General features: G+C 32.9%; 1 pseudogene; it reads left to right on the plus strand.

Moving 5' to 3' along the window:
* The first annotated feature begins 120,844 nt into the window (after positions 1–120,844).
* Positions 120,845–122,796, plus strand: LOC141498318 (cytosolic non-specific dipeptidase pseudogene; annotated as a pseudogene).
* The last annotated feature ends 21,383 nt before the right edge of the window (positions 122,797–144,179 follow it).

A 144,179-nucleotide genomic window follows, 5' to 3' on the forward strand; every position in this document is an offset into this window, starting at 1 on the left:
TTGTTCAATCATTTCCCATTTAATAGACATTCTCTCAATTTCCAATTGTTTGCTACAACAAAAAGAGCTGCTACTAATATTTTGAAAGCTGTAGGACTTTTCCCATTTTTTATGATTTCTTGTGGATATAGGCCTAATATTGGTATAACTTGACCAAAGAGTGTGATCAGTTTATTGCACTTTGGGCATGATTCCATATTGTTCTCCAGCATGTTTGGATTAGTTCACAAATACAATAGTAGTTTAATGTCTCAGTCTTCCTACAACCACTCCAACATGCATTGTTTTCCTTTCAATCATCTTGGTCAATCTCATAGAATCTCATAGTTGTTTTAATTTGCATTTCTCTCAACAACAAACAATATTTTGAAGCATTTTTTTTTGTTTTTTGGAGCATTTTTTCATATGATTAGATATAACTTTAATTTATTCATTTGAAAACTGCCTGTTTATATACTTTGACAATTAATCAATTGATGATTAAATTGTGCACTTAAAATTGAACTCAATTCTTATTTTAGAAAAGAGGTATTTATTAGAAATCCTATTTATGAAAATTATTTTTCATTCAATTCTCTGTTTTTCTTTTAATTATGGCAGCATTGGTTTTATTTTATTATAATTCATTATTATTATTTTATTATTTATTATGTATTTATTATTTTCTTTTTAATTTCATTTAGTCAATGTCATCCATTTTACATTTTACAATGTACTGTTTCTTGTTTGATCATAAGTTTCTCCCCTTTTCATAGATCTGATAGATAATTTCTTGATTTCTTAATTTGTCTATGGCATCATCCATAAATTCTGTACCCATTTTTATCTTATTTTGGTAAATAATGTGAGATGTGGATCTTTGCCTAGCTTTTCTTACACTATTTTGTCAGTTTTCTCAATGGATTTTTCACACAGGGTGTTCTTTTCCCAGAAGCTAATGTCTATGAGTTTGTCAAACAATAGATTACAGTATTCATTTTATGCTGTTTTATACCTATCAACTAATTCATTACTCTATATCTTTATTTTTTACATTTTATTTTTTTTCATCCATATGCACATGCATATTAACATGATATGACACTGAATAAATAATTTAATTTGGGATGAATTGTCATTTTTATTATATTGGTTAGACCTAACCATGAAAATTTAAGAGTTGCCAAATTATTTAGATCTAATTTTATTTGCCTGAGGAGTGCTTTATAATTATACTCATACAGTTTCTTAGTTTCTCTTGGGAGATAGATTCCCAAGTATTTAATATACTGTTATCTTAAATGGAATTTCTATTTCTATTTCTTGCTCTTGGCTTTGTTGTTCATATATAGAAATGCTGAAGATTTATGTGGTTTTATTTTATATTCTGTTTTTTTTTTTGCTGAATTTCCTAATTGCTTCAAGGAATTGTTTTGATGATTTTCATGAGTTCTTTATACCATCATATCATCTTCAAAAAGTGAAAATTTTGCTTCCTCATTGCCAATTCTGTTTTCTTCAATTTCTTTTTCTTTTATTATTACTACTACTGCTAGAATTTCTAATACTATATTGGATAGAAATGATGATAATGGGCATCCTTGTTTCACCCTTGTTTTCACTGGAAATGCTCCAAGTTTATTCTTATTGCATACAATATTTGTTAATGATTTCAGATATATACTATTTATTATTTTAAGGAAAACTCCATTTGTTCCTAAACTTTCTGGCATTTTTAATAGGAATGGATGTTGGATTTTAACACAGACTTATTCAAAATCTATTCAGATAATCATATGATTTCTCTTGGTTTTGCTATGGATATTCTTAATTATGTTGTGTTTTCCTATGTTGAACCATCCCTGCCTACCTGGTATTCATCCAACCTGATCATGGTATATTATCCTGGTAGTAACTTGTTGCAGTCTCACTGATAAAGTTTTATTTAAGATTTTTGCATCAATATCCAATAGGCAGTTTGGTCTATGTTTTGTCTCTTTTGGTTCTTCCTGATTTAGGTATCAGCACCATAATGGTGTCATAAAAGGAGTTTGGCAGAATGTCTTCCTTTCTCATTTTTAAATCGTTTATGTAGAATGGGAATGAATTGTTCCTTAAATCCATCTGGTCCCAGAGACTTTTTCTTAGGGGGTATATTGATGGCTTCTTCAAGTTCTTTTTCTGAACTGGGGTTATTAAAGTAAATTATTTCCTCTTCTGTTAATCTGGGAAGTTTGTATTTATATAAATATTCATCCATTTCTTTCAAATTTATTGGCATACCGTTTGAAAATGAAACTCCAAATTATCTCTTTAGTTTCTTCCTCATTGGTGGTTAGTTAACCCTTTTCATTTTTGATACTGGTAATTTGATTATTTTATTTCTATTTTTAATCATGTAAAACAAAGTTTTTGTTTATTTTATTGGTCTTTTCAACTCTTATTTTTATTTATAAGACCAATAGTTTTCTTGTATTCAGTTTTATTAATCTATCTCCCTTGATTTTCAGAATTTCTAATTTGATATTTAGTTGGGGATGTTTAACTTGTTCTTTTTCTAGCTTTTTTAGATACATATCCAATTCATTAATCTCCTTTTTCTCTATTTTATTCATATAGGCAGTTAGAGGTGTAAAAGTTTCCCTTTAAAACTGCTTTGACTGCATTCCATGAATCTTATTATGATGTCTCAATAGTAACATTTTCTTGAATAAAATAATTGATTGTTTATATTATTTGTTGTTTGGTCCACCCATGATTTAAGATAAAGTTATTTAATTTCCAATTAATTCTTGGTTTATCTTTCACTGACCCTTTATTACATGCAATTTTTATTGCACCATGGTCGAGAGTGTGTATTTATTATTTCTTCCTATATACATTTGATTATAAAGTTATTGTGTTCTATTACACAGTCAATTTTCGTGAAGGTGCCATGTACTGCTGAGGAAAAAGGTATATTCTTTTCTATCCCCATTAAGTTTCATCCAGAGGTCTATCATTTCTAAGATTTCATCCACCTTCTTAATTTCCTTCTTGTTTATTTTGTTGTTAGACTTACCTAGTTCTGAGAAAGGGAGATTGCGGTCTCCCATTATTAAACTTTTGCTGTCTTTGTCTCCTACTTAATCCAGCTTTTCCTCTGGGAATTTGGATGTTATAGTAATAGGTGCATAGATGTTTCGTAATGATAAAGCTTCATTACCAATGATGCATTTTAAGAAAATGTAGTTTCCCTCCTTATTCCTTTTTAATGAGTTTGATCTTAACCTTTAATTTGTCTGAGATTAGGATTTCTACCCCAGATATATTTAAATTAAGCTGAGGCATAATATCTTTTACTCCAGCATTTTACCTTCACCATGTGTGTATCTCTCTGCTTCAAATGTATTTCTCGTAAACAACATATTGTAACATACTAGGTTTTAATTCATTCTACTATCTGCTTCCATTTTATGGGACAGTTCATCACATTCACATTTATTAATAAGATTACTAATTGAGTATTTCCCTCTATGCTTTCTCCATTTATATAGTTATTTTTCATTTTCTCCTATTCATTCTCACCAAAATTTTACTACCTTTCCCCTTTTACTTTTCTTTTCAAATTAAATTTAATTTTCAGTTAGTTTTCATTTATGCATTCCCTTCCCATTTTTCCATATATATTCTTACCTTCTATTTCCCTTTCCCAATACCCCCCTTCCCTGTAGATTAATTTAGATTTTTATACCCAATTGCAAATGCATCTCATTCCTTCACAGGACTCAATCTATAGAATGGAATTTACTCAGCATTCATATTCTCCCTTCTTTCCCTTGAAAATTATCAATCATTTTGCCTCTACCCTTGATGTTATTTATAGTTCTAATACTATTAATCAGGAATCATCAATGTCTGTTTGATTATTTGGTTGTTTGATAAACTCATAGTTGTAAAGATATAACAGATTGTTTGCTTGATTGCCAGAGAAGCATCATTGATTTAAATTGCATTAAATTATAATTATAATCATTTTTTTCCTTACCCTGTTTTCAAGTATCTTTCAGGTATATACCATCCTCCTCAATAGACTAATGTATCATCCAAAGATGTATTATTTCAAAAAATAATTGTTCCCCTCCCCCAAGTATTTTCTTTCACACTTTACCTCTCATCCTCCCCACCCAATGTACTTAGCACCTTGTCAAATGAAGCACTGGTTAAGTCAAACTCTGATCTAATTAACTATATGAATCTTAAAGAACTCTACCTACTAGGAGGCTCTGGAGGTCTCACCTTCGAACCCTACAAATGATTATAATTAAAGAGACACTGACTCAGGACCTCATTGTTTATGATGCTTAAAGGGCTCTAAGTACTTGGAGGTTCTGTAGGTCTCACCTGAGACCTTTAAAAATGATTGTAAGTTACAGAGACACTGACTCGGGACCTCATAGTTTATGATACCCTCAATAGACAAAAAGGCTAAGTACCATGTGGTTCAAGTGAGTCAAAGGATAATGAGAAACATAATAATCATATGAAAAAATTCCCCAAATCACTACTGATTAGAAAAATGCAAAATAAAACAACAATAAGGTATCATCTCACACCAATTAGATTAGCCCCATGAGAAAAAGTGAAGATAATTAATGTTGGGGAGATTGTGGGAGGATTAGGTCATTGATGCATTGAAGGTGGAGTTGTGAATGGATCTAACATTTCTAGAGAGCAATATGGAACTATGCCCAAAGAGCAACAAAAGTGTTCATACCCTTTGACCCAGAAATTCCAATTGTACGATTATATCCAGAAGAAGTTGCAAAAAATGGAAAAAGTCCTGAATGTTCCAAAATATTCATAGCAGCTCTTTTTGGACTGAAAAGAAAAAAAGAATTGGAAATCAAGGGAATCTCCATCAATTGGGGAATAACTAAACAAGTTATGATTCATAAATACTATGTTATATTATTGTTCTATAAGAAATTATAAATGGTTGGACTCTAGAAAAACATGGAATTACTTACAGTATCTGATGTTAAGTGAAGGGAGTAGAGTCAGGAGAACATTGCACACATCAATAACATTATGAGATGAACAAATTTGATGGAAGCAATTCCTAAAAATAGTCCAGAGAGCTAAGACAACTGAATTTTACTGATTATGGATTGATTATTATCCCACAAAAAAGAAGAAAAACAAAACAAAACACACAGAAAAACACAAAACACCCCTCCTGAATCTTATGAACAACTTTTAAAAATTATCTATTATATATCCCTTTCCCTTAATCCTAATTCCTTATGCCAAAAAATTCTAATTTGTAATTACGTTTATCAAAATATGTATGAAAAATGCTAACCTGACCATTCCCTACTGAGGGGAGGGTGGGGGGAATGAAGTGTGGGGGGAAATTTTGTAACTTGCTACAAGAGACCTCCAGAGCCTCCCAATTGGATGAAAATTTTAAAAAATATATAAACTGAAAAAAATAAAGTCAACATCCCCTACTTTTCTTAAGGGCTTTTTGTCTCCCATATAGTAATGTCATCTTGGACCTCTTCAATTGAGAGATAAGACCCAATTATACCATAACCTTTAGGTTCATCCTCTTTAATTGTATTCTATCCTTTACTTGTTCTAATAGAAGTAAATTTCCAAAGAATTAGAAGTGTTACATCTTCCATTTTTAGAGTTGTTTACAATTTGATATTCTTGGCCAACATTTGTTTTCTTTTTTTTTCACCCTTTTAATGTACCTCTTTTTTTCAACTCCTGAGTTGATTATTTTGCAATTGAATTCTCTGTTCCATACTGGCCTTTTTTTTCAGTAAACTCTGGAAGTTCTCTATTTCTTTGAAAATCCTTCTTTTTCCCTGAAAGTATGTGCTGAATTCTGCAGGGTAGTACATTCTGCATTGCAATCCCAGAACCTTTGGTTTCTGAATTATGCCATTCCTGCTCTTCTGATCCTTCAATATTAAGGTTGATTAGTCTTCTATGATTTTAATTCTGGGTCCTTTACATTTGAATTGTTTTCTTTTTGCTGCTTGCAATATTTCCTCATTTATTGAGAGTTCTGGAATTTGGCTATAACAGCTCTTGGAGGTTTTTTTCCTGGGGTCTCTTTCTGGAGGGGTACTGTGGATTCTTTCAATGGTTATATTGTTATCATGTTCTATTAGATTTGGAAAGGTTTCCCTTATAATTTCCTGCATGATATTTTCCAGCTTCTCCTTTTTGGTTGAGGCTTTCTAATAGTCCAGTGATTCATAGATTGTCTTTCCTGAATCTATTATCCAGGCAATTCATTTTCCTTAAAGATACTTTACATTATCTTCATTTTTTTTTAAGTCTTTATTTTGTTTGATGGAAACTTGTAGTCTTGTAGATTCAGTGGTTTATATTTATTCAGTTCTAATTTTTATGGTTTTATTTTCTTCAATTAGCTTCTGCTGTTTGATTGGTTATTTTTAGTTTTATTTTTAGTGGAGTTCTTTGGTTAATTTTTCATAATTTTCCTCCATGAATTCCATTACTTTTTCTCATATGTCTTCTTTCTCTCTTCTTTTATTTTAAATTCTTTTTTTAAGCTCATCAATGGACTTTTGTATTTGAGTTCCATATATACACTATTTGATACTTTCTTTGTGACTGATTTTTCCACTGTTTTCCTCTTCAGACATGACATTGCTGTCATATTTGGCTGCAAAATAGTTTTCTACATTCAGTTCTCTTTTAGCTTTCTTGATCATCCTTGCTGTTTTAGCTCTACTCTTGTGGTATAAGGAGTATAGATTCAAGTTTTTTGTTTTTTGTTTTGATTTGTTCTTTTTGTTTGTTTGGTTGGTTTATTTTTTTCTGGGGCTGGGGTCTAATCTTTACTTTCTGTTGGTCAAGATGTTACCCTTGCAGTCCAGATCTTTACAGAAGATTTTGTTTTTGCTTTTTTTTTGGTGCTTTATATCCAGATTCTGACTTAACATGGCTTGTTCACAAACCTGGCCTGTATTTTATTTTGGTGTTCTCAGGGTTTAGATTTTGTTTATGGCTAGAGTGTTCCCTGCTGGCTTGCTATTCAGCTGCTTGGACCTCTGCTGTTCTTAAGCTGTAGGGATCTATAGCATTGTAGTTTAAATTCAGTGGCTGGCTTTCCCCTGTGCTATCTCCTGGACTTTTCTTCCACTTTTCCCCCAAAGAGACAGACCCTCAATGAACATTCTCCATGAGGTCTGCAGTTGAAAACTTCATTTCATTTTTTTTTGATAGTATCTTTAGTGTGAATGTAAAAATAGAGGCTTCATTTATCTTTGGTAGGGAAAAGCTCAGGATTATGTTAACTTCATGATGCCAACTTGGCTTCATCCATTATTCAGTTTCTTAACAGGATTTTGAAATTTTTGTAACTTCTATTTTATAGTATACTTTTAAATTTGTCTCCCCCATTTTCAATTCTTTTTCATCAGTTTCCTTGATATTCGTTTCACAGATTTATATTTTTATTTTTAATTGATATTTCATTTTTCTGAATTCATGCCATGTCTATTTTTATGTTACAAAACTTCCTTCCACCATCCCTTCCTACCCCTCTTCTTCTCAGGTGACAATAGACTGGTTAATATTGTTCATTCACATTTGTGTTAAACATGTTTACATATCAGGCATTTTCAGTATGGAATTTTCTTTTATATTCTTGATATTTTGTTACTCTACATGTGTTTTGCAAGTATTTTTTTAGCTCTGTAAAGTAATTATTTAGTAGCTTGTTTGGTATGGCACTGAATAACCAATTTAATTTGAATAAATTGTCATTTTATTTTATTAGCTTGGACAAACCATGAGCAATTGACATTTTTCCTTATAGGTTTGACTATATTCGAGTGAAAAGTATTTTGCAATTATTTTCATATAACTTCCCAATTTGTCTCCAAGTATGTTATATTGAAAACAGTTTATAAATTCTTATGATTTATGTGAGTTTATTTAATATCCTGCTCAGTTTGCTAGTGTTTTAATTGTTTCAAGTAACTTTTTAAATGATATTTTAGGGTATGTCATTAAATTATCCAAATGAGTGAAAGTTATTCATTACCAAATTCTAATTCTGTTAAGTTTCTCTTGCTAAAACTTATTGCTAAATCTAATCTTTGTAGTACTATATTGAATAGCAATGGTGATAATGGGCATACCTATTTCTTCCCTGACCTTATTCTAAATGCTTCTCATTTATCCCACTTACAAAAAATATTTGTTGATGCTTTTAGATAGATATTGCTTAATATTTTAAGGAATATTCATTTTTCTTGTACTCTCTAGAATATTTAATAGGAAAAAATGCTGTATTTTGACCAATAGTTTTTCAACATCTACTGAGATTGTTATGATTTCTCTTGGTATTGTTATTGATATATTGAATGTTTTCCTAATATTGAACCATTCCTGCCAACATGATGTAAATACTACTTGATCATGGTGTAATATCATAGTAATAACTTCTAATTTCTTTGCAATTTTCTTAAGAATTTTTCTTCAATATGAATTAGGGTGATTGGCCTATAATTTTCTTTGTAGTGATTTTTCCTGATTCAATTATCAGTATCATATTGGTATCATTAAAAGAATTTGGCAGAACTTCTCATACTTTTAAAACAGTTTATGTAGAATTGGAGCTAGTTGTTCCTTAAATATTTGTTAGAATTCAATTGTAAAATGGCAGTTAAGTGGCACAGTGGATAGAGCACTGACCTTGAAGTCAGGGAGACCTGAGGTCCAATCTGACCTTAGACATTAATAATTATCTAAGTTGCTTGATCTTGGGCAAGTCATTAATCCCATTGCCTTACTAAAACCCAAAACATAAAAAATATATTCTCTTGTAAATCCATCTGGATCTGAAAACTTTTTCTTAAAGAGTTTATTGATGGATTCTCTAATTTATTTTTCTGAAATAGGGCTGTTTTTTTAATTTCTTCATTTAATTTGTAGTTTTTTTAAAAAAAATTTCATCCATTTTACTAAGGTTGGCAAATTTATTGACATACAATTGGCCAAAATAGCTCCAAACTATCTAATTAATTTCCTCCTCAATGAGGCTGAGTTCACCCTTTTCATTTTTGATACCAATATGTTGTATGCTTTGTGTGCTTCTTTCTTTTATTTAATCAGTTTCACCAAAGATTTATCTTCTTTATTGTTTTTTCATAAAATCAATTCCTTTATTATTTATGTGACCAATTACTTTCTTGCTTTCCATTTTATTAATTTCTCATTTAATTTTTCTAATTTGTCAGTTGAACTTACTTTGAATTTGGATCATAAAGTATCTTTAATTTGTTATTTTTATAACTTTTTAGTTACATATCTAATCCATTGATCTCTTCTTCCTCTATTTTGTTCACGTAAAATTCCCCCCAAAACTGCTTTGACTGCATCTCATAAATTTTGGTATAATGTCGCATTGTTGTCATTTTGTTGAATGATATAGTTGATTATTTTTGTGATTTGCTATTTGATCCATCCATTCTTTAAAATTAAGTTATCTTCCAACTAATTTTTGGTTTATCTTCCCATGGTCCTTTATTATATGGATTTTTTTATTGTATCTTCATATGATAATCATGACTATTATTTCTGCCCTTCTGCATTTGCTTGTAAGGATTTTATGTCTTAGTAAATGGTAAATTTTGGTATGCAGAGAAAACAGGTGTTTTTTTTATTCCTACTCCATTTTCTCCAGAAGTCTATCATAATTGTTTTCTAAAACTTTATTCACTTTCTTAGCTTTATTTTTGCTTATTTTATGGTTACATTTAATTAATTCTGAGGTAGGGAGGTTGAAGTACCCTATTATTAAAGTTTTGCTGTCTATAGCTCTTTTTAATTTATTCAGCTTCTCCTCAAAGACTTTGGTTGCTATACTACTTTGTACATATATGTTTAATAATGACGGAACTTCATTGACTATTTACTAATTTGTTGTTTCCTTTCTTATACCTTTTAATGAAACCTATATTTGCTTTTTCTTTGTTTGAGCTCAGAATTACTACCCCTGATTATTTGTTCCAGTCCTTTACCTTTATTCTGTGTATACATTTCAGCTTCAAATGAGTTTCTTGTAAACAACATATTATAGGATTCTGGTTTTTAATCGATCTTGCTATCTGCTTCCATTTTATGGGAGAGGTCATCCCATTCACAATTACATTTATGATTACACATTCTGTATTTACCTCTATAATGCTTTTCCCTATTTATGCCTCTCTTTCCTTTCCTCTTATTCCTCCTCACCAATGTTTTGCTCCCTTTCTCCTTTAACTTTTATTTTAAAATTTAGCTTTGATTTTACTTTCACTTTTTCCCTTGTCTTCCCTTTTATCAGTCATTCTTCCCTTTCTTTCTGGTTCTCCTCCCACTCTTTCATATAGGGTAGAATAGATTTTTAAACCCCCTGTAAGAAATGTGTGTTATTCCTTTGTTGGGCCAAATTTTTGGAGTAGATGTACTCAGTTTTCATAATGTGTCTTCATTCCCTCTCCCTTAAAGTCTCTAGGCCTCTTCTTCTGGTGTTATTTATTCACTAATGCCTAGCCTTCTCCTATATACTCCTTCTATCTGTGTTTTATTTTTCTTATTTCTATCCCTATGTTGGTTTTACAAACTCTTCATCAAATCATATTCCTTTTATTTTTCCTGGTAGAAGGATTATTCTCAAAGTTTGCTTTATGGATTACTTGATTGATTGATAAGCAGCATTGTCTCATTGTCACTAAGTAACTTTCCCTCTTCTATCACTTTAGAAATAAACTTCTTAAAATCATCAGTCACATAAAATTATAATCACTTTATACCTTATCCCCTTTCAAGTACTCTCCATGGTACATAATCCTCATGAGCAAAAGAATTATGCAAAATCAAATTATTTCATTAGCCATTTATACTCCTCCCAAGCTTACTCCTTCCAATTTTAACCAAAGTGTCAAGGAAAGCAAAATCTCTTCATGATATTTTCATGCCAGTCCCTCTTAATACACTCTCTTCCTCCTCTATAGTACTCAAACCCCACCCCTACAATCCTCTGCTATCAAAGTACAGGTGCACACTTTCCTTCCATCTCTTTAGTATCCCAACCATTGCTTTAAAACCCTTGTAAAACTACCTATGGGTTAAGGCAAGGTCACTTCCTAGTCTCTTTATGTGTAGCCTATCAAACTATGCTCCCATCCTTTTTCCAGGGAAAACTTTTTATTTTTGAAGTCCCAATATTAAAAACATTTAATAAACATTTTTTTAATAAATTGGATTACTGATTAATATAAAGAAAATTTGTTGACTTATGGAATTTCAATTTACATCCTGTAATATGGCAGAGATTAATTATCAATTAGTATCTTATGAATTTCTGCTATTCTATAAATAAACAATCATGTCATATTCAGAGAGGGATGATTTTGCATCTACTTTGCTTATCCTAATTTGGACACTTCATTTTTAATTTTTATACATCTTAACATTTCTAGGAAATTATAGAAAGGTCTACAATTTTTCCTTATAAAAAGAAAATATTAAGTCTTGATTTTATATAAAGTTATGTAAAGAAAAATATTATTTTGTACTCATTCTTTTTAAAGCTTTTTACAGACATAGGTGGTACATATTGCTATAAAGGATTTACTGCTTCTAAAGATATAACCATAAGGTTTGTGTTAATCTTGTTGTTAATATGATGAATTGTGTTAAACTTTTTTCCTAATATTCAAGGAATTCTGAATTCCTGGAATAAATCTACTTATCATAGTGTTTAATTTGTTTTCATAAATTTCTGTAATCCCCTTTATATCTTAATTTTAAATTTTAATCAATATCAAGAATAATAGCACAGGGGCACCTAGGTGGCTTAGTGGATAAAGCACCGGCCTTGGAGTCAGGAGTACCTGGGTTTAAATCTGGTCTCAGACACTTAATAATTACCTAGCTTTGTGGCCTTGGGCAAGCCACTTAACCCCGTTTGCCTTGCAGAAACCTAAAAAAAAAAGAATAATAGCACATCTGGGTATTTTAATACAACTGGAATCAGATGTGGTGGTGAGTAAATTAATTTATGTAGGTTGATTGGTTTTATTCTTTTGAGTGTGCTTATTTTTTTTTAGCAATGAATCCTTCTCCAAATATTTATAATTGTCTCGCTTAGTGTAAGTCTAAGAATTAAACAGTGTGGGATCATATAAAGTTTATCTTTACTAAAAACATTTGCACTCTTTTCTTAAAGCAGAAAACAACAAAGCAGATGATAGAAATACAATTCCTGATGCCACACAAAAACAATTTGTAGTACAACAAATTAGAATTGCCAATACCTCATATGGTGGAAAAGTTTTGCTAATCAGTATTTATGAAAATAGTAAAACTACAAATGTGCATGCAGCAAATTGATTATTAGAAACAAATTTAGCATAATGTTGAAATAAGAGAAGTTGATTTTTAGAATAAACACATGTAGAATCAAATCCATCTTGCAATGAAAATAGGGAAAATGTTATAAATAATTAATAAATAGATTATGGCTGATGAAATAATGTTGAGGATTAAACTCTCATCCACCAGATTGGCAAAACTGACAAAACAGGGAAAAAAAAGATAAATTCCATTAGGGATAAGGGTATATTATTATATTTTGTTGTACTTTTTAAATTCTCCAGCTCTTCTGGAAAAGAATTTGAAGCTACTCCCAAAGGGTTTTTAATTTGTATATACCATTCAGATTCAGTAGGCTATCTGTTTTGTTTTGTTTTCTTTTGCCTAGTATTGTTTTACTTTACATGAAAATATCTCATGATATCAGATATATCATAATATTCTAGATTCAATATTCAGAATCAGAAAATTATTCCAAAACTAATTTACATACATTTCTGAATATAATATTGATAAATAGAAAAGATCAATATTTTTATTTTATTATATCTTCTCAGAACTTAGAATTTTTAGCAATATAAGTAAGTAGTGGGTAAGATAAAAGTCAAGGTAGAAAATAATTATATTCCTGTCTGCTTCAATGTTTTTTTTTTTTTTTCTCTGAATGTCCTGTTAGTAAATTTAGGAAGTAAAAGCTTAAATAGTAATACCTTTAATTCAACTGCAAAGAATTATGTCTTCAGGGGCTGGCTAGGTGGCGCAGTGCATAAAGCACCAGCCCTAGAGTCAGGAGTACCTGGGTTCAAATCTGGTCTCAGACACTTAATAATTACCTAGCTGTGTGGCCTTGGGCAAGCCACTCGACCCCATTTGCCTTGTTTAAAAAAACCTAATAAAAGAAGTATGCCTTATACTTGTGCAATAATCTATAGAATTTTTAATAACAAGAAATAATAGCAGAGAAAAGACTTCTCTTGGAACACTTCTATCAGAATCCTATAAAAAAGTAAAAGAGAATAAAATAAAAGTAAAATGAGCATCCTCTTAATTTCAAGTCATCAGGCATATTTTGGAAGTGAAACATGGTAGGAAAAAGGCAAAATGGTTTTGGAAAGTGGAATACTATCCAGTGGAAGCTTTATTGAATCCATAGCCCCTGTAACAATTCCATTCAGGTCCTAGCAAGAAAAGGAAAATGCAGACCAACTGGGATCCACAGTTAGTCTTTATTCAAATAATGTCCCAGTCAACGTGATATATTAATAGCAACTGAGAATCTCTCTACTGGTTCATTACTATCTGAATTCTGTTTAACATAATGAAAGAAACAATAACAATAAATATTAAATTATATTCAAATTCACTTTAATATATATAATTTAAATTTAACTGGCCGATAAGCTCATAAGTAATACAGATGTTATTCCTTCCATTTTACAGATAATGTAATAAAGGATCAAAAAGATTAAATCAATTGCCTAAAGAAACATACTTCATAAGTGACATAATATATATACCTGGAATTTCTTTCATAAAGTCCATTATTCTATCAGTTATTCTATACTTGAATTGAGCTAGATGGCACAACAGACAGAGGCCAATGGGCCTTAGAGTCTGGAGGACAGGAGTTTGAATCCAGCCTTAGGTATTTATTAACTGTGTGACTTTGGTCAAGTCCCTGAACACTGATTGCCTTGCATCCAGGACCATCTACAGTCGTCCTTATTCATATCTGGCCACTCAATCCATATGACTCTGGAGGATAAAGTGAGGCTATTGAATAAGCACAGAATTCCCTCACTCAAATACAATACATGTGCTACTTATGACTTCATCTCCTTTATGTTATGGTCTCTCTGAGAATGAAGGACAAATAATGTTATGATAATTTTACTATTATGTAGAAAAGAACAGTCCAATCTTACTTTTAAAAATTTTTCATTGAAGCAATAAACAATATATTTTTCTTTGCCATTTTAGTGAGAGCTCTGCAGTAATTCAATTTTGTTTATTAAAGTATTTAGCAAATACATAGGCAAGCCACATGGACCTGCTGGCCACATTTTGGACAACCCTGATGTAGAACTTCAGAGTTTATTGCTAAAATAGCAGGTTCAGAGCACACTATTAATCATGCAGTGCTATATTATCACAATTACAGAACTGTACAATCAATTGAAAGTGTATAATATATATATATGTACATTTACACACAAATTCATATATTATATATAATATACAAACATATTTATATAAACACATATACATGCATATACTATACATTAACATGAATTAATATATATATATATATATATATATTTATGTATGTATATATGAACACTCTAAATTTGGTCCAACAATTTTTTCAATTGATATTTTATTTTTCTAATTAAATGCAAAGAAAGTTTTACAACATTCATTCACAGGCATATGCATAGTTTTAAGTTACATAATTTCCTTCTACCCACCCTTCCCACCATTATGTAAATATTGCACATGCACATTTATGTATAATATGATTACAGATTAGTCATTTTTGGTATAAAGTTTAAGGATTAACAGAAAAATAAGAAATCCATGAAACAGGAAAGAAATACATAACAGAAGTTTGTAAGAAGTGTGTGCTCTATTCATTCAGATTCAGTAGGCTATCTGTTTTGTTTTGTTTTCTTTTGCCTAGTATTGTTTTCCTTTCCCTGGATGAGAATAGCTTTATTCCTAACTGGTCTCATAGGGTTGTCCTAGCTTTCTGAATTGCTGAGAGGAGCTTCATCCAGGAAAGTTGATCAAGTCACAATGTTGTTTTCAATGTATAAAATGCCCTCTTGTTTCTGCTCCCTTTGCTCAGGATCAGTTCCTGTAATTCATTCCATACTTCTCTTGCACAAGACAATTCATGGTTTCTTATGGAACACAATTTTCCATAGCATTCATATATGACAAGTTCTAGCCAATTCCATGCCCTGAGGTCAATTTTTACTTTCGTATTTTTTCTTAGAGTTTTTGAATTCACAAACCTTGACAATGTTTTCTTCTGGGTGTAAGATTTGATCTTCCTTTTCAACATAGTAACTTTATAAGTTCAGATATTTGTTTTTTCTTTTATCTCATTTTACTGGTTTATTACTTGATCTTTAACTCTGTCTGTACAGGACTCTGTTTCCAGGCTGTAGGGCACACTATCCCAAGCATCATAATTTCTATGCAGGTGTTTAAAGAGATATTTCTAGAAACTTGCAAGTTTTCCACTTTCTTTAAGGTGGCATGATGAAGTGGAGAAATATATTTACTCCTCTCCTGGTATGTGCTCTGGTCTGTGAGTAACCCCAAGCATTTTTTTTCTCCCCTGAAATTGTGAGGAGGGATTTTGCTCCCTTGTGGATGCAAGTAGTGGGGAGAAATGAGGTAAAATGAGGATGAGAAATGGGAGTGATGCAAGAAAATCATGAAAAACAATTCAATAGCTTGTTAATGAAGATAAAAAATAACAAAGGAAATCCTATCTTAAAGAAAGACCAAATCAAATGGTAAAACAGGTACAAAAATATATTAAAGAAACAAAAGCATTAAATAATTGAATTGGTCAAATGGAAAGGGAAGTACAAAATTCAATGAATAAAATAATTATTTAAAAATCAGAATTGAGCAAATTGTTTTGAATGTCTTTAAGAGAAACCAAGAAATAACTAAAAAATTATGAGAATAAAAAAAGATAAAAATGAAAAATATTTTATTGGAAAAATAAATTAAAAGTCCCAGGAATATAATAACCAAATTCTAGATCTCCCAGGATAAAGAAACTAAATTTCAAGCAATCAGAAATTTTACAAAATGAATATCATGGAGCCCCAATTAAGATAACATGATCAATTAAACCAATTAAGATAACACAAGATTTTGAAGCACCTGTATCAAATAACTGGAGAACTTTGGATATGACATTCTGGAAGACAAAAAATCTTGAATTACAACCAAGAATAAACTACACAGCACACTATTTCATGGGAGAAAGATGGACAGTCAATGAAATATGTGTCTTTGAAATTTTCATGATGAAATTACCAGAGATGAGCAGAAAATTTAATTTTAAAATGCAAGACTCAAGAGAAATATATAAAAATGTCAACAAAAAAGGGAAATGATAAGGGACTTATCACAGTTTAATTGCCTACATAGCTTCATGGAAAAATGATCTGGCTATTGATAAAACTTTCCCCTTATTAAGACATTTAGGAAAAGTTTTTAAAAGTAGAAGGCACAGGACTCATTTGAATATGAAGGGATGATAAATTAAAAATAAAATTAAAGAGTGAAAAAAGGACTAGACTGGGAGAAAAGGAAAGGGAGAAGTATATGGGGGGGTAAATGATCTCGATCAAAGAAGCAAGGAAAAGTTTTTACAATGAATTGGAAGGGGCTAATTGGGGAGTTAGTGAATTTTATTGTCTTCAGCACTGACTCCAAGAGGGAATACCATTCGTAATGGATTGGGTATAGAAATCTAAGCAAAAGAAAAGTAAGAAAGGAAGCATATATGGGAAAGGTGAGGGAATGATAAAAAAAAAAGAAGGAAGATTGGGACTTGGGATAGTAAAAGGCAAAACAGTTTTGAGGATGAATGAGATGAAAGAATAAAACAGAATGAATGTGAAGAAATAAGAAGGAAAATATAGTCAACAATATTATCAATAATTGAAATAAATTCATCTTAAAAGACCTCATTTCTCAAACATGTAGAGAACTGAGTAAAATTTGTAAAAGAAAAGCCATTCCCCAAATGGTAAATGATCAAACTATTTCAACTAGTTCCAGATGAGGTAATCCAAACTAACTATGGTCATATAAAAAAACATCAACAAAAATACTCTAACTCATAATTATTGCATGTAAATTAAAATAATACTGAGTTATTCCCTCAAAATGATTAGATTTACTAATAAAACAAACAAAAAGAAAATGGCAAATGTTGTAGAGGATGTGGATAAATAAGAAATTGGAACATAATTAATGAAGTTGTGAACTAATTCAACCACTCCACAAGCAATTTGGAACTTAGATAAAAGTTCAATAAAACCATACATACCCTTAGACATAGCAAAAAAAAAAAAAACACTACTAGGTCTGTATCTCAAAAGATAAAAAAGAAGAGGATCAATATGTAGAAAAATAGTTATAATATCTCTTTTCTAGGAGCAAAAATTTGGAAATTGAGGGGAAGAACACCAATTGGTGAATTTATAAATATAGTCTGTGATTGTGATGGAATATGGTGCTGCAATAAGAAATGATGAGCACAATACTTTCAGGAAAAAAACAACCTGGAAAGGTTTCCATAAGTTGATACTCAGTTAAATAATAGTCATATTGTAAGATGATCATCTATGAAAGATTTGGCACATTAAGACAGCACTGAAGGACTTGTGATGACAAATGCTATCTATCCCCTAAGAAGGAAGTGATGATATCTGATTAAAGATTGAAACATACTTTTATGAAACTATATTTTTCTTGAGCTTTATGTGTGTTTTCTATAATTAATTTCACAACATGACTGTTATACATATATAGTCTATAACGAACCATTTGACTTTTTCAATAGAACAGAGGTTAGGGAGAAGGGAGAGAGAGAGAAATTGAAACACAAAATTTTATAATAAATTTAAAAATTAAATATTTTATTGCTTACCAAAAGTAATATAAACTTGACAAAACTTTCTCAAAAGTTATCTGTGTTATATGATTAACTATAGGCTTAAAAACCTCAAGATCAATTCTGAATTCTTTCAGGAAAAAAAGCATATCAATATATTTTAAAAAGAAAGTAATAAAGATGATAGCTGATTAAGAAATTTGGAAAGGCTTCATGAGACGGATATCATTTGAAAACATTAAAAATATCTTCAAATCTAAGTTGGAATCAAAAAAATGTTATTTTTAGAAATTAATAACTCTGATATATAGAATTTTGTAATTAATCTGCCTGAATTCTTTCAATTTATCTTATGTTTATAATAAAATTATTGTCTTATTGTTAGTCAATAAATCAATATCTCTATTCCTATATGGAAGACACTGAAATAATTCAATATGTACAAGCACCAAGTATCTCTTCTTGTAAAATGAAGAGTTCTTTCATAATTCCCAGGTATATCATGAAAAAATCAGAGTATAAATATGAATTGCCTTACCCAACCATATATACATCTTTCTGTTAATCATATCAAATTTAAAATATATAATTAAACTGTAGAGAATTTTCTCAAGAAATAAGATAATTTTGTGCCTAAAAATTTATCATTTACCATCACATTCTATTAACTCTAGACCTAGTTTTAAATGTAAAGCTTGGTCTATATTTTGGTTCCTTCTTGAGACTGATGAATATTATTGAGTCATTAATTCCTTTCAAACCTACATTATAAGCCCTGAAGTAGTAGATCAATTATTAAAATATTTTCCATATCATTTATGTATTGTTCTGTGTAAATTTTATTAGGATATGACTAATATAAATCTAATTTACTAAAATACTAACAACTAAATTACTAAAGAAGTATTTTTGAATCTAAAAATAAAATATCATGAAAATTATTTTATCAAATTCTTAATGTACCTTCCCCTCTTCCCCCTCCTCAAACCTTACCACCTCTGCCTTGAATATAGAGACTCAAAACCTTTTAATAGGAATAGATAATTTATTGAAGCTTTTTAGCTCATCGCATATATTACTGCAATGAACTGAAATCTAAATTTTCTCAAGAAGAATTGTACTTCATTGTTTTTCTCTATAATTTGAAATTTCACCAATTATTGAAATGAGCAAAAGTCAATATTATATTTGTTTTGATTACCCAATTTTCTTTTCTCTTAAATCATAGTTACATTGGATGCAGCATATTAACTTGATTTAGGAAGATGAACTTTTGATAAGAGTTTTATAAAATATAATATATAGCAATTAGCAAGACATTCTTAAATCAAGTACATTAGAACATCAATTTTTAAAAGGTTTTAATGACTTGTTACTACTTCTACAAGTTTCTGCTTCAATGTGTTAAATAAAAGTGCCTGAAGTTTGTGAAGAGTCTAAGAATACACAATTTTCTTTATCCTTCTAAACTGAATATCCTAAATCCTTCTAAAATAACATGATCTAAATTCTATAATGCCAATTATATACCTTCCAATTAACCTAATTTCATAGATTCACAGAATCCTGGATCTAGAACTTTATGATATTAAAGGTAATTTATATCTTTTATTATTTTTAATCTTTATTTTATTCTCAATTGCATATAAAAACATTTTTAAACATTCTTTTAAAAAGTGAACTCTAAATTTTTCTCTCCGTCTTCTCCCCTCTCCTTGAGACTGTAAGAATTTGTTATACAATCTTTTTGTGCCATCTTGCAACATATCCATGTTGCCAAAAATAGAACCCCACAAAAAAGAAACAAAAAAGTTTTTAAAAATTTGATTTTTGTCTGTATTCTTATTTCATCAATATTTTTCGCTGCTGGTGAATGGTATCTTTTATGGAACATACTTTGTAATTATCACAGATTATTTTATTGCTCAGAAGAGCTAATTCCTGCATATTTGATCATTTTATAATATCATTGCTACTATATATCAGTTCACTTTGCATCAGTTCATATAACTCCAAGCTTTTCTGGAAATATCATACTCGTCATTTCTAATATAACAATAATATTCACTAAAAACATATACTGTGGCAGCTAGGTGGCAGAGTAGATAGAGTACTAGCCCTGAAGTCAGGAAGATCATAGTTCAAATCTAACCTTAGACATTTAAAAATTACCTCATTGTGTGACCATGGGCAAGTCACTTTACCCCATTGCCTCTCAAAAAACAAAAAAACAAAAACAAAAAAACAACATGCTGCAACTTGTTTAACTATTCTCCGATTGACTGGCATCCCCTCAATTTTCAATTCATTTTAATTATCACAAAAAGAGCTGTTATAAATAATTTTTTACAAGGAGGTCATTTTGCTTTTGCTTTGATCACATTAGAATATAGACCTAGTCATGGTATTTGGGGTCAAAGGCATTTGAGTAGAGATCCAAAGAAAGTCAGCTAATGCTGAAGATTCATTTCATGAATGAAGAACAGAGGGATAGAAACAATAAATTAATGCCCAGTATCACAGAATTGTTAAGTAATTGACCTAGTATTCAAATTCAAGTTCCATGATTCTGCAATTAGATCTTCAACTTAGCACTATTTCTCTTGAATAAGATATACATTAAACATTATTTGCTGGCTAATAGAAATGACATCTTTTCTTGGCTCTATATTGTCATATATATATATATATATATATATATATATATATATATGCATATATATAATAAAAATACATAGGTTAAATGAACACTAAAGACTGTAGGACAAAGGGAACATAGAAGGGGTGGATCCTAGTTAATTCAGGAAAGTACCCTTTAAAGCCAAGAAGGTACCCCTATTAAAGACAAGCAATGCAAATCTGAAGTTCCAAGGAGGGCATATAGTATTGATATCAAATCTAAAACAAGAGGGAAAATGGAGTTAACCTGAAAACAACTAAATCAATTGCAATATGCCATTTGCCAAACAAAGTATAAGAAATCAGATTCTGTGTATCTGTAATAGTGCAGAAGGCAGTTATTCGATCAAGTGTTATAGGGAAACACTTGAAAAGCCTTCTCTAACAAACAAAGAAAAATCAAACAAAAATGAACAAACAAAAGAAAAAAATGCATGCATAAACAGAGAATTGTCAAATTTATAATAATATGTTTATTATGTATATATTTGCATAGGCATATAAATGTGTATACATACATATTTACAAATATATATTCAATTATATTTTCAGTAACTATTGATCTTGTTATAAGAAAATTCAATTCCTATTGTTATAACTTGTTCTCAATTTTATTAATTAGTAATTTATTTTTAGGTTTTTGCTAGGCAAGGGGGTTAAGTGGCTTGCCCAAGGCCACACAGCTAGGTAATTATTAAATGTCTCAGACCGGATTTCAACGCAGGTACTCCTGACTCCAGGACCAGTGCTTTATCCACTATGCCATCTAGCTGCCCCCTTAATAAATTTATAAATAGACATTATATATCAAATAAGTTTCAATCTCTCTTAGTCTTTTATTCAAAGTTAATAAATCATTTTAATTCATTAAAGCCTGCATTCTGAGATACATCTCAGTTAAATATCTGAATATCCATTTGTTCAATCAACTCCTGATAGGACTGAGGAATAAGAGAGGGGAAAAAATGGTTTCTCACTTTTTTTTTACTTTTATACTTGACAGATTCTATCTCATGTTAGTGATTTTTCACAAATTTATATTTACTTTCAGAGATTCTAGGACAGAGATTCTAAAGATACAAGATATTAACCAGTTGTCCTTTCCCCCGAGATATATTATTTGGGAACTTGGAGCTTAGTAAATAGTTGAAGAGGTAGAATTCAGTACCTCATTTTATTTCCCTTACATCTTTGACTTAGGACTATTAGCTGATAAATACTATGTACCTTGACCTCCTTACTCTGGAAAATTTAAGAGTTAGAAGTCCAACCAATCACTGTATTACTTGAGAGTCCAGAAAATTTTATTAATTTTATTTATAGTAATTCTAGACTTTTATTTTCATCTTTAAAAAAAGAATTTTTTTGGAACTCTTCTAGTTACTAACTTTGTAAATTTTTTTTAGGTTTTTGCAAGGCAAATGGGCTTAAGTGGCTTGTCCAAGGCCACACAGCTAGGTAATTATTAAGTGCCTGAGACCGGATTTGAACCCAGGTACTCCTGACTCCAGGGTCAGTGCTTTATCCACTACACCACCTAGCCACCCCTAGATTTGTAATTTTTGACAAAATTCACATTCAAAGTTACCTACTTTAGTCATGTCTTAGTTTCCTCATTTTTAAAATGAGTAAGTTAGATTAAATTATTCAGGTGACTTCCAGTTCTATAGTTAGGATTTTCAGATATTATGAATAAACTTGAATCCAGCCTATCTTGAAAAATTAGGCATGAAGTCACTATCTCATGGGTCAAAGAGTTTTTATAAAGGATTAATATCTATAATCAATGGGAAAGCTTGCACCAGAGCTGAGTTATGAAGCAAAGTGAAGTTTCCAAGAGGCATATATTCTAGGCCTCGGTATATTGAAGAATGGAAAAGAGATGGAATGTTGCTATCAAATAATGGTTAGTTCTCAAGTTTGTGGAGAACTTTTTCATTATGTCAAAAATTTCTAGCCTTCCCTACTAAAATTGCCTCTTATCTATTTATATGTATTTTATGTACTCTCAAAATGCTTGCAGGTTGTGCCTTGAGTTTTGTACAACAGTAATCTTTGCTCTTACCAGGGCAAAGGTGTTTACTAAGAGATTTATTATGATTTCCATATTGAGCAGTGTTGGAGATTTCCCTATTCCCAAGGAACCTGAGAATTATCCATCATATCTCTTGACATGTTCATTATCCCTGTTTCTTTTAACTGCTAAATAAATGAAAATAGGTACTTCACTTCTGATCCCATCACATTATCTCAAGTTCTCTACCTTGTTGTAAGAAAAATCAATTTGAAGACTGTTTCCACAGGATCCAGTAATCCATGAATTGTCATTGGCACTTGTCATTGGAACCATGTCATGTCAAGTTCTAAGAATGATTACGTTATAGTACAGACTTCTGTTTTTTATGTGTGTAAAGCACTGCCTTTCCTCAGTATATTATGCCATCTTCTTCAAGAAGAATTCTCTTGAAATTTTTTTTTTCACTTTGAAATCAATTAAAAATCTATTTAATCTGGGACTCTTCTGTCTCTGGCCTTTCTATTTGACTTTGTTCATTCACAGATAATAGGCCAGTTCTCATTCAGTTGGCAGTATTTATTGATAAATATATTTCTTACCCCACTATTAAATCAAATGTGATGAGAAAATAAGCCTCACTTCACTTAACAAATAATTAAATATTCTGGGTGGGAAGGAGGAGGAGGGGCAATAAAGTGAGAGAAAGAATAAGCCTGGTAGGAGTGGCACAAATAGTTCATAAGATGATATGGCTTGGTATAAAACTTTGACTCATGAGGATGATTGTGTGTACCTGAAAGATACAATAATGCTGCTTATCAAAAATCTGTGATGACATCTTGATAAGAATATGATTGTATCAAGCAATCAAATAATCACATTATTATTAATGATATCTGATTAATAGTACTAGAGCAATAAACACCAAGAAAGAGGCCCAAATATTTATAATTTTCAATGGAAAGAAGGGAGAAGGTGAAGCCTGGGTAAATGCTATTCAACAGATATAGCCCAGAGAGATAATAAGATACAATCACACTTGGGTTTAAAAATCTACCCTAATCAACAGGGAACTTGGAAATCTAAAAGGGAACTTGGAAAGGGAAAGATAAGGCTAAAAGACACTGACAAAAGGGAAGGAAAGATATGAGTGAAAATAAACTGAAAGTTAAGTTTTTAAAGAAAAATCATGGGAAAAAGTTAATAAAATTTTTAGTGAGGAAGAATAACAGAAAAGGAAATTGAAAAATATTAATGAAGAAAGATAGCATGGAGGCAAATAAAAAAATTAGTAATCTTGACTGTAAATGTAAATGGAACGAACTGTCCAATAAAAAGGAAATGGATAGTAGAATGGATTAAAAACCAGCATCTAACAATATTCTGTTTACAACACATTTGAAGAAGAGAGATACACAGAGGATAAAGACAAAGGTTGAAGCAAAATATTTTATGCCTCAGCTGAAGTAAAAATTCATGTATAGTGATTCTAATTTCAAATAAAGTAAAAGCAAAACTCAGTTTCATTAAAAGGGATAAGGAAGTGATGTAGCATCCAAATTCCTAGGGGAAAAGCTGAGTGAATTAGAAGGAGATAGAGAAAGCAAACCTTTATTAATGGGAGACCTAAATCTCCCTCTCTCAGAACTAGATAAATCTAATAAAAAAACAAGAAGGAAGTTAAGAAGATGAATGAAATATTAGAAAAGTTAAATATGATAGATCTCTGGTAAAAACTCAGTGGGGATAGAACACAATATTCCTTTTTCTAAGCAGTACATGGCACCTATACCAAAACTGACCATGTTCTAAGGGCTCAAAATCCATATAACCAAATACAGAACAGAAGAAATAATAAATTCCCACTTCTCAGACTATGATACAGTAATAATTGCATGAAATAAAAGGTCAGGGAAAGATAAGCCAAGAATTAATTAGAAATTAAATAACTATCTTAAATAATGGCAGGTCAAATAGCAAATAATTTTGTGAAAGAAATTGATAATAATGAGATATCATATGAAATTTATGGAATGCAGCCAAGGCAGGTTTAATGGGAAACTATATCACTAAATGCCTATATGAATAAACTAGAGAAAGAGGAGCTCAATGAATCAGGTATGCAACTATAAAAGGTAGAAAAAGAACAAATTAGAGATCTCTAATAAAATACCAAGTTAGAAATTCTGTGAATCAAGGGAAAGATTAATAAAACTGAAAAGAAGAAAACCATTGATGTAATAAAAAATTAAGTTGGTTTTATGTGAAAGCCAATAAAGTAGACAAAACTTTGATTCAACTGATTTAAAAAGTATATAACCATTATTTCCAATATCAAAAAGGAAAATGATGAACTAACCAACAATGAGGAGAAAATTAAAGAGATAATTTGGAGACACTTTGCCAAACTGAATGCCAATAAATTGGATAACCTGAGTGAAACAGATAAATATTTACAAAATAAAAACAACTTGGATTAACAGAAGAGTGACTAAATTACTGATAAATCCCCATTTCAGAAAATGAAATAGCAGAACTTGAATTCTACCAAATGGAATTCTACCAAACATTTATGGAATAATTAATTCCTATTCTACATAAACTATCTAAAAATAGACAGGAAGGAATTCTGTCAAACTCCTTTTATGACACCAACATGTTGCCTAAACCAGGAAGAACCAAAACAGAAAAAGGAAATTTTAGTTTAATCTCCCTAATGAATATTGATGCAATTATCTTAAATGAAATTTTAACAATGAGGCTACAGCAAGTTATTCCCAGGAAATTAAATAACTTTATCTTAAATAATGACTGCACTGGAGCATAGGAGTGGGAAATATTTGAAGTAATTATACATATCAATAACAAAACCAGCAGAAGCCATATGATTATCTCAATAGATACTGAAAATGTATTTGACAAAATACAACATCCATTCCTATTAAAAACACTAGAAAGTATAGGAATAAATGCTGTTTTCCTTAAAAAAACAAAGAGTATCTAACTAAAACTTTCAGAAAATATTGTATGTAATGGAAATAAACTCAGAACATTATCATTAAATCAGAACTGAAACAAGGCTACCAATTATCACCATTATTGTTCAACATAGTTTTAGAAATGCTATCTATTTCAATAATAGAAAAAAGAATAGAAGCAATCAGAATTGGCAGTGAGGAAAGAAAACAGAGTTCCAAGGAAAATCATCTAAAATTCCTTGAAAAAATTAACAAATTGAGCAAAGCAGCAGGATATAAAAACACCCACATAAAACATCAGCATTTCTACATATGAACAAATAGAAAAATAGAAAAAGAAATTCCATTTAAAATACCAATAGGCAATCTACCTCCCAAGACAAAACCAAAAGCTGTATGAAAACAATTATAAACCATTTATCACCCAAATGGAGTGAGATCTAAATAATTTTAAAATACCAAATGCTCATGGTTAGTTGAGTTACTATAATAAAAATGACAATTCAACTCAAATTTAATTATTTATTCAGTTCCATACCAATCAAACTACCAAATAGTTACTATACTGAGGTAGAAGAATAGTAAAAAAAATCATCTTGAGCTACAAAAGAGCAAGAATTTCAATGGAACTGATGAAAAATGTAAAGGAAGGTGACTTAGCTCTACCAGTTCTAAAACTTCACTATAAAGCATCAGTCATCAATACTGACTGATACTGGTTTAAAAACTAGAGTAATGATCATTGGATTAAGATAGGTTCAAAAGAAACTGCAGGAAATGACTACAGCAATCTATTATTTGACAAATCCTCAGACATTATCCTCTGGGATAAGAACTCAGCATTTGTCAAAAATTGTTGGAAATACTTGAAAATAGTATGATGACACATAGACATAGATGCACCTCTCAGACCTTATACCAAAATAAAGTCAAAATGGATAAAGGATGTTGATATAATAAGTAATTCCACAGATAAATTAATAGACCAAGAACTACTTTGTCTATTAAATCTAAAGGGGATGAATTTATGATCAAACAAGAAATATATAGCGCATTATAAACTGCAAAATGAATGATCTTGAATATATGAAATTGAAAAGGGTTTTTGCAACAATAACATCAATGTTGTCAAACTTAGAAGGAAAGTAGAAAGCTAGGAAACAATATTCACAAGTAGGAGTTCTGATAAAGGTCACATTTCTAAAATATTTAGAGAATTATTTCAAATTCATAAGGTTACATGTCATTTGCAAGTTGATAAATGGTTGAAAGATATGAACAGAGAGTCTTCAAATGAATAAATCAAAGTTAAATTAATCATATAAAATGCTCCAAATAATTATTGATTAGAAAAAAGCAAATTAAAATGCAATGAGATCTACTAACACCTTTCAGATTGGCCAAGATGAGAAAAAGGAAAATGATCAATGTTGGAGAGGTTTTGGTTGTATTGGGACATTGATGTATTGCTGGTGGAGTTGTGAATTGATGCAACCTTTATGGAAAGCAATATATAACTACACCAAAAGCAAGGAACCTTCTATCTACTGACCTAGACATTCCAATTCTAGGTCTATATCCAGAAGAAATTGTAAAAAAGAAAAAAGGGAGTCCTACATGTTCCAAAATATTCACAATTTCTCTTTTTTGTAGAGTCAAAGAATTGATAATTGAGGGCATGCCCATCAATTGAGGCATGCCTCAACAAGCTATGGTATATGCATACTTTGTAATTTTATTGTTCTATAAAAAATTATAAATGGGTGAACTCTAGAGAAGCATGGAATGACCTACAGAAACTGACACTGAGGAAAGGGAGTAGAACCAAGAGAAAAATGTACACATTAACGACAACACTGTGAGATGAACTACCTTATTGGAAGCAGTTCCTCTCAGCATTTCAGAGAGACTAGACAACTGTATTAGATCAGCTATGGACAATATGATCCCCATCCACATGAGAAAAAAATAAAACAAAACAAAAACACAGCAACAATAACAATGCAAGAGATTCTCATAAATACTATAAAATTATTTCTTATTTATCTCCTTTTCTAATCCTAATATTGAACATAACTACTCTGAAAACATGTTTATCAAAAATATATAATTAGGGGCATCTAGGTGGCTCAGTGGATAGAGCACTAACCTTGGAGTCAGAAGGACCTGAGTTTAAATCATTTTACCCCATTGATTTGCAAAAATTAAAAAAAAATGTATACATAATGCTAACTTGATTGCTCACCACTCAGGGGTGGAGAGTGAGAATGAAGGGTAGAAAGAAATTTTATAACTTAAAAATATCCATATGCATATGGATGAAAATAAACAAAAAAGTAAAAATGTTATAAACAAAAGGAAATATGACCTCCAGATACAGTAAGAAAAGGCCAGGTTTTTATGAATAAATACTGCAAAAAATTGAAAATGATACATCACAGGATGAAATAGAGAATTGAAGAAAATTGAAAGAAATAATGCATCTTCAATATGAAGTTTCTGAGTAACTTAAAAGAAAAATGACTTATGTCAAAAAAATTTATTTCCTATATAGAATCATGATCAAAATGGGTAAACAAAGGCTGAATCTTCAATGGCAAGTCTCACCATAAAACAAGAGAAAGGACAGTTAATTGAGAATGCAAATATAGAGAATTAAAGGACAACTTAGTAGAACTGAAGCAAACAATAGCATTAAAAGAAAATATCTGCATCATGCAAAATCACATTCACTGATCTTGGAGACAGAATTTGTCATTCTTGTCCTAAAGAAGACCAAAATGGCATCACTATTACACTGTATCCAACTAGTGGCTGATCAGAACAATATGAGCTCGAAATGTTCTACCACAGTTTGGGAACAAATTCTGATTGTTAACACTTGGAATGGGTAAACTAAACTTCTTTTTTCACCTTTACTTTGAACTGCCTCAATGTTGTCTTCCTCATGAAGTGCAACCCCCTCTCTGATGACAACACAGCATACTAGTTTGGTCCTGTGCCAGTGTTTCCCATGCTGTACAATCAATTCTAAGGTCCTTCAATGAGATCTTCAGGGTAACTTGGTAAATATTTGAGGGAGAGTGAGATTCAAGAGTTCAAAGAATATACCTCAAATTTTTCATTAAAATATGAAACAAATTTCTCAATGGAGAAAGTGACAGAGGAAATTGATGGGAAGTTTGAGGAGGGATGAAAAGTTTAGAGGAGCCATTGTGGAGAATGAGATCATGAGTTGATTAGAGAGGTATAGAATATTTGCCTGAATGCAGTGAGTGCCCAGTTAGGGTTATGCATAATAAAATTTTAATGAACCCAGTAAAAACTCTTGCATGACTTTCTTCCTGTTATTCTGAACCCCTGAAAAAAGAATATTATACCTCTAAACTAAAACTATTTGATCAATGGTAGAAAAAACCATTATACTCTTGTTAGAGATAGGCAAGCAAAGTATTAATATTGGAATCTTCTTTCTCCTTAATTGTTTTCAGATATGACTCTCTTTCTACACTTCTTTCAAAGCCCAAAATCTAGTCCATCTTTGGAATGAGATAGGCCAAATAAGATATCTATTTATGCCAGACTTTGTTCATCTATATTTATATTATATGTCTAATAATATATATTGTACATATCTACTGATTTTCATAGTATCATCAAAATAATAAATTCCTATGGAATAATTCATTGGTTGATTGAAACTTCTGGGAACATACTGTATATAAGGGAAGTAGTAGGGGATAAATCTAAGAAATAATCATAGTCAGCTTGTGATGAACTTTAAAATATCCAGCTAAGATAGATAATAAGTTACTAATGGGGGAAGCTAGGTTGTGTAATGGATAGGGTGACTATTATTATTATTATTATTATTATCATTATCATTATTATTATTATTATTATTATTATTATAAGCTACAAATAAATTAATTAATAAACAAACAAATGAATAAAAACTGAGCAAGCAAAAGAGAAAGAAGTCAGTGTTAGATAGTTAACTATAGGAACAGAGAAGATAGGCTTTGTCTTCATAGGAGGACTAAGGTAAAAAAACAGACTCTCCTACCCTAAAGAGTAATGTCAAATTACCATCTGCTCAAAAAGACTTAGAGGAACTGAGAAGAGACTTTTAATAGTCAAATGAGAGAAACTGATGGGGTGAAAACAATTAAAATGAAAATAAGAACAAGAAAAACAAAAAAAATATGAAAAGCAAGTAAATCAACTGGAAAAGGAGATCCAGATATTAAGGAAGAAAATGATTCTTTGAAAATCAGAATTGAGCAAGGTGAAGCAAGTGAAGTTATATAGGATGAAGAAATAAATTCAATGTAAAGAATATAAAGCATAGAAGGGAAAGTGAAAAACCTCATAAGAGAAGAAACAGGTTTGGAGAACAGATAAAGTTGAGAAAAAAACAAGAATAATTGAACTATGTGAAAGCAATCATAAAAAAAGATTCTTTGTACAATAATAAAAGAAACAATAAACAAAATTGTCTTATGATTTTAGGACAAGACAGGAAAAATGTAATGAAAAATATTCACTGATCACCATCTGAAAGGGATCCTAGGGGGGAAATTGGCAGGAATATCATAACTAAATTCACAAACTCTTAGATAAAGGAAAAAATATTAAGAGAAAAAGAAAAAATAATTATGGTAGAATTTAGAATTGCATAAAACCCAACAGCAACTACATTAAAAGACCTCAGACTTTGGAATAAAGAATTGAGGCTGCAATAGAAAATATAATGTGCAGCAAAATTTAAACAATTAAACAATATTAAACATAATCCTGATCAGGGAACATAATCCATGATCCATTAAACATTATTAAACATAAACCTGAAGATGGGGAAAAAAACTAACATTCAGTGAATTGCTAAACTTTCAGGATTTGGTTGCATAAAGACATGAACTTAGAAAATTTGACATACTAGAATCAAAAGAAATATAAGATAAAAATTTCAATAAGAACAAATTTTTTACTATATATATATATATATCATGTTCCAAAGATTGTTATTGGTAATTGAGTAATTAAAAGTAAAAATGGGGATGGAGGGAATTAGAATGACATTCATAAAAGTAAAATCATCTAGAAAAAGATTATAAAAAAATTTCAATCTTTGTCAAATGAGAAGTGAGAAGAAGAATTGATACAGAGGAATTAGATTAAGAAGGAGGACTGGTGGATCTCAAATCATATTCTCATCAGGAATCGATTAATGAGCAAGCAATATTTTACAAAAGTCTTCTAAATTCAGCCAGAAATGAGAGCAGGGTATAGGAAGGTTATTGAGTTAGATGGGAAGGAAATAGGAAAAGACTGTATATATAGTATGTAGATTAATTGAATTATATGAAAAGATATGTAGATCAATGGGGAGAGTGGTTTATAAGGTTGTGTAGTGGAGGAATTTATTTCAGGACTGTTGATTAAGGAATTAGGAGGGTATGGTAGCAAGTAGAAGTAGAGAAGAGGAAAGGCAAGAGGTTGCTGCTTTCAGGATTGTAAAAATGAGATACGCAAATAACACATGCAAATATATATATATATATATATGAATATGTATGTCATATGTAACTATATATGGAGGTGTGCATATGTGTGCATATGTATATGTGTATGTATTCTGTAAATGTATGTCTATATATGTCAGCATAAATATGTTTATATGATTCATATATGTGTATTTGATATATGTATAGAATTATATCTAGTTATGAGTGATGTAGGAGGAAAAGAAAAGTAGACAGTGCACAGCAGGGAGCAAAAGAAAACCTACAAGAAAACAATGAAAAGAAGATGGACAATTTTGAATAAAATGCTTAAGATTTATTATACAGGTTTCCTTAAAATACAAATGTATTAGTTTTATTATGAATCCTCTCATATTTTGTTGCATACAAAGCAATGATTTTATTTATTCTGCAAAATTAAAAAAATTAAAAGAATAAAAAAGAAAGAAAAAATAAAAATGAAACAGATATAACAATACCTAATAGGATTATTGAGAGAATGAAATAAGATAAAAATTATAAATACAATTATTTTCAGGCCATTGTAACTTGATAAATTGTTATCCTATGTCCTTGAAGAAGAACTAAATTACAACATTTTGTCAGTCTTATAATGTTTACAACTGTGGTTGATCAGATCTATATGAGCTCGAGATGTTCTTCCATATGTCAGGCACAAATAGTCCATGTGAATGGCTGAGCTGAATTTTCTAAACTTATGCATTTTGTTTTTCCTTTGAGTTGCTTCATTTCTGATTTCCTTATAGAGCACAGCATCCTTTTTTAAGAGGACAGGTCATGCTAGGAGATTGAGTTCAAGAGTATCCCATTTCATACAATCAATTCTAAATTTCTTAAGAGAGACCTTGAGTATGTCCTTATATCATTTTTTTTTCTGATTACCTCCCTGCCATCCCTTTTTCCCCCCCGAGGAAGGTCTCCACAATATAATCTTGTTGGCAAGCATTAGTTTGGCATTAGAACAATGTGGCCAGTCCACTTTTTGCAGAGATATTGGAATGAATTGCAATTTGCTTCTCCAATTGGTTTAAAAGATGAAGAAATTGAGGCAAAAAGGATTAAGTCTGGGATCTGCCACCTAATAAGTGTTTGTATGAGGCTGGATTTGAATTCAAGAAGATGGGTCTTCCAGACCCTAGGCCCAATGCTCTATGCACTGAGTCATCTAGAAACCTGTATAGAATCTTTTAATTCTTAAAATACATTTTTGAAACTATAACTTTTCACAAAAGCTTTCAAACTGAATGATATCATGTTAATCATTAAACAATTCCCCTACAAATGTGGCTTATATTTATAAGGTCTTTGATTCCTTATAAAGTAGTTTAATAAAGCTTTAATTCTTACTTCATAAAACAACATCATTTACCTCTGACTTAACATCATAAGTAAATATTGCAAATAATTCAATTCTAAAAAGAGCTGTGAACTCATTAGGAAGACAAAATAATTTAGCACACTTTTTGTTCATGCTTCTATTTGCAGTTATAATATATCTTGGTTTGAAGTACTGACCAGGTGACATTGAACTATTTCTATTATCGACAAATTTTACTCAGTAAACTAAATGAAAATTATTTAATGAAGAAACAAACCCTGCTAAAGGCATATTTTGACCTTTAAGCAACAAACAACAAACATGGTATGATATAACAAATATGTCATGACATGACAGTTTATCTTAAATTTGTCTTTAATTCAGGATTAATCATCTTTTATCCTTTACTATATGACTTGGCATATAGGGAAGATGAAAAATCTATTGCTACATTCATAAGTCAAGAAACTAAAGAATAAAACCTTTTTATTTTATTTTTTATTTAAGGCAATGGGTTTAAGTGACTTGCCCAAGGTCACACAGTTAGGTAATTATTTACTCTCTGAGACTGGATTTGAACTCAGTTGTTCCTGACTGTAGAGTCAATATTTTATCCACTGAGTTACCTAGCTGCCCCCCCAAATTTATTTTTAAAACCTGTGTCTACTGTTTTTGCTTAAGACCCACAACTTGGATCATTCAAGATAATGGTGACAAGAAAAGAAGAAGTTGCCTGAACTATTCTATTTCTCTTGGAAACAGCATTAAAGTCTCTAAAAGATTTCTTCAGTATATAATCCATAAGAAGACGAAGTGAAACAATTTTCTTGTCTGAGGTAATTTACAGATAATTTTCAGTAAAATCTTTCTCACCTGGGTAAAAGGGAGGCAGAGACCAGCACAGACTGTCCATGCAAGCCAATAGGAAGCTCTTAGTCACAGCACAAAGAAACTATGAAGGCATTTGCACCCAGAAAACTGCTATGTTGAAAGGGAAGATTAAAACACAAAGTATTAAGAATTAAATGGAAAAGTAAATACAAAAGAAGAAAATAAATGCATAAAAAACAGAATTTGTCAAGTGAAAAGTAATGACACTTTGAGCCATCAAGAATCATAAAATGAAATTAAAAGAATAGGAAAATAAAAGAAAATTAAAGTACTTCATTGGAAAAACAACTCACTTGGAGAATAAATCTAGGACAGACAAAGTAAAAATTTTAAATTAGTAGTATTTTTTCCTAAAAGCAGTTTTATCAAAAGTCAGTTGTTACAGTTTCTGTTTCCCTTAAGACACTAAAGCCAAAATTAGAACTATATGCACACACTAGGTATTGAAAGTATTTGTCTTGTTATAAGTCAGGACCTAGTTGCAAAATAGTCAATGGATATGTTTTCAATAGTTTTCAAATGAAGAATTATAGCTATATATTATATGAAAAAATGCTACAAATCATTATTGATTAGAGAAATACAAATAAGAGTATTATTAGATATAACCTCATACCCATCAGATAGGCTAAGATAACAGAAAGGGAAAATCATCAAAGCAGAAGAGGCTTTGGGAGGATTGGGACTCCAATGTACTACTAGTGGAGTCATGAAGTGATTCAACCATAATGGAGAGCATTATGGAACTATGCCCAAAGAGCAATAAAATTGATCATACCCTTTGACCCAGCAATTCCCATACCAGGCCTCTATTCAGAAGAAATCATAAAAATGGGACAGGTCCCAAAGGTTCCAAAATATTCATAGGAACTCTTTTTGTAGTGGCTAAGAATTGGAAATTGATGGGATGCCCATCAATTGGAGAATGGTTCAAGAAGTTATGGCATGTTAATGTTGTGGAATACTTTGTTCTATAAGAAGATATAAATGGGTGGACTCTAGAGAAGCATGGAATGAATTACAGGATCTAATGCTGAGTGGAGGGAACAAAACCAAGAGAATGTTCTACACATTAACAAGATTATGAGATGATCATCCTTGATGGTTGCAGCTCCTCAGCCATTCAGAGAGCTAGGACATCCCTATTAAATCACCTATGGGCAATGCTATCCCTATCCAAGGGAAGAAAAACAAAACAAAACAAAACAAAAGCCCCCTTCATAATCTGATGGACATTGTATTCAGGTTAATTATTTTAGGTTTTTTTGCAAGGCAAATGGGGTTGAGTGGCTTGCCTAAGGCCACAGAACTAGGTAATTATTAAGTTCTTGAGACTAAATAGTCAGTAAAACAACAAAGTAAATCTACATTTATAGCATTTGTGCATGTCTGACTTAAAAATATTGAAAATGAAAATTCAATAATAGGATTTACTGAGCTATTTTTTTCTCTGCTTCCAGTGCACTCTTTGAGTAATGTGAACAATGTCAATGAAAGAATCTATACCTAAGAAATCTTCTGAAGTGGGAAGAAAAGGACTAGATAAAGTTTGACAAACATTAATTTCAATTATTTGGTAAAAATTATGAATCAAAGGATGTTTTACTTTTGTTTATTTTTTAAATTTTATTTAAATTAATGGAATTAAGTGACTATCCTAAGGTTCCTCAGCTAGGTGGCAATTATTAAGCATCTGAGTCCGGATTTAATCACAGATCCTCCTTACTCCAGGGCTGGTGCTCTATCCCCTGTGCCACCAAGCTGCTCCAGAATGTTTTTAAAACATGAAATTTATATTTTCAGTTTTACAAAGTAAATTACCTATGTATGTGCAGGTGTGTGTAGTTGTCCTATGCTGTCATAGAGAAACAAAATTATATTACTATGTTAGATTTAAGTTACAATCTGCTTGACTGTTGATCAGACCAATAAGACCTAAGAATGCTCTACCAAAAGTCAAATACAAATAGTCCAGGTGAACAATTGCATTGGATTCTCTAAGTTTTTGCATCTTTTATTTCTTTTAAGTTACTTCAGTTATGCTTTACTCACAGGTACAGCACCTTCTCTGATGAGGGCATGAAATGCAGGGCATTCCTATATTAATGTCTCCTATGACAAGCAAACAATTCCACTTTCTTAAGAGATATCTTGATAATGTCCCTGTATAGCTTCCTCTGATTCCCCCGGTGAGCTCCTACCCCGTCTGAATTCTCCATAAAATGGTCTTTTTGGTAAATATATGTAACTTAGCTAGCCTTAAGAATTTATGCTATCTGGTGTAATGTACAAATACTTGGCCGTTTAGCATGAAAAAGTCCTTAGGAATTGGTAACTTCTCCTGCCAGGTGATCTTCAGAATCATCATGAAACTATTTAAATGGAAGCAATTCAGTATCCTTCCATGGAACTGGTAGATTGACCAGGTTTCTTAGTACAACAGCTCTGTATACCTTCAGTTTGGTAGTCAATCTAATATCTCTTCTCACACACAATTTCTTCTGGAGTCTCCCAAACACTGAACTAGTTCAGGCAATGTGCATTTCAACTTCATTACAAATCTGCGTCTTTGTGGAAAATAAATTGGCAAAGGAAGTAAACTCATGCACAGTATTTAAATTTCTCCATTTTCTGTAATCAACACTTCTTCACATAGAAGGTATGGTACTGGCTGATAAAGCACTTTTATTTTGTGTAATTGATGAGGCAAAATTAGCACAAGCAACAGAGAATCAAGATCTAATTTCTTTTATCTCTTTCAAATAATGCATTGAATGCTCAAACTTCTGTGAACAGAAAATCATGTACCAACTTTCTATCTACTTTCTTCTTGGTTTATATTTTTTTTCCAAGTTGAGGAATTTACTATAAGTAAGGCATCTGACAACTTAACTGAAAACATCATGCTAAAAAGCAGGGGGAGCAAACACAACGACTTGATTCACTCTATTGGCGATTAGAAAATATGAGATTATCATTCATTATCCACAACCTGGGCAAATATACTATCATGAAATCCACATATAATACTGACAAACTTCTTTGGACAAGCAAATGTTGGCATAATTTTTTCATAAAACTTCATAAATGACAGAATTGAAGACCATGGTCAGACCTATAAATATTGTATACAGACCTCTGTTTTATCCTTGACAATTCTCCTAGAGTTTTTGGGCAGCAAGGTCCATATTGACAGCTCTTCGGTCCTTCTGAAGCCACACTGGCTCTCAGGTAGATGATCATCTTCCAAATGAAGAATCAATCTATAAAGGAGGACTCTGGAAAGACTCTTGTCAGCAGTGGCTGAGAGAGATTTCACTCTTCATTTCCCTCTGTGATTGCCATAGGACAATCTATTTATCTTCATAGAAATGAACAACAGATGTGTCCTTGAACTCCTGGAAGATAAGCTCCTCTTGTCATATAACATGGAGAATTTCAATTATATTTTTAGATCTCAACTGGTTCTTTACCATAAGGGAGCAGCCTATCAGCATTCAAAACTTCTTTTTTCATTTGGAAATAAGCTTAGAGAAGGATTAACTTCAACCTGAGGAAAATGGTAAATGGTTTAAGCATTGATTGATGATGGTCTGTTGAGAACATTATGAAACTCTGATGCTGCTCAGTTCTTATTAGAAATCACTGTGGTTCTTTGACCACTGACTAGTTGAATTGCAGCATAGATACGTTGCATACATAACATATGTGTCATAAATAGCTTTCTGGGCATTATTAAAATACTTTTGATTATGATTATCAACATAAAACTTAATTTCATCTGCCTTCTTTCTTTGCCAAGAATCCTACATCTCTCTAACTTATACTTTACTTTTGGTGGAGTTAAATGCTTTCTTCTTAGAGATGGATGACCTATCCCTCTGTTAAACCCTGGTGAGATCTCATTTTTCTCATTTAGCAACTCTTGAATTTCCCCACAATTTTCATTAAGCCAGTCTTGAAGTTTATGAATATTTGAGGCATATGGGTAAATGCAGTGTTGTACACCAAATTTTGAAAGCTGTCCATTTCTTTTCTGTGTATTGCTTCAGCTTTCCCCCAAAGTTGGCCCCAGACTGTTACTTCTCAGGGAATTGCTCTAATATTTTGATTTTAATTTTTCTGTTAGACATTTTGCCTTGAGGCAGCCTAAAGAGGATGCCAAATATATGAGTGCATATACAAAATTATGTATGTATGTGCAAATATGTATGCATATATATACATATACATACATACATATGTAATTTATAGTTATTACTTGTATATATTTTGTGTGCCAATTCAATTGTACATATATACACATGCCTAAACATATATAACATTATTATATATCTGCATCTGTTTACTTTTCTTTCTGTGAATAAAAGTTCTTTCTTCATTTATCCTTTTTGAGCAAATTTGTGTATTTCTAATATTGATAATATATTAGTGAAAATTAATTCTTATTATTGCTACTAGATGCAATACTTTCTTGGTTTTATTCATTTCAATTTTCATTTCCTTAATCTAAACACATCCCTGTAATTTACAGTTCTTTGCCTCCAGAAATAGAGGAAATATAAACATTTTAGAGTATTTACCTTTTGTCCTCATTTTACCTAATCATCTTTGTTAAAAAGCTAGTATAGGTAGAATTGGTTCAAAAGAATTGTTAAATAAAAAACTAAGGATATTGGTAACTTCAAAACCCTATGGACAGAATTTCAAATTGCTCCAAATGTTTGTATAAATGTACAATATCATGAACAATGCATCAGTATTGCACTCTTTCCAAATTTACTTCAACATTTATCATTTTCCCCTATCTATCATTTTAACTAATCTGGTATTTATAAAATAATAACTAAGAGTAGTTTTCATTTGAATTTTATTCAATCACTGAGGGTCTAAAGAAGTTTTTTTTTTTATTTCTTAATTGGAAAATTACCTTTCCATCACAGTTGACTATTTATCTATTAGAACTAACTTGAAATCTTATATAATTCACAAATCTCTTCATATATTTTTATATGAGAGGTGAAAAACTGACACTGTGCTCCCCACCTCAATCTTCTTCATTTTCCTGATCTTAGCTATATTTGGTTTATTTGTAAAAGAAAAAAAAAATGTGATGTAAGTACAAATTTACATTTTATACCCAATGCTCTCTGAATATCTTGTATATTTATATATTATTTGCTATTCATATTTCATAAGTAATATTTTTGATTTCTAATTTTCTTATAATGCTTCACTTACAATCTAGATCATGTATTGATTTTTACATTATCTTGGTGAAGATATAGGATATTGTCTATTACCAGTATCTGCCATATTGCTATTCAATTTTCCCAACAATTCTTATCAAAAAATTCATTCTAATCTTAAAATCTTGAGCTTTTACCCTTGTCAAACAAAAGGTTGTTAAAATTATCTGATGTTAGAAATTCTTTGTCATTATATTCCATTTCTATTCCTTAGCACGTAACAGTTAATTTTGATAATTACTGCTTAAAAAGACAGTTTGAGACTTGCCACTGCTTAACTGATTACCTTTATATTTTTATCTGCTACTTTGATATTCTTGACTCCTCAAATTCCCAAAAATAAGTTTAATTTTTTTCGTATAATAAAGTTATATTTTTCAAATTTATTTTGAATGGCATTGAATATATAAAATAATTTGGATAAAATGTCATTTATATTATATTGGCCTTATATAGTAGTGAAAATTAATATTTCTTCAATTACATCAATCTGATTGCATTTATACAAGTTTTAAAAGAAATTTCTTACATATTTCTTGAGTTTATTTTTTCAGGTGTACTCATATATTTTATGCAACCTAAAGTTATTTTAAATATTTTAAAAAACTACCTCTTCTTGTAGAGTTTCTTTGTAATATATGGGAATGCTGATGGTTTATGTGGGTTTATTTTACATTTTGAAACTTTGTTAAAATTAATTGTTTTGCCTTACATTTTAGTTGAGTCTTTGAGATTATCCAAATATATCACGCCTGCACACTGAAATTAATTACAATTAAAATATTTTTCAAATAGATTAGTTTTCAAAAAAAAAATACAGGAGCCAAGATGGAAGAGTAAAGGCATCTGAGCTCTCCTCACAAACTACTGCAAATACATTGAAATAAGATACCAAGAAAATTCAAGAGTGACAGAAACCACAAAAATTTGGAGGAAAACAGTTTTGCCTTCCAAGATAACTTAGAATATCAACAAGAAAGTCTGTTGCATCTGGAGAGAGGGGAGCACAGTGCAGAACAGGCCACCTGTTTAGACAAGGGCACAATAAATTAGGAAAAGGCAATAGGGTAACTGAATCAGTAGCAAGAGTGGCAGTTTCCAGACCTCTCAGGGAGCATATTGCAAAGGCGCCTTAGATGGTCTTTAGGAAAGTTCTGTTGCACCAGGGCAAGAGAGGAGTTCAGAGTGGTGCAGGCTAAGCAACAACAACAAAACAGAAGCAGGCCTCAGGGCAACTCAATGAACAATGACAGCAGCTGCCTCCAGAAGTCTCAATCCACTGATGGTAATCTTTCAAATAATTGGTCAGAAGGAGATTAGAGAGTTCACTTTGCTTGTTTTAAGCAGAACTCTGCTACTTTGCCCATATTCGAATCTAGGTCACAGTTCAGGGTGACAGTACCAGGGCAAGGAAGGGCACTAGCTAGCAAACAAGAGCTTGTAGCCATAGTGGAGCAGAGTTGGTTTCAGGGCAGAAAAGAGTGCTAGTGGTGTCTCACTGACTGGAATACAGACCAGGACAGTAATAAGCATACCTCTCCTTAGATTATACATCCTTGGAAGAACCGAAAATTTGCAAATCCTTAGAAGCATTTCTAAAAGCAGCTCCATAAAGTCCCAGAAGTTTGGGAGAGTGTGCCATTTACACTGGAAGCAGAGTCTTAATTTGATTCAGAGATTTAAAGTCAATTAATTGGCTGGGAATAGCTAAAAATAGAAAAAAATCATACCAAAGAAAGTTATTATGGTGACAAGGAAGATTAAAACATGTACTCAGAAGACGACAGCAAAGTCAAAGTTTCTATTCTCAAAGCATCCAAAAATTTTTTGAATTGCTTGGAGGTTATGGAAAAGATCAAAAATATTTTTTTGAAAAAGAAGTAAAAGCAGTAAAAGAAAAATTAAGAAGAGAAATGAGGATGAAATTAGAAAAACGTGAAAACAAGTCAACAATTTGGAGAAACAATGGAGAACAAAGAAGAGACAAAAAGTTATCAAAGAAATAAGCACCTTAAAACCCAGACTAGGTCAAATGATTTATAAAGGAGGTACAAAAGCAAAATAGTAGAATATCTTTAAATATCTTTAAAACAAATAGAAAAAGAAGCACCAAAATTTTACAGAATTAATAAAAACAAGAAAAAGAAACCAAAAAATACTCCTTAAGAAGTAAAATTGGTTGAATATAAAAGAAATTTCAAAATCTCACTGAAGAAAATGATTCTTTAAACATTAGAACTGAGCACATGAGAGCTATAAACTTTATGAGAAATCAAGAAGCAATAAAGTGACACCAAAGGAATAAAAATTAGAAGGCAAGGTAAAATATCTCATTAGAAAACAAGTGACATGAAGTAGATTAAGAAGTGATAATTTTCAAATCATTGCACTACATGAGACATGATGGAAAAAGGGGGCTTCAATACACTATCAAGGAAAACTGCCCTGATCTGCTTGAACCAGAAGTTAAAAATGAAATTTAAAGAATTCATAGATCACCTTCTAAAAATATTCCAAAATGAAAATTCCCAGGAATATTATAGCCAAATTCTAAAGCTCCAAGTTCAAGGGAAGAAATTGCAAGAAGCCAGAAAGAAATAATTTAATATCATGAGTCAGGATAATACAAGATTTAACCCCTTTTATGTTAAACAATCAAAGAACTGAAATAGGATATTCCAAAAGGCAAAAGAGATTGGATTATAATCAAGAATAAACCTCCCACCAAAATTGAGCATAATCTTTCAGGGTAAACTATGGACATTAAATGAATTAAAGAACTTTCAACCATTCCAGATAAAAAGACCAGAGTTTACCAGAAAATTTAATATTCAAATACAAGAATCAAGAGAAATATTAAAAAGGGAAAGGGTAAGGGAAATCATAAAGGACTTAAGAAGGTTAACATCTTTTCATTCCTACATAGGAAGATGATACTGGTTACTCTGGAGAATTTTTTTTTTCATTATTGAACTAGTAAGAAGAAGTATACATAGATAGAAGATATGGATTTGAGTTAAATATTAAGAGGTGTTACCAAAAAAATGAAATGAAGGAATGGGTGAGGAATGTACCGAGAAAATAAAAATTAAGTTTTGGTTGAATAGGGATATATTATCTCACATAAAAGAGCAAGGGGTTGGGGTGGCTAGGTGGTGCAGTGAATAGAGCACAGGCCTTGGAGTCAGAAGTACCTGGATTCAAATCCAACCTTAGACACTTAATAATTACCTAGCCGTGTGGCCTTGGGCAAGCCACTTAACACCATTGCCTTGAAAAATCTTAAAAAAAAACCCAAACCCTCCCCCCCCAAAAAAAAGCAAGTGGGTGAGCAGAGCCAAGATGGAGACAGAACCCACTGAGGGATCCAGTGAGGCAATTCTCCAGCCCAAGGTAACCTAGAAAATAGTGGAAAGGCTCTGCTCCATGGGGTCAGAGGTGTGGCCTGCCTGAGTGAAGGAACTTCATCATCCTGGAGGGTGCTGTGACTTGTGGCAGCAGGAGCAGTTTCCTGGCCTACACCCTGGGGAGCACAAGGTACAATTTGGAAGATGGGGGGAGGGGCTCTGACAGAGTGAGCAGGAACACGTGAAGCCCAGCCATCAGGGCACTCAGCGAGCTGCATGGGCAAGCAGCCCAGATCCAATAAATGGAAGCAGGTGGAGCCCTCAGACAGATGAGTCTTGAGTACTCAGCTTACCAAAAGGAGGGTAGTGGAGAGAGAATTCTGATATTTGTCCTTTGGACCTGAAACAGGACTCTGGGGCTCTGACCACATTCAGATCTTGATCACAGACTATGCCCCCCATAGAACACTAGCCCCCCCACCTCACCCCTGTTGGAGAGGAGTGCACTTGTGGTCATTCACGGACCAGCAGGGAAGACAGAGCTTCACACACTGAGATCCTTGTGGGGAAGTTGTATCCCAATAATACCCAAAAGCTCAGGAAACACCCCAAGACCAGGCACAGACTAGGGAAATGAGTAACCAGAGAAAAAAGAGGAACATCATTGAGAAATACATTGTCTATGATCCCAAGAAAGATCAAAATACTCAGTCTGAAGATGAGGAAATACAAGCTCTTGCAACTAAAGACTCCAAGAAAAAAACAGTAATTGGGCTCGTGCTATGACAGAGCTCAAAAAAGACTTTGAAAATTAAATGAGGGGGTTAGAAGAAAAACTGGGAAAAGAAATGAGAGAGATGCAGGAAATACATGAAAAAGAAGTCAGCAGCATATTCAAGGAGATGCAAAAAGAAGCTGAAGAAAATAACATGTTAAAACCAACATAGGTCAAATGGATAAAACAGTTCAAAATGTTATTGACAAGAAGAATGCTTTAAAAAGTGAATTGGCCAGATGGAAAAATAGAGAAGAAAGCTATATGTAAAATCCTTAAGCTCTAGAATGGAGCTAAATGAAGTGACTGACTTTATGAGAAGTCAAGATACAATACTTCAAAAACAACAGAATGAAAAATTAGAAGAAAGTGTGAAACATCTCATTGAAAAATCAACTGATTTGGAAAACAGATTCAGAAAAAATAATTAAAAATTATTGGGCTATGTGAAAGTCATGATCAGCAAAAGAAACTTGACATCATTTAAAAAGAATTTCTACAGAAAAATTGCCCTGATATCCTAGAAACAAAGGGTAAAATAGAACTTGAGAGAATATACCAATCTCCTTATGAAAGACATCCAACAACAACAACAACAACAAAAAAACAACCCCCAGGAACATTATAGCCAAGTTCCAGAACTCCCAAGTCAAAGAGAAAATAATACAAGCAACCAGAAGGACACAATTCAAATATCATGGAGCTGTAGTCAGAATCACACAGGACTTAGCACCAACTACATTAAGGTCTTGTAGTACCTGGAATATGATATTCTGGGAGGAAAAAGAGCTTGGAATGCAACTGAGAATCAACTATGCAGCAAAACTGAATGCTCACTTCCAGGGAAAATGATAGACTTTCAATGAACCAGTGGAGTTTCAAATGTTCCTATTAAAATGACCAGAGCTGAATAGAAAACTTGAACTTCAAATACAGGATTCAGCTAAAGCAAAGAGAGTGGAGGAGAAGGGTAAAATATGAGGGACTTAACAAAGATGAACCTCATGTATTCCTGCATAGAACAATGATACTGACAATACTCATAAGATACTTCTCATTTAATAGAGCAGGCAGAAGGAGCTTTTATAGATGAAGCACAGGAGAGAGCTGAATTTAAATGTATAATATATTGTAAAAATGGAGTAAGTGACTAAAAGGGAAATGTAATGGGTGTAAGAGAAAGGAGGGGTGAAATAGACTAAGATATTTTATATAATAAGATTTTGTATTATAATGAGCTATTGCAATGAAAGGAGGAAGGCAAGGGGCAATGGGGGAAACTTCGCTCTCATCAGAGGTGGCTAGGAGAGGAAACAGCATATATACTCAATGGGGAATAGATATCTAGAGTAAAGAGAGAAGGGGGACATGGGGAAGGGGGGATGTGAGTGATGGAGAAGAGGGTGGACCACAGGGAGAATGATAAGGTATAACACATTTTCTTTTTTACTTCTTGCAAGAGGGTAGGATTGGATGGCCTGTCTATAATTTCTCTTATAAAGACCACAGGGTCCCGTGGTTGCTGGGCCTTAGGGTTGGTATGTGGGCTCAGGGCCTCTTGGCCCGAAGGCCAGTGATCAGTCTACTGCATCACTCAGCTACCCTACAGCACATTTGAGAAGACAGAGTGAAAGGAGAGAGAAACTATAGTTTTTGGTAGTGGGGAAGTATGAATGGAGGGAATTGCGATTAGCACTGACAACAGTGCAAAAATATGGAAGTAACCTTTCTGATGGACTTATCATAAATAATGTGATCCACCCATGACACAGTTGGTATAAAGACTGAAGCACATTTATTATTATTGTTATAATTATTTTTTTTGGGGGGGTATCAGGCAAATGTGGTTTGGGTGGCTTGCCCAGAGGTGTTGGGTGACTGTTGGGTGACTGAGGTCTGATTTGGGCCCAGGTGCTCCTGACTCCAGGGCCAGTTCTTTGTCCACTGTTGCACCTAGCTGCCCCTATTATTATGTTTAATAATAATAATAATTATTATTATTATTATTATTTTATTTTATTTTATTTTTTTGGCTTTTGCAGGCAGAGGGGTTGGGGTGGATTACCCAGGGTCATACAGTTGGGTGATTTTTGGGTGTCTGGGGCCAGATTTGGGCTTGGGTGCTCATTGCTCCAGGGCTGGTGCTCTGCCCATTTCACCACCTAGCTGCCCTTATCATTATTTTTTTTAATTTCATTTTTATTCTTTTCTCTTTACTTTATATAGTCTTCTGTGTGATTCTGACTGCAGCTCCATGATATTTCAATTGTGTCCTTCTGGTTGCTTGTATTATTTTCTCTTTGACTTGGGAGTTCTGGAACTTGGCTATAATATTCCTGGGGGTTGTTTTTTTTTTTTTGATGTCTTTCATAAGGAGATTTGTTTATTCTCTCAAATTCTATTTTACCCTTTGTTTCTAGGATATCAGGGCAATTTTTCTGTAGAAATTCTTTTTAAATGATGTCAAGTTTCTTTTGCTGATCATGACTTTCACATAGCCCAATAATTTTTAATTATTTTTACTGAATCTGTTTTCCAGATCAGTTGATTTTTCAGTGAGATGTTTCACACTTTCTTCTAATTTTTCATTCTTTTGTTTTTGTAGTATATAGTAATATAAGAAATACATCAATTGTACAAAAAATAAAAATAAATATACAATGAAAAGCAAAGGAAACTTTTACAGTGAAGGATAAGACAGGGAAGTTGATAGAGATGGAATGAACCTTACTCTCATCAGAATTGCCTCAAAAAGCTGATAATATATATACATATATATGTGTGTGTATGTCTGTATACACATACATACATACATACTTCATTAAGGGTTGAATTCTATCTTATCCAAAGGAAGGTAGGACAGGAAGGGAATAAGCAATGGATTAGGGGTTAGAGAAGGGACACAATTCAAAGAAGAGAATAGTCAGAAGTAAAACACTTTTGACTAAAAACAGGATGAAAAAAGAGAAGAAAATAAATTAGAATCAGAAGAAATAGGATGAATGGTAATTCAGTTAGTAATAGTAAAAAATTAACTTAGTTTCTCTCATAAAGTTCTCATTTCTCAAACATAGAAAATTGAGACAAATTTATAAAAACTGAGAGCCATTCCCAGTTGGCAAACGACTAAAAATATGAACTTCAGATGAAATAATCAAAACTATCTATAGTTATATGAAAAAATGCTTTAACTATGGATTAGGGAAAAACAAATTATCACAATTCTGAGATACTATTCATACTGATTAGGCAAATGAGAAATGTTGCTCAGCATGTTAGGGAAAAAAGGAGATATTAATGCATTGGTGGTGGAGTTGTGAATTGTTTCAATAATTCTGTAGAGCAATTTGCATCTAGTCCTCAAGGGCTATGAAAACAGTTTCCTTGAACCTGCTATGTCACTACTAGGTCTGTTTCTAAAAAGAATGTAACAAATAAAAACATGGAGGACATATGAAAATATAACAAAATTGTCTGTAATGCCTCTTATATGGTGGCAAAGAATTCGAAATTTAGATTGGGGGAATGACTTAACAAACTGTGGTATGAAATTGTGATAGAATGCTATTCTGTTATAAGAAATTATGAGCAGTATGATCTCAGAAGAAACCTGAAAATGCTTGCATTACCTGATGAAAAGTGACATGTATTGTGTACAAAATAAGAACAATATTATAAGATGATCACCTGTGAACAATTTATCTTTTCACAGCAAAATAATGATCAAAGACTGATCTGAAGGAATTATGATGAAAAATGTTAACTCTAAAGAACTGATAATGTCTGAATACAGATTAAAGTATATTTTTTAACTTTATTTTTATTGATGATTTTTTGTCTATATTTTCTTTCACTCTATAAGGTAGAAATGTTTTTTGTGACTATACCATATATGTGTATATGTATATGTTAAAATGAAATTTAAAATTGTTTTTACATGTAACAGGGGTAAATAAAATACTAAATAAAAACAGAAAAAAGAAAATTCCTTATTTTAGCATATTAACTAATAAATATATTTATTATTCAATATGATAATATCATTAGAAATAAGAACAACAGGAAGATGTTCAACTAAAACCTACTAATATCAATACTAAACCATAACTTCAGAAAAATCTTTTTCTTCAGAAAAACTATTCCCTGGTGAAAGTCAAGAAATTTAGCTTCAGAACTTATTGGTTTAAATTTCCTTTATGTTAGAGAAAAGTCACATTAATAAAAAAAAAGTACCATCTTTTGTAGTGTATAATGTCACGTGTTTACAATGCTCTTTGTTTCGTTTTGTTTGTTTTTAGTTTTTTTGATGGAGTTCACATACTTGAAAGAAATTGACACAATATTTTAATGCTAAAGAAAGCTATTCCAGTATGTAATTTTTGAGAGGAGAAACTTAAGATAGAAGAAAAAAATAAATAAAATTACTGTCAAATTTGGACATACACTCATATTAATTTTCAGTTACATTTTATTTGTACTAAATATATTGTTATCTCCAAAGAATGGACTTGTTTTGAAAAAAGTTAGATTATATAAAGTAAAAAATATATCATAGCTTTGTAGGGTAATACAAATTTTTATTTCAGCGTAAAATGTTGCCAGAAATGAGATATGTTATTTGATATACAGGACATTTCATGCAAGAGTTGTGTACTATTTGATTTCTCTAAGCCAAAAGCAGTATTATAAGACCAACCAATGAACAAGCATTTATTAATTCCTATTATATTTAATGCACAATGATAAATACTGGGATGGAAGTGATTAGTCAAAGCAGTACCTGATCTAAAAATATTTAGAATCTAAAAGAAAAGACAGCAAGCACATATATTCAAATCCAGGTATATTCAAAGTATATGTAAGTAACCTTAGAAAGAAAAATAACTTTAGTAGGCTTGTGATCATGAGAATCCATAAAGGTCTACCATGGAATGTGGCTCTGGAGTTAAATCCTGAAGAAAGACTAGGGTTTTAAGAGACAGAATCAAAGATAAAGATACTTGTAGGAAGAATGTTTGTCCTTCATTTTCAAAGAAGACCATGATATCAGGGAGCTGATGCCATAACAAGCATGTGAATTGTATTTGAGTTAGGGATTTTATGGTAAGTCACTTGTCTCTCTTCATCCTCTGGAGCCATCTAGGTCCAGTGATCAGATATGAATCAGGTCTGGAGATGTCCCTGAGGGCAGGGCAATCAGAGTTAAGTGACTTGCCCAAGGTAACACAGCTAGTAAGTGTCAAATGTTTGATACCAGATTTGAAATCCCATCCTCCTGATTCCAAGGCCAGCGTGCCATGTAGCAACCTTTAATTTTAAGTGTAGAATAGAGGAATAGAGAAATCCAAGTTATAGAGATGGGAGATGGAGTTTCTTACATTAGAAACAGAAAAAAAAGTGTCAGTAGAAATGGATTGTAGAGTATATAGAAAAGAGTAATGGGTAAGAACCTTAGAAAGAAGGTAAGGAGTCAGGTTGTGAAAGTTTTTAATTCCAAAATAGTTTTTATGTAGTTAATATTTCATTGAATCATTTGAGTTTTTTTTTTAATGAAAGGATTGACATGATCAGACTCACAGCTTAGGAAAATAACTCTGGTGACTCTGTGAGTGATGCAATGAAGTTGGGAAACACCTGAGAAAGGGAGAACATGTAAGAAAATATTACAGAAGTCCAAACAAAGCAGGCTTAATAGTGATTTGTTGAAACTGAGAGACTGTGGGAAGAGTTATTCCCTCATCTGTGAACAGGAAGTTCATTAAAGGAGATTTAGAGAAAAAAAATGAATTTTTGATAAATTATTTGAGACATCTGCCAGACAAGTAGTTCCAAATATGCAATTTATGGATAGAAACCAATCTATGTAAGTGAAGGAAGTTACCAAGATGATAAAATATTAAGGAATTGTGTCAATCATATTAAATCTATTAAAATTATTTTGAAAATCATTTACATAAAATTTAAGCTATTGTGAGTAGGAACTTGTTTTGACTTCCTTTTCCTCAGCATCTTACAAACCATGTCCTGAGTATAATAGAAACTAAATGCCTATTAGATTCATTTGAATTGAATTGTTTCAGTATAGAGATTTTGTTTCTAAACATTGAAGAGAATTATCTAGGTTTGTAACCACAATGTCCATGAGGAGTTCATCAAATCGTATCTTACTAGTAACCAAGCAATCTATAAACTTTTTTATGTCTTTTGCTACTTCTCCTCCTCTGATTCTCATTTCATCAAAAGTTTAGAGACCTTTAAGGTGGAATGATATTCCCTCAAAAACTATGTGAATTAAACAATAATAACTATTTTCCTAAGTTTTGCAATGGTTCACTCATTTCATCTGGTTAGTTTAAATAAAACATATCCCATATAGGCCTAAAACTATAAAATGCTTTCTGAGTATGTCTAATGTATAAAGAAATGCTAAGAAAATAATAATATATATTAATCTCTCTTTTAACATGAAGAAAAATTCTAAAGGGCAATGATGACTGAGTCATACTTGGGTTTTCAAATTTTTCAGATTTTAGTCATTTTTAAGTTTTCACCGAATGTGGTGATTCCATTGATTCTTTTCTTGTTGGCAGAGAAAAGGAATATTTTTAACCATAATATAGTGAAACTTTCAAGTTAAAAATATTTTTGGATTAATACCAAATGAATGCTACTTCAAAAATGTGCAATTTTTCTATAGTTAGGATAATAAAAAAGATAAATTGAAAGTGTGTATGAAAACTTAATGACAAAGTATGTAAGTAAAATATTTGAATGTAATTATATGCAATTTTTCATGTTCTATTTATACTATCACCACATTCAAAATGTTATACTTGATATTCCAATTGTATAAATATGTACTACATTTTAATGTTAAGTAGTTTTATAAAATAAAATGTAGATTTGCATTTGAAAACAAATTTATAAACCATTTCCTTTTTAATATATAAAGTTACATTCCATTAATATCACATTATATACATACAGTTTTCTAATCTCATAAATATTTTTAGCTTATGAAGACTTCACAAATGGGATGATAGAAACTAACTTTCTTTTCCTTTTTAAATTTTAAAAAAGATAACATCATATTTTTGCAAAACTACTGGACTTGAAGTTAAAGATGTTATAGATATTATCTTCTATTGCTTAGCTATGCAACATGGACATATCACATAATCTTCCTGAAATTAAATTTCTTACCTATAAAATAAATCAATCAAGAGTCATAATCAAGAATTAAGATGCAAGCTTTAGATTTATTTCTAAACATGTTTGAAGGTGGTGAGACACAGGCAATTAGAGGAGAGAACTTTGAGAGTTAATAATTATTATATTGAGGAGAAGGGATAAATATCTAGAGATCCACAGCTGTCAACAAAGAAGGAGCACGATAATTTGAACAGAACTTTTATAAAAGAGAGGTCATTGATTAAGGATGGTAATAGAAAGAGGATCTGTAAGCAACATTGGGGAGCAAGGAGTATATATACCTCTTTTGTCATCTTATGGGTCCAGGTTTCTTGGAAGGGAAAGCCATATACTGCCTTTAAGATAGTATTGAGAAAAAAGGTATTTTCAGAAAAAAAATCAGGATTAACTAGGTTTATTAGAAGCAGGAAGGGATGAAATTGGAAGAAACAGAAGATCACAGGATCATACAGATTTATAACTGAAAATGATTCTGATCAGCATGTAATTAAATATCATTTTACAAAGAAGGAACCTGAGATATAGAGATGTAAAATAAATACTATAAGATTTTACAGATATTTCTCATTCATGACATTCTATTCCCCACCTCCATGCCTTTGTATAAAATATTCTTTATGTGAGAAATATGCCTCCTCTACTCTGTCTTTGTGAATTCTTAACTCCCTTCAAAACTCAATTAGAGCTTGTGCTCAAAGTGAAACTTTTTTAGATAACTATTTCTTGCAGAATGATTTTGCTTTTTGAAAAATAATTTTAATTTTATTGATATATAATTAGGATTTATTAACTTATACATTTTGCTTGCTCTTACTTTTGTTCCATAAAAGGTATATTCTTTCAAATTAGTCTTTTCTGTTCAGACCTTTAAATCTCAAAAATCTTAAGACAGCATCTAGCAAATATAAAAATGTAAAATGCAGCCAAAAGGAATTGAATCAAAGTAACAAGATGAGGATTCAAAATTGTGTCCTATGATTGTAAATTCAGAAATTGTTGATCAATTCATTTACCACCAGAGAAGAAAATATTGAAAGAAAGAAGAGGGCAGTTACTGACCAGAAGACTTATGTTGAGATTGCTCTTTAAAAAGACAATAGCCCCTACTGTGGTTAAAGAGAAAGCAATTTTTATCACAAGTGCCTGTAATTGATCAATGAGAATGTGGGAGAGCCCAGTTCTCTCTATGTCAGTAGAGAGACTCCCACGAAGAAGAGTATGATGATCCTTGAGGTAGGGTTGTTAGTTTTGGAAAGTTTGCTCTCAAGTATATAAATAACTGACACATTACTCCAATTAATTTCCACTAGGGTCTGCTCTTAAAGTAAGACCTATCTGTCTTGCAATATTATTGTAGCTATCAAATAAGGCAATGACCTTTGAGTGACGAAGAATGATGTGATTAATAGATATTATCAACATGGATGTGAAATAAGATTATTTTTTCTTTGTGTCACGTGACCAAGAGTCATGTTCCATGTGAAAACTGAATTTGGAAATTAAAGATTTAGTAGAATGATTTATATATACTATCAGACATGATTATTGGAAATAATGTATTTTTTTCAAAAATCAAGTGATTATTTTATTCATATAGTATGTAAGTTAAATATAAATACATGCAAACATAGCTAAACAAAATAGCATACTGAAATTGCATGAAATTCCCCATTCAAATATCTATGTATTTTTTAACATATTCAATTTACATATTTATGTGTATGTGTGGGTGCATATATAATCATAAAGAACTGAATATTTTATGGACTTTTCAAAGGATAGATGTGGGAGGAACAATTGTTTAGGATTAATAATCATGAACTTGGAGTCACAGGATCAGTTTTAAATCCCAACTTTGTAACATATTTTCCATGTACCTTTGACCTCGTCATTTATATTTTCTGGGTCTGAGTTTATTTGCAAATTGGAAAATTTGAAATAGATTGACCTCTATTTTTCTTTCACTTCTATATCAATGATAAAATTATTATGAAAATATGCAAATCATATTTACTAATAATTGTAGGAATCTCTTTGATCTTATTAGTGTTGAGTCTTCTTTCTAGTATTAATTACTGTAACCCATTCACATATAGTTATCCTTTGTGATCCTTTCCTGTGGTCTTTCTATATAACCTTATTAGTGAATCCATACAACAAAATAGAGGTCAAAGTATGAATATCATATCATTCCATGGGCACACATTTAGCACACAGGATGTCCATCTGTAAAGATCCCTTGGAACTTTGTCATTCATCTGTGATTTTAAAAATACATTCCTAGGGGCAGCTAGGTGATTTAGTGAATAGAACACTGGACCTGGAGTCAGGATGACCTGAGTTCAAATCCAACCTCAGGCACTTACTAATTACCTATTTGTGTGACCTTGGGCAAGTCACTTAATCCAATTCCCTTGCAAAATTCTAAAATAATATATACATTCCTAGATTATGCCTTTATGCCAGTTCTTGTGTACATAAAAATGTCTGTTGGATATTTGTTGCAACTTAATAGGGTCGCATAGGTCTGTGTTTGTTTTTAGATTTATTACTAAAAATGATTTTGGGTGAAATAAATGATAATGAATATCTTAGAGAGATTCATATGTTCTACTCCTTTTCTACATTCCTCATTTTAAAAAGTTCAGTTGTCTCAACTTCCTGGGCAGAGCCAAGATGAAGATGTGGAGTTAGAATGTGCCCAGAGTTTTTCCTTCACGATGCTAAATTAAACCTCTACACAAACACTGAAACTACACATTCTACCAACAAAAGACAAAATTGAAACAAGTTTTGAATTGGAGATATTGTAGAGGATCTTCAGTGATGGTCTGCCTCTTTGGGGGGGAAGGGGAAGTAAATTTCAACTTAGCATCAAAGTTGGAAAACCAGTGGGAGGCTTTTAACCACAATGCAGTCCATGTCACAACAACATAGATTCTGAAAGCTAGATAGCAAACTAGCAAGGATGGTCCCAATCCAAAAGTCTGAACAATTGGAACATTGGGGCAAAAAAACAGGACTGGATTGGGAACAAACCACTGCATATGCAGAATGCACAAAAATGAAGAAACAAACATCTGTATAAGCCATGCCTGGGCTGCAAAGGCAGAAACTTGGCCATTGATAAGCCAGGGATCAGACCATAGTCTCAGTATAAAAAGTTTGACTCTACACTCCTTATATACCAGGAACAGAGTTCAATCAACCAAATTGAGGAAAAAAGCTAAAGGAGCATTCATAGAGAGTTACTATACAGTTAAAACTGATAATTATAATACTACCTCATAAGATGAAAGCATTGGAAAAATTTCCTATAGGGGAAGTAGTAAAGTAGTATATGAATTGTACTCAAATTAAAAAGATAAAAGAAGAGCTTTAAAATGGGTTCAAAACCCAAAGGAGAGAGGAGGAAGAAGAAAAATGGAAAAAAGAAATGAGAGTCATGCAGGAAAATTATGAAAAATTGACCAAAAAAATCATTACCTTTAAAACTAAAAATAATCAACTGGAAAAAAGAATGTAACTTCAAAAACTCAAATTGAGCAAATGGAAGAAAAGAATATAATTCATTTAAAACTTAAACTAACCTACTGCAAAAGGAATGCAACTAAATAAAATTAACTGACTGGAAAAGAAAACACAAAAGTTAACTGAAGAAAATAAAACCCTAAATATCAGAGTTGGACAAAAATAATCTAATGAATCTATGACACTGCAAGAATCCATCTGTGTGAGACAAAAATACACTTAAAAAATATAGAGACTCCTCTCAGAAAAAAAAAAAAGAGTTTATTTTGGCTTTTCTCAAGAAAAGCGCACACTCCAAGTCTCACAAAAGTAATGAACATCAAGATGCTGCCCTAGGTGACAGTCAAGCAAGACTATATGGCCTAACACAATTCCTCCCTAGCCCCCTCTCTTCCAACCTAATTGGTTAAGGTTTTCAGTTACAATCTTTATGCAAAAAAATCTACCTGGTATCAAAGGGAAGTATAAAATGTTTTCATAGAATACTACTTCACCATCCAGATGGTGAGGATATCAGAAGTTTTCTAATGTCCTTTTGTTGTCTATCTAAATGAATTAATGGCTGACGATGCAAGGTCTCCTTAGTACTTATTATCAAAAAAGAGGAGGCAGTCTACTGTTCTCCCAGTCTATCAACTGATTGGTGGCTAAGAAGTGTAAGGGCTCTTTTCTGAAAGTATTCCACTATTTCCCTCCCTACTAGAATCAAGAGGGTGTTTGGCTGGGAATGCAAGGTCTTTCTGTAAATAGTCCACTGTTTCCCTCCCTAAAAGAACTGTGAGGGTAGCTGACTGAGAATTCAAGGCCTCTCTCTCCCCCTTTCTTCTAAGAATAGTCTAAGAGTAACAGTCTGTCTTTGATTTAATGATTTTTAACCCTGAGAAGACTTAACTAGGAATATTAACTCTTAAGAGGGAATATTCCACTTACATCAAAGTAAAAAGGCTGAAAAAAGGGAAGACAGCATAAAGAAACTTTTAAATAAGAGAACAACTTTGAAAATAGATCCAGGAGACATAATTTACATATTATTGTATTACTAGAAAACAGGGAATCATCAGGGGAAACTGTCCAAACATACTAGTGCAAGAACATAAAATAGCCATTGAAAGATTACACGGGGAGGGGGGGGTAGCTGGGTGGCACAGTGGATAGAGCACCAGTCCTGGAGTCAGGAGTATCCGAGTTCAAATGTGATCTCAGACACTTAATAATTACCCAGATGTGTGGAATTGGGCAAGCCACTTAACCCCAATCCCTTGCAAAACCCTAAAAAAAAAAAAAAAAAAAATACACAGAATTCCTCCAAAAGGAGATCACAGGATAAAAACTCCAAGGATGATAATAATCAAATTCTAGAATTCTCAAATAAACAAGAAATTACTGCAATAAGCAAAAAAAGTGATTTAAATACAAAGGAAACACAATCAGACTTATACAAGACTTAGCAGCTTCAACACTAAGGACCAAATGATCTGGAATACCATATTCAGAGGGTAAAGGATCTTGGATTACAACTAAGAGTTTGTTATCCTGGAAAATTTAGCATGTTCTGTGAGGGGAAATGATGGGTGTTCAACTAAATAGGGAACTTTCAAAATTTCCTGATAAAATGACCAGAACTGAATGGAGAATTCAGTCTTCAAAGATAGGACTCAAGAGATGCAAAAAATGGAAAACTTAAAGGGGAAAACAAAACAAAACAAAACAAAAAAAATCATGCTTTTAAAAAAAGATGCTTTAAAAAATCATGCTTTTAAATTTTTTAAATATATTAATTTATTTCTTTTCATTAATATGAACATGACTATTTCTAAATCACAAAATTTCCTTCCATTTTCTCTTCCCACCCCTATCTTCTAGCTGACAAAAAGGGAGGTTAGGATTGTACAAACATATTTTTGATAAACATGTTAACAGATTACTTATCTTTGGTCTGAGGAATTAGGATTAAGGGAAAGAGTTATGGAAGAGATAATTTTTATAAAATGTTTATCAGACTCTGAAAGGCTGGGTTTTTTGGTGAGTATGTATAGTTCTGTATGTTTTGTTTTTGGTTTGTTTTTTTTTCTTCCTCTGCTTGGGGATAACATTATCCATAGCCAGTTTAATACAACTGTCCTAGTGCTCAGAACTGCTGAGAGGAACTGTTTCCATCAAGGTTGTTCATCTCAGAATGTTGTTAATGTGTCTATTGATCTCTTGGTTCTACTCCAGTCACTCAGCATTAGATCCTATAAGTCATTCCAAGCTTTTCCGGAGTTCAACCATTTATGGTTTCTTATAGAAGAATTGTATTCCATAGAATTCATGGACCATAACTTGCTTAGACATTCTCAATTTGATGGGCTGCCCTTCAAATTCCAATTCTTTGCCACTACAATTAAAGCCGCTATGAATATTTTGGAATATATAGAACATTTCTTTTTTTATAATATTTTCTGTATATAAGCCTAGAATTTGAATTGCTGGATCAAATGATAGGAACAATTTTATGGTTCTTTGGGCATAGTTTCATATTGCTCTCCAGAAAATTTGGTTCCATTCACAATTCTACCATCAATATAACAATGCCCCAATCCTCCTACAAACTCTCCCACATTGATCCTTTTCCTTTTTCTCATCTTGACCTATCTGGTAGGTGTGAGGTAATACGTTATTGTTGTTTTAATTTGCATTTCTCTAATCAATAAAGATTTGGAGCATTTTTCATATGATTATATATAGCTTTAATTTTTCATTTGAAAATGGACTATTCATATCCTTTAACCATTTATAAATTGGTAAATGAGTTCTGACATCAGGAATTTGATGCAATTCTCTATATATTTTAGAAATGAGACATTTTTTCAGAACTGCTAGTTGTGAGGATTGTTTCCCAGCTTTCTGCTTTTCTTCTAATTTTGGCAGCATTGATTTAATTAGTGTAAATATTATTTAATTCAATATAGCCAAAATCATTCATTTTGCAGTTTAAAATCTCTAATTATTATTGGGTGATAAATTTATCACCTTTCCATAGATTTGCTAGAAAGAGTGTTTTTAATCTATTAATTTATCTATGGTATCACTCTTTATGTTTAAATCCTATAACCATTTTGACTTTATTTTAGTATTGGGTGTGAGATGTGGATCTATGCCTATTTTTTGCCTTGCTGTTTCCAGTTTTCCCAAGAAGTTTTGTGAAATTGTGAGCTCTTATCCCAGAAACTAATTTATTGAGGTTGTCCAATAGTAGATTTAGGTAGTCATCCACTGTGGTTACCTTTGTACCTATCCCAATGTATTGATCCATTAGTCTATTTCTTAACCAGTACCAGGCAGTTTTGATAACTGCTGCTTTATAGTATAGTTTTAGATCTGGTAGAGCTAGGCCACCTTCCTTTATGTTTTTGTTCATCAGTTCCCTTACTATTCTTGCCCTTTCCTTATTCCAGATGAAATTTGTTACTATTTTGTCTAGCTTGGGAATATAGCTATTTGGTACTTTGATTTGTATGGCACTGAAAAAAATAATTTAATCGATGTTTAATTGTCATTTTTATTGCCTTTACTCAACCTAAGCATGAGCATATTTTTCCAATTATTTAGATCTGACTTTATTTGGGTGAAAATTGTTTTATAATTGTATTCATACAGTATCTGGGTTTATCTTGGGAAATAGATTCTTAAGTAATTAATTTTGTTTATAGTTATTATAAATGGAATTTCTCTTTCTATCTTTTATTATGGGGTTTGTTGTTCATATAAAAATGTTGAAGATTTATGTGGGTTTACTTTATGATGTGCTACTTTGCTTAATTTGTTAATTATTTGAAGGAGTATTTTAGAAAATTTTCTCTGGTTCTCTAAGTATACCATCAAGTCTTCTGCAAAGAGTGAAAGTTTTTCTTACTCACTATTAATTCTGATTCCTTCACCTTTATTTTTCTTCTCTTATTGCTGCAACTAGAATTTCAAATGCTTTATTAAATAGTAATGATGATAATGTACATTCTTGTTTCACTCCAATTTTATTGGACATTTTCCAATTTTATTTCCATTCCTTATATTTGTTGATGGTTTCAGGTAAATACTATTTATTATTTAAGCAAAACTCCATTTATTCCTAAACTATTTTCTGTTTTTAATAAGAATGGATGTTGTATTTTATCTAAGGATTTTTCAGCATCTATTAAGAAAATCATATGATTTCTGTTGGTTTTGTTATAGATATATATAATTATGCTGAGTGTTTTCCTAAAGTTGAACCATCCTGCCTACTTATTATAAATCCTACCTGATCATGATGTGTAATCCTGGTAAGAACTTCCTGTAGTCTCATTGCTAAATTTTTTTTTTACGATTTTTGCATGAATATTCATTATGGAGTTTAGACAATAAATTTCTTTGTCTATTTTGGTTCTTCCTGTTTTAGGTATCAGCACCATGTTGGTGTCATAAAAGGAGTTGTCAGAACTCCTTCCTCTCCTATATTTTTTTTAATTCACTTAATGTAGAAAAGGAATTAATTGCAATGAATTATTGGGTAGGATTTACTTTTAAATATATCTGGACCTGGAGACTTGTTTTTCCTGAGTTTATTGATGATTTCATCAATTTATTTTTTCTGAAATGGTATTATTTAAGTAATTTATTTCCCCTTCTGTTAATCTGGGCATTTTGTATATTTGTAAATGTTCATCCATTTCACTCAGTTTATCCAATTTATTGACATACCATTCAGCAAAATATCTCCAAATTATCTCATTAATTTCCTTCTCTTTGGTGGTTAATTCACTCTTTGTATTTTTTTTTAGGTTTTTGCAAGGCAATGTGGTTACGTGACTTGCCTAAGTCTACACAGTTAGGTAATTATTAAGTATCTGAGGCAGGATTTGAGTTCAGGTCCTCCTGACTATAGGGCCACTACTGTGCCACTGAGCTGCCCCACCCTTTTCATTTTTGATACTGATAATTTGAATATCATTTTTATTATCAGATTAAACAGATATTTTTATTATCAGATTACCCATATGGTTGTCTAGTTAATTGTCTTTTTCAAAAATAACACATCTTTTTATTTAAGAGATCAATTATTTTGCTTTCAATTTTATTAATTTCTTTTTTGTATGTTTGATAAAAAGCTTTGACTCAAGTTGCATCAAATTATAATTATAAATATTTATTATCTTACCCTCTTTCAAATATCTTTCAAGTAAACAAAATCCTCTTCACAAGCCAAAATATCATCCAAAGCCAAATCATTTCATGAACTATTTGTGCCCCTTACCACTGGTCTATTTTCTTTCCCACTTTACCTCCCCCCTCCCCACACAGAGTCCTTAACACCTTTTTATGTGAACAAGACCCTTTGTCTCCCCCCCTTTACCCTTCCCCCCCCATGATTAGTTGAGAGTGTCTTGATGATCTCTAAGTCCTGGGAGTCTCTGGAGAGAACTTTAAAAATGACTGTAAAGAGAGACAGAACCCACAGAGGGACCCAATGAGGCAGTTCTCCTACTCAAGGTAACCTGGAAAAGAGCAGAAAGGCTCTGCTCCCTGGAGTTGGCGGGGCAGCCCACCAGAGTGGTGGCCCACCAGAGCAAAAGAACTTCAGCCTCCCGGAGGCAGCCCCAGGGTGCTGGGATCCGCGGCTCATAGAAGTGGGGGAGTCTCCTGAGCTAAGAACCCAGGGAGCAACAGACACAAAGTGGGGGAACACAGTGGGGAGCTCTGCCAGAGTGAGCACCTGAAGCCCAGTCCTCGGGGAACACAGCAAGCATTGTGGTCTTTCACCAGCCAAGATCCAGGAACAGAAGCAGGTGGAGCTGGTAAGCAGGAGCCTCCAGGGCATGAGGCCATTGAACCTAGGGAGTGGAGTAAAGAGAGAGAGAGAGACACTGCAGAGCTCTGTCCTCTGAGCGTAAAACAAGACTCTGGGGCTCTAACCAAATTCAGATCCTGATCGTAGTCTAGCCCCCCCACAAATAGAACAGCAGGGGCCCCCTCCACCTCAGCCCCTTGGCAGAGGGGGGTGCATATGGTCATTCATAGACCAGGAGGGAGGACAGAGCCTCACACACTGAGATCCTTGTGGGAGTGTACCAAAAGCTCAGGAAGCACCCCCCAAACCAGGCTCAGGCTGAGAAAATGAGCAAGCAGAGAAACAAGTGGAGCACCATTGAGAAATATTTTGCATATGAGCCAAAGAAGGATCAAAATACTCAGTCTGAAGCTGAGGAAGCACAAGTTCCTGCATCTAAAGACTTCAAGAAAAAAAACAGAAATTGGGCTCAGGCCATGACAGAGCTCAAAAACGACTTTGAAAATCAAATGAGGGAGTTAGAAGAAAAACTTGGAAAAGAAAGGAGAGAGATGCAGAAAAAAAAACATGAAAATGTAGTCAGCAGCCTAGTCAAGGAAATCCAGCTTAGTTCAAATGGATAAAACAGTTCAAAAGTTATTGAGGAGAAGAATGGTTTAAAAAAGGAAAATTGGCCAGATGGAAAAAGAAATAAGAAAATTCTCTGAGGAGAAGAAATCCTTAAGACAAAGAATGGAACTCAGGGAGATTGATGAATTTACAAGAAACCAGGATTCATTACTTCAAAACCAAAAAAATGAAAAATTAGAAGAAAATATGAAACATTTCATTGAAAAAACAACTGATATGGAAAATAGACTTAGGAAAGATAATTTAAAAATTATTGGAATACCTGAAAGTCATGATCAGGAAAAGAGCCTTGACATCATATTCAAAGAATTACTACAGGAAAATGGCCCTGATATTCTAGAAACAGAGGGCAAAATAGAAATGGAGAGAATCCACCTATCCCCCTGAGAAAGAGATCCCAAAAAACCAACCCCTAGGAATATTATAGCCAAGTTCCAGAACTACCAAGTCAAAAAGAAAATATTACAAGCAACCAGAAGGACACAGTTCACATATTGTGGAGCTGCAGTCAGGATCACACAGGATTTAACAGCAACTACATTGGAAACTTGTAGGGCTTGAAATATAATATACTGTAAGGCAACTGAGAATCAACTACCCAGCAAGGCTGAATGTCCTCTTTCAGGGAAAAAGATGGACTTTCAATGAACCAGGGGACTTTCAAAGGTTCCTGTTAGAATGGCCAGAGCTGAACAGAAGGTTTGATCTTCAGATACAGTACTCAGGTGAAGGATGGAGACTGGAGGAGAGGCAGAAAATATGAGGAACTTGATGATGAACTGCATGTATTCCTGCATACAAAAATGACACTGATAATACTCATATGAACATTCTCAATTAATAGAGCAGGTAGAGGGAGCTTTTATAGTTGAAGCACAGGAGAAAGGTGAATGTGAAGATAAAGTATGGTGCAAAAATGGAGTCAAAAAAAAGGGAAATGTGATGGGAGAAAGAAAAAGGAGAGGGTGGAATAGGCCAAGATATATCATATAATAATTTTTTTTTCTTTATTACAATGAGCTATTGCAATGATATGGAAGGGGGGAGGCAAGGGGGAATGAGGGAATCTTCGCTCTCATCAGAGGTGGCTAGGAGAGGAAACAACATCCATACTCAATGGGGTATAGACATCTGGAGTAAGAAGAAAAGAGGGGGACAGGGGGAAGTGGGGATATGAATGATGGAGGAGAGGATGGACCACGGGGGTAGAGTGCTCAGATATAACACATTTTCCTTTTTACTTCTAGCAAGGGGCCGGGATTGGATTATTACTATTTTATTTTATTTTGGGTCTTTTATTTTCTTTTTTCTTTTTGGTTTTTCAGGGCATTGGGGTTGGGTGGCTTGCATGTCACACGGCTGGGTGATTGTTGAGTGTATGGTGCCGGATATGGGCTTGGGTGCTCCTGGCTCCAGGGCTTGGGCTCAGTCCATTGCACCACCTGTCCATACCTACAATTATTACTATTATTTTTATTTTAAATTTTTTCTCGCCCCATTACTTTATCGTTCAAACCAGTCTATATTTTTTGGGGGGAAGGGGTATTCTGTTTACTCTTAAACAAGAATATTTTATTAATGTATATAAAAAACATTATTTGTACAAAAAGAGAATAAATAAATATATTTAAAAAAGAAAAAAAATAAAGATAATAAAAAGAAAAAATAATTATCTAGCTGTGTGGTCTTGGGCAAGCCACTTAACCCCATTGCCTTGCAAAATCCTAAATAAAAAAAAATGATTACTTTGTTATTATTATTCATGTACACAAATAGAAAATATTGTTTCAATGTTATATTTTATATTAAATTTTTAATGTATTCCTTTAAAAAAATGATTGTAAAGTAATGGAGACACTGTCTCAGGTCCTTGCAGCTTCTAATGCCCTCCTCATAAGACAAGGTACTTAGTAACATGTGATTAAAACCAGAGTAAAATGAGATACATAAGCTACAGTTGACACTCCTGCTTTTTTCAGGGTTTTTTATTTCAAATATGGTGATGTGATCTTGAACCTTTTCAATTGAAGGACAACATTCAATTAAAACTATATCCCTGAAGTTAATTCTCTTCAATTATATTCTACCATATAATTATCCTTACAGAAGTAAAGTTCTAATGGGTTATAATCATTATATCTTCCCTTTTATGGACCAATAGTTTTTAAAACAGTTTTGTTTTTTCAGTTCCCTTTTTCATTGACTGTTTTAATGTAACTCTTCAGTCATGTATTTGGCAATTGAATTCTCTGTTGAGTTATGGTGTTTGTGTCAGAAAATTCTGCAAGCCCTGTATTTTTGATAATATTTGCTGAATTTTGCTGGATAGTACATTCTGGAATGCAATCTCAGATCCTTAGCTCTCCAAAATATATTATTTCTACTCTTCTCATCCTTCAGTGTTGAGGCTGATGGGTCCTTCGTTAACCTGATTTTGTTCCCTTTGTATTTGAAATGTTTTCTTTTTGCTGCTTGCAATATTCTCTCTTTTATTTGAGGGATCTGGAATTTGTTTATTTCAGCTGTTGGAGTTTTTATCTTGGGGTCTCTTTCCAGAAGGATTTTGTGGTTTCTTTCAATTGTTATATATTGTTATCTTGTTCTAGTAGATTATGGCAGTTTTCCCTTGTACTTTCTTGCATGATGTTTTCCAGGTTCTTCTGTTCGTGCAGGCTTTCTAGTAGTCCAATGATTCATAGATCGCCTTTTCTGCATCTGTAGTCCAGTTCATTCATTTTCCCTAGAAGGGACTTAACATTTTCTTTAATTTTTTTCTGTCTTTTTATTTTATTTGATGGTATTTTGTAGTCTTATAGATACATTGGGTTCTAACAGTTCAATTATAGTTTTTAGGATTTTATTTTCTTCAATTCCTTTTTGTGTTTCCTTTTTAAAGGTGTTGAATTCTCTGGTCAACTTTTCCCTATTTTCCTACATGACTTTCATTTCCTTTTTCATTTTTCTTCTTTCTCTCTTCTTTTTTTTTCCTTTGGTTGCTCTCTATATCTACTTGTAATTCACTCAGCTTTTCTTCTAGGAATTTGCGTGCTATACCACTAGGTGCACAGTGGCTTAGTTTAGTTATGATATAGCTTTTATTACCAGTGGTGCCTTCTAAGAATACATATCTTCCTTTGTTCTCCCTTTTAATGAGATGATTTTCATTCTTACTTTATGTGAGATTAGAAACACTATTACTCCATATTTTTTTACTTCAGCTGAAGCATAATATTCTTTGATCCAAACTTTTACCTTTATCCTGTGTGTATCTCTGCTTCAAATGTGTTTGTTTTAAACAATAAATTGTAGGATCCTGTGTTTAAACCATTCTAATATCCATTTCTGTTTTTCTGTGTTTTTTTTTTCTATTTGATGGGATAATTAATCCCATTCACATTTACAGTTAAGTTTACTATTTCTGTATTGTCCTCCCTACTATCTTTCTCCATTTATATTTATCTCTTTCCTTTTCTCTTATTCCTACTCACCAAAATTTTACTACCTTTCCCCTTTGACTTTTCTTATAGAAATTTAACTTTCAATTTATTTTCATTTATACCTTCACCTTAGCTTTAAGTCCTTTCTTCCCTTTCTTTTCCTTTCCAAGTTCCCTGCTTACATGTAGATTATGGTAGATTTTTAAACCCAAGTGGTAATGTATCTTATTTCATCCCTGGGCTAAATCTTTTGAATAGTATTTAATCAAAGTTCACATGCTCCCTTCTTGTCATCTAAAATTATAAAATTTTTTGCAACTTTTATTAATATCATTTTTTGCTCTTAATCAGGTATCATCAATCACAGTTTGATTATTTTATTGTTAGATAAGATCATCTTGTTTTCTAAGTATCAGCACATATTGTTTGCTTGATTCTTGATAAGCCTCATTGTCTCAAATTACATCAAATTATAATTATAATCCTTCTTTTACTTTCCCCCCTTTTCAACTGTAAGACTCTGAGTCTCGAAATCTGTGAACTTTAGCCTGAATGCCTGTAAGATCCTGAGTGTCGAAACCTATGAACTGTTGCCTAAATTCTGCCCCTAAGTCCCTGCTTGGTCAGCTAGCTGAGGTTCTGCCAGATCAGCTCCTGAAGATTCTGCCTGGTCAGCCCTCAGACCATGCAGCAGGGGGGCTTCTCTGAGGACCTGCATCCAATAAAAACATGCCACACCATCTCAAGACAATCTGCAGGCAGATGCTTGAAACTCCCTTACCAAACCATATATAAGGTCTCTCCTCACTGTACTCCGGGTTCCAGGATCCTATCCCTGACCTAGGACAGAACCCTAGCTTGAGCTGTTTTAATAAACCCTTGCTATTGCATCTCCATCGTGTTGAGTGCCTCTGTTCTGTAATTGGGGACAATTCTCAGACTTTAACACAATTATCTTTCAAGTACACATAATCCTCCTCAGGAGGCAGAGTACCATGCAAAGTCATATCATTTCTTGAACTATTTGTTCACCTCCCCCAGGTCTATTTTTTCTCACACTTTACACTCCCCTCCTCCCACCTCTCCCCACTTCCCCCCCCCAACTCCTCTCACCAGGGTCAGGGTACTTAATCCCTAGTTAAATTATGTGAGGCCTATGTTCTCTCATACTTTACCTTCCCCCTCCCTACCCAAGGCACTTTAAAATGAAGTACAGGTTAAGTCAAACCCTATTCTAATTAACTGCAAGATTCCTAAAGATCTTTATGTACTGAACTAAGAATTTTGCAAATGATTGCAAGTTTTGTGAGACATTGACTCAGGACTTCATAGTATATGTTGCTCAAATGGCCCTAAGTACTGGGAGTCTCTGAAGTTCTCACCTCAGACTTTTAATTTACAGGAGATAATGACCTAGGACCTAGCAGTTTATGATGCCCTCATTACACAAATTGCTAAGCACAGGTGAATTAAAGTGGTTCAAAGGTTAATGGGACACTGAAGTTTACAGTGAACTCTCCTGCTTTCCTTCAGAGTTTTTTGTCTCAAACATAGTGATATTATTTGAACCTCTTCAATTGAGAGATAAGACAGAACTATACCTATATTCTATTATATTAGACCCTTCAATTATCCTAAGTGAAGTGATGGTCCTGATCACTTTTGTTTTGTTTTTGTTTTTTTCCTTCCCTTTTTCAATTACCTTTTTAATTCAACTTGAGTCCTGTATTTGGTGATTGAATTCTTTGTTCAGTTCTAGTCTTTGGGTCACAAAATTCTGGATGTCCTCTACCATTGAACATTCATATTTTTCACTGTATGTGCTGAGTTTTGCATGATAGTACATTCTGGACAGTAATCATAGATTCTTTTCTCTCTGATATATGGTATTCCAGGTCTTCCTATCCTTTAATGTTGAGGCTTTAATGTTGAGGCCCTGTGTAAGTCTAATTTTGTTTTATCTGTCTATCTGTCTATCTATCTATCTATCTATCTATCTATCTATCTATCTATTGTATTTTAGTTGTTTTCTTTTTGCTGTTTGTAATATTCTCTACTTTGTTTGAGAGTTTGGGTATTTGGCTATAAAAGCACTTGGAGCTTTGATCCTGGGGTCTCTTTCTGGAGGCCTTCTATGTACCTTTTCAATGGTTCTATTGTTATATTGTTCTGGTAGAATTGGACAGTTTTCCCTTAGAATTTCCTGCATGATGTTTTCCAGGTTCATTTTTGGATCTAGGCTTTCTAGAAGTCCTACAATTAGTAGATTTTCTCTTCAATGACATTGCTATGTTTGAGATAAATTGCCAAAGTGAAAACCTTGGGTGTTTACTCTTAAATATGTTCCATACTTCCTTTGACCTAATATCTTGCTCATAGAACTTACAACTTTCTTTGATGAAGGCCTATTATACTGGATGTTTCTGAGACAGTGTCTTCCATATCTTACAATCAGCTGAAAAATTCTTAAGAGAAATCTTCAGAGTGTGGCTAGGTGGCACAGTGGATAAGGACCAGCCCTGGAGTCAGGAGTACCTAGGTTCAAATCCAGTCTCAGACACTTAATAATTACTTAGCTGTGTGGCCTTTGAAAAGCCACTTAACTCCATTTGCCTTGCAAAAAACCTAAAAAATAAAGAAAGAGAGAGAGAGAGAGAGAAATCTTCAGAATGTTCCAGTACACAGAGCACTTAGAGTTTCTGTAGCAGACACTTTACTAAACTAGAAACTTAGAGTCTTATAATGTACAGAGGGTGGAAATCTACTTAGAAACACTAGACATAAAGAGATTTTGAAATGATCTTACCTTAACTCATGCTTTAGTTAATATTATTTAAGTAATGTGGTTGGGGAACTTAATTTAAGTAACATGAGCGGGGAAGAATGTAGGTAAGAATATGTTTGCAGGGCAATACAAATGGTTCATGAAATAATTTTCCTTTTCATGATGCTTTGTTTCATGAGGATTTTGCATACATGGAGGATACTTGAAATGGGGTATGTTATAAAGAGATTATAATTTTTTGTGATTCATGACTCTTGAGAAGTATATTTCTAATGAGAGAGAAGAGTGGACAGTACCTAATGATTAGGAGACAATGCTGCTTATCAATCAATCAATCAATTGATAGATCTTTGTACTTTGATAGTACTTTGATATTATCAGGCAATTAATTCATCAACCTTTAATTGGTGGCACTTTTGATTGATAGTATTATCAGGTCAGATAAAAGGGGTACAATGTGATAAAAGGAATATAAATAAAAGACAGGGTTAAAACAAAAAAACAGAAAAGTGAGGTGGTTGACTAGAATTTAATGGATAATTTATAGCTAGTGAGGAGGTACAAACATCTATTAGTAGAGGGAAAGAAGGGAGGGTATGAACTGAATAAATCCTTGTAAATATATTTGGCCCAGAGAGGGAATTTCCACTTGGGTTTAAAAATCCATCCTACTCTGCAGGGAAATTAAATAGAATGGAAAGAAGAGGGAAGAAGGGACTAATAATAGGAAAGGAGAGGGTAGAAGTTAAAATAAACTGAAAGCTAAAATTTAAGAGAAAAATTAAAGGAAAAGGGGATTAAAACCTTAATGAGGAGAACTAAGAAAAAGGAAAGAGAAAAAAATGAATGGAGAAGGATGGAAGGAAATAAAGAATTAGTAATCATAATTGTAAACATAAATGATTTTTAACTCTACCATAAAATGGAAACAGATATTGGATTAAAAACCAGATTCCTACAACATGTTGTTGACATTTGAAGCAGATAGATACATAGGGTAAAAGGTAAAAAGGCTGGAGCAAAACAAATTATTCTTCAGCATAAGTAAATAGTAATTAACAAATTCAACAAAGAATAGAATATAAAATTAATTCACATATATTGCAAGATTTTCTATATATGAGCAATAAAATCCAAGAACAAGAGAATGAAAGAGAAATTTCATTTAAAATACCACAGACAATATTAAATACAGGGAAATCTACCTCCAAAGTCAAACCCAGAAAGTGTATGAACACAATTAAAAAGCACTTCTATTTTTTATTTACAGTTGATATTATTTTTCCAAATATATTCCATGAAAAATTTTCAACATTCATCCATTTGTGTGTATATGTGTGTGTATGTATTTTAAGTTATGAAATTTCCTTCCCATCTCCCTTAGCTCAGGGCTAAAGTGTCAGGTTAATAATGTACATACACATTTGTGCTAAACATGTTTGCAGGTTATTCATTTTCAGTATTAGGAATTCAGATTAAGACAAAGAAAAATATAGGAGAAATATTTTTTAAAAGTTAATTCACTATTGATCAGATTTTGAAAGTTTTTTTTTGTTTTGGAGTATTTTTCATATGATTTTATATAACTTTACGTTCTTCATTTGAAAAACTGTCTATTCATATCCTTTGACCATTTATCAATTGGGGAATGATGTGTGACATAAATTTATTGCAATTTTCTAAATATTTTAGAAATGAGACCTTTATCAGAACTCCTATTTGTGAAGATTTTTCCAGCTTTCTGCTTTCCTTCTAATTTGGAAAGTGTTGATTTTATTAGGAGGGGGGGAACCTTTTTAATTTTATAGAAGCAAAATCATTCATTTTGCAATTTATAATGTATTCTATTTCTTGCTGGGTCTTAAATTTTCCTCCTTTCATAGACTGGATAGATAGAATATTTCTTAATCTATTAATTACCTAGGAAATTGCCCTTTATGTCTAAATCCTGTACCTGCGAGATGATGATCTATACCTCATTTTTGTCATACTATTTAACAATTTTTCCAACTATTTGTGTCAAATAGTGAGTTATTCTCCCAGAATCTAATGTCTTTGGCTTTGTCAAACATTAGATTTCTGTTGTTATTTACTTCTGTTTCTTTTGAAAGTATTGTAATCCACTAATCCATTTCTCTATTTTTGAGAAATATAAGAAGATTTCAAAATATTTAATATTGGATTTGCTTATTATTTCACCTTTCCCTCATTTTATTACTGAAAAAATACTTGCAATTAATGATAACTCTATGGAGAGAGGAAGTTAGAAGGATATAATGGTTAGAAAGAGGATAAGTGACACATTAAAAATTTCAGTGAGATTTTGACTCAAGACTTTCTGCATTTAGATTTATTGAAATAATCCTGAATTGGAGTTCCAGAACTAGATTATTCCCCAATTATTCTTCATTGTTCTTTCTCTGATGAGTAAGTTGTCTTTCTCCTTGCAATGGTCACCCTCTCTAATGAATCTAAATCCTGTTTTTCTCCCATCTTTCATAACAGATTTTTCTTTCTATCATCTATTTTCCTATTTAATCTTTAATCTAAATCTCTCAGTTGTTGCATATATGTTCCCTAAAATATACCATCATGTCTACACATACTAAAATTTACCAACCTACCCAAGGAAACCTCCTCCCAAACAATTCTTTTTAGTTCTTGCGATATATCCAATTTTGAGGCCTTACTAAACCCCAGCTCTGGATTATTTCAATCATCCGTATTTTTCATAACTACTGAAATACTGAAAAGTAGAAGGAAGTTACACAGTCACTAAATCAATCAGATATAATTTTGAGTGGACCCAAATTCAATGTGTTAGACCTTCTCCTCCTTCCTAATTGAATTCTTATCCTATTCACCAAAGTAGATCTTCCAATATTTTTTCTCTTATCAACAAATTTCCAATAATAGTCCTTTCCACTATCAACTCCACTGATGATCTCGACTCACATTTTTTTCTGAGATGATTGGGTTTTTTCCTTTTTCTGTTTCTTTCATCTCACAATTGAAATATCATTCCTCAATAATTCTTTGTTTCCTGAGGATAATCTTTAGTCTAAGTCTTATAAACTTTCAAAAAGAAAGCTATTTGCACTATATCTAATTTTTCTTTTTTTTATTCTTTTAATACAATTTGGACATTGACTTATGACCACATCATTCAATTTTAAATTCTCTTTCAAAAGTTATCAATGATTTTTTGTGATAAATCAAATATCAATTTCTTAGTCATCATAATCATTTTTAACCTTTTTTCTAGTATTTTACATTGCTGACTACCCTACTTTTCTAGGTACAACATACTATTTATTATAATAACACATGTCTAGCTCTCTCTCTCTCTCTCTCTCTCTCTCTCTCTATATATATATATATATATATATATATATATATATATATATATATATATATTTGTGAGTGTGTTTGTGTGTGTGTATGTGTGTGTGTGTGTGTGTGTGTGTGTTTCTCCCTCTGTCTGCCTGTCTCTGAATCTCTCACTCTCTTTCCAGTGAGTGAAAGAGATTTGAAATGTAAAGAGCTATGATTTAAGAAAATAATTCTGGAGGCTAAGTAGAGAAATTTCAGAGTTCTTGAAACTGGAAATGGTGCATTTGATGATCAGATCAAGATTATGAACATCTTTGTCTATGACTGAGGTAAGTAGAAGGAATTGGTCATGACATGATTATATTGAAGTACTGATTTGTTAGTGTTTGAGAAAGAGTCAATATGCTCCTTGAAATTTCCTAGTAGGACTTAAAAATGTACATGTACATATGGATAAAAACAAAAACAAACAAACAAAAAATTAATAAGGGAAAAAAAAGAAATTTCCTAGCTTAATAGAGGAGTTAAAGAAGTAACAGATTGTGTGACAGGTAATCAAGGGAGAGAATATCTTGGACTCTGCAACCCACAGCTTAAAGGTTATTGATTAAGTGAAAGATATGGAATATATGGTCCTCAAAAGATGGGTAATTACAGAGTGATGAGGATAGAAGAAAGAATATGGAAATGACGAGGAGGTAAATAGTATTTCCACTATCCTCCCTTGACCATTGAGCTTACAGACATGAGTGAAAAGAGTCATACTCAAAAGCAGTGCTTAGGGAAGATATATGTGTATATACATATACATATTTGTATTTGTCTGTATTTGTACATGACTGCATAAGCAATATGTGTCCATACATAATATATCAATTGTCCATGCAAATTCAGTTTATTCCTATACATTGATGCATATATGGGCACATTAACATATACAAACATATGTACATGTTATATTCTAGATACTTTTCAGTACATTTCAAATAGAATATTTTATTTTTAATTGCAAAATGACTTCATCAAAAATATTACCCATTCTCAAATGTTATGGGAATCAGAGGGAGAAAAACAGTATAGTTGGAGTCAGCAGATTTGTGTTCTCACAGAGATTTTTTACTCCCTCAATCGATGACCACATCAGGACACGTAATCATTTGATTTTAATATTTGGTTCAGAGGGACTAATTGTTCATTTTGTTCTCTGAGTACCAAAGGGTGGTATGGAGCCAATATTTCCAAAGTTCCATTGAGCTAAGACATTTTATGCAAATAGATTCTTTTAATATTCAGTGGCATAATGCTCCCTTGAATTTCATTTGGGTGTTCTAGACTGCTAAGTAGCGTATATTAATATGGCAACTATCTAAAAAAAAAAACAAAAAGTAAACCTAAAAATCTCTTGCAATCAAAATTATCATAGCATCTCAGAGATGGAAGGGGTCTCAACAGTCATTTAGTTTAAGCTATAGCTTAGTAAGAATCTCCTTTGTGACACCTCAGGCAAATAATTGCACCGTTTATTCCTCAACATTTCTAGTGAGAAATAATCCAATTCTTCCTGGAGTAGAATGTATATTTTAGGACAGATATGGTGCTTAGTAATTTTTTTTGCTGCCATCTTTGTTGCAAAAGGATTATTGGCTTGGTTTTCAGAAAAAAAGTTTTACAAATACAACTTCTACTAAGCAAATCAATTTCATCATAAATAATCTAGATCATTCTTAATAGTTTCAAATAATTAACAAATGATGATGTATTATAGGCTATTATTCGGAAAGGGAAGAGGAAATGCTATAATGAATTGTATTTTCATTTGAAGTGGAATCTAACAACTTATACTTTTATAAAACTAATGAAAGGAATTAAAGTTCTGGGTACATCAAGAATGGGATAGTCCTTTTTTTGCATTTTTTGAGCTTTTGAGAATATACTGCATTCTGGTTTTTTGCGCTTTCTTCCTTTTATATTATTCTAGGTCTTGTCATATGAGAGATCATAAACAGCTGAGAATGTAATAATGTGATAGAGAGCACCAAAATGGACACATTAAATTATCCCTTCTATAGATAATTATATATCCCTATCCACACAACCCTAATAGTTATCAGATCACTAACTCTTGGGAAAGTGATGAACATTTTAAATTTCTCTTAGATTGTCTTCACTTTTTTGTTCTTTATATAGTTTCTTTCTAAATAACTATAAACACATTTGTGGTTTTAAGACTCTATTGAGATATTATTAAGCCTTTCTGTTTTGTGTGGAAGCAGTCTTTGGCATTTTGTTTTCTTTGTGCATGTAATTTAGAGATTGGCTGATTACAGAGAAAACTAGAAAGCTCAAAACACAAATAAACATATTTTTCCCCTGTTGGTTAACTAGTATAATAACTAACTTTATCTCTCCTGTTTTTCAGCAAAGCAAAATGAAAGGTGTTTTCAATAATACTGACAGATATTTTTTTAAAGAATTTCAATAGACCAGAGGGTTTATACTTAGATTACTAATGTGACTCTTGGAATCTGAATAAAAGAAATGAAATAGAATGTCTTGTAGTGCACTTGTGGTTCATCATTGCATAGAATTGAGAATCAAAGTCATTTTTGAGCTAAGCTGAGCCAGTCACTGATTCACCATCTGAGTAAAATTTCATTAGTCATAGAATATTTAGCAAGAATAAACATCAAGTCAACTAATAAAACATCTGCTTTAAAAATAAAAAAAAACTAAGTATCTTATATATAAAATTATTTTACCAAATTGACACAATAGATAGAGCAATGATTTGGAGTCAGAAGAATGGAAATTTGAATTTAGCATTAAACACTGATAGTACTGTGTGACCTTGCACAATCATTTAACCTTGATTGCCTCACATCCAGTCTCCCATGATCCTGATTCATATCAAGGACCCAGATGAATCTGGAAGATAAGTTGAGGAGAGTGAATTAGCACAGCACCCCTTCATTCAAATTCAATTCCTGTGCTTGTCATAGCAACATGTCCCTGATTTCATGTTCATCTTCTAGAATGAAGGACAAACATCACATCACCAAACTAACAAATATCCTAAACATCAAAGCTAGGTCTTATTTTATCTTGATGCATGTGACTATAAATTCAGTTCTTTCCAGACTTCATAACTTTTACCTTTGAAAGTTTAAATAATTCTTACAAACAAGTTGTAGCTATTTTTGTACTCAAGTTGCTCAAAACACTTATAGCTATTTTTAGAATCGATCATGTGCTTACATGTTTGGTGGAACAACCAAATCACAATACTTCTCTTTGGATTTTGAGTCACTGTTGATCCCTGATATTTGAAATTTATGATGCAAAAAGCAATTAACAGAGTCACAGATATATAGTAGACCCTATATAAATGTTCATACCTTTCCCTAACAATACAAACAACAAAAAACAACAAAATAGCAACAACAACAACAACAACAGGATTTATAGAGTTCCTTAAAATTTGCAAAGCATGTTACTAATATTATCTCAGTTTATTCTCACAAGAACCCTGGAAGAAGGTACATTTTTGACCGATTTTATAGAGGAAACTGAGAGGGATAGAAATTAAGTGACTTATCGAGTCATTTCTTGAGTCCCATTTTATGTGCCTATGTCATTCCTTACAATTATGCAAATAGTGAAATATGGCTGATATTGAAAAGAACTCAGTACCGATGAATTCTATTCATTAATAATTTAAAAAGCAAAATCTGAGTCAGGGTAGGAACAGGTAGCAATAACCTACATATAAGTGATTTATAATTGATTTTAAAATTATTTAAAAAATTAAATCTTATCAAGACACATACACATTTAGATTGTTTTAAAATTGTTATCAACATGAAGTCACAATTTAAAATTAATCAAGTTAAAGGAATACTGAATCTAAAGTTATATTTTAGGTTATCTAACTGTCGGTATTAAAACCAGCAAATTGTATTTTTATCCTAAGCTTTCATTTGAAGTATCTTTTTTGCCTTCCTTCTAATTTCCTTCAAGACTTTTATGTTACAATGTATGGAACACCAGTTCTGGGTGTGGGAGAACATGAGTTCATATATGACCTCAGAAACTTAATGCTTATTAGCTGTGTGACCTTGTGCAAATTACTTAACCCAGATTGCCTCACATCCAGGTCTATCTATAATCACCTTGATTCATATGTATTCATTGGACTCAAGAGGCTCCATAGGAAAAAGTGAGACTGGTGCCATAGCATAGAACCCCTCATTCAAATGCAATTCATATGCATGTCATGGTCTTCTTTGAGAAGGAGAAGCAAGGAACAATAACAAAACAAATTTTCCTAACTACGTCTTTTTGAAGACTATATATTCACCCCTTAAATCTTTAAAAGCACTACTAGAATATACCTAACTGCAAGTGACTAACTGAAAACTGAGAGAAGCAGCTGTGTGTAAAAAAAGTTTTTTTTAGATGGACAGGAAAGTATACCATGCAATATTTACAAGCAACTCAATAACTCATTACTGAATAAAGTAGTAGAACCATAATTGAAAAATATCAATTAAATTGAAATAAAACATATTGGTAAAGTTAAAAAAATAAATATATGGGAAAAAGAGAGCAATTATCTCTTTTAAAATAGATGCCTTAGATAAGAAGCATCATATACTTACTCTGAATTAATGGATTCTCTGAAGGAAAAGATAAAGAGATGCAGCAAACATAGTCTGAATTAAATCAACCAAATATTGGATCAATAAGACACAATCCCATATAGAAACACTAATAGTAATATAGCAAAATCAGTCATGTGCCAGTTTGAGGTTCATTCTGATAAATTCCTAAATTTGGAACATGAGAATTTTTCTTGGAAGGATTGGTAGTTGTGGTGGTAAGAAACAAAATTATTGTATTTATTATTTTATTAATGTTATTGTCAATAATTTTATATAATTGTAGTTCACCTTAACTAACTTCATGATATAATAGATTTGTTCAAGAGTTAGGAGTCAGAGGATACAAGGTCAGTTCTTGAACTAACTATGATACTTTATTTCTGTTAACCAAATTAAGTTTAGCTCTCTGTGCCTCAGGTATGTCACCAGTAAAATGATGAGATAAGATGATTAGACAAGACTCTCTTAGCTTGTAAATGGCAATAACTTTTTCATCAAATTCTAATTTTTTGAAGTTAGATTATACATTGTTCACAAAATCCAAGCTTGGTAATGATGGTTATAATAGGAAAAATCCAAAGACTATTGTGAATTTTTTTAAATGTCATAGTGGTAGCACCTACAATAGAATCCACTCTAAATAAATGTAGGAATTACTAAAAGTTTGATTTGACAACCTCCCCTTCACCTTTTAGGTAATTTTACCACCACTACCATTTTAGAACTAGTTGGTAAAATGGTTAGATTATCTGCTCTTACATCAGGGAAATTCATCTTCTGGAGTTCAAATCTGATCTCAGACATGTGCTAACTATGGAACCTAGAAAAATCACTCAACTCTGTTTGCCTCAGGTTTTGCATCTGTAAAATGAGATAGAAATGGAAAACGCAATCTAGTCTAGTATTTTTTCCAAAGAAAACTCCAAATGGAGTCACCAAGAGTGAGACACAACTGAAAATCATTGAACAACACTAACCCTTTCTTAAACTAATACACTCTTAAACTCTATATGTAAATAATATTCTTTTGCACTCTAGATAATCAGAACTACCCATTATAATTCCCTTCCTAAGACTTTCACTGATAATAACATCTACATGCCATAATATTTATTTCTCTTATGTCAAAATTTCTCTAATCTCAAAAGAACCCATTCATTCATTTAAATCACCAAGCACTGTCAATTGTCACATTTCAAAATAGTCATTCTAGCTGTGTCAGCAATTTGGGCAATTATTGGCACAGAGAATTTCTGTTTGTCCTTCTTTTTAGAAGAAAGCCAATGACATCTTAGAATGAGGTCTTAACTGGCATGTGAATTGGTATTAAGTGAGGCAAAATTATACAATGGTGTCAGTCTCATTCTCTCTTCCTGAGTCATCAAAATCCAATGGTGAGAAAAAAAGTCAGGATGACTAATAACAATGTGGGATAAATTTGGCATTGTCAGTATCTCATCAAGTTTTAGGTATTCTATCATTCCTGCTTCAGACTCCTTCATGTTCCTTGGAACAAATTTTTCTTATTGCCCATTCAACTAAGTAAATTTTTCACATGTTCAGGATGAACATCAACCCAACTTATTGACAACTTGAGAGCTTTCAGTTATTCTCAGTCTACTTTAGCCTAACTATCAAGATGGATCTTATTGGATTGTAGTTGCTGTGCATCCTACAACTTCCTGACATCAAAGATGAGAGTTGAGTTTTGATAGGTGGACACCAACAGTAGATGAGAAGCCCTGAAAATGAACCAACAAGCCCTTATGCCAAGGTGCTAGTACTCCCTGAACACCCCATGCACTGTATAATAATTTATATTAAACAAAGGAAAACAACAAAATTGATATACAAGTAATTATCATCTAATGTGCTGCTTTAAAGTTTAGACCAGGTCTGTACTCATGATTCATTTGAATTCCAAAATTCATAAGAAATTACATGGAAGAGTAAAAAGTTGATTTGGAAAGAATGTTCTGCACCTATTCTCTGTCTCCCATCAGAAGCCTCTTTTGATTTCCTCTTTACAGAACAAGATACCTTCTCTTGGACATGCTGATTTATAATCTTATAACAATGAAGATGAACTCATTTTTGTACAACTTCTCAAGTCCCTCAGAGGAAGTTAATTGGTAAAGTATAAGGATTTACAGATCTTGAATCAGCAAGATTCATCTTCATGAATTCAAACCTGGTCTTGGATATGTACTAGCTGTGTGATCCTGAGCAAGTCATTTAACATTGACTCCAGTTTTCTCATCTGTAAAATGATATTCTACCTTAGAAGAAAATGACAATCTACCTTATAATCTCTCACAAGAAAATGGAATTTTAATGTGTCTTACAGGACTGAAAAGTAACTGAATGACAAACAGTTCTTTACTTGCCACTTCCCACTTACAAGAGAACAGAAAAATAAATAGTAACCAAAACTTTCCTTCAGGGCTCAGCACTTTGCAAGTAAAGCTCCATTACCTATCAGCTTCTCTTCTTAGTCTCCACTCAAATGAACATGATGTCCTTAACCCAGTTACCCTGTGAGATCTCCCACCATCACTCAAATACTTCTGCTTTCAACTTCCTTTTGGGTGTTGTGTTCCTCCATTAGATTGTAAGCTCCCTGAGTACAAGGTCTTCTTATTACTGTCCAGATCATTTAACAGAGTAGCTAGAACAAGGTAGGTACTTAAAGAAGATTAGCTGAGTTTTCTTTTTTTTTATAAAAAGATTAAAACAAAACAACAAAAAAGCAGCAGCAAGCTGGCTTTATTTTCAAATTCTTTATTCATGACTACTTTTACAGTGATTTAATGTATTATTCTAAGCCCCCATCTTTATTCAAGATCATACTAGAGAGCATTTATAGAGAACTCTTAAGTTTTTAAAGATCTTTATATCTAATCATCATAACAAATATGGAATGTCGGACCTATTGTTATCATTTTCATTTTTACCAGTGAGCAAATTGACACTTAGTATGATTAAATAACTTGCCCAGAGTTACACAATTAGAGAGAAAATGTTTGAAGGAAAGATTTTAATTGATGTTTCATTGACTGGAAAGACCAAATCTCTATCCACTATGCTACCTGAAGATCTCTTGATGTGTGAACTACTCTGTGGAACTTTACTTTAACATATTTGGGGTAGCAGCATTTTTAGGGCACTGGGTACATTGACTTCATTGTTATAAGATGGGAAAGCAAATAGTAGGTTGCCAATTACCCTAGCTTGGAGGAAAATTCAGTGAAATAATTGAATGGGTATCACGTTCCAAATGTTGCCTAAATCCCAAGGTTATTGGAAGGAAAAGAAGTGTGTAAGCCATCAGATTCTATTGTAATGTAAGTTTTTTGCTACTATTGATGCATGTCCCCAGACTTAATAGCTATATTTCTAGAAAATATATTTTAGACTTTTGGCCAAGATGGTGGAGAGAAGACAGGCACAGTTCTAAAGTCTCCTGATCTCTTCCCCATCTATCACATGAAACAAACCTCTTAAAAGAAATCCAAAACAGGAAACCCAGAAAGAAAAGACAGGAGAGGAAAATCTACCTCAGGATTTGTCTCCCACAGCAGCCTTGGCTGAGTACCGGCAGGTGAGTCTGAGCTCCAAGGGAAGATCAGCCTGGGATCAGCCAGATCTGCAGCTGAGTCAGAGCCAGGAGTCTGAGGGCCCAAGAGCCGGACCTGCTAGCTCAGCGGTGGGGCTGGATGAAGGGGGCTTGGGTCCATGGGGAAGCAGAGGCATTGGTGTTGGTGTTGTCCCCCTGGAGCTTGGGGAAGGGGCTGCAGGGAGAGGTCTGGTGCAGGAGAGCTGCAGACACCAACCCTAGGCAACTCGGGTCTGAGAAACTCTGAGTCCACCCCTCCATTGCACTGAGGCCTCCTCCCAAACAAATGCAAATTAATTCTGCCTCATGCCCAGGTGTGTGAGCAAAAGAACCAGCCCAGCTGAGGAATCACCTCAGGCCAGGGTAAAGCCCAACATGGAATGAAGGCAAAAGAATTCAATAGCTCCAATTCCCTCCCTCAAACAAAGGGAGAAGGCCTGGCAACCAAGGTCACAGACACTCCAGAGAGGGGAACCAGCACCTCTTCCTGGCCAGCCAGAAAAAATGCACTCAGTATAGCCTTTAGAGATCCCAAGCCCAGGTGAACCAACCCCCCCAACTCAAGGTCTTAGCATAATGAAGAAGGGTCAGCAGAAAAGTGGATCCATAGAAAAATTCCTGGAAGGGAAAGACCCCAACCCAGAGAGACCTGGAACATCTGAGGAGAATACAATCTGGTCTCCAGCACTTAAAGACTTCCTTGAAGAAATAAGGAAGGAGTTTAAAAATCAACCTGAAAATTTGAGGGAGACAATTAATACCTTGCAACAAGAAAACAAAACCTTAGAAAGTAGAATTGGACAATTACAAAATGAGAACAATTCTCTCAGATCCTCAAATGAGCAAATGCAAAAAGAAATTAATTCTCTCAAAACCTCAATTGATCAAATGGAAAGTTCTTTCAAAAGTACAACTGACCAATTGGAAAAGGTTAATGAAGAAAACTCCTCCCCCCCAAAAATAATGGAGCCTACAGAAACTAATGACTCCATGAGCCAGCAAGAGTCAGTTAAACAAAATCAAAAAATAGAAAAAATAGCAGCAAATGTGAAATACCTCATCAACAAACCACTGACCTTGAGAATAGATCAAGGAGGGGCAACCTGAAAATTATAGGACTTCCTGAAAACATCGAAGAGAAAAAAAGCCTGTAGTTAATATTACAAGATCTAGTGATGGAAAACTACCCTGACATCATCGAATCGTAGGGCAAAGTAGTTATTGAAGGAGTACATAGATCCCTACCAGAAAAAGATTCTAAAATGAAAACACCAAGGAATGTTGTGGCCAAACTCCAGAACTATCAGATAAAAGAGAAAATCCTGCAAGCAGCCAGAAAGAAACAATTTAAACATCAAGGAGCCACAGTAAGGATCACGCAGGACCTGGCTGCATCAACTTTAAGGGATTGAAGGCCCTGGAACGAGATATTTCAAAGAGCACAGGAGCTTGGAATGTAGCCAAGAATCTACTTTCCTTCAAAGCTGAGCCTTCTCTTCCAGGGAAAAAGATGGACATTTATCGAAATGGAAGAATTCCAAAAATTTCTGATGAAAAGACCAGAGCTAAAGAGAAAATTTGGATATCAAACAGGAGGTTCAAGAGACACATGAAAAGGTAAAAAAAAAGGGGGGGGGTAAAAGGAAAAAAATGCAATCCAGCAAGTTGAAACTGGCTATATCCCAGCATGGTGGGGGGGGGAAGAGACTCTCATAAATCCTGAGAAATGTAACTCTAACAGAGAGAATATACCAAGCCAGAAATGCTGGACATCCATGAGACTGATATCTAATGGGATGTAACTGGCTTTAACTCCACTGGGGAGAAAGACTCTAATAACTATCAGGAATTTTGACTCTATTCAACAGAATATACTGAATTAGAAGGGACAGACACTCAGAATTTTCTATGACTTAGATAGAATGATCTAAAAACAATACACTACCTCCCTAAAAAGGGGGACAGGAAAGAGACGGGAGGAGGGAGGGGATTGAATGGTACAAATCTCATTACACTAAGAGGTACAAAAAACCTATGGTAATAGAGCAAAGAAGGGAGTAGAGGAGAAACACCTGAATCTTCTTCTCATCAGACCTGGCTTAAAGTCAACCTGCACATACTCAGTTAACTTATAAAACATTTAACCTTTCAAGAATTAAAAGGGTAAAAGGGGAGGGGGCACAGAGAAAGGGAAAGGGAGTAGAGGAAATAAGGGGAAAGGGAAGGGAACAGGGAAAGGGGAAAGAAAGGGGAGGGTGTGATATAGGAGGGCAAACACACTGAAGGGGTGGTATTCAAAAACAAAATACTGGGGGAATATGGATAAAAGGGGGGGGGAAGGGGGAAAAATACAAACAGAGGGAAGATAGCACAGAGGCCAATAAAGAATTAGTAATCATAACCTTGAATGTGAATGGGATGAACTCTCCCTTAAAACATAAGCAAATAGCAGAGTGGATTAAAAAACAGATTCCTCCAATATGTTGCTTACAAGAAACTCATTTGAAGCAGAGAGATAGATATAGAGTAAAGGGAAAAGGTTGGAGCAAAATATATTTTGCTTCAGCTGAAGTAAAAAAAGCAGGGTTAGCAATCCTTATCTCAGACAAAGCAGCAGCAAAAATAGATAGCATTAAAAGAGATAAGGAAGGAAACTTTATCCTCCTAAAAGGTACCACAGACAATAAAGTCATTTCAATATTGAATATATATGCACCCAGTGGGACAACACCCAAATTCTTAGAGGAGAAGCTGAAATAATTACAGGAATACATAGACAGAAAACTCTACTAGTAGGAGACTTCAACCTCCCACTATCAGATCTAGATAAATCAAATCATAAAACAAACAAGAAAGAAATTAGGGAGGTAAATAGATTGTTAGAAAAATTAGATATGGTAGACTTATGGAGGAAACTGAATAGGGATAGGAAGGAATATACCTTTTTCTCTGCAGTACATGGAAACTATACAAAAATTGACCATGTACTAGGAAATAAAACCCTAATGATCAACTGCAGAAAGGCAGAAATAGTGAATACATCTTTCTCAGAACACAATGCAATAAAAGTCATATGCAATACTGGGCCAAGGAGATATAGACCCAGAGCATGAAAACTGAATAACCTCATCTTAAAAATTGAGTGGACCAAAAAACAAATTATAGAAAGAATTAAGCATTTTATCCTAGATAATGATAATAATGAAACAACATACCAAAACCTATGGGATTCACTGAAAGCAACTCACAGGGGATATATTACAGTTGTAAATGCTTATATGAATAAATTGGAGAAAGAGGAAATCAATGAACTAAACATGCAACTAAAAAAATTAGAGAAAGAACAAACCAAAAATCCCCAATCAAATACCAAATTAGAAATTTTAAAAATTAAAGGAGAAATTAATAAAATTGAAAGCAAAAAACTATTGAATTAATAAATAAAACCAAAAGTTGGTCTTATGAAAAACCTATAAAATTGATAAACCTCTCATTTGATTAAAAAAAAGAAAGAAGAAAACCAAATTGCTAGTATTATAAATGAAAAAGGTGAACTCACCACCAATGAGGAGGAAATTAAAGTAAAAATTCGAAATTATTTTGCCCAACTTTATGCCAGTAAATTTGATAATCTAAGTGAAATGGATGAATATTTACAAAAATATTAGTTCTCCAGGTTAAATGAAGAAGAGATTAAATACCTGAACAACCCTATCTCAGAAAAAGAAATTCAACAAGCCATTATTGAACTCCCTAAAAAAAAAATCTCCAGGGCCTGATGGATTCACAAGTGAATTCTACCAAACATTTAAGGAACAATTGGTTCCAATCCTATATAAAATCTTTGAGAAAAATAGTGAAAGATGGAACTCTGCCTAACTGTTTCTATGAAACCAGTATGGTACTGTTACCTAAACCAGGAAGAGTTAAAACAGAAAAAGAAAATTATAGACCTATTTCCCTGATGAATATAGATGCAAAAATCCTAAATAAAATCTTAGCAAATCGACTACAACAAGTCATCACTAGGATAATACATTATGATCAAGTAGGATTTATTCCAGGAATGCAGGATTGGTTCAATATTATGAAAACTGTTAGTATACTCAATTATATCAATAACAAACCTATCAGAAACCATATGATCATATCAATAGATGCTGAAAAAGCTTTTGACATAATACAGCATCCATTCTAATTAAAAACACTAGAGAGTGTAGGAATAAATGAACTGTTCCTTAAAATAATTAGCAGTATCTATCTGAAACCATCAACAAGCATTATACTCAATGGGGAGAGGCTAGAGGCATTCCCAATAAGATCAGGGGTTAAACAAGGGTGCCCATTATCACCACTACTTTACAATATTGTATTAGAAATGTTAGCATCAGCAATTAGAAAAGAAAAAGAAATTAAAGGAATTAGAATTGGGAAGGAAGAGACAAAACTCTCACTATTCACAGATGACATGATGGTCTACCTAGAGAATCCCAAGACATCATCTAAAAAACTACTGGAAACAATTAGCAATTTTAGCAAAGTTGCAGGTTACAAAATAAAACTCCATAAATCTTCAACTTTCCTATATATGACTAGCAAGAAACAGCAGGAAGAGCTAGAAAGAGAAATCCCATTCAAAGTAACCTCAGACAGTGTAAAATACTTGGGAGTCTATTTGCCAAGACAGATTCAGAATCTTTTTGAAAACAATTATAAAACACTTCTCACACACATTAGATCAGATTTAAATAACTGGGTAAATATTAACTGCTCATGGATAGGTAGAGCTAATATAATAAAAATGACAATTGTACCAAAACTAAACTATCTGTTCAGTGCCCTACCAATCAAAATTCCAAAAAAATTACTTTGATGAGTTAGAAAAAATTGTAAGTAAATTCATATGGAGAAATAAAAAGTCAAGAATTGCCAGGATCTTTATGAAAAAAAAATGCAAACGAAGGTGGCTTAGCACTACCAGATCTAAAATTATACTATAAAGCATCAGTCATCAAAACTGTTTGGTACTGGCTAAGAAATAGAGGGGTGGACTAGTGGAATAGACTAGGTGTAAAAGCAGGATAGGATTTTAGTAATCTGCTGTTTGATAAACCCAAATGTCAGGCCACCAGGATAAAAACTCACTCTTTGATAAAAACTGCTGGGATAATTGGAAGTTAGTATGAAAGAAACTTAGATTAGACCAACAGCTCACACCCTTTACCAAGATAAGACCAAATGGTTACAGGACATAGACATACTATAAGCAAATTAGAAGATCAATGACTAGTTTAACTGTTAGATCTATGGAAAGGGGAACAGTTTATGACTAAGGAAGAGTTGGAGAACATCACTAAAAACCAATTAGATGATTTCAATTACATTAAATTAAAAAGTTTTTGCACAGATAAAACCAGTGTAATCAAGATCAAAAGAAAAGTAGTAAATTGGGAAATAATCTCTACAACTAATGATTCGGACAAAGGACTCATTTCTAAAATATACAGAGAACTGAGTCCTATTTTTAAAACAAAATGCTATTACCCAATTGACAAATGGTCAAAGGATATGCAAGTCAATTTACAAATGAGGAGATAAAAGCAATCCATAGCCATATGAGAAAATGCTCTAAATTATTAATTATTAGAAAAATGCAAATTAAAGCTGCGCTGAGGTACCACCTCACACCTCTCAGATTGGCCAGTATGACCAGGAAGGATAATCATCATTGTTGGAAGGGATGTGGGAAATCTGGGGCACTATTACACTGTTGGTGGAGCTGTGAACTCATCCAACCCTTCTGGAGAGCTATTTGGAACTATGCCGAAAGGGCAACAAAAATGTGCATACCCTTTGACCCAGCAATACCACTACTGGGTCTATACCCTGAAGAGATGAGGAAGAAAGGGTAAAACCATTACTTGTACAACAATATTTATAGCAGCCCTGTTTGTGGTGGCAAAGCATTGGAAATCCAGTAAATGTCCTTCAGTTGGGGAATGGTTTAGCAACCTGTGGTATATGTATGTCATGGAATACTATTGTTCTATTAGAAACCAGGAGGGTTGGGATTTCAGGGAAACCTGGAAGGATTTGCATGAACTGATTCTGAGTGAGTTGAGCAGAACCAGAAAAACACTGTACACCCTAAAAGCAACATGAGAGTGATGTTCAACCTTGAAGGACTTGCTCATTCCATCAGCACAACAACTGGGAATAATTTTAGGTTGTCTGCAAAGGAGAGTACTATCTGTATCCAGATAAGGAGCTGTGGAGTTTGAACAAAGTACAAGGACTATTCCCTTTAATTCGGGGAAAAAAAACCCAGATGTCTTATTGTTTGATCTGGTTACCTCTGAGAATTCTGTTCTCTATAAGGATATGATTTCTCTCTCATCACACCCAATTTGGATCAAGGTACAACATGGAAACAAAGTAAAGACTGACGGAGTTCTATCTGTGGGGTGGGGGTGGGGGGAGGTAAGCAAGATTGGGGGAAAATTGCAAAACTCAAATAATATCTTTAATAAAAATTTAAACAACAACAACAACAACAACAAAAATATATATATATATATATATATATATATATATATATATATATTTTAAACAAGTCATGTTTTCCATGTCAAACAGTCAAAAGAAGTAATTTTAGATATAAACCCCAAAGAAAACCAAAAGTATGTTTTTTCAAGAGAAGAATTATTTTATATATATATATATATATATATATATATATATGCTGATAACAGATCCATAATTGAATATACATCAATAAGACAAATGATAATTTGTTAAATAGTAAAACTAACCACATCTAATTATGGATTTTTATTATGTCAAAGCTTGCCCTTGTATATTTTGAGGATTATGGTTGAGAGGAAAAATACACAATTAAAAAGTTATTTATTTTCTTCTTAATATTATTTTTTGAATTAAAAAAGATTTTATTTAGAGTTTTACAATGTGTCTCCTAATCTTACATCCCTCCCTACAGCTCCCACAGAAGGCAATTTGCCAGTCTTTGCATTGTTTCCATGGTATACATTGATCCAAATGGAATGTGATGAGAGAGAAATCATATACTTAAGGAAGAAACATAGAGTATAAGAGATAGCGAGATCAGACAATAAGATATCAGGTTTTTTTCCTAAATTAAAGGTAATAGTCCTTGACCTTTGTTCAAACTCCACAATTCTTTCTCTGGCTGCAGATGGTATTCTCCTTTACAGACAACCCCAAATTGTACCTGATTATTACACCGATGGATGAGCGAGTCCATCAAGGTTGGTCATCACCCCCATGTTGCTGTTAGGGTGCACTGTTTTTCTAGTTCTGCTCATCTCACTCAGCATCAGTTCATGCAAATCCCTCCAGGCTTACCTGAATTCCCATCCCTCCTGGTTTCTAATAGAAGAATAAAGATATTTATTTTCAATAAAATTCACACCTTCTACTGTTTTTTCACTATTATCTGCCACATCAGTTTCACTGCTAAGCATTTATCTCATATCAATGGGATTGTAAATGTACTAATAATTTAATGGGATTCTATAATCCAGAAAAGATTGCAAAATTAGCTTATACAAAAAAAAATTCCTTTGTGGGCAACTACATGGCATTGTAGAGAGAGCACTGGCCCTGGAATCAGGAAGAACTGCGTTCAAATCCTGCCTCAGATAGATGACATCTATCTGTATGAACACTGGCAAGTCAGGGAACTCCACTGCCTTGCAAAAATCAAAAATAGATAAATAATTTCTTTTTCCACCACTCCTTTGATAATAAATTTTGCTTGAAAATGACATTATTCAATTTGTTGCAATTTCTGCCTTAGTTTTTCTGCTGTTATTAAAGTTATTTCACTTTTAGTTTGTGTTTTTTCCCCTGAGAAATCTTGTTCTTAACACAAAAGTTGTTTCTTCAGTTATTTCTTCTGTAACATACCTCTCCCAAATACTTTCAGATCCTTTTCCTCCCTTGCCCTTTTCCTTGTATTTATCTGTTAAACTTTTCTACTGTTTTCTTTTCCCCCATCTTTGACAGCTTTACAGCAGAATGCACAGATCCACAATCACTGTGCTAACCAGCTACATCACAGTACAGGAGTATGACCTAGAGACTATGGCTCTCTTTCCTGACTCTGGCAGTGAAATACAATCTCTAGTGCTAGAGGTTAATCCATTAGTACTAGGAGCACTACTATAGATCTCCTCTTTTCCAGACCAGAGAGGAGGAATGCACCCAGGAAAAGTAATCATTTGAAAGTGAACTAAAAAGCAACAATAAACAAAAGTGAGTAAAGGGGAGGAGACAAAGAGTGATATGATTCCACAAAAGAGTTATGGATTATCTAGGTAATGGTCAGCACAGACAAGATTTTGTTGGTGGGGAGGGAGAGTTAATATCTACTCCATTTTTCCTTGGTAGTCATATTTCCTCAAGGTTTCCAAGTACATTACAGTACCTCAGAAAGCTGGACGAACATATTCATCAACATTGATCAAAGTCGACTTTGAGGATGTCCTTCAGGTGCTTCAGACTGTGATTTGAAACAAGTGCTACTTCCTGACTGTCTTGTCTTTCTTATAGCTGCCGGTGAACATCAATAATATGAATTCTATTTTAATTCTTCTGTAAGGGAACTTATTTATAGGGCAATTTCCAGGATAGTGTCTTGTCTCTATGAAATGATTGCCAACTCAGGCAGCAGTTAAAGTTTACTGCTTAGGCCTTCCTTCAAGGTACAATATGGATATTACTTTCCAAATGTAATTTAGAATACAGAGTGCTAAGAATCTGTTAACTCTTTGCAAGCACCCTGCCCTAAGGAGAAAAAATTTTGTCTTTATGAATGAGTCCTGGGATTTTTAAAACTAACATAAAATGTCGTATCAAATATTGCCCTTCACTGGCTCAATTTGCAAATTAAGATAAAATTTTAATTTTAATAAAGAAATCTATATGAAAACCAAGTTATTAAGAGAAGAAAATGAACCTCTTATAACCTCCAGGCTACTACTCTTAACACATTCTTCTCTCTCTACCCTCTCCAAACAGAAACATATAGATTTAATTGTCAGATTTAATGCTTTCTATCTCTTGGAAAATACACACAACTAATATATATAATATATATATATATATATATATATATATTATAACATGGAGACAGATCTCTGTGTGTGTATTTATATATATATATATATATATATATATATATATATATATTATAACATGGAGACAGATCTCTGTGTGTGTATTTATATATATATATATATATATATATATATATATATATATATAGGGGTACACACACACACACACACACACACACACACTTAATTCAGCAAAAACACTAAATGAATCCCTTGCACAGATTTTAAAATTACAGCTCCCATAAAAAAGACAAGATCAAAAGAAGTTTTCAATAGTAGACATGATGGAGGTACTTCAGTGAAATTCTGTCTCTTTTGTGGAAAAGGGGAAGTAAAGCCTAGCTAGGTGGGATAGCTGGAAAGTCAATGGGAGGCCTTTAGCCATAGTGCAGTCCAGGTCCTGTTAGTCTGATAACAATATAGGTCAGGACAGCTACATAGTAAGACAGTAGGGAGGGTTCCAACCCCCAAACAAAATCTGATCCTGGGAATACTGGGACAAACGACATGAATAGGTAGGGAACAAATCACTTCACAGGCAGAACCAGGACATACATAAAGGAGAAAGCAAATCTCTGCAAAGGCAATACCTGTACTATACAGCCAACATCTTGGTCAATTACAAACCAAGGATATGCCCCAGCATCAAAAGCTTGGGTCCATGCTTCCTATACCCCAGAAGCACAACTCAAACAATCAAGATGAGCAAAACCCTAAAAGTGTGCTCACCACAGAGAATTACTCTTCAGATAAAGATGATAACAATGCCACCTCAGAAGAAGAAAAGTGGTGAAAACTTGCTCATAGGGGAAGTCTTAAATTTGACTCAAATCCAAAAGTTTATAGAAGAACTTAAAAGAGAATTTAAAGGTGCAGAGCAAGATGGTGGCCTGAATGCAGATCAGTGCAGAAGCTATAAAATTATTATTCTAACCAAATTCTAGAGAGGCAGAACCACAGAAAAATCTACTGAAGCAACGTTCTGGCCCAAAACAACTTGGAAGATTTGCTAAAAGGGTTTGTTCTAGTGGATTTGGAAGGGCCTGCATTGCAGATGGGGCCAAATCATTCTCACACCAGAGTAAACAAGTTCCAACCATCTTGGAACAACCCTTGGGGAGCCTGGGTTCCTGGGGGAGGGGGAAGACTGGGTCTGTATCATTGGGAATGGTTTCCAGTTCTGTCAGCCCAGGGATCTCCAAGTAAAACTTGTCAGCAGGAAAGTCAGAAGGAAAACTCTGCCACATCAGAGTGAGCATAGAGCCCAGGGTAGTCAGGCATCAGCACAGATCTGTCTCCAGGAACCTAAAGCAGACCTGAGGAGTCACTCAGGAAGGAATCACGTGGGAGCTGCTTCCAGAGTTTTCAGTCGAGTGATGGTAAGAGGGTGGGAGGATACTATCCAGGTCTCTTCCCTATCCCTTTGATAAGACTCTGTTGATTTGAACAGGTCACAGTTTGGGGCTTCATACCCTCATAGCAGAACAGGGACCCTCCTCACAGTTCCATGGAGAGGGGAGTGTTTGTGGTCAACCACAGACTAGAGTACAAGGTTAATGGAATGAGTAAACAGCAGAAAAATAGAATCTGATCAAGGATAATTACTTTAGTCCCATAGATGATCAAAATACCTACTCAGAAGATGTGAACATCAAAGTCTCTGTATTCAAAGCCTCCAAGAAAAATTGGAATTCTCCAAGATTATGGAAAAACTCAAAAAAATTTGAACATTAAGTAAGGGAGGTAGAGGAAAAATTGGGAAGACAAATGAGAGTAATACAGGAAATCATGAAAATCAAGTCAGCAGCTTGGAGAAGGATATACAAAAAATAAGGTAAATGATAATTTAAAAATCACTTTAGGTCAATTGGAAAATCAGTCCAAAAGGTCAAGAGAGAGAAGAATGCCTTAAAAATGTGGAATTGGCAAGCTGGAAAAGGAAAAAAAAATGTTTTCTGAAGATAATTAAATTTTCAAATGTACGATGGAAATAAAAAAAACAGATCCAGAAAATATAATTTAAAAATTATTGACCTACCTGAATGTCATGACCAGGAAAAGAGACTAGACTTCGTTCTTCAAGAAATAATCCTGCCAAATTTCTATGATATCCTAGAAGCTGGGGACCAAACAGAAATTGAGGGAATCCATTGATCCCCTCCACTGAAAAAAAAACTAGAAATTTTATAATCAAATTCCAGAATTCCCAAGTTAAACAAAAATATTACAAGTCGCCAAAAAGAAACATTTCAAAAATCATGGCATTACAGTCAGGATCACACTGGATTTAGTAGCATATACATTAAGATATTATTGTGTATGGAATTTGAAATTCCAGAAGTCAAAAGAGTTTCTATTATAAACAAGAATAAACTATTCAGTAAAACTAAACATCCTCTTTCAGGAAAAAAAAATGATGGGCATTCAATGAACTAGGGGACTTTCAAATGTTCCTATTGAAATGACCAGAATTGAGCAGAAAGTGTGATCTGCAAGTATAGGACTCAGGTGAAGGCCAGAGAGGATAGACAGGCAGGGCAAATTATGAGAGATTTAATGATATTGAACTGCTTGTATTCCTACATGGAAGATGATGCTGTTAACTCATATGAACCTTCTCATTTATTTAAGTATTTAGAAAGGGCACAGGAAAGTGTTGACTATTATATAGAGAGAGAGTCAATAGGCAAAAAAAAGGTACTGGGAGAAAGGGAAAAGAGATGTAGAATGGGCTAAGATTTTTCATGAAATATCTTATGAAAATATCGTGAAAAGAATCAAGAAAAAGCATTTGCAATGGAATGGAAGGGCAAAGATGAGAGGGAATGAGTGAGCCTTCATTTTCATCAGAAATGTCTTGGAGAGGAAATAACAGACATTCAATGAGGAAAAAGGAGAGGAAAGGGATGGAAGAAAGGGGACAAGTTGAGGGAAGGTGGTTTAGGTGATACAGGAGAGGGAAGATTATGGGTGAGGATAGTTAGATACATTTTTTGCGGGGTGGTAGGGTTAGGTGACTTAGGGAAATAGCTAAATCCTGAAATCTAGTGAAAGCCAGCAGAATGTGTTTGAATCCCAGCACAAAATTAGGGGTAATGCAGGACCAAAACAGAACCTTCACATAAAAACACCAAGTCACAAACAAGAAAAAAAGAAAAAAGCCAGAGTTTCAGAGAGGATTAAAGTGTAAACTTAGAGGAGGAAAATAATGTCAAATGACTATTTATGAAATCTTAAAGAAAAATGGAATTTAGTCTCAGGTCAAAGGAGAATTCCCAAATTTTTTGTTTTATTTTTTTTCAATCAAAGGGTTTAAGTGATTTGCCCAAGGTCACACAGCTAAGTATCTATTAAATATATGAGACTGGTTTTTAACTAAGATCCTCCTGATTCCAGAACCACTGCTGTCTCTACTGTAACACCTAGCTTCCCTGGGTATAATTAAATATAAAAACCCAACAAATTAAAGAAATAGAAGAGAAATTGGGAAAAGAAATGAGTATAGATCAAGGGAATCATGAAAACAAAAATGTACAAAAATCTGCCAAAGAAAATAGTCCCCTAAAAAGTAGATTTGGTAAAATGGAATAGAAAGTATTTAAGTTTCAAAGCTAATGAGATATTAGGATACCATTATGCAAACACCAAAAAAGGTACAAAAATAAAGAATAAAATATGACATTCCTTATTTGGGAAAAAAAAATCAATGGATATAGAGAATGCATCCACAACTGCTACTACTACTACTACTACTACTACTACTACTACTACTACTACTACTACTACTACTACTTCTAACTGCAAGTACTATTACTACCATTTATTATTACTTCTTACTTCTTTGTCTTAATACCACTTCCTACAATTTCTTCTTACTATATCTTACAATTCTTCTTTCTACTATTTCTTGTTATTTCTTCTTACTTCTACTTCTTACTATTCTTATTACTTATTCTTGCTACTAATTATTACTACTTACTTGCTAACTACTACTACACAATTACTACTACTTACTACCACTTAATACTATTTAATACTACTTCTTACTAATACTATTTATTGCTTTTGATTACAACTGCTGCTTACTACTACTTACTTACTACCCACACTACCATATACTTACTACTACACTATCATTACAATATCACTATACCACTACCATTGTCACTACTACTACCAACTTTTACCAATTATTAACTACTGCTAATTATTACTATACCAACTACTAATTAGTACACCCACTATTTATTGTTACTTACTATTACTTACTATCTACTTACTTTCCTCCTATATACTCTACTTTCTACCTACTATTACTTACAACAATTACTTGCAATGAATAAATATTACTTAATAATGCTTCTTACTACTACCACTATTGTTTCCACTTACAACTACTACATACTACTTACTTACTGTCACTTTCTTACACACTTTACTACCATACACTTACTGCTACACTACATCTGTATCACTATCACTACCACTATCATTACCACTACCAAATACTACAAGTTGCTAACTGCTACTATTACTCCACCTACTACTTACAACTTACTGCAACTACTTACTTACTACTTATTAGCAATTACATACTGATTACTAACAGTAAGTACTTACTAACACTTGCTAAGTACTTATTATTTATGAACTATTTAATAACTCATAAACTACTACCACTACAACAATGACAATGACTATGACTACTACTACTGCTACTACTACTACTACTTCTGATGCTGCTACTGATGCTGCTATTACAATACTATCACAAATCTGCCATTACAATGACCATATTGGAAGTATGAGTTGAACAATTGTTTTTATTATAGTGAGGAGTATGCTGTGTAAGACGATGATCTTCTTATTTGGTATTTCAGCACTGCTCGGCAAGCAAAAGTGTGTGCTATATTGTAATATATGTCGAATGGGTATATTCTATCCTGTCACTCTATGGACTAATTGTCAGTGTAGTGCTTCCTTTTAGTTTCATCTTTCTTCTTATTTCACCTGAAACCACAATGCTTTCTAAGACACAGATGCTTATCTCAGGCAAAACCAATTATAGGATGGTACCACCCTTCACAGAAAAAAGAGAACTCTCCTGCTGCCTTCTCCTGGACCATTTGTGTTCCCACACTGGATGACAGTGGTGGTCATTGCTTATCCCTTAGACTGACTCATGTTCAACTGCTGTTCACACAGAATCTTTCTGCACTTTGGCCTTCAGAGTATTCATTTGAATATAATAAGAAAATCAGGGGCGGCTAGGTGGCACAGTGGATAAAGCACCAGCCCTGGAGTGAGGAGGAGTACCTGGGTTCAAATCTGGTCTCAGACACTTAATAAGTACCTACCTGTGTGGCCTTGGGCAAGCCACTTAACCCCATTTGCCTTAAAAAAAACTAAAAAAAAGAGTATGAATATAATAAGAAAACTATAGCCAAACAACAACAAAAATAGCCTGGACAACATCCTTCAAGAAACTAAAACAGAAAATATCACTAATATATTGGAACATAAGGTAAAATAGAAATGGAAAGAATCCAGATTACAACTTGAAAGACACTACAAAATTTAAATTCCCAGGGGAGTTCTGAGACAAATGCAATATTGTGGCATGAAAATAGCATGTTACCAGAGCTATGGAAAATTTAATCAAGCCTCTACACAAACATTAATGTTAGAGATTCCAACAACAAATAAAAGAATAAAACAATTTCTCAAATCTACATATTATGGAGGATCTTCATTGGAAGACATTTTCTGGGAAAAAGGGGAATTGGAGCCCAGCAGGTGGGAGGCTTCTAGCCATGGCACAGAGCAAGCCAGGTCACAGGAGCTAGACAGCCCAAGTCTCAGTGGTTAGACAACATACTAGGTCCTAGTAGGTAGATAGTAGTCCAGGTTCTCGGCATCTACCTAGCAGCCTAGGTGCTAGCTCAGTTAGATAGCCGTCCAACAACAAAGTTCCCAATATCAGATGAAGTCTGGTCTCTCAGAACACTGGGACAACAACCAGGATTGGTTTTGGAACAAATCACTGCATACACAAAACCTGGACATAAAGGAGGAAACAAATTTCTGCATAGACAACACCATGGAAAGTGTTAAAGCAAGGAACTGATCCCAGCCCTTTTGCAGATCACTGCACAAAAAGCTCAGAACTATACCTCTGGGAAAGAGCTCAACTATCAAAATGAGGAGGAAAAAAAATTAAACATATAAAGCTAATATTCAGATACAGATGATAAAAATGCCCTCTCAGAAGAAAAAATCAATGATAAATTATCTACATGGGTAGCCTAAAAGGAATTTTATGAATTAGACAAAAGGCCAAAATCCCTGGAAGTGTTTAAAAAAATTAAAAACCAATAAAGAGAGAAAGAAAAAATGGGGGAAAACAGTGAGAACCATGCAAGAGAATTATGAAAAATTGGAAGAAGAAATCAACTTAAAAATCAAAATTGAACAAATGAAAAAGGAATGTAAATTATAATAAATAAAATTGTTAAGCAGGAAAAAGAAAACTATTCATTTAAGAGTAAAATTAAACAACTGGAAGAGAAACACAAAAGCTAATTGTAGAAAATCTTAAAGATTAAAATTGAGCAAAAAGAAACTAATGACTCTATGAAACACCAGGATTCCATCAAATAAAATCAAAAGGCTGAAAAATATGCAATATCTTCTAATAAAAGAAATGACCTGAAAAATAGATTGAGGAGAGATAATGTACAAATTATTGTCCTACTCGAAAGTATAGATCTAAAATAGAGTCTGAAAGATGTCTTTCAGAATATTATCATAGAAAACTGTCCTGCACTACTAGACCAAGAAGAAAAAAAATAATCCTTAAAAGAACATACAGAACATGTCTCAAAAGAGACCTTCGAATAAAATCTTTAAGAAATATCATAACCAAATTCCAGAATTATCAACAGAAGGAGAAAATAGTGCAATCATAAAAAGCAATATAAATACAATGAAAGTACAACCAGAATTGCACAGATTCAACAATAAATTGTCAGAGGATCTGGAATACAATATTTTGAAGGGTAAAGTAGAACAATTAAGATTCAACTATGCTGCAAAATTCATTATATTCTGTCAGGGAAAAATGATAGATTTTCAGTGAAATAGAGGTCTTTTGATATTTCCTATTATTTCCTATTTTCTATTAAGATTTCTATTAAAATTAGTTTAAAGGTGTTAGAGACTAGAACTAAAAAGAAAATTTGATCTTCAAATACTAGAATCATACTTAAAAATATAAATGGAAAAGGAGAAAAAAATAAACACTAGTCAAGAACATTAAACTGTCTACATCAATAAAAGATAACACTTGTAAACTTTGAGAATAAATTTCTTCTGAGATAGTTAAAGGGTTTGAATATATTTGAAGGATTGTACTTAGAGAATATGGGTATGGTTGACTTGTCCTTCAATATCAACAAACATCAAAATGACATTACTACAATTGAGAATAATTACACTGCGTTCAACTGTGGCTGACCAGATCAATATGAACTCAGATTACAGATCAGGCACAATTAGGCCATGGGAACACTTGGGGTGTTTAAACTAAATTTACATATCTCAAATTTCCTTTAAACTACTTCAATTATGACTTCCTCATGGAGCACAACTTCCCCTTTAATGATGGCAAGGCATATTAGGAAGATCTGTGTCAAGTCTTCTATGCAATAGATCCAATTCTAAGGTACTTATGAGAGAACTTCAGGTTGTCACTGTAATTAAAATTCTTAGGGAGTCTATACATAATGGGTTGCAGTACAAATAGGAGAGAGGTTCAGAGATTATTTAGAATGTACACAAATAATTTAGGAAGTGATATTGCATTAACAAATATGTTATTTAAGCAGGGTTCTAGTTGGAGTCTTCTGGGGCAGAGTCAAGATGGTGGTGGGAAGCTAATATACTTCTTGAGCTTTATCCTACTAATGATAAAAGAAACTTATGCACTAACATTAAAGTTATGGATTCCAACAAGGAAAAGAGAAGATGAAAAGATACCATGAAGGTTCTTCAGTGAAAGTTTGTCTCTTTAGGTGAAAGGGGAAGTAAAGTTCCATTGGGAAACCCAGTGGGAGACTTTAGGCCACAGAGAAGTCCAGGTTAAGACAGCTGAACAGTACCATAGGTCCTGCAAACTAGTTACCAAGAGAGTAGGGAGGGTCTCAATGGCAAACAAAATCTGGACCTTGGAAATACTAGGGCAAAAGACAGGACTGGATTGTGAACAAACCAGGCAAATTCTGCACATAAAGGAGAAAATAGACCTCTGCTAAGGCAAGGCTTGGACAGCATAGGCAACAACTTGGCCAACAACAAGCCAGGAATGAAATCTCAGCCCCAGCATAAGATGCTGGGATCTATACTCCCTATGCCCCAGTAGCAGAACTAAAACAACAAAGCTGAACAAAAATGCTAAAAGAGTACACACTAAAGGAAACTAATTTGCAGATAAAAATGATAACAATGTCTTGTCAGAAGGAGAAATCAATGAAAAATTAGTCACTGAATAAGTCTCTAAAGAGTCTATGAATTTCTATAAATGTTAAAAATAAAATAAATAACATTGAATTTAAAAAATAAAAAAATTGAATTTAAGTAACAAAAATGTTTAAGGAAAGAGTTTGTGAAATGGATTCAAATCCAAAAGCTCATAGAAGAGCTTAAAGAAGAATTTAAAAATCAAAGAAGAGAGGAAGAAGAAAGATGGAAATAAGAGAGACATGCAGGAAAATTATGAAAAATTGACCAAAGAAAGCAACTCCTGTAAAAGTTAAAAAAAGATGGAAGAGAAAACACAAGAGTCACTTGGTGAAAATATTACCCCCCAAATTAGAATTGAATAAATAGAAACCAATGAATCTACGAAACTACTAGATTCCATCAAACCAAAAGACTGAAAAAATTGAAGAAATCATAAAGTTGCTATTAGGAAAAACAAACAATTTGGAGAATAGGTCCTGAACAGATAATTTACACATCATTGAACAGAATGTCTAGATCATAAAAAGAACCTGGAAAACATAATGCATGAAATTATAAGGAAAAATTCTGCTAGAACAAGGAGACAATATAGCCATTGAAAGAATATAGAGGAAAGAGACCCCAGGATAAAAGCTCCAAGGTCTATTAGAAACAAATTTCAGAACTCTCAAATAAAGGACAATATTCTTAAAGCAGCAAAATAGAAACAAGTTAAATACAAAGGAAACACAATCAGACTCACACAGGACCTTTCAGATACAGCATTGAAGGACAGGAGGAAATGCAATGTCATATATCAGAGTACAAAGGACCTGGGATTTCAACCAAGAATTTGTTAACCTGAAAAATTCTGTATGCACTGACAGAAGAGAACATGGATGTTCAAGGAAATGAGAATTTCCAAAATTTCTGGACAAAAAAGACCAGAACTGAACAGAGAATTTAATTGTCAAATATATAACTCAAGAGATGCATAAAGAGGCAAATGCAAAGGGGAAGGAAAAAAAAAAGAAAACAAAATTTAGTCAAGACCATCAAATTTTATGCAACCCTAAAAAGGAAGATATAACACATAGAATTATTGAAAATTGTACTTCTCTTAGGATAATTAAAGTGTTGAATGTAATTGAAAAAATTGGACTTAGAGAATATGGATAACATGGATATGGTTGGGTCTTGTCTTTCCATTGAAGAGATCCCAGATGACTTCACTATGATAAAAAGCCCTAATGAAAAGAAGGGATCCTTACTCTAAACCTATGTCTCTGAGTTTCCTTTGACCTACTTTAAGTCTGCTATGCTCACAAAGCTTAGCAATTTATATGAAAATGTCATCATAAGCTGCATGGACCTGAGTCACTGTCTCCCATGATTCTCAATAAATTGAAAAGTTCTCAAGTGAGACCTTCAGAGTGTCCCAGTTTTTAAAGCACTTTGAGATACTTATAGTTAATTGAAACAGTATTGGACTTAATCCATATTTTACTTAACAAAGAGTTAAGTACCATGGGTGGGTAGGGTGGGAGAGTGGGAGAAAGTATGCTTGGGAAGAGGAGAATAAATAGTTCATAAGATGACTTGGCTTTTCTTGATACTTTGACTTAAAAGGATTGTATGTCTTAGAGGGTACTTGAAAAAGGGATGAAGTAAAAAATGTTTGTAATTTAAAGAATTCAAGACTCTAGAATTGTGAATTTCTAATGAGGCAAAAGAGGAGAAGTGATTTTGAGGCAGAGTTGCTTAGCTAACAGTCATGCAATCAATCAATCTGTGATGGTACTTTGATGATACTTTGAGTTTATCAGGCAACCCATTAATCAAACTCTGACTGATGATACCTGATTAATAGTGCATGGGTGATAAATCACACAGGCAAAGAAGCACAGTGATTTATAATTTTAGAAGTAAAAAAAAAAAGAAGAGTTTTGAACACTGAGTAAATTCTATTCAACTGTTTTGCCCCAAAGAGGGACTAAGATACATTCCCACTTGGGTTTAAAAATATATCCTACATTACTGGGAATGCTGTGGGGAGGGAAAAATAAGGGAAGAATGGCCTGATGAAAGGAAAGGTAAGGGTATAAGGGAAAATAAAGTTAAATTTTAAAAGAAAAGTTAAAGGGGAAAGGGAGTAAAACTTTGGTAAGGAGGAATAAGAGGAAAGGAAAGATAAATTGTTAAATGGGGAAAGATACTAAGGAGAAAAATACAGAATTAGTAATCTTAACTGTAAATGTGAATGTGATGTACTGTCCTATAAAACAGAAGTGGATAGCAAAATGGCTTAAAAATGAGAATGCAACAATATTTTGTTTAAAAGAAACATATTTAAAGGAAAAAAGTACACACAAGGTAAAGGTAAAAAGTTGGAGCAAAATATATTATGCTTCAGTTGAAGTAACAAAAAAGAAAGAGTAGCAATCCCATTCTCATATAAAGCAAAAGGAAAACTACATCTCATTAAAAGGGATAAGGAAGGAAATAAGACCTAAAAAAGCCATAGGTAATGAAGCTATATCATTATTACACATGTATGTAATTATAGTGGTATAACATATAAATTCCTAGAGGAAAAACTGAGAGAATTACAAAGATATGTAGAAAGAAAAACTTTAATAAAGTGAGATCCCAATCTCTCCCTCTCAGAATTAGGTAAATCTAACTGCAAAATAAACAAAAGGAAGTTAAGAAGGTGAAAGAAATCTTAGAAAATTTAGATATAATACACCTCTGGAGAAAAATTATTGGGGCCAGAAAAGAATATGCCTTTTCCTTGACTGTATATGGCAACTGAATCAAAATTGAACATGTACTAGGGTAGAGAAACATAATCAACTTCAGAAAGGTGATAATAATAAAAGCATGCTCCTCATACTATGATACAATACAAATTGCATGCAATATAGGGTTACAGAAAGAGAAAGCAAAACATAATTGGAAACTTGATAAATAATTTTAAATAATAAATGAATCAAAACGTAAGTCATAGAAATAATCAATAACTATATCCAGAAAAAGGATAATAATGAAACATCATCCCAGAATTTATATGATAAAGCCAAGGCAACTGTGAGGAAAAATTTATTGCTCTCAATGCCTACATGAATAAAATAGATGAAGAGCAGGTCAATTAGACATGCAACTAAAACACTAGAAATAGAACAAATTAAAGATTCTCAATTAAACACCATATTAGAAATTTTGAAAATCAAGGAGAGATTAATGGAATTGAACCTAAGAATTCATCAATCCAGTAAATAAAACTAAGGTGTTTTATGGGAAAAAACAATAAAGTAAATAAACCTTGGGTTAAACTAATTTTTAAAAAAGAAAGTTTGGGGGCAGAGCCAAGATGGCAGCAAAATAGCCTCTCTTAGGTGCTCTCTTGAAAATATTTCAAAAACCTTAAAATTATGACTCTAAGTAAATTCTCAACAGACAGAATCGACAGAAAGATCCAATGAGGCAATTCTCCATCCCAAGGTAACCTGGAAAATAGTGGGAAGGCTCTATTTCACAGGTTGGAGGGGCAGTAGAAGGAAGGAACTTCAGCCTTCCAGGAACAGCCCCAGGCCACCTGGGTCCCTGGGAGCCCCAGCTCTTGGCAGCAGAAGCAATTTACTGACCTACTACTCCAGGGAGCACCAAGTAAAATTTGGAAGATCAGAAGGGAGAATTCTCACAGAATGATAATGAAGCTCAGGCTAATGCGGCCCTCCTCAGCATGGCTGCAGCCCTCAGCACAGGCCAGATCCAAGGAAACAGAAGCAGGGCTGCAGAACCACCCAGCTGATTGCTCAGCTTATGGAAGATAGAGGAGTATAATGTCAGTCCTCTGTCCCTGGGACTGGGCTCTGGGGCTTTGACCACATTAAGACCCTAGTAGCAGTATGGAGCAAGCTTGTAGCCATTCAACAGACCAGTAGAGCATTCAGAGACTCACATACTGAAGTCCTTGAAGGGGTGTCCCAATAATACTCAAAAACTCAGGAAACACCCCCAAACCAGGCACAGTCTGGGGAAATGAGTAAACCAGAAAAAAATGGAACCTGATCATAGACAATTACTTTGGTCCCATAGGGGACCAAAATACACAATCTGAAAATTAGAAATTCCAAGCTTCTACATCTAAGGACTCTATGAAATATTAAAGATGAACTCAGGATGACAGATTTCAAAAAAAGATTTTGAAAATCAAGTAAGGGAGGTAGAAGAAAAATTGCAAAAAAAATGAGAGAGAAGGAGGAAAAATATGAAAATTAACTCAGCAGCTTAGTCAGGGAGATACAAAAAATGCTAAATAAAATAATATATTAAAAACCAGTTTAGGTAAAATAGATAAAACAGTTAAAAAATTATTGAGGTGGGAAATGCTTTAAAAAGCAGAATTGGTCAAATTGTAAAGGAGATAAGAAAGCTCTCTGAGGAAAACAAATCCTTCAGATGTAGAATGTAGCTAAAGGAAGATGATGAGTTTGTGAGAAATCAAGAAACAATAATTCAATACTGAAAGAATGAAAAACTAGAAGAAATGTGAAATAATACATTAAAAAGAACAACTGATCTGGAAAACAGATCCAGGAAAAATAATTAAAATTTATTTGACTGTCTCAAAGTCATAATCAGGAATTTCTACAGGAAAATTGCCCTGAAATCCTAGAAGTAGAGGGTAAAATAGAAATTGAGAGAATCCACCAATCTCATCAGGAAAGACATCCAAAAAAAACCCAATCCCCAGGAATATTTTAGCCAAGTTCCAGAACTCCCAATCAAAAAGAAAACACTACAAGCAGCCAGAAGGAAAAAATTCCAACATCATGGAGTTACAGTCAGGATTTCCCAGGACTTAGCAGGATCTACATTAAGGGCTCATAGTGCATGGAATATAATATTCTGGGAGGCAAAAGCGCTTGGAATGCAACCAAAAATCAACTACCCAGCAAAACTGAATATCCTCTTCCAAGGGAAAAGATGGACTTTCAGTGAAACAGGAATTTCAAATTTTCCTGCTGAAATGACCAGAGCTGAACAGAAAGTTCGTTCTTCATGTATGGGACTCAGGTGAGTCATAGAGAAACTCGACAAGAAGGATAAATTATGAGACACTTGATGATGAACTGCATATACTCCTGTATGGAAAGATGAAACTGATAATACTCATATGAACCTTCTCACTTAATAGAGCAGACAGAAGAAGCCTTTATAGATGAGGCACAGGAGAGAGCTGAATTTGAAGATATAATATGTCGTAAAAATGGAGTCAATGGGTGAAAGGGAAATGTACTAGGAGTAAGAGAAAGGAAAGCTGGAAAAGACTAGGATATCTTATTTAAAATATATTTCATGTAGCTTTTGCAATGGTATGGAAGGGGGGAAGGTGAGGGGGGAATGAGGGAACTTTCATTCTCATCAGAAATGGCTCAGAGAGGAAACAGCATACACACTCAATAGGATATAGACATCTAGAATAAAAAGGAAAGAAGGGGAATGGGGAGGGGAGGGGGATGTGGGTGATAGAGGAGAGGATAGATCATAGGAGAGGATAGTCAGATGTAACACATTTTCTTTTTTAATTTTTGCAAGGTGGTGGGATTGGGTGGCCTGTCCAGGACCACAGGATTAGGTGGTTGCTTGGTCTCTGGGGTGGGATTTAGGTTTGTGGTTTCTTGGCCAGAGAGCTGGTGCTCTGTCCAATGTGCCACTCGTCTGCCTCACAGCACATTTTTGAAGAGGGACAGGGTGAAAGGAGAGAGAAAATAGAAGAGATGGTAGAAGGGAGGGAGGAATGGAGGGAATTCCAATCAGCAACAGCAACTGTGGAAAACTATGGATGGATTTATGATAAAGAATGTGATCCACCCTAGAGACAGAGCTGACCCTATCAGAATACAGACTGAAACATGTTGTTTTCCCTTTCTTTCATTTTATTTCTCATGAGGTTTTATATTTTTATGGGGGGAAGAGGAATAATATTTATTGTTAAACAAGAATATTTTAGTAATGTGTAAATAAATTAAAGAAAATTAAAAATATAACAAATATAACTAAATAAAATTTAAAAAATATGATAAATTACTGATATCAAAAAGGGAAAGGGTGAAATAAACACCAATGAGGAAGAAGTTAAAGAAATAATTCAGAGCTACTTTATTGAATTGTATGCCAATAATTTTAATGAATAGCTGAATATTAATAGAAATACAAACTGCCCAGTTTAACAGAAAAGGAAATAAATTACATAAATAACCCATTTCAGAAAAAAGAAATTGAAAAAACCATCAATAACCTCCCTAAAAAAATGACTCCAGGTGAAAATGTATGTATAAGTGAATTCTACCAATTCTACCATTTAAGGAACAATTAATTTCTATTCTACATAAATAAGTTTAATAAATAGGAGGTAGTGCTGCCAAATTGCTTTTATGACACCAATAAGATGCTATACCAGGAAGAACCAAAACAACTAAAGACAATTATAGACCATTCTCCCTAATGAATATTGATGCAATAATTTCAAATAAAAAAATTTTGCAATGAGAGTGCAACAAGTTGTTATTTGGATAATACACCATGATCAGGTAGGATTAACTAATTAGGAAAATGCTCATTATTATTGAATATATCAGCAACAAAACAATGAGAAATAAAATAATTTTCTCAATAGGTGCTGAAAAACCTTTGACAAAATACTTCATTCCCTTTAACAAACACTAGAAAGTTAAGTAATAAATGGAGTTATCTTTAAAAATAATAGGTAGTATTTTAGCTAAATATTTTATTTAATGGGAATAAACTTGGAGCTTTTTCAATAAGGCCAGAGAGTGAAATAGAAATTCCTATTGTCCCCATTATTATTCAATATAGTATTAGAAATGTTAGTTCTAGCAGAAAGAGAAGATAAAGGAATTAAAATTAGCAATTAAGAAGCAAATCTTTCACTCTGCAGCTGATACAATGGAATACGTAGAGAACTCTAGAAAAATCTAAAAAAACTATGAAACAATTAGTTCAGCAAAGTAACAGGATATAAAATAAACTCACATAATAAGCATATCTATATATGAACAACTACGTCTGAGAGCAAGAAATAGAAAGAGAAATTCCATTTAAGGTAAGATTAGATATCATTAAATACTTGGGAAACAAGACAAACCCAGAAACTATATGTATGCAATTATAATCCACTTCTCACCCAAATGAAGTGAGATCTAATTAACTGGGAAAATGTCAATTGCTTATATTAAGTTTGAGCTAATATAACAAAAATAGCAATTCTACTAAAATTAAATTACTTACTCTGTGCAAAACCAATTCAACTACCAAATAATTATGTTACCAACCTAAGAAAACTAGTCAAAAAATGCACCTGGATCAGCAAAAGGTCAAGAATAGTAAGGGACCTGATTAAAAAAAAAATGTAAAGGATGTTGGCTTAGTTCTGCCCGATCAAAACCTTTACCATAAAGGTGTAGTCATCAAAATTGGTTAAGAAATAGTGTAATTGATTAGTGGATACTATAGGTTCAAAAGGAACACTAAGAAATGATAACAGTATTTTATTGTTTGGCAAAACCAAGGATATTAGCTTCTGGGATAAGAATTCATGATTTTAAAATAATTTTGGGGAAAACCAGAAAATAGCATGTCAAAATCTTATCATATGTCCACATCATATACCCTATACCAAAATAACGTAAAATGGATACAGAATCTAGGCATGAAGGGGACATCACAGATAAAGTAATAAACCATTAAATACTTTATCTATGAAAAGGGGACAAATTTATGACCTATAAACAGCATTATAAAAAGTAAAAAGCAGTGATTTTGAATACATTAGATTTAAAAAGTTTTGCACTAATCAAAGCCAAAAATAGAAGGAAAACATATTACCAATGGACATGTTTAGACATTTTTATTAGTTTTTTTCCCAAATATATACAATAATTGTTTCTAGCTATCATTTTTGTAAGGTTTTGAATTTTAAAATTTTACAATTTTCCCCCACCCTCCTTTCTCTCCCCCAACCAACTTATTTCCAAGTTATACATAGATCAAACTGAATGTGTTGAGAGAGAAATCATATCCTTGCAGAGAAAATAAAATATTTGAGATAGCAAAATTATGTAGTGCATAAGGCACTTTAAAAAATTTGATTTTTCTTTAACCTCTACAATTCTTTTTCTGGCTCCAGAAGGTACTCTCCATTGCAGGTACTCTAAAATTGTCCCTGATTATTGAATTGATGGAATGATTAAGTCCATTAAGGTTGATCATCACCCCCATGTAGCTGTTACGGTGTACAATATTCTTCTGGTCATTTTGCTCATCATCAGTTCATGTAGTCTTTCCAAGCTTCTCTGAAATTCCTTCTCTTTTGATTTCTAATAGAACAATAGTGTTCCATAACATACATATAGCACAGTTTGTTCAGCCATTCCCCAATCGATGGACATTCACTTGATTTCCAGTTCTTTTCTACCACAAACAGGACTGCTATGAATATTTTTATACAAGTGATGTTGTTACCCATATTCATCAACTTTTCAGGGTATAGATAGAATAGTAGTGGTATTGAGGGATCAAAGGGCATGCACATTATAATTGCCCTTTGGGCATAATTACAAATTGCTTTCCAGAAAGTTTGGATGAGTTCACAGCTATACCAACAAAGTATCAGTGTCCCAGATTTCCCATATCCCTTCCAACAGTGTACTTTCTGGTCATATTGACCAATCTGATATTGTGAGATTGTACCTCAGAGATGCTTTAATTTGCATTTCTCTAATCAGTAATGATTTAGAGCAATTTTTCATATGACTGTGGAGAGTTTTGATTTCAATATCTGTAAATTGTTTTTGCATATCATTTGACAATTCATCTATTGAGGAGTAGCTTTTTTTTTAAATAAATTTGACTCAGTTCTCAATATTTTTTAGAAATGAGTCCTTTTTCAGAAATTCCAGTTGTAAAAATTGTTTCCCAATATACTACCTTTCGTTTGATCTTGGTTACAATGGTTTGATTTGTGCAAAACATTTTGAATTTAATTTACAGAATTATCTAATTTGTTTTTAATGATGTTCCCCATTTCTTCCTTGATCTTAACCTACTTCTCTTTCCATAGATCTGACAGGTTAAACTATTACTGGATCTCCTATTTTCCTTATAATATTGTCTTTCATGTCTAAATTCAGTACCCATTTTGATTTTATCTTGCTATAGGGTATGAGATATTAGTATAATCCTATTTTCTTCCATATTAACTTCCAATTTTCCCAACAGTTTTTATAGGAGAGTGTTCTTATCTCAGAAGCTGTACTCCTTGGGTTTATCAAAAAGTAGATTATGATTATCATTTCCTTTTGTCTCTTTTGTACCTAATCTATTTCACTGATCCATCTCTCTATTTCTTAGCCAATACCAGACAGTTTTGATGACTGATGGCTTATAATTTTAGATCTGGTAAGCCTAAGCCACTTTGTTTTGCACTTTTTTTTCAATAAATCACTTGATAATCTTGATATTTTTGTCCCTATGAATTTAGTTAAAATTTTTTTCTAGGTCACTAAAGTAATTTTTTTGGAAGTTTGATTGGCAAGGCACTAAATAAGTAGTTTAATTTAGGTTGAATTGTCATTTTATCATATTACCTAGACCTATCCATGACCAGTTGATATTTGCCTAGTTATTTAAATCTGATTTTATTTGTGTGAAAAGTGTTTGATAATTGTTTTCATTGAGTTTCTGAGTTGCTTTGGCAGATAGACTCCCACATATTTTAGATTGTCTGAAGTTACTTTAATTGGTATTTCTCTTTCTAGCTCTTGCTACTGTATCATTCTACTAATATATAGAAATACTGAGGATTTATTTGGATTTATTTTAGATCCTGTGACTTTGCTAAAGTTGCTAATTATGTAGGTGTACCACCATGTCAGCTACAAAGAGTGAGAGTTATTTTTTCTTCCCAATTCTCATTTCAGCAGTTATTTTTTCTTCTCTCTCTCTCTCTCTCTCTCTCTCTCTCTCTCTCTCTCTCTCTCTCTTTTAGGTTTTTGCAAGGCAAACAGGGTTAAGTGGCTTGCCGAAGGCCACACGGCTAGGTAATTATTAAATGTCTGAGGTCGGATTTGAACCCAAGTACTCCTGACTCCAAGCCGGTGCTTTATCCACTACGCCACCTAGCCACCCCATTTTTTCTTCTCTTATTGCTGAAGCTAACATATCTAATTCAATACTGAAGAGTAGTGGTGATAATAGGCATTCTTATTTCACTCTTGATCTTATTGGGGATGCCTCTAGCTTATCCCCATTGCATATATTGCTTGTTTGTGGTTTCAAATAGATATTGCTCATCATTCTAAGGAACAATCAATTTATTCCCACGTTCTCTTGTTTTTAGTGGGAATGGGTGTTGTATTTTGTCAAAGACTTTTTCAGCATCTATTGAGATAACCAGATGATTTTTTAGTTTATATAGTCAATTATAATAATATTTTCCTAATATTGAACCAACCCTGCTTTCCTGGAATAAATCCCATTTGATCCTAGTGTATTGTCCTAGTGATAACTTGTAATTGCTTTGCTAAGACTTGGTTTAAGATTTTTGCATCCATATTCATTAGGGAAGTATTTTCTTTCTTTCTTTTGACTCTTCTTGATTTAGGTATCATTGCCATAATGGTGTCATAGAAGGAGTTAGACAAAGTTGTGTATTCTCCTATTTTCCTAAAGAGTTTATATAGAATTGGAACCAATTGTGCCTTAAATGCATGATAGAATTCACTTGTGATTCTATCTGGATCAGAAGATTTTTTCCTTAGGGACTTCAATGATAGCTTATTGAAATTCTTTTTCTGAAATGTGGTTACTTAGGTATTTATTTTCCTCTTCATTTAACTTAGGCAACTTTCATATATTTTCAAAATAAAATATCAAATAAAAGTGTTATAGTACTATGAATTGAGTGCTAAAGGCAAAGAGGGAAAGGGTATATTTAATATTTTTGATGGGGAGGGTTTTAGGACTATGGTTGAAGTGCCATAGAGAAAGAGAGAGAAAATATAGTTAGAGGGACTGAGCATGATAATATCAAGGACCTAATTTGCTTTGCCTGAGGCTTTGTCTGCAATTAAAGGGAATGTGATTGAGGCAGAGGATGGTAAAAGTCAAAATAAGATTAAAGTCAATTTTTTAAAGTAATATTTAAAAGAAAAGATAAAGGGAAAATGGGGCAAAACATTGATGATGAGGAATAAGAGGGATGAAAGAGAAAAAGTAAAATGTGGAAAGAGCATTGAGGGAAATAGAAAATCAGAAATCTTAATTGTAAATTCAAATGGATTCATTCTCCCATAAAACAGAAGCAGATAGAACAAAGGATTAATAAACAAAATACTACAATACACTGTTTAGAAGAAACAAATTTGAAGTAGAGAGATACAAACAAGCTAAATGCAAAAATTTGGAGCAATGCTCCAAAATAGCAATACCAAAGATAAGTCTCATTAAAAGGATTAAAGAATGGGAATACATCTTGCTAAAACCATGATTAACAATGAAATATAAACATATGGAATAAATTTATATTATAAAGTTATATATTCTTATAGGTGAAACTGAACAAATTGCAAGGAGACAGTCAGCAATATTATAATAGTGGGAAACTTCAACCTTCCTCTCTCAGTCATAGATAACTCTAACCACAAAATCAACCAGAATGAAGTAAAGAAGGCCTACATCATTTTTTAAAACTTAGATATGATAGATCTCTGGAGAAAATTGAATGGAGATAGAAATGAATTAATGTTTTCATATGCAGTACATAGTGCCTGTACCAAAATTGACTATGTACTAGGGCATAAAAACATTAAAAAATGCAGGAATAATGGAAGCAACCTTTTTAGATCCAGATTTAATAAAAATTACATGCCAGAGAGCTAGGTGCTGCAGTGGATAAAGCACCGGCCCTGGAGTCAGGAGTACCTGGGTTCAAATTCGGGCTCAGACATTTAATAATTATCTAGCTGTGTGGCCTTGGGCAAGCCACTTAACCTCATTGGCCTTGCAACCTAAAAAAATGAATAGGAAACAAAATAACCTAATTTTAAAGGAGTGAATCATACAACTAATTTTAGAAATAGTCATCTATTTCATACAAAAATATGAGAAAAAGAGACATAATACTAAATTTTATATGATGCAACCAAAGCTGTTTGAAGGGAAATTTTATATTTCTAAAAACTTATATGAATAAAATAGAACAAAAGAAAATCAATGAATTGGGCATGAAAATTTTTAAAAAGCTAGTAAAAGAAGAAATTAATGATTCCCAATTAAATACAATAATAGAAATTTTGATAATCAAGGAGAGATAAATAGAATTGAACATAGGGAATCTTTCAATCCAGTAAATAAAACTAAGAGATGATTTTATGAAAAAAATAAAATAGAGAAACCTTTGTTTACACTGATTTAAAAAAAGAAAGATGATAATCAATTTAGCAATATCAAAAAGGAAAAGGGTAAACTCACCACCAATGAGGAGGAAGTTAAAGAGATAATTCAAGAGATATTTTGCCCAATTATATGCCAATAAATTAGACAATCTTAGCGAAATAACTGAACATTTGCAAAATGCAAAATACCTAAATGAACAGAAGAGGAAATAAAATATTTAAACAACTCCTTTTCAGAAGGAACAGAAACTGAAGAAACCATCAATAATCTCCATAAGAAAAAAGTCTCGTTGTCCAGATGGATTTCTAAAAGTGATTTCTATCAAAAATTTCATGATACGTGAATGTTAATTCTGTATAAATTGTAGAGGCCCAGAGCCTGGGAGTTATTTTCACATACCTTTGGTGATCTTTTCCATCAGAGATGTATTATCGCTTATGGTATGGATCTGTTGGCTCACCAGTGAACCCTGACCTGGGATAATCTGTGGTTCCAGAGGTGCCCGTAAAAGGTTTTTCTGATAGAATAGATTACATATTTCTAACAAAAAAATATTGTAAATTTACCCAGGAAATTGTATAATTGGGTCTTCTTTAGCCGGTCATTGCTGAGATATATTTTTTGCTATAAAATGATTGAGTTTTCAAAGATAAAGTATGTAGATTTTCACTTCCCAAACTTGCATTGTTTGCATTTGTTTTCCTACCTGAGGTGACTCTTGGAAGTTCATGTCCAGACCCACACCAGAGCTATGGCGGGCTATAGCTGGTGTCTGACCAGGGACTGACAGACTGACATATGGAAAGATGGACCAATAGACAGAGGGATTGACCTAGAGCTGGACCTGGAGGGGAATCATTCTTGAAAGGAAAGATAAAGTCTGGAAACCTGTGGGTCAAGAGCCCTCTCAAAAGGACAGCAGGCAATTAAGATAATACACTTTTTTTTAAAAATTTTTTTCATCAGGTCTAAAACAGAGAGCATTAAAATGGGACAAGGACAGTCTAAGGAGAGAGGACATTATTTGAAAGTGCTGAAATAGTTAAAGAAAGAGGCTTGTTAATAACAACAAAACAATTGGATGAATTTATTGAATGTGTACAAAAGTGTTGTCCTTGAATTCCAGAAGAAGTATTAAGTATTGAAAACTGAGAAACTCTAAGGAAACAGATGAGTGAACATTTTAAACAGGAAGGTCAGGAAACATTGCTTATAGGAGTCTTGTCAGTGTGGAATATTTTAAAAATCTGCCTGACTCTACCTGGAGATGTTCCTTTGGTTCAGAGTATGTTAAAAGTTGATGTAGATATTCAAACTATTCAGCAGGAAGGTAAGAGTCAAAAAAGAGTGGTGGCTTTTGCCTCCAACACCGCTTCAGGACCCGTGCCTGCCTTGGGGTGGAAGGAGGTGTGTGGAAGCCAAGGTGTTAGGGTTTTACCTTCCCAGGAGAATCCTCCTCCTGGCTCTCTCTTAATAAACTTTTATCAAAAGGTCTCCAGGACACTGGGCCCCACCTCCTCAGGCTGCTGCTGTGGCTGCTGTTCCTGGGCTTCCTGTGGTAGTGCCTCCCCAGCCAGATCTATCTCTTCCCTAACTTTAATAACCCACCTTTTGCTCCTTTATGGTCTAAAGAAGAAAACACTAAGATATAAGGGGCATATAAATGCAACTCAAAAAGAATGGTTAAAGAGAGGAGATTCTATGGGACATGAGAGAGTTATTGTTTTCTTTTTTTTTTCTGTGTTTGAGAGACCAGATTGTTTTGAGAGAATACAATAATTTAGATTTTAAAACATTTAGAGAATTAAAATCAGCAACAAGTACATATGGTAACACCAGTTCATATGTTTTTAATATAATAGAAATACTAGGTAGAAAAACATTAGCCCCAGAAGATTAGACCATGATAGCAAAACTACTCTTATACCAGGAGATTACCTAATATAAAAAAAACTGATTTTTTGATAATTGTACTAGTCAAACTAAATGAAATGAAGCAGCAGTGTTAAGAATAACATTTGAAATGCTCTGCAGCAATGGTCCATGGGCAAGAATAGATAATGAAATTGGGTATAGTTTACAGGTACATGATCAGACATGACTAAAATTGCCTGAAAAAGAAGGAGGGAATGGGTGTGAGAGATCAGACAGCTTGTTTGCTTATGGCTCACTCATCTAGATCTTGAAGTTAACTCAGAGAACAATTAAGAAAAAAACCCCTGGGTAAGAGAGAATTGTTTCATGAACACAATAAAGTAAAATAAAATGTTAAAAATGTTAAAAAATGGAATCTATTTGAAATTTTAGAAACAGAAAAGTGACAGTGAGTATTCACAGATGTGTTAAATATGTTACAATCACAAAAATGTTTTTTAATTTATAAAGTTAAGACAATCAGGTCCATTTTAAAATAGGTAATTTCATTATTACAAAAAAATAATGGGGGGATTGAGGATTAAAAAAATGACACCCCTCCTGGAAAAGATTTAGGGCTGTTGAAATTACTTGGTTTACTCTAAGCTGATTGGGGCAGGGGATATTCCAATTAGGCCTTCTGAAAAGTTATAGTTATTTATAGTTAAATTCAAGAAGTATTAGATATAAAACCTTTGAATGGAAAAAGGTATTGTGAAAAATAGAATGTTCTCTGCATTTTTCCTCTGGTTTCCTGGAAGATTTGTCACCTTTTCTGGTGTTTGGTCAGATTGTGTGTGTTTATCTGGTATCCTATTTTTTTTTGTCTTTGTGTAATGTTTAAAGGGACCCTCTAGAGTGAGTGCAGAGTGGGATTTCCCCAGATTTCAGGGGTCTTTCAGATTCTAAATGATCTGACTCCGTTTATGAGTCTATATGTGTTTGCTTTAAAATGCAGGCAGAGGGAAGTTCTCAGCTATCTCTCAGGCCTGCTGTACTCTGTGTACAGATTGACCAATGTTCTTTCCATTCTCTCTTTTCAAAATTAAATTTTCTTTTTTTTCAAAACTAATGATTGGTGCCAAAAAGGTAAATTTTCCTAAGAATCATGTTCTTTTTGGAGAAGGGGATCTATTATTTTTTCTTATATTCTATTGTCTCTTTTCTTGTCAGATAAATTAATAACATTTTATTTATTGATTTTGCAAATTATACTCATAAGGAAATTCTACTTATAATTAGAAATTGAAATTGTCCATAAAATAATTTTTGGACTGGTCTTAATTAGCATGTTAACACACACACACAAACATACACACACACACACACACACACACACACACACACACACACATATATATATATATATATATATATATATATATATATATATATATAAATTTGGGGGGGTGAATAAGGAATGATAAACAGTAAAGGTAAAGAATTAATGCATATTACCTTGATATCTCAAAATGTGAGGAATTTTTCAATTCCCAGAACATCATATTGTCAGTGAGGATAGAAAGCTCTTTAAAGTTAGAGGATAGGGAAGATAGATTAACACTGATACAGATGAGAAGGATTTGCAAACTTTTATAATATGAAAAGGAAAATAATTTAAGGTAACTTTGAATATTAGTTTGGAATTTATAAGTTTATTAAGAGAACTTTAAAGAAAATCTTCTAATTATTAAAAGAAATTTTAGAACCATCTGGTCTCAAGAAATTTTTACGTATTACAGAGTTTTAGGGAGAAAAGGGAATACACAATAAATTGAAGTGTATTATATATGATTAGTAAACTTTGTATTAGAATAAATTCAGAAAATTTTTTAAAACTTTAAGATACTATTACAATAACATCAATGAATGAATTGAAGTATCATCCATCACCTTTGTAAGGATTTGTTATAAGAAAACTGAAGAATATCTTGCCAATTAGGTTATATTTCAGAAGGTCTTTTGGCTCAGAGAGATTGTATAAAACTGTGCTCTTCCACCTAGTGTTTCATAAAGGGAATATTTATATGTAAGATCAAAGTAACTTATTTAATATCTGTTATTTAAGAAGAGGAAATTATATATGTATCCTGTAGCCCTGGCATTGGAGTTTTTGAAATTATTAATTACACATACAAATATATATATATATAATATACAAAAATATACATATATATATAAAACTAAATTCATAGAATCTTATTTTCTTTTTGAAAATAGCAGTGTATTTGAACAAGAGGAAATAAGCTTATAAAACAGAGATGTGAAATAAATTTATGTGTAACAGATATTTAGTTAGAATGAGATGTTAGCGAGGAATACATTATGTTTCATGTAGGTTAAGAATTTAATGTGTAATTTTAAAGAAGTGAAAATGGTAAACTTAGAAGAAGGTTGTATAAGAAATTGGGAAAATAATACTGAATAAATGTGAGAGGCTTTGAAAAATGATTGGGAAATTCAAAATTATGTAACCCATAGTTAGGTAATTTACTGATGAGCAGATATTGAAAATTTATAGGATCTAATGTTCTTAACATAAGTTATTTTACTGTAATGATGTCAAAGCCTGGAGTTAATGATTGATTGCTCTGCAGAGGTAACGAGGGAAAATAACTGAAGTTATGACACTCTAGGTTTCTTGAAATTTTTAAACAATGTAATCATATTCTAGACCTGTAGGTACAAGCATAACTGTAATAATAATAAAAAATTTACAAATACCTTTTTAATCAAAACAAAAAATGAATCATATGCCCAATTAATGGTATTAATAAAACAGTCACAAACCCTTAACATTTTTACAGATAGTAAGTATAGTTATCATGTGGTCAGATACATAGAAATAACTTTTATTAAACATAGAACTGTTGAAGAATTATATCAACTCTTTAAAAATTTATAAGAAATTATAAGAGATAGATATATTTTTATTGAATACCTATATTCCCACAGTGGATTTCCTGGGCCTATATATGAAAGCAATCATAGGGTTGATCAATTAACACTTCCACTTCTTATGAGCTTAATAGGAGAGCAAACTAGGCAGTGTCCCAAAAACTTTCACCAGAATGCCTCTTTATTAAGGAAATAATTTAAAATCACCAGAGAGCAAGCAAGGAATATTCTGTCAACAATGTATTCCATATTTACCTACCTCTCCAAATTATTCTAAGGATCCTAGATTCTAGTTTCTAAGGAATTGTGGCATATGGATGTGACTCAATATGCACCTTTTGAAAAATGAAATTTATTCATATTATTGTAGTTACATTCAATTCATAGACAATGGCAATGGCAAAATTTCATAGGCCACACAAGGTTTCACTGATCATTTATTCCATTGTTTTGATATTGCAGTGATACCAAAATCCACAAAATTAGATAATGACCTTGTATATACTTCTATGGCATTTAAACAATTCTGCTTATATTACAATATAAAAATATTACAAGTATTCCCTATAATCCCACTGGTCATCTTTAGTAAAGAGAAAACACAAAGATCTTGAGAGATTTTTGGAAGTTCAAAAGAAGGGGGAATATATAGGGATAAAGGGGTATCAAGGAAAAAGAGTAAATCTCACCTTATATACCATGAATTTTTGTACCATTGAATGATAAACAATTAATACCTGCAGAAAGATTTTATGGATATGCAAAATGAAGAGAAAAGCATGGTCACATGCAAGAATCCTAAGGTATCAACAAAGAAAATGATTAGATCTATTATTAAACTGGGGCCAAAGGTATGATTCTGTTTTGTCCACAGATGGAGAAGCTGTCTGGTTACCAGAAAGAAACATCAGACCATGCAGATCAGATGAATCAAGTAATACAGAAAATAAAAAGTTACACTTAAGAAATTGAGAAGGAAAAGATTAGAGGAGAACATGTCATGGACTTATGGGACAATTTATGATGCTTACATTACTCATGAACAATTTGGGGACTGTAAAAGCAATTGAATATTGGACTATTATTTTGAACACTAAAGGTAAAATTTAGTGAATATTACCTTGATATTCAAAATCCTCCATGGGTCATTACTCTACAATGGGGAGATATTATTGCTGAAATTGTATTAATTGGGGAATCTTTACATTATTTGGGATATAACAAAGTTCCCACTGGAGCTATCAAAGAAGAGATGCTGAGAAGAAAATTCTGGCATAATTTTTCTGATTTAAATATTGTGACACCTATATGTTTTTGTAAAAGGTGTAGTGTTGAACCATGTGTTAAATTAAGTAAAACTCATCATTCAGCTCATCCAAATATTTATAACATGTGAGCTTTTAGGACCTTAAAAATATCAGGAATTCCATTTGTAGAAAGTATTGAAGGAAGAAAGATATTTCCTATAGAATTTCCTTTTTTAAATTTACATGCTTGGGATTTCAAAAATGAATGTTTTCCTCCCTTGGTTGCCTGTCATACCCTAAACAGAAGAATTTGTATTCATTCTATTTTGCTACAAGTGTGGAATTCTCCTGATAGAGTTGTTCCACGGGGTATTCTAGGCTATATTAAACCTATTATATACCCAGAAATAGGGTTAGCTAATTCAGAGATATGGGAGGCTATGGCAGCTATAGACGAGATAAGGTATATACAATGGAATAAAACATTGGACAAAATATCTTATGCAGAAAAGAAATTTTCTGTGACTGCATGCACAGGACCAGATATTACCTTCATGATAGGATCTTTCAAAGATGTCAGTATTTTCAGAGAAAAATGGAAGTATGATGTTAACTGTCACAACTGGACTATTTGAGCAAGTATAAATAAGTAAGTGATGGATGATGATGCTGTTTCATGATAAGACAACCAAAATTTGCTATAATACCCACCAAGGTAGAAGGATAGTATATGCCTTCTGATGAGTTCTTAGAAAAGGTATTAACAGAGTTAGGCAAAAGAGATGTGTTAGGGGCGGCTAGGTGGCTCAGTGGATGGAGCACCAGCCCTGGAGTCAGGAGGACCTGAGTTCAAATTCGGCCTTAGACACTTACTAGTTACATAGCTGAGTGGCCTTGGGCAAGCCACTTAACCACATTGCCTTGCAAAAAAAAACCTAAAAAAAAAAGAGACGTGTTAGTTGCATTGTGTTTGGGATATTTAGTATCATGGCAGCCATTAGAGCAGCCACTTCAGTGACTATTTCTGTACAAGAAGGAAATAAAGAAAAAATTGGAGCTAAATATATTCAAGAATTATCAGAAAATGGTCAGGAGGAATTAATGAAGATCTTTATCATTTGATTAATGCATTACAAGCCTCTGTAATGAACACAAGGGACAATTGCAATGTGATTATAAATTTTCTGCTATCTATGTTTCTCCTTTGAATATAATATCTCATTTATTCCATGGGATAATATAAAAGGTTATTTGAATGGAATATGTTATAATGATTCTATGACTATGGAAATGAATGAATTCTATAAAATCTTTATGATATTGCATTGGGAATCTGTAGAGGGTCAGCCCCTGGGAGTGATTTTCACATATCCTTGGTGACCTCTTCCATCAGAGATATGTATTATTGCTCATTTTATGTATCCATTGGCTCACCAGTGAACCTTGCCCTGGGATAATCTGTGGCTTCTGAGCTGGTTGTAAAAGATTTTTCTGATAAGAGAAGTATGCAAATTTCTAAGAACAAATATTGTAAATTTACCCAGGATATTGTGAAACTGGGTTTCCTTTAGCCAGTCATTCTTGAGATAAGTTTTTGCTATTAAAAGTCTGAGTTTCCAAAAATAAAGTTGGTAGATTTTCACTTCCCAACCTTGTGTACTTGGATATGTTTTTCTACTGGAAATGACTCTCAGAAGTTCATGTCTAGACCCACACCAGAGCTATTGTGGGCAACAATAGATTATATGCAAAAAATAGGAGTTCTGTAAAATTCCTATTATGACACAAATATACTGCTGATACTAAACCATAAAGAGTCAAAACAGATATAGAAAACTGAGCACTCCACCAAATGAACATTGATACAAAAATCTTAAATAAAATTTTAGGAAAGAGATTACAAGTTCTTACTAGGATAAAATACCATGATCAGGTATTATGCCAGGTAAGCAGATATGCTTCAGTGTTAGGAATAGTCAACATAATTGAAAATATCAGTAAAAAAACTCACATAAATTTTATGATTATCTCAGGAAATGCTGAAAAAGCCTTTGACAAAATACAATATCATTTATATTAAAATATTAGAGACTATAGGAATAGATGGAGTTTTCCCATATACTAATTAGTAGAATCAATCTAAAAATTATCAACAAACATTATTTATAATTATAATAAACCTGGTAATACTCAATAAGGTCAGGGGTGAAGCAAGGATACCAATTATCACCACTATTATTTAATAAAGTATTAGAAATTTTAGCCTTACAATCTCAAAAAATTTTGAAAATAATTACAAAACACTTCTCACACAAATAAAATCAGCAAATATCAACTGCACATGGATAGGTCGAGCTAATATAATAAAAATGAAAATTCTACCAAAACTGAACTACCTGTTTAGTGCCCTACCAATCAAAATTCCAAAAAAAAAATACTTTGCTAGAAAAAAATTTTTAAGTAGATTCATATGGAGAAATAAAATGTCAAGAATCTCCAGTGATTCATTGAAAAAAAAGTGAAAAACAAGGTGGCTTACTCTTACCAGATCAAAATTATATTATAAAGTATCAGTCATCAAAACTGTTTGATATTGACTAAGATATAGAGTGGTGGATCAGTGGAACAGACTAGGTGCAATGACAGGAAATGATTATAGTAATGTACTGTTTGATAAATTGAAAGAGTCCATCAATTGGGATAAAAGCTCTCTCTTCAATAACATTTTTTTTTGGAAAATTGGAAGCTAGTATGGAAGAAACTTAGATTAGACCAACATCTCACACGCCATACCAAGATAAGTTCAAAATGAACACAGGATCTAGACATAAAAAAATTATATTGTAAGAATACTAGAAGATCAAGGAGTAGTTTACCTGTCAGATCTATGGAAAAGGAAGCAGTTTATGACCTCAGGAAGAGATGGAGAACATCATTAAGTACAAAATATGTAATTTTGATTACATTAAATTAAAAGGCTTTGTTATGGACAAAACCACTGTAACCAAGATTGAAGAAATGCAGTAAATTGGGAAACAATTTTTACAACTAGTATTTCTGACAAAGGACTAATTTTTAAAATTTGCAAATACCTGGGGGGCAGCTAGTTTGCACAGTGGATAGAGCTCTGGCCTTGGAGTCAGGAGTACCTGAGTTCAATTCCGGCCTCTGACACTTAATAATTACCTAGCCATGTGGCCTTGGGCAAGCCACTTAACCCCACTGCCTTGCAAAAACTAAAAAAATAAAAATAACTGAGTCAAATTTAAAAAAAAAAAGCCATTCCTCAATACACAAATGGTCAAAGGATATGTAAAGACAATTTACAGAAGAGGAAATCAAAGTGATCCATAGCCATATGAAAATTTGCTCTAAAAAATTACTTATTAGAAAAATGCAAATTAAAGCTTCTCTGAGGTACCATCTCACACCTATCAAACTGACCATTATGATCAGAAAGGATAATTATTGATGTTGGATTGGATGTGGCAAATCTAAGACACCAATACATTGATGGTGGAGCTGTGACCTCATCCAACCTTTCTGGATAGCAATTTGGAATTGTGCCCAAAGAGCAACAAAAATGTGCATGCCTTTTGATCCAGAAATCCACTACTGAGGCTACACTCTGAAGAGACTATGAATAAGGGTAAAAACATTACTGGTACAAAAATATTCATAGCTTCCCCCTTTGTGTTGGCAAAGAATTGTAAATTAGGAAAATGTCCTTCAATTGCAGAATTTCATAATAAACTGTGGTATATCTATATCATGGAACACTATTGTTCTATTTGTGTGTGTATATATATATATATATATATATATATATGTATGTATATGTATTCCTATCTATATCTATCTATATACATATACATTTATATACATTTATATATATATACATATATATATATATATATATATATATATATATATATATATATGTACCATGGAACACTAATTCAGGGAAATCTGAAAGGATTTGCATTAACTGATGCTGAGTGAGATGAGCAGAACCAGAAAAATTTTTCACAGCCTAACAGCAACATTGGGGTGATGATCAACTTTGATGAATTTGCTCATTCCATCAGTGCAACAATCAGGGAACATTTTCAGCTATTTGTGATGGAGAATACCATCTGTATCCAGGTAGAGAATTGTGGAATTTAAACAAAGACCAAAGTCTATTCCCTTTAACTTAAAAAAATAACTGTCATTTTTTATCCAATTTTGCTATCTCTCTTACAATTTACTTTTCTTCCTTAAGGATATGATTTCTCACTTATCACATTCAACATGGAAACAATGATAAAACTAACAGACTGACTTCTGTGGAGTTAGGGGGCAGGAAAACAAGATTAGGGGAAAATTTGTAAAGCTTAAAATAAATACAATCATTCCTGAATAAAAAAGATAAAAAAAGAAATTTAACTTTAGTAATAATAGAAGAAAAAGAAATTGAAAGAATCAGAATAGGCAATGAGGAAGCAAAACTTTTACTCTTTGTAGATGATATGACAGTATACTTTGACAAATGAAGAAAATCAACTGAAACCACTTGAAACAATTAACAACTTCAGGAAAAATAGCAAGATACAAAATATACCTGTATAAATAATCAACATTTCTTTAGAAGAAGAGCAAAGTTCAAGTGCAAGAGATAAAGAAATTCCAATTAAGGCATCTATAGACAGCATAAAGTACCTTAGGTTTCTACCTCCTAATATCAACTAAGAAATAGTAAGAACAAAATTACAAAAAAGTCAAAACTAAACAATTGGAACAATGTTGACTGCTTTTGACAATTTTATTCAAATTGAAGTACTCATTCAATGTCATGGCTATCAAACCACCAAAGATATATATTTACTGAGCAGGAAAAAATATGAGAAAAATTTATCTTAAACAACAAAAAAATCAAAAATCTCAAGGGAATTGATGGGGGAAAAAAGATAATACACCGTAAGATGGCCTAGCTAGACTAGTTAAAAAAGTGTACTATAAAATAGCAATGTTGGTTGAGAAATAGAGTAATGAACCAGTGGAGTATAATAGGTTAAAAAGATACTATTGCAATTTTTTGTTTGACAAACTCAGACATTAATATCAATCAAAAAACTGCTTGGAAAACTGGTAAACAAAATGTCAATAACTATGCAAAGACACATCTTATACCTTATATCAAACTAAGGTCAGGCTAGGTACAGTATTTAGACATAAAGGGCATAACTATAGACTGATTAACAGATCATGAAACTCTCACTGCTGAATATATTGAAAGGAGAGAAATTTATGAACAAAGAGGAAATAGAGTACATTACAAAGTTCAAAATGAATGATTTTGAGTATATATTTTATTCAAAAGATATTGCCCTAATTAAATAAATGCAGCTAAGATGAGAAGGAAGACAATGGTTCTGATAAAGGGCAAATTTCTAGAATGTATAGAGAATTGGATCAAATTTGTAAAATTAAAATTCATTCCTGAATTAAAAAATGGACAAAGAATATGAACAGTCCTCAAATGTAGAAATTAAAGTTATATGTAATCATGTGAAAAAATGCTCCAAATAATTAGTGTTTAGAGAAATGCAAATTTAAACAATTATGAGGTACACTCCACATCCATCAGAATGGTTAAGATAACTGACAAGGAAAATCATCAACTTTGTAGAGGTTTTGGGAAGTTTGGGAACTTTATGCATTATTGATGGAGTTGTCAAGTAGTCTGATCATTCTGAAAAGCAACATGGAACTATGGCCATAGAGCAATAAAACTGATCATACTATTTGATCCAGCAATACCAATACTAGGTCAATATCCAAAAGAAATCATATAAATGGGAAAAATCCCACATGTTCAAAAATATTTATAGCAGCTGTCTTTGTAGTAGCAACTAATTAAAAATTGATAGAATGTCCATAAACTGGGGCATAACTAAGCAAGTTATATATTTGAATTTTATGGAATGCTATTGCTTTATTACAAGCCTTGAATGGACAGATTTTAGAGCACTTATGTTGAGCAAAAGGAATGGAATAAAGAGAACAATATACTGATTAAGAATATTATCAAAAATTGATCAGCTATTATGCTTGCAATTCCTCTCAGTCGTTCAGAGATCTAGGACAACCTTGGAAGACCTGTTATGAACTAATATCTTCCACATTCAGAGGAAAACAAAACAAAAAAAAAAAAATAACAGTCCATAGAATCTGAATGGATGTTATGATATTGTTTTTAAACTTCTCTTATGTTTTTCCTTAATATTCTCAGGGTTGCATTATTTTTCCCTTAGTCCTAATACATCATAAACAAAATGATCAATATGTAAACTTGTTGAACAGAAATAAAAATATACAACATTTACCAGACTGTTTTTAAATTGAGAGCAGAGGGATGTGTGAAGGGAGGGTGGTAAAAAAAGTATAACATGAACATACAATTGGATGAATGTCAAAATATTTTCATAACATTCAATTGGAAAAATAAAATAAAATATCAATAAAAATATTAAAGCTCACAGAACTATGGTAGAAAAATTTCAGATTTCACAGGTGAAGGAGAATGCATTTCAAGCAAACAAAAAGAAAAAATAAAATATTGTGCCCCTAACATTAGCTTTATCCAGGATTTTCTATGTTCCCTGTAAAATAAGAGGAAAGCTTGAAATATCTTTTATTAGAAATCAGAGGGATTAGTATTACAACCACAGCTCAACTACCCATCTAAAATGAATATTTAGAGGGAAACAAAACAAAATAAAACTAAAATAGCAATCTAAAGAATTTGAATAGAAGCCACGGCAGCGCAGTGAGATTTCAAGCATTAGGCACAATTTTTCTCAGTTTCCAAAGTCATTCATTGAATCAGAAAATGCCTATCCTCACTGAACTATTTAGTCATATTGATAAACACCAGAATCAATACATAAAGAAGCTTGCAGAATGGGTGTCAATCCAGAGTGTTTCTGCATGGCCAGAGAAAAGAGATGAAATCAATCGAATGATGGAAGTTGCAGCTGCAAACATAAGACAACTAGATAACTGAGCTGGTAGACATTGGGAAACAAAAGCTTCATGATGGCTTAGAAATACCTCTTCCTCCAATTTTACTTGGCATACTGGGTTCAGATCCCCAAAAGAAAACCATATGTATCTATGGTCATTTGGACGTACAACCAGTAACCCTGGAAGATGACTGAGACAGTGAGCCCTTTACATTGGTAGAGAAAGATGGAAAACTGTATGGAAGAGGTGCAACTGATGACAAGGGACCAGTACCTGGCTGGTTAAATGCCCTAGAAGCTTTCCAACAAATAAATCAGAATATCCCTGTCAATATCAAATTTTGTCTAGAAGGCATGGAGGAATCTGGTTCAGAAGGCCTGGATGACTTGATTTTCTCCAAGAAAGATACTTTCTTCAAAGATGTGGATTATGTTTGTATCTCTGACAACTACTGGTTGGGAAAAAAAGAAACCCTGTATTACATATGGCCTCAGAGAAATTTGCTACTTTTTTATAGAGGTGGAATGCTCTGACAAAGGCCTTCATTCTGTTGTCTATGGTGGCTCATTGCATGAAGCCATGTCCGATCTCATTACTCTGATGGGCTCCTTGGTGGACTGAAAGGAATGTATTCTCATCCCTGGTATTAATGAAGCAGTGACTCCTGTTACTGATGAGGAGCATTTGTTGTATGAAAAGATTGACTTTGAGTTGGAAGAATATGCAAAAGATGTAGGAGCAGAGTCACTTCTCCATGACACAAAGGAAAAAATCTTAATGCAGAGATGGAGATACCCATCTGTCTCTCTCTCCATGGAATTGAAGGAGCCTTCTCTGGAACAGGAGCTAAAACTGTGATTCCCCAAAAAGTGACTGGCAAGTTCTCAATAAGATTGGTGCCAGATATGGTACCTGAGGGTGTCGAAAAACAGGTTGTAAGTTACTTGAATGCAAAGTTTGCTGAGTTGAAGAGTCCCAACAAATTCAAGGCATACATGAGCCATGGTGGAAAACCTTGGGTGGCTGACTTCAATCATCCCCATTATCTGGCTGGGAGAAAAGCCCTGCAAAGAGTTTTTGGTGTTTAACCAGATTTGACCACAGAAGGGGGCAGTATTCCTGTGACCTTGACCTTCCAGTAAGCCACTGGTAAAAATGTAATGCTTCTACCTGTTGGATCAGCAGATGATGGTGCTTATTCACAAAATGAAATACTCAGTAGGTATAACTACATAGAAGGGACCAAAATGCTGGGTGCATACCTTTATGAAGTATCTCAACTGAACTGAGTCAAATATTCCCCACTTTGGAGAGTAACATCTAACCGGAAAATTGGTTAATCTAGTCATTGGACCATTTTTCATTAGGAGGCCTTTTATTTTTCTCTTCTATCTATAAAAACAAATACTTACAAAAGCCTTGAACATATGCCATTACTATACACACCTCTATTTTGTAAAACTGGAACCACTTAGAGACACAAGGCTGTCAAATATTTATATTTGATTCCCAAGGAGGCTCAGAATTTGCATGTCATTATCTCAGTGCTCTGTTTCCAACATTGCTATGAAATTATTTTTTTTCCCCTCAAATGGATATTCCACTAAAACAGGAATTCTTAGCCTTGTCTGTGTCATAGACCTTTGAGCAGTCTGATGAAGCAGATTAATATTTTGTTTTCTAAAATTATAATTGAAGAAAATGCTGAATATCCTTAGAAGTCAGTGAAAAATAAGTTTTTTTCCCTGAAATAAGTTTATAGACCATCTAAAAATCTATTTTTGAACCCCAATCTAAAAAAAATTTAAGTTCTCTAAAAAAAACTTATTGAAATCTCTTGGCCCAAAATACAGGGATTAAAATTTTACAGCTTGAATTAACATTAGTAACAAGTTTTTATTTTCTTTTAAAAGAATAGCCTTTTAACTATTTTCCACATTCCTTGTCTATTTTATTCCTTATCTGAGTCTTTTTTTTAGGCAATTCACTTTTATTAAAGGAACTATTTAAGTAGTATGGCTTTTCTTAACATCTCATTCTCTTTCTGCACTACAATGAATTGTTAATTCTCTTCAAAATTTTGGCAATTGGTCTTTCGACATTGACAAACTCCACTGAATATAACCTTAATAATTCCTTTGTTTTTTCATGTATATGCTGCTAAATAAAAATTTCAAATGAAAAATAAAAAGAATTTGAATATATACCATGTTCACTTTTTTAAAAAAAATGGTTCATTTTTTTTTTGTTAATAATCCATGGTTTGTTTCTTTTACCTTAGTCCTAATAATTTATATGCAAAATGATCAATATGTGAACATGTTAAACACAAACAAAATTCTTTGAGATGATTGTTCTTATACTTCTACTCTCTCTCTCCTTGTTCCTATTTTATCTCTTTTCAATAACTTTCCCCCAGCCAGATTCATATGCCATCTATGGGTTTCATCACCATATGTCTCAGTGAAATTCATGACATCAAATTTGCCTCCTTATATGAAGATCTCTAGGCTTTCTTGTTTGTTGCCTAAATTTTAGCCACTTATATACAAATATTTAATGTTTACTTCTTTCTTTAATATTATCTACCAAGATCTTCATGGAATATCTTTAGTCTTTTCATCTATGTGAGGTAATATCTATGGCATCCAGGTGGATGAACATATAAAAATTATGTAACTATTACAATTACTACTAATTAATAACAATAAATGGCAGTTTCAGATTTGTAATGTACTATACAAATATATCATTTTATCCACAAATAACTCAAAAAATGATAACAATTACACCAGAGCTCATTTTGATGAATACTCAGCTCCCCCCAACTGCAAACTCCATACTAGAAAATAAAGCTATGATTAATATGGGAAATTCATTTAAAACATCACAACAACCCTGGTAGGTAGGTGCCAGTCCTTTATATTTTAAATCTCTTTTGTTCAAATTAGAAGACAGGAGGCAATCATTCTTATATTTTGAGACAGTAAAGAAATTCATCCTCCTTCTCAGACACCATTTTGTTAGGTATCTTTTCAGCCTTTAAAACTATCTTTCCCTTTTATTTTGATTGCCTTGTACAGACAAGACTGAGGAAAAGGAATTTGTGTCACTGGCCGTGTCCAAAATAGTGTTACTTTTTCCATTATTTGTTTAGGTGCTTCTGCTAGTATCACTTGTGCCCACATAAATCACCAGGACTGGACCGTGGTCATATGATTTGATAAGATTTAAGAGGTCCTCTTTTAGGCTTTGGAGTCATGAAATAAAACAGACATGGATTGACTCCTAAATTTGATTTTTTCTCTGTCCCTTGCCAAAACAATCTCACAAATGTCCATATCCATGAATTCATTTTAAAATTCTTTAAGGAGAGACTTTTTAGATCATCACCATTCAAAACAAAACCATAAAATTATTTTTGCTTTAATTTTGCTCATTTCCTTACCATCTCTTGCTTTGAATATGTCCCTAGAATTTGGCACTTTATGATTGCATTGTTTTGTTTCCTTTTTTGCTTTTAACTGATAACCGAGATTGTGAAAAGGAGCAGCTTAATTGTTTTTCAATTTATCTTATTGAACAGTTAGAAGTCTGTATTTGGAATATTGAAATTATTTTATTGTGGAAGAAATTCATCACTTCACACTTGATGAAATGTCTATGAAATTGAAACTGAAAGTTGATTGTGCTTTTTAACCTTCAAAGTACCCAAAGACTTAAATGGGAGTTTTTATCACTTCTTATAACTTATCACCCATATAGTAATTTTTCACTTCATCACACCCCCATTTTTCTTACTTCATATTATTTGTTCTACCAATTTGTTAAAATTATATTTACCCTTGCTAATTCACATTGAATTAATGTACTTTCCAATTGTAGTATAACTGATTTAGCATTTGGCATTTATGTTTAAATAATTTTAGAATAGAAGCATCAATTAGAATAAATAATGAAAAATAGCAATAGCTCCTTGTTTTAGTCAAATAAAACTTTGACTTCCTCAGATATTTTGTTTGAAAAATAAAAAGGATAAAAAATACATAGTGGATGACCTATTTTTAGATTTAATTTGCAGAAGTAACAGTGATGATGCAATTGCTTTTGATGTGCTACTAACTTGGACATGTATAAGTTAGTACAACATGCATTTCCACTATCCTAATGATTTGGGGGAACAAGAAGAGTAAGAGTCTTTATTCCAGCAACCATAATGAAATGCTATAACTTTCTGAAAGCAATTGACTAGGCAAAAATATAGATGCAATTTAATTCCTCTAAATCATGCTGTTTCTTCTTTGAAGACTCGAAAGTATAAAATTGAATGTATTCACACTAAATGTTGAAGTAGCACTTGACACTTCAGATAATCTTGTCATATGTAAATTATCTCTAAGAGAATTACCTGGCTTATCTTTCAATGTGTCTGTAAAACAAATTTAGATCATTTCTACTTAAAAGCTATGCAATTTTCTTAGTTAACACTTGTTAAAATAGAAGAAAAAGCCAGCCTTGTAACACTAACTCAAACAATAACAATTACACCAGAGTTCATTTTGATGAATGCTCAGCTTCCCCCAACTGAAAACTCCATACTAGAAAATAAAGGTATGATTAATATAGGAAATTCATTATATTTTATCTATTACATAACTTTAAAACTAAAATTAGTGTAAAAGACTTGCAGTAAGTATTTTCTCTCACCAATTTTTTCTTTTTTTTAAGGCTTTTGCAAGGCAATGGGGTTAAGTGGATTGCCCAAGGCCACACAGCTAGGTAATTATTAAGTGACTGAGGCCGGATTTGAACTAAGGTACTCCTGACTCCAAGGGAGGTGCTCTATCCACTGCACCACCTAGCCTCCTCTCACTATTTTCATTAAAAATGTTTAGTGTATCCATTGCTAGTCAATAAAAGGGTGTGATACTAGCTTCGATAAAATAACATAGCAAGTCAGGGCCTAGTTTAGAAATTGGGGTTCAAAGGAAGTAATAGGGATTAGATACTGAGAAGATAAATATAATTGTTCACTTGTTTTACTGTAATGAAAAGTTAAAGGAGATAACAGAGTTAAAAAATAATCCAGGTTTTGATCACAGGTGATTAAGAAGCTGCTAAGATGGCCAAAAAAAAAAAAAAAGCAGATTTTAGGAAAAAAGTGAATGGAAGAATATTTGCTAAAGATATAGAGATAAGCAAAGCTCCTGTATCACTATGACTTACAGAATGTTAGAGAATGTCTATAGGATGAAATTCAGAAATCATGAAAAGGCAAAAAGCAGTAGAAAGGAATGAGTAGGAGCATAAAAGACAAAATATTACAAAATAAAGGGAAGAATGTTATAAAAATGAAAAAAATATTTCAGCAGTTAGACATTGTATCTCCTTTTCTACTTGACCTATTCTACTCTTTAAACATTTTTTCTTAAAGTTGATTTTGTGACTATTCTAAAATTAGACCAATTCTCTCTTTAAGGTGATATTATCAGCATTTGAGGGGTTTCTTTTTTATTAAGCTAATTATTTTTCCTAGTTTCATTGCATCACTCTTATTTGCCCTCTAATTTTTCCTTCACCTCTCATAACTTTCTGGCTGTGTTTGCATTTTTCCTTTGAGATTCACTTTGTATATATTATCACATTGTTTTCATTTTTTAAAATTTATGCCTTTGTCTTCCCTGCTGTTTTCTATGTGTCCCTGCATGAGGTACAATCAGGGTTAATAGTTTTCTATGGCCACATTCTTTTTTATTTGCTCATTTTTTTTTACCATTTTTTCTTGACTATTAACTTAATTTTAAGGATGTCTCTGCCAACAAATATACATTACAGATTTTTTAATGTTATTGTTTGTAGAGCCAGTCCTGGGGAACCTGCAGGTTTTTAATGCTTCCAAGTTATTGACACTGCTTTCCTATTCTGTGTTCTGCTCAAATACACTAGAAGGGCCCCAGCTCCTTGACAATCACAAGTACTGCTGCAGAAGATCTTGATACTTCAACCTATCTGAATCTGGTTTTCTTTCATCGTGGTGGCAAAAATTTCTCCTGTTGTCTTTTGTTGGCTCTGTCTTTTCAAAATTTAATTTGAGGAGTAATTTTGCAAGTGTTAAGGGAAGAATATTAAGAGGAGAGTTCAGTTGAATGGCTGCTTCTAATTACCCATTTTGACTCAGCAAAATAATTTTTGACAATATGTATGGAAAACATTCCAAAATTGAATTGATGACTCCTACCATATTAATTAAGACCTGTTTAGAGATGCAATTTATTGTTGAATCATTTGATTTTTTGAGTTACTATATTTCTGAGTCTTCATAATTCTATTTGTGATTTTCATGGTAAGATGCTGAAGTGTCTTGCCATTTCTTTCTGCAACTCATTTTACAGAAAAGAAATTGAGCTGAATGTGGTTAAACGACTTACCTAGGGTCACACAACTAGAAATTCTCTGAGGTCATATTGGAGCTCACTCTATGGAGTTTTCCTGACTGCTGGTCTAGCACTGTATCTGCAGTGCAAAGTAGCTCCAATAAAATATAATAAATAAATGTAAACCAAACATAACCATTAAAAGAAAAAACTCATCAAGTTCTGAATTTAAAAGCTATGGTTATATTCAAAAGTGACTTTTTACCTAACAATTAATAAAAATAAATTTTCTGATATCCTAAAAATGAAACACAATCATAGTCAATCACTGAATTGCCTCAATGATAACTTTTATATGTAAATGTCCTTTCTTCTCCTACACCATGAGAAATTTTATATGCTGATAATAATGCCATGCAAATTTTAGTCTAGATTTCAAGATCTCATTGTTAGAGACATATTTGGAACATGATGATATGAAGTGGTACATTTTAAAACTCTGTCCTTCCAGATTCTGAGACACTGTTTTATGCTTTGATCTCATGCAAAATCTGGAAATTTCAAGGATAGATTTTCAATTTTGCAGGATTTAATAATGACATGTCCTATAGTTGGCATAGTTTTGCTCTATATCACCAGGTTCAGTTGAAATGTCTCTTAATATCCTGGAAATGTTAAATTACTTATAAAGTCATTTGATTTGGATACTCCAAACACCTTTACCAGCTGATGTAAAGTAACATTTTTTTTTGTTATTTGATGATCCCATTTAAGTGTTCATGAAAACTACACAAACGATCAGAATTTGTCATGAAATTACCATAAATACTCAACCCTTGACCAATATTTTTAAAATTTATTTATTTATTTACAATCATTCATATGTACTTGCATAATTCTAAGTTATAAAATTTTCCTCACTCCTCCCTTCCCACACACTCCCTTAGCAGGGAACACTCAGGTTAATATTTTAAATACATATTTTGTTAAACATGTTTACAGATTAGTAATTTTTGACATGGACCAATATCTTTTTGATGTTCAAGGGACATAACTATCTCATTTTATTGTTATTTAAATAATTAAAAATGTATTTATCATGCTTATTTCATGAAAGGCATTGTGTTAAACTTTGGGGATTCAAAGAAACTTAGAAAAAAAAGACAGTTCATCTTCTCAAGAAGTTGACAGTCTAATAAGGAGAAAACATCCAAACAAGAAAGTACAAATAAGCTATATACAGGATAAGTAGGAAGTACTCAAAAGATTAAAAGCAATAAAAGTAAGTGGTAATGGGAAATTATTCCTGTTAAAGGTAAGATTTTTTTAACTTAAATTTGAAAACAAACATTCAGGTTATCTTGAAAAGATAACCAAGAAATAAGAACATCCCCAGGAATAGGAATGTCATTAGAAGGACCACTTTGATATTTGTCAGGTTTCTTTGGCTACAGATTTTGTTTAATTTTATTTCTCATTTTACTAAGAAAACAAAGAAAAGTCCAACAACTATTATTGTTAATAATAATGTCTTAAACCACCTTAGTAATGATCACTGTTATAACTAATAGCAATAAATTCAATCCATCCATTTTATAGGAGAGGTATTATGGTTCTTTATGGGAAGTTAAGGCATATTTCGTCAACTGTCTCCCTTTGGAAGAACAACCCTCTGCTAGAAGTGTGGTTCCCCAAACAAATGACTTCACTTGAATTGGAAAAATTATGAGTCTGTATTCTTTCAGAACATAATCTATATGCTGAACTTCAGGATTTTTAGTGACCCTCTGCAGGAATATCTCTTACTTAGTCAGAATCTCTCCAACATGAGAAAAATAGTCAAGCAGCTCAGTGCTTTAGGTCTAAAGTTATCAATTTTGATGTTTTGATGCAAGTTTTTATTATTCTATGGCCTAAACAAGAGTTAAATTCATGCTTGAATTTATCACATATATAAGATTAAATTCGTGAAGACTCTTTTTTATATTTTTAAAGTTAAGAACAAATTTTAAAGTTCTGTTTTGTTCTAAGCAATAAAATTTCAGTTTAGTGCTATTATGTTTTGAGGAATAAGAACTCATGAGTTATACTATATCTTTAAATGCTTACATGAATAAATTAGAGAAAGAGGAAATCAATGATTCAATGATTAAATATGCAACTAAAAAATTAGAGAAAGAACAATTAAATACCAAATTATAAATTCTAAAAATTAAAGGAGAAATTAATAAAATTGAAAGAAAAAAATTTGAATTAATAAATAAAGTCAAAAGTTGGTTTTATGTAAAAACCATAAAATTGATAAAAATATGGTCAATTTGATTAAAAAAAGAAGCAAACCAAATTGCTAGTATCATAAATGAAAAAGGTGAACTCACCATCAATGAGCAGGAAATTAAAGTAATAATTTGAAATTATTTTGCCCAGTTCTATGTCAATAAATTTGATAATCTAAGTGAAATGGATGAATATTTACAAAATAGAAGTTGCCCAGGTTAAATGAAGAAGAGATTAAATATCTAAACAACCCTATCTCAGAATAAGAATTTCAACCAGCCATCATTGAACTCCCTATGAAAAAATTCTCCAGGGCCTGATGGATTCACAAGTGAATTCTACCAAACATTTAAAGATCAATTGATTCCAATTATATTTTAATTCGTCAGAAAAATATGGAAAGATGGAACTCTGCCTAACTCTTTCTATGAAACCAATATGGTGCTAATACCTAAACCAGGAAGAGTTATAACAGAGAAAGAAAATAATAGATCTATATCCCTAATGAATATAGATGCAAAAATATTAAATAAAATGTTAGTGAAATGATTACAACAAGTTATCATTGGGATAATACATTATGATCAAGTAGGATTTATCCCAGGAATGCAGGGTTGATTCAATATTACAAAACTGTTAGTATACTCAATTATATCACCAACAAACCTATTAGAAATTATATGATCATATCAATAGATTCTTCCTTAGAATAATTAGCAGTATCTATCTGAAACCATTAACAAGCATTATATTCAATGGGGAGAGGCTAGAGGCATTCTCAGTAAGATCAGGGGTGAAACAAGCCTGGCAATAATCACCACTATTATTCAATATAGTATAAAAATATTAACTTCAGCGATTAGAGAAGAAAAAGAAACTGAAGGAATTAGAAACGGGAAGGTGGAGACAAAACTCTCACTCTTTGCAGAAGACATGATGGTCTACCTAGAGAATCCCAAGAAATCATACAAAAAACTACTGGAAACAATTAGCAATTTTTCCAAAGTTGCAGGTTATAAAATAAACCCTCATACATCCTCAGCTTTTCTATATATGTCTAGCAAGATACAGCAAGAAGAGCTAGAAAGAGAAATCCCATTCAAAGTAACCTCAGATAATATAAAATACCTGGGAGTCTATTTGCTAAGACAGACTCAGAAATTTGTTGAAAATCATTATAAAACACTCCTAACAAGTTAAATCAGATTTAAATAACTGGGAATATATCAACTGCTCATGGATAGGTAGGGCTAATATGAAACAAATGACAATTATACCAAAACTAAACAACCTGTTTTTTGCCCTACCAATCAAAATTCCAAAAAATTACTTTAATGAGTAAGAAAAAGTTGTAAGTAAATTCATATGAAGAAATAAAAAGTCAAGAATTTCCAGGAATTTAATGAAGAAAAGTGCAAAAGAAGGGGACTTAGCCCTACCTGAACTAAAATTATATTATAAAGCATCAGTCATTAAAACTGTTTGGTACTGGCTAAGATATAGAGTGGTAGACCAGTGGAATAGACTAGGAGCAACAGCAAGAAATGATTGTAGTAATCTGCTGTTTGATAAACCCAAAGAGTCCAAATGTTGGGATAAAAATCCTCTCTTTGATTAAAAACTGCTGGGAAAATTGGAAGTTAGTATGGAAGAAATTTAGATTATACTAACGCCTCACACCCTATACCAAGATAAGGTCCAAATGGTTACAGGATTTAGACATAAGAAACAATACTGTAAGCAAATTAGAAGATTAAGGACTAGTTTACCTGTTATAGCTATGGAAAGGGGAGCAGTTTATGACTAAGGAAGAGATGAACAACATCACCTAAAACAAACTAGATGGTTTCAATTAAATTAAATTAAAAAGCTTTTGCGCAGTTAAAATCACTGTAACCAAGATCAAAAGAAATGTAGTAAATTGGGAAATAATCTTTACAACTAATATTTCTGACAAAGGACTCATTTCTAAATCATACAGAGAACTGAGTCATATTTATAGAAAAAAGCCATTCCCAAATTGACAAATGGTCAAAAGATATGCAAAGGCAATTTACAGATGAGGAGCTGAATGCAATCCACAATCATATGAAAGATTGCTCTAAATCATTAATTACTAGAGAAATGCAAATTAAAGCTTCTCTGATGTACCACATCACACCTATCAGACTGCACAATATGACCAGAAAGTCTAATGATCATTGCTGAAAGGGTTGTGGGAAACTGGGGGCACTATTACACTGTTGGTGGAGCTGTGAACTCATCCAACCTTTCTGGAGAGAAATTTGGAACTATGCCCAAAGGGCAACAAAAAATGATCAAACCCTTTGACCCAGCAATACCACTACTGGGTATAGCCTGAAGAGATGATGAAAAATGGTAAAAACATGTACAAAAATATTCATAGCAGCCCTGTTTGTGGTGGCAACGAATTGGAAATCAAGTAAATGTCCTTCATTTGGGGAATGGCTTAGCAAACTGTGGTATATGTCTGTCATGGAACTCTATTGTTCTATTAGAAACCAGGAGGGATGGAAATTCAGGTTAGCCTGGAGGGATTTGCATGAACTGATGCTGAGTGAGATGAGCAGAACCAGAAAAACACTGTTCACCTTAACAGCAACATGGGGTGATGTTCATCCTTGATGGACTTGCTCATCCCATCAGTGCAACAAACAGGGACAATTTTGGGCTGTCTGCAATGGAGAATACCATCTGTATCCAGATAAAGATCCCTGGAGTTTGAACAAAGTTCAAGGACTATTCCCTTTAATTTTAAAAAAACAGATATCTTATTTTCCAATCTTGTTATCTCTTCTGTGTTTTGTTTCTTCCCTTATGATGTGATTTATCTCTCATCACACTCAATTTGGATCAATGTACAACATGGAAGCAAAATAAAGACTGACATATTGCTTTCCTTGGGGGAGGGAGGGAAGTAAGATTGGGAGAAAAATTGTAAAACTCAAATAAAATATTTAATAAAAAATAAATTAATTAAATTAAAAAATTAAAAAGTACTCATAAGTATTATTGCAATTGCTATTGCAATTAGAAAATATTATTTTTGATAATTTAATATACAATTAGAACATCTGTGGAAATATATGCAAAATGCCTAAGAGTCACTTAAAGATGTTCTCATTCTTTAAAGGGATTCTGAAAACAGTAGATTGAGCATTGTTAATATTTGGACATGTCTTAATATAAGAAATGCTCTATAAAATATGTTCTGTATATGTAATTTGGCTTTATTGAATTTACAGATCCCACATCATTGCAACTTAAATCATTCTAAAGTAAAATCATTTGTGCAATATTGAATGATAAATTGTGGTTTTTTCTGTGAATCTCTTGCTGTTACCATTGTGAGATTATTGTTGTTATATATAGGATATTTAATGCAGAAGTTTCTATTTATGGAAATTTAACATTGAAACATTTTATGAGATTATTACCTAATATTATTTTGACTCTGCTTCCAGGTCTGATCACCAGGAAATTTTATTGAGTCAATGATATGTAATGTCAGAAATTCTATGGGGTTTACATCCATTCACAGCAGGTGGAGTTGTCCTATGAAAACTTGGGAGAAAAACTATTTAAAAAACTGAGGTAGGATTCTCTTGACTTAATTTTGCTGAAATGAAATTTTCAATATTCCACCCTACAGATTTTTAAGCCTAGCCCAGTGCAGTTGACCTTCTACATTCATTTTGTCCAAAATTTAAATATGATTAAATAAGGGAACATTTCCTTGTATAACCTGCTCTTGACAAATTTCTATAATCATATTAGATGATCAGTATAAACACAGTATTAAATTCTTATCTTATAAACTAATAATGAAATACATCTGAATTACTACAGTAAGATGCAGGTATACAATTAGTCCATTTAGTCTAAAATTCTTTAAATTTTAAAAGGTTAGCTAAGCAAGTAAATAATTTAGACATCTATTATTAGCTACATATTCCTATATTAATTAAACCCTTAAATTGTTCATAATGCTATGAGGATATTTAGGCAAATGACAATAATTTGTGTCAACAAGATATGATTATGATAACAAACAGCTTTGTTTTAAAGAAAGACATATCAGCAAAATTAATTATATCAGAATACCTTGTGTTCTTGAAAATGTCTTAAAGACATTTAATTCTAGGCAAGGGGTTCTGTTCATTTCAAACAATGTGAAAGGGTGAAAATATTTTGCTTTAAATAAAATATTTGAAATCTGCAATCCCTGAACCTTTTTATTAAAACTGAACTTAATCTCTCAATTTTTAGTTAATTCATTTTAGTATTTAGAACCCATATTCTTATAAAAGTATGCTGTTAGGAATTTCCTACAAAAATGAATTGAATAATGTCATGTAGCAGGAAAAAAACAAAACAAAAACAAAACCTGTGTTTATCTGAGTTTTTTGTATATATTAGCATGACAATTGACCAACCAAAATTGTAAATTTCCAGATCTAAAATGTGTCAAATTTAATTTTCAAAAAAAATAGAAACATAAAGTTTGAGCTGGTTATTTGGAAGGAAAAATTTTGTGATAAGGTGTTCTTTTTCCAGAGAAGAAAATCTCTTGAAGTGACTTTAACTAGAAGCCTGCTCTGAAAAAGCATATCTGAACCGGAAAACTATATAGAATGTTTTCAAAGGAATGCATCATATTTGCTTCACTGCCATCACCTTTCCCTTATTTGCCTTTTATCTGTAAGACCCATTTGCCAAAAGGGACTATCTGATTTGTTAAAGTATAATTCATCCTTTCCATTTCCTTCTTTTTCTATATGTACTATGTATCCTGAATCTACACAGTTAGATTCTATCATGCAGGCTGGAGTCTATTAAACTCCAGATGATAGCCCAGGATGACTATGGTCCCATAGGGACTTCACAACATATACTGAATTTTCCATCTCTTCTATTTAAATCAACTTCTTCCCCAAGGATTGAAGTCAATGTGACAGGAATATATGTATGAACCTTTCTAACTTGAAGCATTTAAAGATGATAACTTCATCACTGTTACTCAAATGAAGTTGGGTTCCTTCTCCATGAGGGGGGATATAATCAGGTCACTGAACTTTAGTAAATAACTAGGACTCTGCTCCCTGGAAGGGTCCCAGAAAACTGTCCCAAGGCACAAATTATTATCAACAAGATAGTAACTTCCTGCTCTAACTTGAAAGGATTAAATCTTTGAGCTACTGTACCTCATCTTCATGCCCTTGATTACTTCATCTTTTTTACATCATTGCCCCTTATAAAAGCCCATTCTTTCTCCTAAATTCAGTTTCTGCTTCCCTTTAGGAAATCTGTTTGCTCTTGAGAGCATGGTTCCCTACCCCCCCAAAAAAAATTACTTCACTTGATTTGGGAAAAAACAACAATATTATATTTTATCACAATCTTTTAGGTTATCTAATAATTTGAGGGTATTTTAGAGGACAAGCAATAATTTTTAATGGAATGATATTCTGGGTAAAATGATTTCCTTGTGAAAGACTACTTCTCTTGACATTGTCTATAGGAGGAGGATAGACAGCACAAAGGTTGATGTGAGCCAGAAAACATCACTACATTTTGGGAGAAATTAATGTTGCCTATTTTGAGAATTGTTTTCATGTATTTTTTTTTCAGAATTTGTATAACAGAGGAAATAATGTGTGCTAAGATGGGAAGAATGGACTTTCTATTATGTGATGAAAGAGTATTCTCTAAAATGACTTCAGGCAAGCAGTGAGATAATGACTATTCAAAATCAAATTCAGCAACCCCACTCAATTTTCTTGTCTTTTCCCTTTTTTCATTCTTTATTTCTGATCTAGCTAATTTGATGATGATGATAAAATGAAAAGAGAAAAAGAAACAGGAATAATAGCAAATGTTAGTTTTATTTAATTATGCATTTGCCTATGTATCATATGCCTGATAGAACTGCTTGCAATGTTGTAGGTGATATAAATGTGATATTGCATTGTAAACGTTAAAAAGTGTTGCTGTCTTTTTAAAATAATATTAAGAAACCTCATTCTCTGAGTAGTCAAGGACAGATCATTTTTTGTGGGAGAGTAAGGAACCAGATAATTATTAGCATATTCTTTTCATGTCTTTCCAAGGTTCATCTGAGAATTTGATAATTATATTAATATTTCTTTTAAAGGCAATCTTGGCAATTGCTGCTTCAATAGAAAAACCTAGGATAGAAAGTCTGCTTTAATAATGTTATGAAAACCATCTAACTTTCAAAAATGATTTTAGGTTTTAGTTACAACATTTTAGTTAGGTAACTATTCAAGTTGAAAATGCATTGTGAATTCTAGAAGCTGGAATACTTTAAGGTTTACTCCCTATTGAAAAGGAGGTAAGCTGAAGGAAATAAAAGTCAATCATTCTATGTACATGAGCAATCTATAAGGTAGAGAGTGCTTTCACTAATGAATTATTAAATGAGGTCTAATTCACTTTGACTATTTTGAATTTAACTCTATAAATATTCATATAAAGTTCATTATATTATTTGGAAAACAATAATATGTGTGCTTGAAATAAAGCATGTGAGTTGTTAGATCACGAGATCTATTCATAGATCAGTTGGTTGTTTTAATTGGGCAGGAGAAAAAAATATAACTGATAAATTTGACTGATAAATTACCCTTATGGATCCTTACAGAGTTATCAAATATCTTAAACTATTGGAGCATATGCACCAAAGAATTTATTTCAAATATATTAACTGTATATTAAAAAAGAGAAAATAAACAGGAAATAGCTTTCTCTCTCCATATTCTCCATATTCTCTCTCCATATTTACTTCTAAATAACTATAAAATAGTGACCCAAAATGAATCCTGGAAAAACAGAACCAATAAAATGATGGAAAGCAACTAGAAACTTGGAAATCCACAGGGAAAAAAAACTCATTTGGAAATAAAGGGAACACCATTCTGGACATGAATGATAATAGTAAACCAGCAGCAAACCACCCCATGGCAAAACACCAGAAGATCCTGAGACCAAGCAGGGAGAAATGGGAAACCATACCAGGACCTCCCTTTTGCTTCACAATTGCCAGGCAAGAGGCAAAATTTAACCCTAGAACCTTATCCCACTCGCAAATGCCTCATTATAGACCCGTAAATGGGCAGGTGCTGGTGCTAGGACCTCACACATAAAATGAGTAATCTCAGACAAATAGGCATTGTGAATGTAGGCAGCCCTCACAGAAGATTACAGTAATATGTGGATCTCTACAGGCTTCAACAAATGAACAGATGACAGTACTGGGACCCCCAGGTATCTGGGTTTAGCACCAAGTAAGTTGCTAAAGTCTCTATGGTCTTTAGCATTGTCAGCGAATCCCACTCCACCCATCAGTTCATCACCAGAGAGAAGAGGGTCCCCCAGGGATCTAAGGAAAACACCAGTGTAATATCAATTAAACAGCTGGTTCTGCCACCCCTGGCAAAAGGAGCTTGGATTAGTACTCCTTTCAGACAAGAATCAGATATCAAATATAAAAGTATAAGAAAAGAATGGAAAACATGAAAAAAATACAGCAAATTCTAGAGAACAAGACAATATCAAAGCAATTATGAACAAAATCCAAAAGAAAAATAGAAAGCGGCCTGAAAGCCTAGAAAAAAAGAGTCAAGAAAGAGATAGATAGAAGAAAAATTGGGAGAAATAATGGAAGAAACAATCATGAGAAAAGAGACGACAGTTTGGAAAAAGAAAACATATCCTCAAAAGAAGTACAATAGGTTAAATAGAAAAGAATGCACAAAAGCTAAACAAGAAAATAATTTCATATAAAACAAAATTAGGGAGATTTCCAGGGTGAAGCAAAGATGGTGGTGTGGAACTAAAATGCTCCCTGATTTTTCCCTCCTAAAGAGAATTGAAGCCCCTGCTCAGACATTAAAACTACAGATCCTAAGGTCTGTAGGTGTGAGAAAAAGAGAAGATCCAAAGAATTTTCAATAGTAGGCTTCATGGTAGATCTTCAGTCAAAGTCTATCTCTTTGGGGGAAAAGGGGAAGTTAGGCCGAGTGATGCTAGAGTGGGGGGAAATGAACTGGAGACTTTATGCCACAGTTCAGGTCCCAACAGCCTGACAATAGCACAGCTTCCAGGAGTTAGATAGCAAGAGCAGGGAAGGTACCAACCCAAACACAGTCTGAAGCCAGGGAATACTGGGGCAAAAGATAGGACTGATTTGGGAACAAACCACTGCACAGGCAGAACCTGGACATAAAGGAGTAAATAAAACCCTGCAAAGGTAAGGTCTAGATTGCATAAGCAACATTTTGGCCAATGAAAACCCAGGAACAGACCCCCCCCCCCCCCCAGTCCTAGGGAAGAGTTTGGATCTCTTCAACCCATTTCCCAGGATCAGAGATAAAACAACAAAGATGAGCAAAAAAAAAAAAAAAACTAAAAAAAGAACACACTAGAGAAAACTACTTTGCAGATAAAGATGATAACAATGTCATGACAGAAGAATAAATCAGTGAAAAATTATTCAAGTTTCTATGAATTGAAATGCAAATTAAAATAAAAATAAGATATTATCTCACATCTAGTAGATTAGTCAAGAATGAGGTAAGTGTGTTTTAGGCAGGATGTAACCCAGCTGGATACAGCCCAGGTCAAGAAGTTTGGGAACAGGGCTTATTGAAAAGTGATGTCATGAATAACACAATTGTGTTATCAAATCAGAGTTCCATAGAAGGTTTCAGTTGAAGGGTTACCAGAGCTTAGGATTTCAGGCCATAACTGTCCTCTCACTACAAACTAACTCAAGCAAACTCCAACAATAAATGTTGGAGAGGTTGTGGGAGGATTAGAACATTGAAGCATTGCTGGTGGAGTTGTGAATGGATCCAAACTTTCTAGAAAGCAATATGGAACTATGTCCAAAGACCAATTAAACTGTTTATACCCTTTGACTGAGCAATTCAAATTCTATGCCTATATCCAGATGAAATTAGAAAAATAGAAAAAGGCCTACATGTTCCAAAATATTCATAGAAGCTCTTTTTGTGGTGGCAAAGAATTGGAAATTCAGAGGATGCACATTAATTGGAGAATGAAATGATGAAACAAGTTATGATACATTAATATTATGGAATAATATTGTTTTTTTCTATAAGAAACCATACAAGGTTGGTCTCTGGAGAACCTTGGAATGACTTACAGGATCTGATGCTGAGCAAAGGGAATAGCGCCAAGAGAACAATGTACATATCTACAAGTACATGAGATGAAAAACCTTGATGGAAGTAGCTCCTCTTGGCAGTACAGAGAGCTAGGACAACTGTGTTTGACTGACTATGGCCTATATTATCCCCATCCAGAAGAAGAAAACAAAACAAAACTAAATACGTGGGGAAAAGCAACCCTTCCAAATCTGATGAACATTATATTTTCTTCAGCATTTTAGATCTACTTCACTGAGAGGCTGATTTCTTTTTCATGTGTTTCCTGCATCACTTTCATTTGTTTTCCCAATTTTTCTTCTATACCCGTTACTTGATTTTCAAAATCTTTTTTGAGCTCTGTCGTAGCCTGAACCCAATTTCTGTTTTTCTTGGAGTCTTTAGATGCAGAAGCTTGTACTTCCTCATCTTCAGATTTAGTATTTTCATCATTCTTGGGATCATAGACAATGTATTTTTCAAGGGTGTCCCTCTTTTTTCTCTGTTTACTCATTTCCCCAGCCTGTGCCTGGTTTGGGGGGAGCTTCTTGAATTTTTAAGTGTTATTGGGACACCCCCACAAAAGGATCTCAGTGTATGAAGCTCTGACTTCCCTCCTGATGTGTAAATGACCACAAGCACACACCTCTGCCATGTGGCTGAGTTGGGGGGGGCCTGTTCTATTGGGGGCCTAGACTGTGATCAGGATCTGAATGTGGTCAGATCCCCAGAGTCCTGTTCCAGGTACAAAGGACAGACCTCGGAAGTCTCTCTCCAATCCCCTACCTTTGGTGGGCTGTGCACTCAAGGTTCAGTTGTCTGGGGGCTCTTGTTTACCAGTTCCACCTGCTTCTATTTCCTGGATCTGGACTGCTGTGGTCACAGCTGCTTGCTCAGTGCCCTGATGGCTGGGTTTCAGGTGCTAGCTCTGGCGGAAGTTGCCACCCCCCAGTCTTCCATGTTGTGCTCAGTGCTCCCCGGGTTGTAGATCAGGCAATGGCCCCTGCTACCATGAGCCCATGGCTCCCAGGTGTCCTGGGGCTGTTTCTAGGAAGCTGAACACTTTTAAAAATATATCTCTTATGTATCTCTTTTCTTTAATCAAAATTCCTCATGCCAAAAATTACTAACCTGTTACCAAGTTTAAAAAATATATAGTTAAAATGCTAACCTGAATGGTCTTTCTTGAGGGGAGGTGAATGGGAAAGGAAAGTAGAGGGGAATTTTTTAACTTGTAAATATGCAGGTATATATATATATATATATGTATATATATATATATATATATATATATATATATATATATATATATTATAAATAAACTAGAAAAAGAGTCAATGAATTGGACTCAAAGCCAAAACCTCATGGAAGAGCTTAAAAAGAATTTAAAAACCAAAGAACAGAGGAAGAAGAAAAATGAAAAAAAATAAGACATTTAGGAAAATTATGAAAAATTTTCCAAATTAATCAACTCTATTAAAAGTAAAAATAACCAACTCCTAAAGGAAACACAAAAGCTAATTGAGGAAATTAAAAACCTAAAAATTAGAAATGAGCAAACAGAAACAAGGAAGCTATGAAGCAATGAGATTACAGCAAACAAAATAAAAAGCCTGAAAAAAAATTGAAGAAAATGTAATAATTACCTTTTATGAAAAAAAAAACTGAAGTGCAAAATAGATCAAGAAAACATTTACTAATTTAGCCTACCATAAAGCCTAGGTTAAAAAAGAGGTTATATGCAGGAAATTTTCAGGGGAAACCTGTCCAAATCTGCTTGAAGAAGAAAATAATATAATAAATAACTCCAGAAAGAGACCCCAGGATATAAACTTCAAGGGTTGTTATACCAAATTTGTGAATTGTACTTCTTTTAAGATAATTAAAGGCTGGAAAAAATAATTGAAGAAATTGGATTTAGATTATATGGCTATGACTCGATCTTATCTCTCAATTGAAGAAGTCCAAGATGACATCATTATGTTTGAGACAAAAAATCCTGTTGAAAAGCAGGAATATGTACTTTAAACTTAAGTGTCTCATTTTCCTTTGACCTACTCTACTTATGTTATGCTCACAAAGCTTAGCATTTTCTCTGAGGTGGACTTTACAAACTGGATTGTCCTGAGTCAGTGCCTCTCATAATTGGCAATCAATTGAAAGTTCTTAAGTAAGATATTAAGAATCTGCCCCTTGAACTTCCAGCCAGGATGATGGAGAGAAGACAGGCATACTTCTTAAAATCTCCTGATCTTTCACCATATATGATATGAAACAAACCTCTTAACAGAAATCCTATCAACAAAACCCAGAAAGAAAAGCCAGGAGAGAGAACATCTACTTCAGGATTTGTCTTGCACAGTTGTCACTGAGTCCAGAAGCTGAGGGCAGATCAGCCTGAGGGCCTGAGAAAGGGACCTGCATGATCAATGGAGCCAGAGCCTGGTTGACGGTGGGGACTTGGGTCAACAAGGGAGCAGAGGCATTGGTGTTGGCACGGACAATCTGGAGCTTGCCAACAAGGATGGGGGGAGAACTCCAGTGCAGGAGAGTTGCAGACATCATCCCTGGGCTTGTCTGCTCAGAAGGAACTCTTGAGTCCACACCTGCATTTCAACTGAAAACTCTCCCCAGAACAAACACAATAACAGATCTTCTGTCCCAGGCACAGGTATGTAAGCAACAGATTACCAACCCATCTGACAATAGGAAGAGTGAGGACCTCATATCAGGGTACAGTCCACCACTAATTGAAGACAAAAGCATTTAGTAGCATCAATCACTCCCTCCAGGTCAAGGGAGAAGGCCTCAATCAATGTCACAGAAAATCCAGAGAAAGCTACCACCAACCCCTACTGGACAGCTGGAGATATTGTATTCAGTGAGTAAAGCCTAAAGAGACCCAAAAACAAACCTCTGTGCACAAGCCCCTCCCCAACTCAAGGTCTTAGCAAAATGAAGAAAGGTCAAGTCACAATGCAATAAAAATCATACGCAAAATAGGGCCAGGGAGATATAGAATGAGAACTAATTGGAAATGGAATAACCTCACTTTCAAGAATGAATGGATAAAGCAACAAATTATAGAAAGTATAAATTATTTTATCTTAGATAACAACAATAATGAAACAATGTACCAAAACCTATGGGATTCATTCAAAGTGGCTGTGAGGGGACGTATACCTTTAAATGTTTACATGAATAAATTAGAGAAAGACAAAAACAATAACTAAATATGCAAATAAAAATCGAGAAAACAAATTTCAAAACCGCAATTAAATACTAAATTAGAAATTCAAAAAAATTAAAGGAGAAATTAAGAAAATTGAAAGCATATAAACTATCGAAATAATAAACAAAACCAAGTGTTGGTTTCATGAAAAAAAACAATAAAATTTATAAACCTCTGGTCAATTTAGTTTAAAAAAAAGAAAGAAGAAAACCAAATTGTTAGTATCATAAATGAAAAAGGTGAACTCACTACCAATGCAGAGGAAATCACAGTAATGATTCAGAATTATTTTGCCTAACTCTGTGCCAATAAATTTGACAATCTAAATGAAATGGATAAATGTTTACAAAAATATAAGTTGCCCAGGTTATATGAAGAGGAGATTAAATATTTAAACAACTCTATCTCAGAAAAACAAATTCAACAAGCTATCATTGAACTCCCTAAGAAAACATCTCCAGGGCCTGATGGATCCACAAGTGAATTCTACCAAACATTTAAGGAACAGTTGGTTCCAATTCTATATAAACTTTTTTTGGAAAAAAAAGAGGGGAAAATGGAACTCTGTCTAACTCTTTCAATGACACCAATATGGTGCTGATATCTAATATAGGAAGAGTTAAAACAGAGAAAGACAATTATAGACCTATCTCCCTGATGAATATAGATGCAAAAATCTTAAATAAAATCATAGCAAAAGAACTGCAACAAGTAATCACTATGATGATATATTTTGAGCAAGTAGGATTTATTCTAGAAATGCAGGTTGGTTCAATATTAGGAAAAATGTTAGTATAATTAATTATATCAACAACAAGCCTATCAGAAATTGATAGATGCTGAAAACGTTTTTGACAAAATACAGCACCCATTCCTAATAAAAAGAAACTAGAGAGTGCAGGAATAAATGGAATGTTCCATAAAATAATAAGCAGTATCTATCTGAAACCATCAATAAGTATTATATTCAATGTGGAGAGGCTAGAGTCATTCCCAAGCAGACCAGGAGTGAAGCAAGGTGGTGCATTATCACCACTATTTTTCAATATCATATTAGAAATGTTAGCTTCAGCAATTAGAGAAGAAAGAGAAATTGAAGGAATTAGAATTGGGAAGGAAGAGAAAAAACACTCACTCTTTGCAAATGACATGTTGGTATAGCGAGAAAATCCCAAGAAATCATCCAAAAAAACTACTGTAAATAATTAACAATTTTAGCAGTGTTGCTGGATATAAAATAAACCCTCCTAAATCTTCAACTTTTCTATATATGACTAGCAAGATACAGCAGGAAGAGCTAGAAAGAGAAATCTCATCGAAAGTTACTTAAGACAATATTAAATACCTGGGAGTCTATTTGTCAAGGTAGACACAGAAACTTTTTGAAAACAATTACAAAACACTTCTCACACTAATTAATTCAGATTTAAATAACTGGGTAAACATCAACTGCTCACAGATAGGTTGAGCTAATATAATAAAAACGACAATTCTACAAAAACTAAACTACCTGTTTAGTGCACTACCAAGAAAAATTTCAAAAAATTACTTAAGTGAGTTAGAAAAAGTGGTAAATAAATTCATATGGAGAAATAAAATGTCAAGAATTTCTAGGGATTCAAAGAAAAAAAAAGTGCATAAGAAGGTGGCTTAGCTCTACCTGGTTGAAAATTGTATTATAAAGCATCAGTCATCAAAAGCATCAGATATTGACTAAGAAATAGCATGTTGGGTCAGTGGAATAGACTAGGTGCAATCAGAAGAATTACTTATAGTTGTTGGCTGTTTGATAAACCCAAAGAGTCCAGCTATTGGGGAAAAAAAAAACTCCCTTCAACAAAAACTGCTGGGAAATTTGGAAGTTAATATGGAAGAAACTTAGATTAGACCAACACCTCACACTCTATACTAAGATAAGATCCAAATGGATAGAGGATTCAGACAGAAAAAACAATATTATAAGCAAACTAGAAGATCAAGGACTAGTTTACCTTTCAGATCTATATAAAGGGAAGCATTTTATGACTAAGGAAGAGATGGAGAA

Source organism: Macrotis lagotis, chromosome X (assembly GCF_037893015.1).
Source record: "Macrotis lagotis isolate mMagLag1 chromosome X, bilby.v1.9.chrom.fasta, whole genome shotgun sequence".
In the NCBI taxonomy this organism is placed as follows: Eukaryota; Metazoa; Chordata; class Mammalia; order Peramelemorphia; family Peramelidae; genus Macrotis; species Macrotis lagotis.